The sequence below is a fragment of the Schistocerca serialis genome, chromosome 3, assembly GCF_023864345.2.
Source record: "Schistocerca serialis cubense isolate TAMUIC-IGC-003099 chromosome 3, iqSchSeri2.2, whole genome shotgun sequence".
Taxonomy (NCBI): Eukaryota; Metazoa; Arthropoda; class Insecta; order Orthoptera; family Acrididae; genus Schistocerca; species Schistocerca serialis.
The window spans coordinates 1,056,760,842-1,056,905,020 of NC_064640.1; positions in this window are offsets into that span (position 1 = coordinate 1,056,760,842).

Genomic DNA, 144,179 nt, shown 5'->3' on the forward strand with positions numbered 1-144,179 from the left:
TTACTCAAACACATATGCATCCTGCTTGTGCTTTAACTCTGATTCAACCTACAATATAATAGTTCCACAAAATACTTCACTATCACCTGCCCTGTATGGAGCTCAAACTGTATGCAGCTCAAACTGTATGGAGCACCATCTTCCATGCATGTGGCCTCTGACCTGACCTTGCAATGCATGTGACATATCTGTTTGTCCATCTAGGGCTGCAAGTATTTCTGGTGTGTGGTAGCACTCGTTGTCTTGTGCTCCTGTTTTTCTGTGGGATATATGTGGTTAGTCAATCATGTTTAACTTTAGTCCTCGCCCTTTGAAGGATGCTCATACCACATTCATCACAAACTCTCTCATTAAATATACTGTGATCAGACATATCCTTTGTCTGTGGTAGCCCAAGGATTGTGAGCAATTGCACCACCTGACCCGTCGCACACGTTGTTTCTGGTTACAGGCCAGTAAAGAATAAGTGCATATCCTCATCGTTCATAAAAGTACAGACAAAAATCATGTACCACATGTGATGTGCTTCATAGTTCACGTTTGTGAGCTGAATCCAAAATGACATATTTAAGAATTTCCTCCATAATGAGTATTAGCACCATAAAGTGTGTCCCGATCTACAGTATACTATCATTATCATACTTCTAATCTTCTTTAGACAGGCAATTTTGAAAGTACAAAGTTAGATATGGTCAGCAGCCTACCACTGTGTTGCAAGCAGACCCCTAAATTACATGTCTGGAGGTTGTGGAAAATGTGGCATTTCACAGTCACACACAAATTGCTTTCTTTACAAGCCTGTTCACCTCTCAAAGTCTCTTAAAAGTTATCATTGGGAGATCCTGTATCTTCTCTGGTTTGTGATAAATTTTCTTCCATCATACAACTAACCACTTCTTTCATTCACTTTTTGTATCTTTTTCCTCTATTATCCCTTCTCTCCTTAAATTTTGGCATTTACCAAACCATCCTGCAACAATAGAAAGGTGGTTTAAAATGCTTTTCATAAACACACAAATTGTTCTAACAAACTACAACTGTTTTGTAAATCTTGTGTAATTAGAGATGTAAAGAATTGTTCAGTCAGATGTGACTGCCATAATGCAACATTTTTAGACAGAGCTCTTGAATTGTTCAAGAAACCTTCATAATACTACTTTAGACTTAAAATTTTTGTATATTTTGTATATTTAGTCAACAGACAAGAAAACACCTACATTATATGCGATTGTAGCCAGTGAAGTTTGCTGGGAGTGATGAAATTTTTTTGTCGTGAATGAAATTCTCATTTGCAAGTAACTCACTCAGAGCCAACACCTTGTTTGAAGTATGCTCTGTGGTTAGTACTTTCAGGAATTCAAATGTATACTCTCACTGAATGTATGGACCTGCATGATCTTCTCTACTTCAGTAAAGGTATACTTGCAATTGCAAAAAATCATTATCCAATTTAAGTACCACAAGGCGAATTTACAGTGACATTGAAGTCTGGTACAAAACTGATACATAAAGACAAATGCAAACAGCTGTGTAAATTTTAATCACTGATTGCTCTTAACAGTTATTTATTAATTTTCTTAATATTTGAAAATCTCTTTTTCAAACTTATCTCAAATCCAAAATCAACGAGGAAGCTGTTGTAGTGCAGAGTTACGATAGTATTGTATTGAACTTCTTTCTGTAAAGGAGTTGCCTATCAGAGGCAATTACTTTGTAGGTCCATGTATTACTTCCATTTACAAATTGCAGGAAGTGTCATCTACAGAAGTAGCAAGTGGTCTCAAAAATGATTTGAAAGCTTGGAATGGATTTAGTATATCCCTAAATCATTGTACATCCCTAAATCATTGTATATCCCTAAATCATTGTACTAATTAGGAGAATATACTCCTTGTAATTCTTATCCTGGAGAATAACTGTCATCAGAAAAATGCACCACATTTCTCTGCTTTGTCTGTCTTTCCACATTGGAAGTTTTCTCATGAAAGTGATTTATATTTTTCAGTCATTTCATAGATTAATTGATTTTCACCTTGCAGGCTAGTGTGCAAATGAATCAAATGTCCTGTAATGTCCAACACAAACCGAGTTCGGCAGCCCACTCTGGATATTCTGTTTTGTGGTGATGCCTTCTTTTGATCTTTAAAAACTGATTTATTGGGATTCTGTAGTCAAAAAAACTTTTCAGGACATTTCTGCAGCTAAGCCAGCAGAGTTCACTGTGATTTGGTTTTTCGCCATACTCATCCCCAATTTGAACTATAATTTTCTGAAACTGTCATTGTGTCAAAAGTGGTATCTCAGATGACTGACTGTCAAGAATATTTATCGCCAATGGTCATTCAGCTAGAAATAGGCTTTGTTTTTTGCAAAAATCACATTGAAATTTTCTAGAGCTATTTACAGTAAAAAGAGAGGGTTGATATACAAGGAATTTGTAAATACTGTACATGGTAAGGCAGTGAACATAGTGTTCATTCCACATTACAATTACTAACCTGGTGAGCACAATTAACGTACCAAGCTAACAAATACAAAATATACTGATGCAGTGATTAAAGAATTATTACCATGTAAGATAATAGCTAATTGCACTGTCAGCATACAATTAATAACCATTGTACATTATTCTGTTTATGAGGGCCCATCAGTTAACAAAATAAACAGTGGATATAGTTGATTTCACAGACTGATCTCAGCACTACTCGGATCATGAAATCTTGCAAACAGAGAAATGGGTTCTCCAATAACCAATTGTGCAGTCTTTCCTTAAAAAATTGTAATGGCATGCCCCAAACACTTTGTGTTATTAATTGAAGAGTTTTAATATATTCACCTTGTGTTAGACACAAGGTGGTGTTAACCTGTATCTTGGTATGTCATCATCCGCCTTCATTCTATTGTTGTAGTATGAATTTCTACCCTAGCAGAATTTTATATTTACGTGTAGTAAACAGATATATGTGTACATGATTATGTTTACAACAGTCAATAGTCTGAGCATGGTAAAGAGAGGATGACAGTGCTCTCTGGGACTTGTTTCACACATTGTGCATTACAATCTTTCCTGTCTTCTGAGAATTTTGGCAGTGTAGGAGGGTGTCTTATCAATTGAGGAGGTCATGAGTAATATGTGATGGCAATAATCCAAAGTATATTAGTCTCAGGAAGTCAATACTAATCATGTCTGTAAGTTTCCAAAGCAAGTAGGAGATCATAGAAATCTATTGCATACCTGACTAACATATTCTTCACAGTTAAGTTTGTAATCCAGAGAAAACAAAACAGCTTCTTTTATGATTGCCCAAGGACATAGAAAACAGATCTGTAAAACTGTTAGGAAAGGATATTGATCACAGAGTAATTTATTTGCTGAGAACCAGTGAGGGGCAGATTTGAGTGTTTCCTGTTTACTGTTATGCAAGGCTGAGTTCTTGTGATGTGACACTACCAGTGTTGTGTTGTCTGCATAGCATATGAGAGTATGATTTGTACAGAGAGGAAAATCACTGAAAATGAATTTGGAGAAGAATGGTCCAAGTAATGTGACCTGTTGAACACCACGTAAAGGGGTGTGTTTATTTTCAACTGTGACAAGCTGTGTTGTATTATGAAGATATGAAGCTATTAATGCTAATTCTGGATTGCATACTCCATAAGATTCTAGTTCTGTTGTCAGGATGTTGAAGGGAATGTAGACAAATGCCTTGCTTATTTCATGTAGGATACATGGCTTAGCGCAATTGCATCGACTTTTATCATACAGAAATATATCATACAATCAAATTCTTTTAATAGGACAAAGAAATTCCTCTGCTCTCCTTTGTTCCTCTAAAAGAATTTAATTGTACAATATTTTTACTTACAATAAAAATTGATGCGTGTGGGCTTGGCCTAATTCATAATGCTTGCGAACACATTGGATATATGTAAGTAAGTGAGATATCTCAGACAATTATGAGACAAGGGATTTTACCCATTTCATCTTTTGGAAAATAAAGAGTCGCCTTATATTCACTGATAAAGCTATAGCTATTTTGTGGAACGTGTGAGGAAACTGTGCAATATTGTATCATTTACAAACTGTTGTTTTATGTGAACAGGTTCAGAGTAAAAGTTTCATATACATATGGATGCCATATTGAAATAAAGGAGAAATGTTATCCTTCAAAAAAGTTACTGGGTTCTGAAACCAGATCAATATTTTGATTGAGAGACTGCAATGATTTAATAAGTGCATTGCAAATGATAAATTCGGTCGCTGTTCATGTAATAGAATACTGTATAAAAATGTTACCAGTTTTTAATCAGCTGTTGAACATGATGCTGACATTCTGACAAAAAAAGATGGAACAAATGAAATCGTCATCGTCGGCGGCGGCGGCGGCTGATACTCGTATCCGAGTTTTCATTTCTCTCCTGAGATTTCCTTTGTCACGGTTCAGGCGTGGAAGTGTCGTTGATGGCTTAGCAATCCAATCCTAGCGTGGAACAGGCGGCCACAGACATTACAGCTGATGGAAGGTGGAGGACGTGGCTGAGCCTGGAGGAGTTTACGTCTCTGGCGTTTGTCATTCTCCATTCTTCGACGTTCCAGCTCAAAGTTTTGAAGAGCATTTGAGGTAACTGAGCACCAGCGACTTCGGTCTTCTGCTATTGTGGACCAGTTACTCGGATCGATGTTCAAGTTTTTCAGATTTTTCTTGTACTGATCCTTATAACGTTTGAGAGGGGCACCTCGTGGCCTTTTACCTGTGCTCACTTTGCTGTACAGCATTTGGCGTGGAAGTCTGTCATTTTTCATCCGCTGGACATGTCCGACCCATCTGAGTTGATGCCCAATGATAAGAGCTTCCATGCTATGCATTTTTGCTTTCTCTAGAACAGCCGTGTTGGATATGAAGTCATCCCATTTCAGGTTCATGATATATCTTAGCTTCTGTTGGTTGAAGCGTTCTAGTTTCTTCAGATCGCAGCGATACAACGTCCAGGTTTTGCAACCATATAGCAGGGTGGAAATGACTACAGCTTTGTACACCATCAGTTTGGTGTACAGTGTTAGGTCTTTATTCAGGAAGACACGCTTTGTAAGACGACCAAATGCTACATGTGCAGCACGTACTCTATTCTCCACATCTTTTCCAGATGAGCAGTTGGATGACAGTATGCTTCCCAGGGAGAGGAAATGGTCCACTTGTTCCAGGAGTGTATCATAGATGGATATGCTGAAGTCAGGAACGGAGGAGCCAGGAGTTGGCTGCGCCATCACCTTTGTCTTTGAAATATTGATGGAGAGACCAAATCGTTCGTACGCCCTGCTGAAGGAATCAACTGACAGCTGCAACTCTGCAGGTGAATGAGCTGGAGAGGCATTGTCATCAGCATACTGCAGCTCTGTCACACGAGTGGTACTGGTGAACCTTTTTGAATGGAGTCTGGACTGGTTCAATAATCCTCCATCAAACCTGTACTTTAGTTCTATTCCTGCATTGTTTACGGTTGTCATATTAAATGCATTTGCAAGAATAAATTGCAGTGGCAAGACGTGTCATAGAGCTGGTACCAATAGATGTCAGAAGATAGAAGCCGAGAGGAAGTTTGAGAATTGAACTGAATCATGATATTTAGTTATTTATTAGCTGTTGCTACTGCTGCTGTTACGTATGACTTGTGCCCCAGAAGATATTGCAATCAGTGTTTAACAGTCGATCAAGCGCAACACTGTAGAAGGATTGGAAGAGGAACAGTGATATCAGCTTAGGTGAAAACTCGATTAGTACAGGCAGGGGAGTAGCGCGTGGCCAGAAAATTACATTGTTTTATTGGCCAACCATGGGAATCTATCTTACGTGCTTCAGCTTTTTAGGAACATATAACATGTTTAAATTGCAGTTTGCCTGAATCAGTTTCTAGTCGGTATTGAGTTGACTGTAAAATTTTACAAGAACTCAACAAGAGTATTCATTTCTGCAGGAGACAGTAAAAGTCTAGATGAGGAACAGAGGCATATGTAAGTGTTTTGTGATGTCATGTAGTCGACAGTCACTGTGACATATGACGGGAATGAAACTGTGTCTCTGATGCAGGATCAATGCTGCCAATGAGAGAGTGGTGAGAAGACAATATCTTTGGAAGCAAGACATATTGTAATGTACGTCAGAGTAGAAGCATAATCCTATATGTATATGCATAAAAATAGCTGTATTCTGAGATCACAAGGTAACCACAACATCGGAAATGGCAACATTTTTGGAAGAAACAGCCAAATGTGACAACGATGATGTAAATTTCACAGATGTGTGATAATGATGATGATGATGATGATGATGATGATGATGATGATGATGATGATGATGATGAGTAAAAACTAGTGGTCTCCTAGATGACAGGGTTGCTATGTGAAAAATGTAGAAAGGAAAACCATCTGAAAATTAATGTAAGCCTTTTTTTCTTCGTTTGTTCATTGTTAACAATTTGATAATGTAAGGACAAATAATACCTATTCTAAATGCATGCCATTTGTTTTATGTTAACTTCTGAGACAGATACTATAACAGTTTGTAATTTTGATTAGTCAGAATATCCACCTCCTTATATATAAAATTCTTGTGTCACAGTGCCATACTCCTCTGAAACGGCTCGATCAATCCTGATGAAATTTTACATATATTTTCAGTACATCTGAGAATTGGTCATAATTTATTTTTCATACCCCTAAGTGATAAGGATGATCCACCCCAAAAATTTTTTTCTTATTTTTTGGACAGAATTTTTTCATTATTTTTTTTTGGTATGGCATTACAAAATACACACAACCCTAAATTTTCACCCTTCTACCACCAACCCCAATTTTTAAATAGCAATTTTAGTAATTAAATAATTATGAACCCCCTGTCGATAACTGATCAATGATCACTTGATCAGATGATGATGATGATGATTAGTGTTTTAGGGCGCACAACAGCGAGGTTATCAGCGCCCGACTTGATCAGTTATCACTGCCAAATGTCTACCGATGATATTCAATAGATAGTCAATTGAAGAAAATGTACCAAAAGGAGTGACTCGAATATTCCTCTTTGATTTGATGCAACTAGACTGAGAAGTTTACCTAGGTAGCATGTGTCATTTGCCAAATCGACATTTAGGCTTAGCGCAATTGCATCGACTTTTATCATACGGAAATATATCATACAATCAAATTCTTTTAATAGGACAAAGAAATTCCTCTGCTCTCCTTCGTTCCTCTAAAAGAATTTAATGGTACAATAATTTTACTTACAATAAAAATCGATGCGTGTGGGCTTGGCCTAATTCATAATGCTAGCGAACACATTTCTACACAAAGTTGCCATTATGTTTGTATGCTCATGGACAAACTGTGTATTGGCTGCAATTGTTGAATCCACATGATCTACCATAGAAACGCACTTCCCCCTTAGCCTTTTCTCACTCCCTACACAGTTTTCGGTCATTATTATTGTTCGTGTCACAAGCTACCACCAACAATGGCTATTGTGTTACATGTATACATTGTGTTACACATATACATTATTCTTATAGACTAGAGATAATTTATATGGCAAAACAAAATAACATATTATTCTTAAGACCTGATATACCTGGCGCACTTTGGCCTGCCTCTGAAAAATCTTTATTTTTTTTTTCAAGAATGCCCTTGAAAAGGTGGGGTTGTCTTCTAAGCAGAGCCGTCTTCTGATCAGGGCCGTCTGCTGATGAGGGCCGTCTGCTGATGAGGGCCGTCTGCTGATGAGGGCCGTCTGCTGATGAGGGCCGTCTGCTGATGAGGGCCGTCTGCTGATGAGGGCCGTCTGCTGATGAGGGCCGTCTGCTGATGAGGGCCGTCTGCTGATGAGGGCCGTCTGCTGATGAGGGCCGTCTGCTGATGAGGGCCGTCTGCTGATGAGGGCCGTCTGCTGATGAGGGCCGTCTGCTGATGAGGGCCGTCTGCTGATGAGGGCCGTCTGCTGATGAGGGCCGTCTGCTGATGAGGGCCGTCTGCTGATGAGGGCCGTCTGCTGATGAGGGCCGTCTGCTGATGAGGGCGGTCTGCTGATGAGGGCCGTCTGCTGATGAGGGCCGTCTGCTGATCAGGCCGTCTTATGATCAGGACCATCTTCTAATTTAAGTACTGGAAGTACTTTGCAAACTTTGAGGGAATTGGGAGACACTGAAGACTGTAAACAGTTCTTAAGTATGGAAGCGAATAGTGTACACATCAAATCTGTTGTTTTCTTTACCATGTAATTTGAGAGCTAGTAACAGCCCATACTTAAGAGTTGGATAATTCTGAGACTTCTTTTAAATATAAGAAGGAACAGTCTCAACTTCTAATGATTACTAGCAAGTGTGGTGTCCCATTTTCCTGGCAAGTAATTCTCCTGCTTCAGGCAGCTGATACTGTAGCGATTCTACTACTCTTCACTTACTGAAGTATAGAACTAATAGAACTATGATCCACATCCTAGATACTCTGGAATAAACCATCTGGCAGAAAGAAATGTGTGTCAATTTTTCCCCCTTTCCAAAAGTGTGCATATATCCATTACTAAGATAGTCATACTACTGGCCAATACGCAGTGTCCTATAACATGGCTCAATGCATAACAGCAGAGGTTTTTCTTCATAGCAAACAGATCCGTAGAGATGACAGAACAAATCATCATCTACAGAACCCATTATCCAACTGAATACTGAGGCAGGTTACTGACACAATGTCCTGTGTGGTCCTGATGCTTGAGCATCACTTTTCTTCACCCTCTGTTATAGATAGCACAATATTTTTAGAAACTTCTTCACTGAGTCCCCATTTCTCCCAAATAGAGGCTTTACTGCCTCAAATGGTGAAGGCATCTTCCTGCCGTATAATACACTATATGACAGGGTGAAAGCACAATATTGATGTGTTCTTTTACAGTTATAAGCTGATACAGCATATGGGAGTTGCACCTCTGTCATTTGGTTGGTGTTCACCAAAAAATGTAAAATTTGGCAATTGTAAGATGAAAATCCTGCCTTCTTCCATTTGAGGGGTAGGTCTAGTAATAAGGTTGTGAATGCTTAGCAAATTTGATAACTTTTTCATCAGATCGGACATAAAATTGATAGCCTCATCTGTGATTATTGTCAGCAACATGAAATTTCAGTAGCACCTGGCATTCCACAAATGGTCAGGCAACAGCCATCCACACCATTTCAAATTGTTTGGATGCTTCTGACAACCTTTGCAGTTGATGTCTGAATAATTGGTTAGAAAGGGTATACTGTGTACACAACATGCCAATTTCAAAGTCTGGCTCCTGCTCCTGGTCCTTGGCCAAACGTTTTTGGTCACTCATTGCTCAATTGGTATTCAATCTCCATGACCTGCTGAAAAATTGTCATATGCTAGGATTAGTGCTTTCCTAGAAAGCTGCAGGTACTTCCATGCACAGTCCACAGTCATTCTGCACAATAAACTTCTGTGTGTCACAGACTGTGGTTGCTCCCTATATTTGGCAGTCAGTGTTAGCAGAAGTTCCTGCTTTCACTCTGTAGTGCTGTTATTCATTGCTCACAGTACTCCAGCCTTTCTGCTTACTGGTGGTTATCTAGTTGAAGAGTGTTTTAGTCCTAGAACTCACTTCAATGCAGCATGGTCTGTCACATCATAATAATTTCTTCCATGCCGGTAACAATGTAAGTACATAAAACCATAGATGATGGCCAGGGTCTCCCGTATAATCAAAAGCTATACTTCCTTGTTCCATCTGATGACTTTTTGGGAAACAATTAAAACATCTGTACCATGCAGATTATCACTACATTCAATAATCCATTAAGCAACCTATTGCTCGAGCAATTCTTACATTACTGGCTGTAGATCTTTCAGGATTCTGTATGGTTTCCCATGAATTTGTCCATCACTACCAACTGGTATCATACATTGCATAGCTGTTGTTGCTGGTAACGGTCCACCACATTTAAAAAAAATCTGAATCATCACAGTGAAGCTTTGACCACTGTTCTGTCTGTCTGTACAAAGTGATGTAGATGGATTTACAGTCTGCATGGGACTATCTCCACTTGACATACCTAAATCATCATCCTGAAGGATGTCCAAGTTTAATTCCCTGGCAGACAGACCTCATCTAACTGAAGTTATCCACACACCTCAGGACTATACAAGCTCGACCTATTCTCTTACACTTGCTATATTACCACGCAGAAAATATACAACGTATTCATCTCTTTAGTGGATTCCAACAGCTCCACAGCACTCATCATCTCACTTGATAGGTCACTACCCACATTCACCAAGACTATCAATTCTGTATCTGATGTAACTCTGCAGGCTTTCCCGGCGATCTAATGACATCCTGGGTTGTTGGGTGTTCTGCCAGATATCAGCGTCGTACTTGCACGATATTTCGGTCACGTAGCTCGTAACCTTCATCAGGTGCAACCTGAGACTGCTTCTCAAGTGGACCTGGTCCAGTATCTATGCCTGTGGCCTTCCCCCTCCACCAACGGCTGCAGGCACTTCCTCTGTTGTCCGCACCCATTCCCTGCGACCTGCTGGAGCGTTGCTGCTCCCTATTCCATCCGCTGCGGTTCTAGGTGTTCCCTCTGCGGTCCGCGCCCACCAAACCCGCTCCTGGGGGTTTAATCTACGGTCAGGGGTACCAAGCGTTCCCTCTGCGGTCTGAGCAGCAACACTCCAGCAGGTCGCAGGGAATGGGCGCGGACCACAGAGGAAGTGCCTGCAGCCGTTGGTGGAGGGGGAATACCATAGGCATATATACTGGACCAGGTCCACTCGAGGAGCAGTCTCAGGTCGCACCTGATGAAGGTTATGAGCTACGTGACCGAAATATTGTGCAAGTACGACGCTGATATCCGGCAGAACACCCGACAACCCAAGATGTCAATTCTGTATCTGTTGGTAAAATACTGTGCAAATTGAACTTCAGTTTACACATCTGAGGTGTATTTGGTACCATCTGCATTATACTTGAAACTTGTGACAATGTCACACTGGCAGTGGTCGTTCGCAGCTGTGCTGTTTGTTGCCCCATATCCAGAAAATACAGATGAAGGACAACGAATGACAGTACTTCCATCTGGTCCTGAAAATTTCATACACCAACAATGAAACTGAGCCATGTTGATCCCAATGACACGACATCATTGTCTCCTACTCCACGCAACCTATATCATGTAGTCGCAACATATTGCCTGGAAATGCTCATAAAAAATACATCCAGGGTCCAGCCCCCGCCAGAATAAATCTTATCAGTTTCGGCGTTTTACCTTAATGCTTAGGAATGTGTATTGACCTTCATAATTATGTCTGAAAATGCATCTACTGATTGATTCCATTTCTGCATCAAACCATTGAGCTGTTCTCTAGAAAGTGTCGCACTCAACTGTTTGAGACATTGATTAAGGAACAGGCATCTGTACAGATTACTAAAAGGCTTTACCAACTGTATTGCAAGGTACATTATGTGTATCTTTGAGTTACCATTCAACTGTAACTTTGCGAACTGGCCTGATGAGACATGATTGCATATGGTTAGTTTGGGGCAGCTTTCAAATTGCGAATAAATACTGATACATTGTCAGCGAATTTATCCAAAAAGTAAGAGGCACCAAATTAGTTGCAACAGGATTTATAGGCATGATAATGATACTCAGTAAGGCTTTTCCCTGCACCGGCTCAGCTTGCCAACACTCATTAATGGCTAGCAAAATGTCAACGGGCTCCTGTGATATTACTGCTCCTTTGCACATGCGATATTACTGCTCCATTGCAGAGTTGCTGAATGATATAGCCATGCTACTCACACATTCAAAAAATTGATCTCTTGGTGCTTCGGTGATATTCACGTTTCCATTATTTGTGCAACCACCATTTGATAATATGGAAAATATGCTCTATCACCACAGTAAACAAACAAGCAGGGACTTACTAACATTAAACCTTACATGTAGTACTCGTAGAAGTGTCAGCTATAGAGTGCAGCAGTGATCTGAATCTTGTCAGGCCACGGTACAGTCTAACTGGCACTGTCATTGTGCAACACAACCAGTACGCAAACTAACTGCAGCACTGACACCTAACTAAATGCTGATAGCATTAATACATTTTTAAGCTGATGAGAACATCCTACGGGCTAATTGTACTTGTAACACAGAAAACATAGCCAAAACCAAGAATCACTCACAAAAGCATAGTGCTGGGCTGGTAGGTGGGGCAGAAGTTGCCTCTGATGCCAGAGGACTTCTTTTACCAGATGTACTGTCCATGGGGCCGGACATTACATTGGGGGGGGGGGGGGGGGGCGCAGAGGGCTGGCTGGGTTCAGGAGGCTGTCCAACCATCACACCAGGTGTGGTGAGTGGATTTCCATCTGACATGCATTGGCATTAGTGAAACAGTATTAAGACATAAAACTCTTTATTTTTGATAAAGTGCAATGGTTGACGTTTCTACACTCCAGGGAGCTGGCTTTGGCTGAGACAGTGGCAGGAAGCACCCACCCAGTACACGCTGTCTGAGGCGAGTGGCAGCAGCATCAGCTCTGGCTGTGTAGTGGCACCAGACCTGTCAGTCCTATGCACCCGACACTTTGAAAGTGTGCCTCAGTTACTGGGTATATTCCGTGCAGGCTTGGTCTGTGAAATATTACCTACATTCGTGTCTCATCTTTCATTTATACTGCACGGGTTTGAACACTTTGGTGCCTACCGCTCTCATTTGGTATGACGGATCATGGCTTTCAACCTTGAATCTAATTTTGATTAACTTGTGTATTTTTAGCATTCAGTAACAATCGAGTCTGCAACACCAAGATACATCCAGTTGTCGCGTGCACACTTGAGATGCCTGAATGCTGTTCTGTCACTCGTGCCCCGAGACTTAATAAACAATGAATTATTGTCACATGACAGATACTTGCATCAATATCACATTATCCAACATGAATGCCATGCGAGTGGATCTCAAAGTTAATGTCATGCGCAATGGGAAACTGCTAATTTAATAATTGTGGAAAGGGCTAGTCTATTCCCTTAACTAAGTGACCTTCCCATAATAAAACAAACTCAACATTTTCATGACTATAACAGCTTCTTACATCATATATGTGACAAGAATTGGGAATAGCAGGAGTATAAGTTATTGAAAAATTTTTCACCTTTATTCTGGCTTATAATAATTATTGAAAAATCTTCCAAACTTTCTAAACACAAAATGAATTCCTTACTGATTGAGTTCTGATTAACTTTGCATTCTGCTCTTTCAAGAAAGAACTGAATGATGATCTACAAAGCAGTCCATAATCACAATAAAAAGGTTTCAAAATGTACACTGGTCACGCTGCTGGTACTGACGTATGGACACAAAGAAATTTGTTCTGCTTTTGTCCATAATCACTCAACAGATGATAAAATCTAAAATATTAGACCTACATAGTCCTGAATGGTATCATTGGAACGTTTGCGGAAATATCTGCGTACTTGCCTTTCTTAAAATGAATCTACATAAAATTCACAAACACAAGGTAGTAAGATGCGGCTCACTGGACATGTTTCAAATGAGTGATGGTTTCTTAGAGAAGTAACTGATCACTTATATTCTATGTATCAGTGAGGTTAGTGAACATGGAAACACTGTTAGAGCATTTTAGCTGAGGTACGTATTGAATTAAACAACCAATATAATGGTTGGACTCGACGGTCATAGCTCATACAAAGAAATGTGGTAAACATCTGAATTAGATACGTGCATCTCCTAGTCTGACCAATTCTGCCTAGTTACAGGAAGAAATTGAAACTTATTCCATATTATTGAAGCTTGGTTCTTAGAAGACTGCAGAGCTCTGCAAAATGTGGTAGACACTCACTGGTCCCAAGCAGCTTTGCCAGTCAGCCTGCCTAAGACTTTATGGGGCAATGGGAAGGAAGAGCTTTGCCACCAGCTGCACATATCCTATGGGTAATTGACCATTGTCTCACTCGAGGAAAGCTATATAAATGGCTTAGGAGCAGTCCTCTTAAAATTGTTTGCAGATGACACTGATATTTGTCATCTAAGGAAGGCATCATAGTATTAAAATCAATTGCAAAATTATTTAATCTAAATATCTGTCTGGTGTGAAAAGTGGCAATGTGACACCCCCCTCCACAAAACAAATAAATAAAAAGTGTGAGGTCATTCACATGAATACTAAAAGAAATCTGTTAAATTTCAACTACACAGGTAACCACATATATCTAAATGTAGTCTGTTCTATTAGACATGTAGGCTTTTGAGTTATGAACAACTTAAATTGAAACAATAATGTTGTTCGGAAGCCAAGCCAAAGACTGCCTTTTATTGCTAGAACATTTAGTAGACACCAAAGTATTCTTGTGGTTTATGGGATCCTTAGCAGATAAGACTAATTGAGTACACCGAAAAAGTTTAAAGAAGAGCACTTCATTTTGTAATATCGTGAAATGGGTGGAGGGGGAGGTGAGGCAGAGAGAAAATCACTGATATGTTAATTGTCATGGCAATCATTAAAACAAACACTTTTTTCATTGAAGTGAGATTTACATAGGAATGTGGAAATATTCGGTTAACACCCATGTAAGTATGGAGAAATTACAATTCTAATAACTCAAATATATCCTTGTGGAATCTGAACTCGCTTAAGCGTTCGTCTTTCCTATGTGCCGCTGGAGAGTGTGACGGTAGAGAAACAATTTGAACATGGTTCAAATGACCCTCTGACAAGCACTTACTGCAGCATGTCATCAATCTACATCTACATGACTACTATGCAACTTGCACTAAACACCATCAGTCTCCACAACAGGTCCTGCTGTTCCACAATATCACATAGACAGCTTGACAAGTAGACAGCAGACTGACTTAGGTTGCTCCTCCAGCCCTCTCTGCTGCAGACTGAGTAACTGTACTGGAAATGAGTAGTTCTTATGGGAGGATGCTACGTGTTCATTATGCATCTGGTCTGCTATGTCCGTCTGCTCAGCTTTCCTGAACGCTCAGTGATGACCCAACTTTACTTTCCAGTCGCTCTTGCTACTGTATTTCGTAGCATCAGCATACTGCTGTTTCATCTGAGTTACACTTTCTTGCTTAATTGTGTATGGTCAACAGAATGACAGCACCTCCCTCCTAAGATATTTTGCTTCATAGGCTTCTCAGACAGCCCAGCTCATATGGTATGCAGCAATCTGTTCCATAATCCACACATAATTACAATATCGATGGTCTCCCCAATATGAAACTCCACTCTATTACTGCAGCTTGGCCTGCTTTCCTCTGCTTCCTGAGTTGCCAGGGAAGATGTCTGAATTTTTACTGGGCTGTTCTAATATATTCTATCTTGGTACAGCACTTCATAGCAGAGCGCTGTCAAGATTCTAGTAGAAGACTTACATGTATCAGCTGGCTATCCATTGGTCAATATCATTTCAGTGTTCAATATTTTTCAGACAGAAAAGAATTTTGTATCAGATTTAACTCATTAAACACCAACAGTAAAGCTCTTCAAATTTTACAACATGTGTTTATCTCACATGTAGAAAATGTCTGGCTTCTGCCACACTCCCCTCATGCCAGACATCGGAAACATTTTGTACATACAAAATCAGTATTTGAGACAGGAGTTAATCCTGGCATTGATTCAGTTCATAATTGAGATGATTCATGAACTTGTAAAGCAAGAGTATGCATCCTGAACAATGTTAGTATTGACGGTGTCTCCACAGAAGTAGTGAGAGATAGCCAGATTCCCTTTCTTTGTATTGTGATGTGGATCACCTCCTCTCTGTTAATGGGGCCAATGTGATATTCAGATGTAGTGTGCATGGAATTCTGCTGAAGTGAGGTGGTTGTCAGAATGGAGGTGAGTCAGTCAACTTGTAAAATCAAAATGTGATGGCAAAGCGTCCAGATTTGTGTATGTAACCAACCAGCTCAGGTAACATACCATGACATACATCTACATCTACATTTACATCTACATTTATACTCCGCAAGCCACCCAACGGTGTGTGGCGGAGAGCACTTTATGTGCCACTGTCATTACCCCCGTTTCCCGTTCCAGTCGTGTATGTTTCACGAGAAGAATTACTGCCGGAAAGCCTCCATGTGCACTCAAATCTCTCTAATTTTACATTTGTGATCTTCTCAGGATGTATAAGTAGGGGGAAGCAATAAATTCGATATCTCGTTCAGAAATGCACCCTCACGAAACCTGGACAGCAAGCTACACTGTGATGCAGAGTGCCTCTCTTGCAGAGTCTGCCACTTGAGTTTGCTAAATATCTCTGTAACACTATCACACTTACCACATAACCCTGTGACGAAACACTGCTCTTTGTTGGAACTTCTCTATGTCCTCTGTCAGCCCAGCCTGGAACGGATCCCACACTGATGAGCAATACTCAAGTATAGGTCGAATGAGTGTTTGTAAGCCACCGCCTTTGTTGATGGACTACATTTCCTAAGGGCTCTCCCGATGAATTTCAACCTGGCACCCACCTTACCAACAATTAATTTTATATGATCATTCCACTTCACATTGTTCCGTATGCATACTCCCAGATATTTTACAGAAATAACTGCTACCAGTGTTTGTTCCACTATAATATAATCATACAATAAAGGATCTTTCTTTCTATGTATTCACAATACATTACATTTGTCTATGTTAAAGGGCAGTTGCCAGTCCTTGCACCAAATGCCTATTTGCTGCAGATCTCCCTGCATTTCACTGCAATTTTCTAATGCTACAACTTCTCTGTATACTACAGCATCATCCGCGAAAACCCGCATGGAACTTCCAACACTATCTACTAGGTCATTTATATATATTGTGAAAAGCAATGGTCCCATAACTCTCACCTGTGGCATGGCAGAGGTTACTTCAGCGTCTGTAGACATCTCTCCATTGAGAACAACATGCTGTGTTCTGTTTGCTAAAAACTCTTCAATCCAGCCACACAGCTGGTCTGATATTTCGTAGGCTCTTACTTTGTTTATCAGGTGACAGTGCCTTCTGGATGTCAAGGAAAATGGCATCTACCTCTGAGCCTGTATCTAATATTTTCTGGGTGTCATGAACATATAAAGCAAGTTGGGTCTCACACGATTGCTGTTTCCGGAATCCATGTTGATTCCTACAGAGTAGATTCTGGGTTTCCAGAAATGACATGATAATCGAGCAAAAAACATGTTCTAAAATTCTACAACAGGTCGATGTCAGAGATATAGGCCTATAGTTGTGCGAATCTGCTCGACGACCCTCCTTGAAAACTGGAACTACCTGTGCTCTTTTCCAATCATTTGGACCTCATGTTGTGGCAGTTCCTCGATTGAACTGTGACTGAAGTATATAGAAGTGATACGCCACATGGTGTTGGGCAGATGTGCATGCTCTGGATAGAAATTAGATGTCAGTATTTCTGTATCCTACTTCCGTACTGAGATCTTTGTGGCAAATTATTTGAATAGCCCAAAAGGTCAGGCATAACAGTGTCATGGTACATGACACTGTAGCATTTGTGTGTGGTAGCTGAGCAATTGATGTAGCAGAATGATACAAGAATAGGGTATATGTTGCTAATGTTGAGGTGTCAAGTAGGAACAAAGTGCATCTCCTTATGCTGGGTGATACTTAAACCAAACAGCATAGAATTATTATAAAAATTATTTCCTGATTTTGATGACATGTAATGTTGATTTAGCCTGTAACTTCATCTATAATTGGCATTAATGGTACTTTTGGCTTTCAAAAAGACCAAAGAAAGATTTTATTGCCGTAATGAAACGTTTTTTGAAAGCAACAGTCTGTCATCACTAACTAGATTAGTTGAACGTTTCCAAGGATCTCTTTTATAGTATTCTCCTCTATTGCAATATTGATTCCAAATCCACTACATGGAGGTGAACATTTATCATTTGGAGGTCTGCAGTCAATGACATCTTTGATATTTTGAACAACTTCAATAGTGCCCTTGTATAGAAGATACTTAAAGGGCTGAACTACTAGTCATGAAGATATGCATGATGCCATCCTTTCTGCATTGTCATCTACTTACACTAAAGAGCATTTTGGTAATCTGGTTTGTTAATGTTAAGTCAGTCTTTTAGTATTAACAAATGGCATGATTGAAAATTAGAAAGTTTCTCTAACTATTACATAATAATATGCCTCTGTCAGTGTACTCGCTCCAGTAAGATTTCAACAGATGTGTGTTCAAGAAAACCCATATGCTCTTGCTGTTACCTGCTGAATTCAGAAAATGTTTTATTTAATATTTTTACACTATATTATATGTTACAGCTACAACAAACATTGCATATTGTTTGACAGCTTTGATGATACTCTGAAGCAACTGACTAGTCTTAACTGTATAGTAATTTTGATAAACTGGTTGCTTATACAACCCATGATCGTAACAACCTGAATGTTGGAATGTGGATCTAATGCCATGGAGGACAAGACTTCAGATGCATGAAGGAATTTAATTGCAGACCTGACGATGTCATACATTCACTTCTTCTTCTTCTTCTTCTTCTTCTTCTTCTTTATCGTTGCCTTGTCCCACAACTCATAGGGTCGGCGTTGCTCTTCTGGATCCATCTCCTCCATAGTACTCTATTCATTGCCTCTTCCTTCTTCCATTCTTTCTCCCTTAGGTCCCCGGATATCTTATCCTTCCACCTCATCTTCGGTCTTTATATCTTCAGCTCTGTTTCCGATATACTCTTCTCCTTTTCTCTGTAGGTGTCCGTACCTCCTTAGTCTGCTCTCTTGTATCTTATCTTCACAGCTCCTCTAACAAATTCATTTCTAATCCTGTCCTTCCTTGTTACCCCACACATCCACCTCAGCATCTTCATTTCCACCACTTCCATCTTCCTTTCCTGGGCTACTGTGATTGGCCACGTATCTGCCCTGTATATCATAGCAGGCCTTCCACTGACTTGTACACTTTCCCTTTCAACCCCATGCTCACTTCCTTGTCACAGAACACTCCACTCATTTTCCTACAGTTGTTCCAACCACAATTTATTTGGTGTTGTATCTCGCTTTCCAGTCCTCCGTCCCTTTGTATGTACGACCTCATGTTTAAATTTGCAGACCAATTTCAGCTCAATATCCTGGATCTTGCAAGACCTCATCTGAACATCCTTCAGAGCTAAATATTCTGACTTTGTCCTGCTAATTTTCATCCCTATTTCTTCTAGTGCCTTCTCCAATCCTCCAGCTTTTCCTCAAGTCTGTTAATGCTCTGCTCACAATGAACCACATCATCCGCAAACATCCTATTCCATGACACTTCCTTCTTAATATCTTTCACCAGCACATCCATAATCAGGTCAAAGTGTTAGGGACTAGGCACAGACCCTTGATGTAACCCTACTTTTACTGGAAACTCCTTTGTCATGCCCACACTACTTCTCACCTCTGTCATTGCTCCTCTGTACATTTCCTTCACTAACCTCACATACTTCTCTGGCACGTACTGCTCTCTCATGCTTCTCCATATTTTGTCCCTTTGGACTGTGTCATATGCTTTCTCCAAATCAATGAAAGCCATATGTAGATCGCCTGTAGCTCCCCGTGTCTCTCCACTATCAGCCTTAAAGCATGTATTGCATCAGTGGTTCCTTCCAGGCATGAACCCAAACTGTTCTTCACACACCACAGTCTCCTTGCATAATCTTATTTTGTACATTCACTGTTCAGGGTCATAGTTGTGAAAGTAAGAAAATCCTTTTCTAAGTGTGTGATTTTGGTTTTGGGGAGAGGGCTTGTAAAGTGAATATGTGGGCACTGTCAGCTGACTTTGATGTTATTCTGTTTCTGCTTAACAGGCCAGACACAAGTATACAAAGTGTTCTGTCATAATGTTTCACACCTGTACAAATATGACATATGGTTTTATCTTCCACACTAATTAACCTGTTTGCCCACTTTAACGAAAGAAAATTGTAGGGAGAATTTTTTTCTGCTTCTGTAGCACATCAAATCTTTATAGTTCGACTTCTTTGTCCATCTCCTTCTCCATTGGTTGGTATTTTGCAGCATCAACCTCAATTATAGAATGTCTCAATCTTAAGAACCATCAGCATTACCAGTGTCATCCTGTGTTGTTTTCAAGACCTCAGCAGAATGTTTATGATCAAAACATGACATTCCGGCCTCACCTGTACCTCCATCAAAGGATCCTGACTCATTTGTGATCTAGATGCAGTGAGAAATCCATGCTAACTATACTCAGATAGAAATTACTTGATAATTGACACTTCACGTGTTGGCGCAGGTTTCCTTCAATCTGAGTGCTCATCGTCATGCCCAAACAATTTGCTGTTGCCAAACTACAACAACAACTGGTCAGTTCACTGCCAATTCTTTATCTAGCATTTTTTCTTGAGATGTTTGTATCCTGAATCCTAGATTTGGCCCATTTATTTCGTATTTCATCACTTCTGATAACCACACTAGCCCCAAACCCTCACCCCACAAACACACGATACTGATTAAATACACACATTTCATACATAGCAGTAATCACACCAGTGGATCATTCTGTACAAGATGCAATTCGGTGCAGCATACACTGTTATTATAATTACAGAGATTGGCTTACATTAGATAAGCCTCAAACAACATTGTGCAAAGTTGAATTTTTAAATCGTTATGTTCAGTCATCGTTGCGAGACTGTCGTCATAGTCATAGATATAACCAGACGCTGTGCAGTAGTGTAGCACAGTGGTTAGCATAAAAATTTGACATGAAGAAGTCTGTTGGTTCAAACCCTGCCAAATACAGCAAAATTTTTTTTTGTTTCTAAATCAGATCAGAAGACTATAATTGTTAGTTGTATTAAGTTAATTGGTTTACGTGTAATTTTTTATTTCTGATACTAGCTGTGTCATTTTCATTGTCATACTCACTTTTCTGTATAGTCTCATTTCTCTTCCTATCATTCTTTTTTCATTTGGAGTCTACATGTGTCACCTATAATCTGAAACCAATTGCCAACCAGGAATGCTCATTGATTGGTAACATGCAGCTTTTGTGGGCAGTGTGAGGATAGTTTCAGGCAACCAGTGATAGTGAGAAATTACAGTTTGCTTTTAGCTATGATACTGAAAATTTTCTGCTTATAGATTTTAGCCTCAAACACCATCAACAAATGATTTTAGATTGTGATTGTTGACCACCATTTTCTTGGAAACATGATCACGAGGCTGTGGTTAAGATAAGTTAAGAATTCGAACTGTAGCAGATGACATGTTTTGTTCCCATAATTTAGTCATTGGTCACTTCACATTAGCCGTCGACAGAGCATCTTGCATTTCTCTCATACACGGCTCTTGTTACAAGGTAACAGCCTTTGCCACCCATAAATGAGCAGCAGCAGGCTACTGATGTGACGGCAGTGCAGCATGTAACATTCACTGGCAGCATGCATCCAAAGTGAAAGTTAAAAGAACATTTTGATGTATAATGCTCACTGTAACAAATAATTTATATGAATTTCTGTTTATTGAATTTCAAAAGGACACTTAATTTTGTGAGGAAAAAGATAATTATGAATTTTGCTATTATAAATGATTATTCAAAGAGTGTGAAATACTATCTGTGGCAGAGAATGTGAAAACCACCTCAGAAGAAACCATGTGTAATTAAAAATGACAAAGGCTGTACAAGAATTAGTTCAGATATAAATAGGCATTATATTGTAATAGAATCGCTTGTCTTCTGCACAGACTGAATGGGAGAAGAACCCGTGACTTTGCATTAGGCTCTTAGGTAGTCTTTATTTGTCATAACTCAATGATTGATGCCATTTGTAGCTCAGATTATAAAAGGTGTGTAAAGATTTTCATTGTTTCTGTTAAAATATATTTATCTAGTAAAATATGTTTGTCACAACTACTGCAAAGTTCACACTGGACATTACCCATTTTATTTAAGAAATTTCAGCATTTTATTGGATATCGCTGGTGGGTGCGGAGCTGCACCATGAGCGAGCAGTCTGCAGCTACGGCAGATTTAAATATACGATCTCAATAACAACCACATCCTAAAAAGGGTACAGGTAGAGGTGAATGAAAATATTAAAATCTACTATCCCTTTTTATTCTGCATCTGGAATGCTGTGAAAAGAAATACTTTATCTTGTGCATTCACAGGTGGATACAAGATGCAGCTTTTGCAAGTTTTCATTCAAAAAGCGATAAATTCTGAACATATTGTAAAGTGTATTTAAAGGTGGATACTTTTCATGAGAGCTTAGCAACATAAAAAAAGCAAATGTTTTCATGTTGCATTGGATTTTAGTTTAACTGGCTGTACCCCGACTCACTTTGAAGCACGACTATCTTTACTATATTTCGATGGACAATAATATTTTCATTCTTCCACAAACAGCTTTAGTACTAATGAGTAAAAGTAAAACTCAAATCATTATTTTGGAACATACAAAGAAATTCATTTTTATTAATCTGCAACAGAATATTTCATACGTAAAGTAGTAATCACAGATGAAAAATTTATTATAACCTTACATTTCTCATGTCCATTCATGTATATGTTAAGTTCAATCTCAACGGTTTCCCAATCAATTTAAATGCAAAAAGCAAAGAAAGTTTAAAACCAGGTGGTCAACTCCCGAATAATTAAAACAGTCAGAATCACATTAAAGATTAGATTAGATTAGATTTACTTTCATTCCAATTGATCCATAGTGAGGAGGTCCTCCAGGATGTGGAACATGTCAAAAAAACAACAATACATGACAAATATTTACAACTAAACAAATAAGCTAATGTACCATTCCACAGGTCCCAAGTGGAATGATCGTCATTTTTTAATGAACACTAAGAGTCATTTTACAAATACTAATGCACTGAATTTAAAATAAAAAAGTTTTTTATTTATTTATAATGTAATACAACTACTATAATACTTATTTACAATGAACACATTCCTGCACTGAAATGGTGCAGAAGTTAAATTATTCTAACACACACACACACACACACACACACACACACACACACACACACACACACACACACACACACACACACACACACACACACACACACACACACAGAGAGAGAGAGAGAGAGAGAGAGAGAGAGAGAGAGAGAGAGAGAGAGAGACAAATTTTCAATGAACACATTACTGCACTGAAATTGTGCAGAAGTTATGTTGTACTTATATACAAATCAGTTGGTTTTACTAAGAAATTCATCAATGGAGTAGAAGGAGTGGGCCACCAATAAATTCTTTAGGCTTCTCTTAAGCTGAATTTCATTGGTTGTTAAGCTTTTTATGGCTGCTGGCAAGTTATTGAAAATGTGTGTTCCTGAATAATGCACACCTTTTTGTACAAGACTAAGTGACTTTAAATCCTTGTGAAGATTATTCTTATTTCTAGTATTGATTCCATGAATTGAGCTGTTGGTCTGAAAAAGTGATATATTTTTAATGACAAATTTAATTAAGGAATAAATATATTGGGAAGCAGTAGTTTGTATCTCTAGTTCCCTAAACCGGCTTCTGCAGGATGTTCTTGAGTTCACACCAAATATAACTCTCACTGCACGTTTTTGTGCCCGGAAAACTTTAGCTTGGCTTGATGAATTACCCCAAAAAATAATCCCATATGACATTATGGAATGAAAGTAAGCATAGTATGCCACCTTTTTCACTTTTATATCCCCTATGTCTGACAAAATTCGCATTGCAAACAGAGATTTGTTAAGACGCTTCAGCAGTTCTGTGGTGTGCTCCTCCCAGTTGAATTTACTATCAAGCTGTAATCCCAAGAATTTAACACTGTCCACTTCTTCTATCTTCTTGTCATCGTATGTTAGACATATACTCTTGGGACACCCCTTACAAGTTCTGAACCGCATGTAGTGTGTTTTTTCAAAGTTTAGTGACAAAGAATTGGCTAGGAACCAGTGATTAATGTCCACAAATATTTTATTGGCTGATCTTTCTAAGACTACACTTGATTTGCTATTTATTGCAATGTTTGTATCATCGGCAAACAAAACAAACTTGGCATCTGGTAATGTTACTGATGAAAGGTCATTGATATCCACAAGAAAAAGTAAGGGCCCCAAAATGTAACCTTGTGGGACCCCACATGTAATTAGTTCCCAGTTGGATGATGCCTGATAGCTTGATACATGTCTCTTTCCTAATAACACCCTTTGTTTCCTGCCAGAGATATAAGATTTGGACCATTTTGCAGCATTTCCTGTTATACTAAAATATTCTAGTTTACTTAAAAGGATATTGTGATTTACACAGTCAAATGCCTTTGACAGATATATACAAGTTGCCTGCAATTTTTTGTCTAATGAATTAAGCACATTTTCACTGTAAGTGCAGATAGTCTTCTCAATATCAGAACCTTTTAGATCCAAACTGTGACTTTGACAGTATGTTATTTGAGATAAGATGGTTATAAAGACGACTGTACATTACTTTTTTGAAAATTTTTGAGAATGCAGAAATGCAGAAAAGCAGAAAGGATCAGACATAAACTGTCCTAATTTTAATCTGACTATAATTGCAATGTCTTGTCTCAAAACACAGTTTTCAGATTTTGTTCTTGTTGTCTTCAGTCCAAATACTGGTTTGATGCAGCTTTCTTTAACAACGCACAGATACCATTTACTATCAGCTCAATTTTTGCACTGCTGAAATTGAATATTGCTTGTTGTTCACTTAAATAATCTACCCTTAAAATTGTGTGTTGGCTAAGTAGTGCAATAATGGGAAAAGTTACTGCTAACTTAGGTCATTTTCATGAGTAGTTCAAAGTTATCCACATTCAAACTTTTCTCCTCCCTCACAATTCTCCTCTTAACTTTCGTTACTGGTTGTGATCATTTTGGCAGCTACTAAATGCGGTATCATTAAAAGAGCATAACTGGTTATTCATTATCTCTCTCCTCCATCTTCACTGTTGTGTCAATAAATGTTGTCATTGTTGTGGGAGACTTTCTCTCGTATGATTATTTTCTGGTTTCACAGATGTAACCTTAACAACCTTTACACCATTGTATGCCCATGATCTCTGCTAGTCATGGCTCTTTTTACTGAACTTAATTATCTGAATTATTTTTACTCCTTTGTGAGGGTACAGAGCACTCGTGTGGGGCAGCTGGATGATATATAAATTTTATAACTGAGTGAGATTCAGTTATTTGGTCTGTATGGCTGAAGCAAGACATTTGAGTGTCCTCAGTAGCTAGTCAATGTTATCAGTCAGGAACCATATTTAACAAATTCTGGTTCTTGTAGAAGGCTTTGGAATGCCTGAATATCATCCATGAAATAGTTTTCTTGTATCATGTGCCTTACAATTACAAGTTGTTGTTGTGGTCTTCAGTCCTGAGACTGGTTTGATGCAGCCCTCCATGCTACTCTATCCTGTGCAAGCTTCTTCATCTCCCAGTTCCTACTGCAACACACATCCTTCTGAATCTGCTTAGTGTATTCATCTCTTGGTCTCCCTCTACGATTTTTACCCTCCACACTGCCCTCCAATACTAAATTGGTGATCCCTTGATGCCTCAGAACATGTCCTACCAACCGATCCCTTCTTCTAGTTAAGTTGTGCCACAAACTTCTCTTCTCCCCATTCCTATTCAGTACCTCCTCATTAGTTATGTAATCTACTCATCTAACCTTCAGCATTCTTCTGTAGCACCACATTTCGAAAGCTTTTATTCTCTTCTTGTCCAAACTATTTATCGTCCATGTTTCACATCCATACATGGCTACACTCCATACAAATACTTTCAGAAACGACTTCCTAACACTTATATCTATACTCGATGTTAACAAATTTCTCTTCTTCAGAAACACTTTCCTATCCAATACCAGTCTACAATTTATATCCTCTCTACTTCGACCATCACCAGTTATTTTGCTCCCCAAATAGCAAAACTCCTTTACTACTTTAAGTGTTTCATTTCCTAATCTAATTACCTCAGCATCACCCGATTTAATTCGACTACATTCCATTATCCTCGTTTTGCTTATGTTGATGTTCATCTTATATCTTCCTTCAAGACACTATCCATTCCTTTCAACTGCTCTTCCAAGTCCTTTGTTGTCTCTGATAGAATTACAATGTCATCGGCAAACCTCAAAGTTTTTATTTCTTCTCCATGGATTTTAATACCTACTCCTAATTTTTCTTTTGTTTCCTTCACTGCTTGCTCAATATTCAGATTGAATAACATCAGGGATAGGCTACAACCCTGTCTCACTCCATTCCCAACCATTGCTTCCCTTCCATATCCCTCGACTCTTATAACTGCCATCTGCTTTCTGTATGAATTGTAAATAGCCTTTCGCTCCCTGTATTTTACCCCTGCCACCTTCAGAATTTGAAAGAGAGTATTCCAGTCAACACTGTCAAAAACTTTCTCTAAGTCTACAAATACTAGAAATGTAGGTTTGCCTTTCCTTAATCTATTTTCCAAGATAAGTCGTAAGGTCAGTATTGCCCCACGTGTTCCAATATTTCTACGGAATCCAAACTGATCTTCCCTGAAGTCGGCTTCTACTAGTTTTTCCATTCGTCTGTACAGAATTCGCCTTAGTATCTTGCAGCTGTGGCTTATTAAACTGATTGTTCAGTAATTTTCACATCTGTCAACACCTGCTTTCTTTGGGATTGGAATTATTATATTTTTCTTGAAGTCTGAGGGTATTTCGCCTGTCTCATACATCTTGCTCACCAGATGGTAGAGTTTTGTCAGGACTGGCTCTCCCAAGGCTGTCAGTTGTTCTAAGGGAATGTTGTCTACTCCCGGGGCCTTGTTTCGACTCAGGTCTTTCAGTGCTCTGTCAAACTCTTCACACAGTATCATATCTCCCATTTCATCTTCATCTACAGCCTCTCCTATTTCCATGATATTGTCCTCAAGTACATCACCCTTGTATAGACCCTCTATATACTCCTTCCACCTTTCTGCTTTCCCTTCTTTGCTTAGAACTGGGTTTCCATTTGAGCTCTTGATATTCATACAAGTGGTTCTCTTTTCTCCAAAGGTCTCTTTAACTTTCCTGTAGGCTGTATCTATCTTACACCTAGTGAGATAAATATCTACATCCTTACATTTGCCCTCTAGCCATCCCTGCTTTGCCATTTTGCACTTCATGTCGGTCTCATTTTTGAGACGTTTGTATTCCTTTTTGCCTGCTTCATTTACTGCATTTTTATATTTTCTCCTTTCATCAATTAAATTCAATATTTCTTCTGTTACCCAAGGATTTCTAATAGCCCTCATCTTTTTACCTACTTGATCCTTTGCTGCCTTCACTACTTCATCCCTCAAAGCTACCCACTCTTCTTCTACTGTATTTCTTTTTCCCATTTGTGTCAATAGTTCCCCTATGCTCTCCCTGAAACTCTTTACAACCTCTGGTTTAGTCAGTTTATCCAGGTCCCATCTCCTTAAATTCCTACCATTTTGCAGTTTCTTCAGTTTTAGTCCTCAGTTCATAACCAATAGATTGTGGTCAGAGTCCACATCTGCCCCTGGAAATGTCCTACAATTTAAAACCTGGTTCCTAAATCTCTGTCTTACCATCATATAATCTATCTGCAACCTGTCAGTACCTTCAGGCTTCTTCCATGTATACAGCCTTCTTTTATGATTCTTGAACCAAGTGTTAGGTATAATTAAGTTATGCTCTGTGCAAAATTCTACAAGGCGGCTTCCTCTTTCATTTCTTAGCTGCAGTCCATATTCACCAACTTCTCTCCCTTTTCTTACTACTGAATTCCAGTCACCCATGACTATTAAATTTTCCTCTCCCTTCACTATCTGAATAATTTCTTTCATTTCATCATACATTTCTTCAATTTCGTCATCATCTGCAGAGCTAGTTCGCATATAAACTTGTACTATTGTAGTAGGCATGGGCTTCGTGTCTATCTTGGCCACAAAAATGAGTTCACTATGCTGTTCATAGTAGCTTACCTGTATTCCTATTTTTATCATTCATTATTAAACCTACTCCTGCATTACCCCTATTTGATTTTGTATTTATAATCCTGTATTCGCCTGACCAAAAGTCTTGTTCCTTCTGCCACCAAATTTCACTAATTTCCACTATATCTAACTTTAACCTATCCATTTCCTTTTTTAAATTTTCAAACCTTCCTGCCCGATTAAGGGATCTGACATTCCACGCTCCGATCTGTAGAATGCCAGTTTTCTTTCTCCTGATAATGATATCCTCTTGAGTAATCCCTGCCCGGAGATCCAAATGGGAGACTATTTTACCTCTGGAATATTTTACCCAAGACGATGCCATCGTCATTTAACCATACAGTAAAGCTGCATGCTCTCGGGAAATATTATGGCTGTAGTTTCCCCCTGCTTTCATCTGTTCGCAGTACCAGCACAGAAAGGCCGTTTTGGTTAGTGTTACAAGGCCAGATCAGTCAATCCTCCAGACTGTTACCCCTGCAACTACTGAAAAGGCTGCTGCAACTTTTCAGGAACCACGCGTCTGTCTGGTCTCTCAGCAGATACCCCTCCGTTGTGGTTGTACCTACGGTACGGCTATCTGTATCGCTGAGGCACACAAGCCTCCCCACCAACAGCCCGGTCCATGGTTCACAGGTGGACAATTACAAGTAACTTTGTGAAATATGTGATAACCAGCTTCACAGGGCTACATGGATTGTCGGGAACTATGATTTCTTTCAAACCATGTATCTGAGCAAATGGGCAGTACTTCTATAATTTCAGATTGTTTGAAATTTCTGAGCATGATGATGTTTGTTAGCAGCTTATATTGATTGTAATCAGTAGATTGAAAGGAACACATGAGAGGACATGTGACACTTGTAAGGAAGAGGCTAGATGCTGATACCCAATTCCACTTCTAAGGACCTGCACATTAACCTTGAGCTTGTGACAGAAAGGGCACAAGGGAGCCAGGGAGAAATTGAATTGTTCTAGCCAAGTGCTAGTGTGGATATTACTACCAGAAATCCAAAACACTTGAAACTGCTAGGCGAGAAAAGAAGAGTTGAATTGAAAACTGTTGAAATCTTGTACCTGCAAGTTTTTTGTGATGTCTCGAATTGTATGACTAAGACAAGCATCCCGTGAGTACCATCTTTTTCAGAGGCAAAATATTAATCTTGGGAGTCACATTGTTTGTTATGGCACCCATCATTACTTGCTACCATTTTAGTATTCTCAGTTGATGACCAATTTTTTGTTCCACCTCCTTTGTTTGAAATGGAAGAACATTGATGAAATTGGGCTCTGAGTTTGATGGCATGGGGTATCTGGCACCCCTGGCATCATCATGGGGTAGCATTCTCCTGAGATGACTTGGTTTTATTTTTTTATTTTTATTTTTATTTAAATTACTGGAACACTAGAGGGCTTACCTACTGTGGTGGTAGGATCTGATGAGGAGCCAGCGGCTGTGGGACGTATAGTCCATGTCTCATTCAGCCATTGGCATTTGTCAGATCACTGTGAAACCTACTGGTTTAGTTTTAGTAACAAAATTATAAAGTGAAATTAGCCAAATTCAACTACAGCTGTGTATGTGTTCTCTAGTGGTTTTTATACTAACAAACTAGATTCCATTTGATACTATTTCACTACAGCTGGGAAATCTATGCAATGCTGTTAGTTTTCGGGGAATACCAACTGGGCTGTGGCATGAATGGGAATTTGGATTGAGGAGGGAAGTGTATAATATAATCAGTGCAATAATGCAAAACCACTTTGCCAGGTTATTAAATGTAGTGGTTAGTGCATCTGCATAATGAGCAGGAGGCCTGGATTCAAATCCTTCCATTTGTAATCAATTTTCATTCATCATTTCAGTCTTTGTGTTTGAGGCATCTAAAACTATATGGTTTCATTTGAGTAAATTATGTTGCTTTAGTGGTTCTACTACTAACATAGGTGTCTGGTTGAGTAACCTTGCATTGTGCCCCAAAGAAATATGAGAATTGTAAGGGAAAGTAAATGACTAAATTTCAAAACACAAATAAATGTCCAATATTAAACCAGATGATGTGGTAACAGGCTATTAGGACAGAGACGTACTGACAACTACAGAGGCTAATACTATACACAGTATAATCAGTGTAATTTGACATAGCACTGCAGTCAGAGGAAGAGGAGCATGCACAGGCAGCATTGAACATGTCAGTGTCCTTGTGCAGTGTGTCAGAATGTTGACAGGAACAAATTCCTCACTTTTAATAGTTATTGATCAATTGCTATTCAGACTTACTTCAGTGTTCAGTACAAAAAGCCAGTATTAATTCAGAATGAATACACTTTACCAAGTTGCAAACTGATGCACTGAACACTTCAATACACAGATGACACATCATATGCTGAAACTCTCACTACCTTACCCAGCCAAGAACAGTGACCAAAAGATGACGATTCATGCTCTACGTCTTCCTCCTCAACTATCTCGTCAGTGACATCCTTCATCCACAGTTAGCACATGCCTGACGACCATTACAAATTTAATGCAGGTTTTCAAATATTGCAAATGTGAAGAAGAGAGTTGTTTAGAAAGTAGTAATTGAACACCATTTCTTTGAGGTACATATTGTTAAGATGCTAACATAAATATGTTTTATATTCTGCATGAACAGAAAATGTTATAGGTGCTCTACGGACCATTTCTATTCTTCGTTTGTTTTATTCATCTATCTTTCTTGTAAATGTTAATCCACAAATTTCTGGTTGAATGAACATAAAAGCAAAAACATGTTAAATGCGGTAAATAATGGAGGTACTGTCGGTGACCTGGACACAGTAGTGACTCAAGTAGACACCATAGAGAGGGGATATAAATGCTACTACTTTTTCCAGATTTCAAAATAAAAGAGGGAGGTGAGAGCTACAATTTTTGGGTTTTACATTTGTTACTTAGGATCCCACACTTTATTGATTTTTCTGGGTGGAGGGGGGGGGGGGGGGGAGGGGGGGTTATTTGAACACAATAAAATGTTCAGCTGCATTTTGAAAGTTCCCAATCTTCTATCATAATTGTCCACATATTGTACTTATTTATTTATTTATTTTGTACAATGTGAAAATAGTTCTGGCATTTTAAGCACCATCTGCATCAGGATCACCATATTTTCTAATTCTTCTTAAGAATTTCAACCATCACCTGCTCCCATCTGATATTACATAGAAATTTTTCTGCAAGATGCTCACCTCCTACATCTCTCACAACAAGTATTATCACTTGCTTCTGGTAAGTTATTATTTTTATTGTACTGTTATATACTGAATTTAAAAAATCACACTCTTCAAATGCTAACTCTCAATGAGTTGGTCTGCTGTTGATTAGTTACCAATTCATAAGAATGACAGTGTTTTATTATCTGTAGCAATATGGTATCTCAGTTATGACAAAACTTTGCTGTGGAAAGTGCACCTCTTCCAGTAACTACGTACTTCCTCTACCAGCAAGCAAGTGAGTACACAAGTTGCGAATGCAAAAGTAAAATTTCTGATGACTCTTCTACCCTCACTCTGTTCTGCTCCAAGGGAAGAATAAATGGAATCAGTACCAATGTAGAAAATTTGCTTAAATCAGAATGATGAAATACCAGTGCCTCACACAGCTGGTTTTTAATTAACTTAAATGCTTCTTGACATTCTTTATTCAATTTCCAGATGGAAATAGACCTGTGATGATACACAAAATTGAGGATGAAAGCTGTGATAGTAACTGCACGAACTGGGAGATTTTCAGTTGTCTACATCATTTTGGTGCAGGAAAATTTCTCACTGGTTCCATTTTCATCAGATCAGGTTCAATTCTGCACAAAGAAACTACATGCCCAAATAAATTCCAGGATCAATCCTGCACAAAGAAAGTACATGCCCAAGTAAATTCCTTTGCGACTTGGCGAATTCTTATTAATCCATCTTTAATGTGACTCATGCTCCACTAAACACTTAAATTACATGACATATATTGTCTAAATGTTCTCCATCAAGGTAGTAGTAATTAGAATATCACCTACATAATGTTAAATGTGTCAATAATACTTCTCGTAGAACTTCATTAAGTGCTGTCATAAAGGCCGATAATGATACTTACAGATCAAAGGGCATTCTTTTAAACTGGTAACATCTTCCATTCCACATAAAGCCTGTGTTATTCAAGCTATACCTTCATCTTGCAGTTGGTCACATTGTACAGTAAACCGCATCATTTCTCCATGAGCATCAGTTAGTAAATGCACACTGACATCCCCTTTTGGATTAGAACATTTACTATCTGAGTGTTAAATTATCTGATTCTCCAACACACCCTAAATTGCTTTATTAACTACTGCTTTCTAGGGCAAGAGTACTGGGTACAATTTGCTGTGGAATGGCTGATGATTCTTAACTTCAGTTTTACAAGTGGATCATTTGATCAGACCAGGTGATCTTAAAATAGGTCAACATAACAACCTGTTCCTTCCATTTAGCTTCAGTCATGTACATTAATGTTTGAATCATACTTTGAGTGCTAGTCAGAGCATCTTAATCATCATTATTCTCCTGGAGCCCAGCATCTTCCTCAGACTTCCTTAAAGATGCAGTTCCCAAGCTCATATTTGTGAATGGAGCACCTTAATCGTCTCCCTCGACAAATCCTGAAACTCTCTCATCTTCATTTCTGTCTGACTAGTGGAAGGAACAGAAGTGTGAGGGACTGCGTTTAAAAATCTATTCAGAATCAGTCAATTCTGAGAACTAAACTGATATTAAGTGATCCAAAAACGAATACACTCTGCTCACACATACTCTTCTGAATTCTGAATGTTATCTGTGCCTGCCTTCAAGGATACAACGTACTTTTATGGCTCCATATTATGTAAAAATCAGCACCTATTTCATTCAAGCACTGTTTATAATGTATATGTTGTACAGATTTTTTTGTTGATATCAGGTAATGCAGCACACTTTATAAACAAATAAGAAGTATTCTGAATATTTTTGAACCTGCTTAGGGTTATTCAAATAAATTAGAAAGAAACTGATGCAAACAGCTTCCTCAATTTGAGGTGCCTTTTAATCCAATGTTATACATTTGTAGGAGACCAAATTTTTACCAGATATACATGAATGATGGCTGAGATTCTAGATCTATTTAATTACACCTATTATGTATATTATAGGGATAAAAAAAAATATCACATCTTACAATTAATTTTTTCCTAATAAAAATGTTATGTTTTCTATAATTTAGTTGATTCTGCAATAAAGCAAGTATGGACTATTGAAATTTACAGTATAAAATAGAGCAATGCTATATAAACTTTAGGAAATATTTGTATCTGAATTCTGAAAAATACAACTTGCAGGAAATTGTGAATGAAGGTATGAGTCCAATAAACCATGCCTCAGAACATTCCTGAAGCATAGTCTTCATCCTGCAGCATTTATTCATCTTCAAGCTTCCTCTTGGCATTCCTTTTAGAACTTCTTGCTTCTTTGGTAACTTCAAGAGCTGAATCTTTCAGCTTCATGCACCGATTGTCTGTCAGACGCAAGCAACTGATCTTCAATATTAGAGCCACATTTTATGCCTGAATTTCTCAGAACTTCCAACCTTCCTATCACTCCATCATTGAAACATATCACTGCATCTAGTACACCAACATTTAATGTATTTACTCCTACAAAAACATTCTTGGGTAATCTTTCCCATATGCAATGGTTGAAACTTTCATTTGTGTTCTTAGTGCCCCCATGAAGACATTTACTAAGCAAAAAAGGTTCACTCAGATCTCTTAAAATTGGTTTTATTTAATTCATAACAGGCTCAGGAAGAGAATGCTTATGATGGTATATTTGACCACTTTCTTTTGCTTTCTGGTAACCAAATCAAGAATCTGCTCCTCTAGGGCAAAGTCTGTGAATAGGGTGGTCATCTGTGTACAACATATGAAAGTAGATAGCCCGTACAGCTTATCTCTTTGCTATAAAATCTTTCAGATTTGCAGTACGTCTAATGACCAGTCCATAATAACTCTGAAGAATGTCTATTTCAGTTTCTGTTAATCTGCCTTGGCCAGACAGAGCTTTCCCATCCAATAGAAGATTTCCTTTCATTTTTCTTTGTAGCTTCCTCAATTTAGTACCCATCCTGTATTCCACATGTCCACAACACTCCAGTTTTGTTACCAAGTTATCACCATAAACATGGAACTCATTAATTTTATTGAAAGCTTTAGAGTCCCCATAACCTGGGTACTTCGTATATCTAATGTTATAAATGGGCACCAACGTCTGAAATATTTTTAGAGCTCCATCACACTCCATACCTCCACTGTAACCACCATAATTCTTAGAACACCAATGTTCAATATGTCCTCCAGTGTTGCCACAGCAGGTGTGGCAGTACTTAGATAAGCACTCAACATCAACAACTTTTCCATTCTCCAGAGAAGTAGCACTTGCAACCCCATTCAAGGAACGATGTCCTCAACATTGCCATGTGCCATCAAGTGCAACAGCAATGTCCCTAGTTCCAAAAATATTTACAGTTTCTTCTACTGCAAGTTTCATAGATGCTTTAGACACAAGAGTCAAGGAACCTAAAAGTATTTTTATGTACTTGTTGAATCTACTGGGAGGAGGAGGAGGAAGATCCATCAAACCACAGAAAGTTTGGGCACCCTTTTTTTCCTTTCCCTATTGTACACATCGCATACACTAACTTCAGATTCATATCATATGAGTTATGCACAATGTTCAAAGTCATTGTGAAGATATCAAGATAGATTTATTGCAGGATCTACACAGAACAACTACTTTTGACGCTTAACCCTTCCTGCTACTGTGTTATTCAGTTATTTCCAGACAGCATACACCATCACATTGTTTTCATTTCGCCACTTCCTTTATCAAAGATGGTAAGATGCCCACATCAACAACAACATAGCCACTATAAACAGCATCATTTTTAACACAAAATTTGAATCACCAGGATGTGTGCCATGTGGGAGTTTTTGCCTGAAGAACTGATACATAGGTTACTTTCAACAGTGTGGCTTGATTTGATTGTGAACTGGTTACCACGGAATTTCCTTTTATTGAATTTCTTGATGTACGGCATAGCTTGCATTTATTGCACACTAAATGATATGTAATTCCACTAAATATATATGTAGCACTTGGGCAACAAACATTCAGCAACACGTAAAGAAACTGCTTCAGCAAAGCAAAAGTAAATACTACCAAAGATAATCATTTACAGAGACAAGGAACCTGCACTGTTACCAACATATACAATGTATCATATGCATAATTGCTGGAAACAGAAAGTTCATTGTTCTTTTCAAAATAATACTGGTTTCTGTAACAGAAATAATTGAGCGTGGCACCCACATGACCGTAACTGTAACATTCGGTATATATATGTCATTTTTCATTTGAAATCCTATAATGTATATATATATCAGTGTAATCAGGATAGCTATAGACTGTCATAACGTCATAAAAAATTTGATTTTTCCACCATTTATAAGTACCCTGTATCCTTAATGGGTTTACTTTGACTGTTGAAAGCAATGGCAATATGCAAATTATTAACAGGAAATATTGAAAAAGCAAGGTGTTATAACCTTTAATCACCAATAATTATGTGGATATTCAAACACACTCACTTAGAAACAATAGCTGGTTACATGATAACAACTCAGTATCTCTTATTTGACTGCCGTCCCGTGATGTGCGGCTGGCGCCGTTCGTAGCTAGGTGGCGCTCCTGCGCTCAGCCGAGTTGCGGAGTGCCTCTATCGCCGTTTGCGCGTACTGTCGTGGCGGCACTGTAAATGTTGTGGCACAGTCACAACACTTCTCCCCCCTTGAAAATAAAAAAACACTCACTTCATTGGAGACATGGACAGTGCGGAGACATCCATGGCCTCTTGTGAGGCCCCGAGAAGATCCCACGGAGAGACACGAGAGTATGGTCGAAAATGTCCAGGATGGAAGCTCGTGCGTGGAACGTGCCTCTTGGACGAGATGATGGGTGAAAACTCCGGAGCAGCATCCATAGGTGTCGTGAACCTGGGGGTGAGCTCCAGCAAGATGGGTCCCGGAGAAGGCGGCGTCGTGACTGGGGCCGGTTCCGGTGTACTCGGAAGCGATAACGACGTCGGCTGCAGCAACACGTATGGTAGATCGGCAGCAGTGACAAGGCTGGCGTCTTGGGCTGGTGGAGGTGAAGGAAAGGGCGGTGGCACCGGCCTGGCCACCACTCGTGGGTGCATCTGATCGTAATGGCGAACAACCGTGCCGTCGTCCGTACGTATTTCACAAATCTGGCGGCCGCAAAGAGCCTTGACCACCCCTGGAATCCATTTAGGGCACGATCCATGCCCTCGTGCCCACACGTCAGCGCCCACCGAGAATTTTCCCACACTAGGGGACACAGCACAAGGCCTGACACGGTGAAGCAGGTGCAGCAGAGTGCGCGGTTGGCGGCCATGTGAGAGTTCAGCAGGGCTGCGATCACCCAGAGGCGTGAAGCGATGAGAACTCAGAAATTGCAACAGAGCATCATCTGTGGAAAAATCACTAAGGAATTTTTTCATCTGCGGATGGAAGGGCGGTGCTGTTACATGATGAATCCCTTGTCCAGTACAAAAATCATGGAAGGCCTGCGAAGAGAACTGAGGGCCATAGTCCGTGACGATCGTGGATGGAAGACCTTCTAGCGCAAAGATTTTGGACAAAGCCAGCGTCATCACCGCATTGGTGGGCAATGGACATCGAACAACAAATGGAAACTTCGAGAAGGCGTCAATCAACAGTAGCCAATAAGTACCGAGGAAGGGGCCGGCAAAGTCAGCGTGCACCCGTTCCCATGGCTGCGGCTGATCAGGCCACGAAGAGGGCATTGTACGAGGTGCAGCCAGTTGTGGAGCACACTGACCACACGCAGCAACCATGTGGGCGATGTCCGAATCAATACCGGGCCAATGATAGGAATTTTCTGTTTATTATAAGTTCTCAGATTTCACGCAACTGGAGACAAAGGAGTGGAGCCTAACTACAAACACGTGTGAGAATTGATGAGAGTTACTGCAGAGCCAGTGTCCACTTGCATGTGAATGTCTTTATCCAGAACACGAACAGTAACAAACAACTTATTTGTTTGAGAAAGCACACATTCAACATCCATGTCCGATGCCTCGCCCTCGTCGACAGGAACTTTAGGGGACTGACACACAGAAGCAATGTGGCCTTTATTCCAACAGGAATTACACGTGGCCCAACGTTTTGGACACGCGGCCCTGTCATGCTGTACAAAACAACATGGACAAGAAGGAAGTGCGGAACGAACCTGCTTCTGTGGTTGCTGTTTTCGCTGTGAGCGTTGCGGCCCAACGCGACTTTGTTTACGTGAGTGAACCGCCGCCACATCTTCAGTCTCCTGTGAAACAGGCAAATTTTCCGTGTCGAAAGTTGACTGTACAGTGCCTACATCACACCACGTGTCTATTTGCACGCCAGCAGCATGAGACACTTCAAAGGATTGAGCGATGCTTAGAACTTCCGACAACGACGGGTTTGGCAGTTGTAGGGCATGTTGCTGAACTTCTTTATCAGGAGCAGGCCATAAATAGCATCTCTAACCATTGCATCAGCATATGACTCATGATGAGTGTCCGTGACAAACTGACATTTCCTACTCAGACCGTGTAGTTCCACCGCCCAAGCCTGGTAAGATTGATGGGGCTGTTTACGACACCGGTAGAATGCCACGTGAGCGGCAACGACATGGGTGTTTTTTCGGTAATAGTTAGACAATAAGTCACACATTTCTTGGAAGGACAGAGAGGCAGGTTCCCACAGAGGAGCTAACTGAGATAACAGCTGATAGATCCGTGGGGAAATCCAAGATAGAAATAATGACTTACACATAGGAGCGTCGACAATGCCGAAAGCCAAGAAGCGTTGCTGCAAACGCTTCTCATAATCCTCACAGTCTTCAGCGGCCTCGTCATAAGGAGGGAATGTAGGCAGAGAAGAGGAAGACAGACGATGAGTACGTGACGTCAACAATGCCTGAATAGCAGCCGTCAGCTGTGTTTGTTGTTCAATGAGCGCTTGCATAAGCTGTTCCATGTCTGCCCTGTCACGAACACACAAATTCACAACACAGTGAAAAAATCCCATCCTCATTGCCAAAATGTGTTATAACCTTTAATCACCAATAATTGTGTGGATATTCAAACATACTCACTTAGAAACAATAGCTGGTTACATGTTAACAACTTAGTATCTCTTATTCGACTGCCGTGCCGTGACGTGCGGCCGGCGCCGTTCGTAGCTAGGTGGCGCTCCTGCGCTCAGTCGAGTTGCAGAGCGCCTCTATCGCCATTTGCGTGTAATGTTGTGGCGGCACTGTAAATGTCCTGGCACTGTCACAACACAAGGAGATAGATTTTCTGTAATAGCTCCCATCCTCCTCACTGAAATGGCTGTTATGTCCGTAATCTTGCATATTTGGACTTCCACAAAAGGCATTAAAATGTATTTATGATGATATTTTTCCTCCCTCTATAAATCTTCTTTCACTTCAGTGACAGGTTTGCTCTTGGTAGTGTTCATTGTGACTTCTGACCCATTTCTGACAACTTAAGTTTCTGAGTGGCCCATTTCCAAAACTTCATTTGATTTACTGCATCACAACTTCTCATATTATGACTTCAGCTTGTGGAAATTCTGGCCACTGGACTTGTACTCTGTCTCTGGCATATGTTGGAATTTTTTATTTATAATCCTATTATTTTTCAAAAAGCCAAAATTTGTTTAAGAATGTGGTTTAAAATTGTTCACATTTGGAATAATTTTTGGTTACAAAAATGACCCAGATAATTGCTTAACATTTCATGTGGCTAACACCTGTATCTGTTTTGCCCTATTTGGTTTAATGTCTCTGGAATAAATGTTTGAACTGTTTGAACCCAACCAAGGCATACATCCTGTCCCCTTTTTGGAATGTCCTGAAACTTCCATTATCTGCAATTAGTTGCAGCGCCTTATCAATGTTGGTCTCTATTTCAGTTCACGCTGCATTAATCTCATGCAGTAGAATCTCATTATTTATTCCGTTCAACTCTTCGTCGCAGTGTGTGAATTGCCGGTGGATTTTGTCTTCTTCAGTACGCACTACTGCTCATACACAACCTCTACTGACCTTTTCTGCTGCATGCGCTATTGCACATTGGTGCTGTCAGGTATATTAGAGTCGAAGATGTACAGGTACTTATCCCTTACAAAAGGTACAGTGGTACTTTGTAATGAGGATACCACTTCCTAGCCACTTTCCTCTTGGACATAGCTGATCTCCATTGTTTGTATGACTTCGCTGTTGGACAACCATGTTGATAACATGCTTAAACAGAATCTTTCCTAGAATTTAGCATTTGGTTCGACTAATGCCTTCAATTTTCAGTTGAAATACTTTAATACTTGGTCCCACTTCTGTAGATATTTGGCCCTGGCAAAGAGCTTTTGATCTGATGATGAGTCATTCCTTCCCTGACTGGTATGTACTTCTCATGCAGTCAGGAGGTAGCCAGTTGTATTGCCTTTGTAGTGCCACCCAGGGATCACATGTAGGGTCCTTATGGTTGACACATGCGCATGTGAAGCTACATTGACCCCTGAAATACTTTTATTAAGATTGTCAGTTATGAAACTGGTTAGGTATATCTTATCTTGTATAAGTAGTTTATAAACATATTGTACAACATTCAGGAGAAAGTTAGTTTTGAATACGTATGTACTATTCCATAAACTAAATAAGAAAACTGCATATTATTTTCAGCTCAAGGCGAAGGAGGTCAAAAATTTTTACAGCAGCATACATAGCATCTCTTTGCAGCAGAGACAGTGTACATAATTCTTTTGTTTAGTGCCAGACATGTGAATTGCTGAGTTCTGTCACTAAGCATCCAGTCTCTAGGAATGTGATACATTAGAGAAAATAAGTATTGGGAAACAGTAGTAAATATTCTCAGCTGGCTAACTTTTTTGCAATTGGAGGTTCATGGACTCATTCTATATATGACTATTTTCACTGCTCAGTAGGGAGATTATAGTTTCATTAAGGAAGAGTTCCCCCCAGTAAATAATTCTATGTGACACTATGGAGTGCACAGAAGTGGAATAAGCTACCTGTCTGATCCCTTCATCATCCAAAATGAGAGAGCAAAAGATGCTGAGCTCACTCTCTCCTCAGTCTCATAAACATGACGTTCCCTACATGATTTGCAGTGGATGTCAATGCCCAAGAACTTAATGGTATCACCGGATTATGTGCTGGTTATTCAGTGTCACTGAGTGTTTGCCTGGCATTTCATGACTTCATGTAAATTGCGTAACAATTATTGTGTTTAGGTTGGCAGGAAGGGAGTTAACAAACCTGCTTCAGAATTTTGGTGAAATGCCATTGGAGATTGTGTTCGGCAGATATTCTGTTACAATGATGGTGTCATCTGTAAACATGGTACATTTCCACTATTCACCATTCACTACTGCAGACAGATCTTAGGATGAGTCAGAAATACAGAAGGACTCAGAAGGACAGAAGGTGTTTCTCTAACCAAACACTGTTCTGGCTGTACTGCTAAATGACTAATCAGGTTCATGACACACAGCACCAGTTGGATGTAGCCTATGTAAGTGTTTTCTTTGATTTTCAGTATTTCATACAAGTATGGAGTGAATTTAAATTCCTGCCATAATTTAGTACTTATATCTTATGACAAAAGTTTAACACCATAGGACAATTATTACAATTGGAAACTGTGCATATATGTCTTGCAACTGTGTAGCTCAAGTTGCACCAATTGTACACTCTGTACATATCCAGTATTTCTTAGTGATAGCACTTAGTGATCCAAGAAACTTTAAACATAAATTCAAACTGCTCCTAAATGCGTGACATCAGAACATAGTTGTGCATTTGTGAAGCAGTCAGAAGTGTGAAGTTGTTTTCTTCATTCTAATTTGAGTCTTTAAACATACTGAATATGATTTATGTGCAAGTTGTTTGTTATGCATCATAATTTGACCATATTTTTACAATAATGTGGCTCATCACTCATGCCTGAAATTCTCTTATGCAGATGTAACAATAATATACATCCTAAATTATTACAAAGTATTATTCTAAATTTTTGTTATAGGTTACTCTTCTAAGTGTACTTCACGGATAAGTAAAGGATACAAGAGTTTGCTGAAATGTATTTTGCCATTGCCCTAATAATCTGAATATTAGTTGTCTGTTACACTGTTGCATGCATTAAAACTTGAAAAAGCAGTTCATGATTTATGTACATTTCTACTAAGCAGTAAGCTTTCAAGAATGACACAGCACTTCAGGATTATAAAATATGCATAATATTAGTATAACAGAGCATGAGTTGCAAATTGTGAGGGACTAGATATTATCAGTCTTCTCACTGCATGCAAGTATTTCTCACATTCCAGTAACTTGGTTTTTATGATTTTGGTGTATTTTAGAATGTAGGATTCAACTGACACTTATTGACACACCGGGAAACTATGTAATTTGCCTAGACATACAGTATCGGAAGACTTGTATATTGTCATTTAGTGTGTCTACAACAGAAATTGGAACAGCTGATTAATCCTTCGCTCTGTGTGTTGATGGCACTAGTAGATTTGATTAGTTGTGGTTCACACATGAGACAGTACGGTTCTGCAGTGAAAGGATGGAAACTTCATCCTTGACTTATGCTAGGTATGGATCTTTTCACATACTGTACAGCTCTTTCCTTTGTATCTGAATCAGAACATGCTGTTGTTCTTGTGTGGTTTTGTGTATGGACTGTTAATTATCTGTATATCACATCTCATTGAACATGGTGCATATTTTTCAGCACAGCCTACAATGGATGATGTTTTCTTTTACAAAAGGATTGTCATATTTGGAGGCTGTGGATCTGCATATAATCAAACTTGGTAAATGTAGCTACAATACTGTAGAAGGTATAACTGCAGATGGGAATTTATTAATGACCTTGCGAATATGTGATTGCTGTTACTTTTTAAATTTTATTTATTCATAGAATACTTACTTTAGCACAATTTAGAAACACACTGAGGAATTAATGGAAAGTCATATTTACCTTCTGTTATGTAGCCTGTGTATATCGGCAATTACTGTATTTTGCCTCGGTTAAACTGTTATCTGCGCACATTTATACCATTACCACATTGGCAGTATGTTTTCCTACAATTCTAGTATCTCACAACTTCGTTATTTCTGTATGACACTTTTCTACTTAATGACAGTCTGTATTTGTAACACAATGTATGAGGGACATTCAGTAAGAAATGCAACACATTTCTATTCTTGGCCATTGTCAGTTTTAAAAAATGTGCATGAAACATCTTTGTGGAATATTCCTGCTTCAGCCCCTATAGTTTCATCATATCCAATGTTCCAATAAGCGACAGCACTGTTTGGGCCTTCAAAATGGTGTCTGTAACAGAGGTGTGTTCCAGGCAGGGACCTGTTGAGTTTTCAGTGCAAAACCAGACCATCGCAGATATTTATAGGCACTTGCAGAATATCTACAGAAACCTGGTAGTAGAAAAAAAGAAACATATCAGCCGCACACAGTTGTGACCCTGCAATGTTGGAACACGCGGACATATTGACTGTGATCCAGCAATCACGATGGATGCAACACCTTGCTGCTCTGCTGAACGCCTCTGTTGTTAGTGCAGACACACTCGTCCACCAGTTAGGGTACTCAAAGATGTGCGCCATTGTGTTCCACCTAACTGGAGACTTCATTGATCTTCATAAACTGTCTGACAATGTTCGACAAAAAATTATCACAATCACCCTCATAATGCACAGACAATGAAACACTGATTCATCACTTTGAACTGACAATTAAAATGGCAAACGATGGAGTGGCGCCATACCACCTACTCTGAAGAAAAAAAGTTTGAATCCGCATCCTCAACCAGTAGAGTCATGGTGGCAGTCTTCTGGAACTGTGAAGTTGTTATTCTGTGTGATTACCTCCATCGTGGTGTAGTGTTTTGCACTACCATCAGGAAGTTGAAGAAACCACTTCAGCGTGTACATCACCACAAAAATGAAAATGAGCTCTTCATTCTCCACAACACCAGAAGACCTCGCACAAGTCTGCTCACCTGAGAGGAGCACACATACTTTATTGGGACAAAGAGATGAAAGCCAGAAGGTGCGATGTCCAGACTGTTGGAAGGAAGAACTGTCCATTGAAGGATGCACTCTGCAGAAAGCAGTGTGTGGATGATGCGGTGGTTATTGATGCAGCAAGATGGCACCGATGTCGACTAGTAGAATGCTGTCATGCAGGCATACTGGAAGTAAGGTGGCATAAGGCCATCACATTGAACAAAAATTGTATTGAAAACTACTGTTTTGCAGCAAAGATCATAGGAAATAATATGGTGTATGGAATCCAGAATAAAACCAACCTGCTTTCAGAAAAATTGTTGCAATAATTACTGAATGCCCCTCATATAATGAAGTCACAATTTTAGACAGTCAAACATTCCAATTCCGTAATGTAGAATGTATTATTTTGTGTATTACAATCAGATCAAACAATCTGCATAGTTATTTCAAGAGTAATAGATGTCAAGAAATTTCTTTTAACACTTAGTATTTAATGTTAGATGAGGTGTAATCTGTAGCGACTACAGGGGCTTTTTAGATGTTTAATTTTTACAACACAGACACATCAATGAAATATCAGTTTAAAATGTTTAATGTCTGCAAAGTACCAGTTACTTGGAAGGATTATCTAACAGCATATATCAGAGCATAAGGTGCTGTTGCATTTTTGAATCTATACTTAATGTTGCACATTTGTCTATTTACCCACTGTTAATTGTGATATGGTATTGTGTGAACTTGTTGGCTCAGCATAAACATGTGAATCTCACAGTATCATATTCCACATGATCTTTGGTTTTAAATACAGTCAGTTACCACTTGCCATAAACAGAACAGTCATATGTGTCTCACTATCACCTTTCTAGAAATGTCTGACATTACTTCCACTTCGTCTGACATCACTTCCACTTTGTCCGACATTACTTCCACTTACTTGTGTCAGATGTATTCTGTTTTCTTTTCTATCGGTCTCTGATGACCAACTCTTGATTTTTTCAACCCCAATGGCATTAGGTTGTGAGGCTGGAGGGTGTCCTTCATTTCCTTTATTTAATCTTCTGTCTGTTGGGGAGGAGGACCTGCTCAGGCATTGAAGAACAAGAGGAAGAAGTGGAAGTGGAAGTGGAAGTGGAAGAAGTGGAAGAAGTGGAAGAAGGGGAAGTGGAAGAGGTTTTTTATCCTCTCTTAATGTGTCTGGAGAAACTTTTAGCAATGCTTGTATCAGAACATAGTGATGACTATGCTGTGGAGAAACATTATTTAATTTCCATGAAGTTGTGCACAAGGCTGGACATTCCTGATGGACACCAAAGTAATTTGGAGATGCTTGATGTCTGGAGAAGGCTGAAGTGAAAATGAGGACAGGACATTGTGGTGGAGCATTTTTGAAAGTATATGAGGTACTACCGTGCCACCTCACAAAACAATATCTTCTTAGTAAACAGTTTCCCAGATGCTACTGTGTTCAGAGTTGTCTTTCATCCCAGACCTCATGGATGTCTGCCCTGATCCTATCATTTGTATTTAGATGTCCTGGAAGTCCGCTAACAGGAAGATGACATGAGATCTAGCCAGCTTTGCCAGATGTCTGAAGTACCTTTACCTGCAGCCTATCACTTGGGGAAGGCACAAAATTGTCTCCATCAGAAGCCCTACTTGCTGAGCGTCACACTTATTCCAGCCATGTATGTCCCTCACCTTCCCAAAAATGCACATCAGCATTATAAAAGCCAGGGCACAAATGTATGAAGGGTAGTTCATGAGTGTTGTCAACTACTCTCGATCATGCATTGACATTGTACTCACTCACAGCAGATCAAAGTATCCAGACAAGTATTGTTCTGAATGCAATGTTAAGTGGTAGTGGATATACACTGTTGTCTGGTGTGGAAGGAGGCAGCTTAAAAGAAATTTGGTACAAGTTGTCAGCGTTATCCCAGCACTTCAAATTTGAAATTACCTTCCAGATGTCTTAAGACAGAGCCAGTGAGACCTGGTTGAGTTGGTACTGTGTGGATGTCACATGAAATAACTTTAAAATGAAACTAAACCCAAAGGGATTTGTTGTACTGCAGCTGCCAATTAACTATATATATTTTACCGATAGCAGATAATCAGCATCCCATGACTTCAGAATTAAATGGATTAAAGAAATGGTAAAGTCACTTTTTATGCCATTTATTTATGTAGTCATAAATACCATAACATTCATGCTCTTGGGACATTTTCATTGGGGTTACATACATTTAATGTAAACTATGCAATCTGTTGTATAATTGCCACAGGTTTCTCTTGCTGTACCCATGGTGTGTCAGAATTCCTATTACAGACATGTAGGGGTTGTAGAAGGGACTTCGTGCATTTCCAGACATGGGTTCATTAATGAAACCTAGTGAATAAAGTTTGCTATAGAACCTCTCTTTAATAGGAATTGTGAGACACCTTGGCTTCTTTAGTGACCAGATGAATGGCATGTGTTGAGCGTAGGCTGTTGAGCCTCTGTAAATCAGTGTCCTTGGGTTCATTAATGAATCCTAGTGAATAAAGTTTGCTATAGAACCTCTCTGTGATAGGAATTGTGAGACACCTTGGCTTCTTTAGTGACCAGATGAATGGCATGTGTTGAGCGTAGGCTGTTGAGCCTCTGTAAATCAGTGTCCTTTGTATCCAGTTTGCACATTATTCTACTTGCTACAAAGAGGCAGGTGTTGTCAATATTATTACATACAAAGACATTGTATGTTAATTTTCTGTGTGAGTTTGTTTCTTTTTATATTGCCAGTTCGTCAGTTTGATACTTTTGAAGCCTGTTGTATGCTGTGAAGCTGTTTTGATGCCAATGCAATGAACTAAGTTTGGGCTTTGTAAATGCTTGAAACTTTGTTTTGTGAGTAGTTTGTTACCTGGCTGTGAAAAAAGTGCTTGTACTTAAGCTTTGCCTTAGTGTTATTCACTGGATACAAATATTCAATAGAAAAACGTTATTATTCTGTCATGTCCATACTATTGTTTGTTTAGTCAAACAATGAAAAATCCATGGTGGAATGTAACAACATTACAGAAAGAAAGTTGCTACTCACCATATAGCGGAGAGGCTGAGTCACCTATTGCATCTCTGCTCTATTGTCTGTTTATATTTTTTGTTGGTATATTACCCTGGTCTAGAATTGCCAGTTATCGACAGTTGTGTTTCCCTTATGAATTCAATGTTACAGTGATGGAGACTGTGAGTGCAACACATTAGGTAATAATACATTAGTTTGTTCATAAATTTTTTCAGATTGTTTATGCTGTTAGCAAGAAAGCATGTATGTATATTACCTGTTTACTGTTACAACAGACTTAAACTTCAAGCATGTAAGCAAGAAAATCAGTAGTCTGTAAGTGTGTTTATTCTGAAATACGCAATGAATAGTGTCTTGGTATTTGTGCACGATCAGTTACAGTGCCTCGACAAGCACTGTTTCCCAATGTGCTTGCCAATATCTACTCATGAAGAGGTATAATCTTATGTTAAAAATTTAGTATGCCTTATTGTGTTAAAGTTGGTCAATAATTACCACAAATATTGACAATCAAATTATTGTAGTTCCTTAAAGGTAATAATTAGGCAATCTGCAACTGGTACCAGGTTCGTTGATAGTCCCTGGATATTCAACTGAATCTCCAGTACCCCAGTGTATGAGCTACCTTGATTGTCGGTTCCTGGAACAGTGTTAGTTTAATAAGTGACGATGTCATTCGTTGTAATGTAAGCGACTTCTGTGACTACAAACTTAGTTTTGTAATATTATCTGACTGATCGTGATTTTTAAATGTAGTAAGCCTTGCGTTATTAATATCTACATCCACATCTACATCCATACCCCGCATGCCACCTGACGGTGTGTGGCGGAGGGTACCTCGAGTACCTCTATTGGTTCTCCCTTCTATTCCAGTCTCATATTGTTCGTGGAAAGAAAGATTTTAGGTATGCCTCTGTGTGGGCTCTAATCTCTCTGATTTTATACTCATGGTCTCTTCGCGAGATGTACATAGGAGGGAGCAATATACTGCTTGACTCCTCGGTGAAGGTATGTTCTTGAAACTTCAACAAAAGCCCGTACCGAGCTACTGAGCGTCTCTCCTGCAGAGTCTTCCACTGGAGTTTATCTACCATCTCCATAACACTTCCGTGATTACTAAATGATCCTGTTCGATCTTCTCCGTCTCCTCCATCAGCCCCATCTGGTACGGATATCACACTGGTGAGCAGTATTCAAGCAGTGGGCGAACAAGTGTGCTGTAACCTACTTCCTTTGTTTTCAGATTGCATTTACTTAGGATTCTTCCAATGAATCTCAGTCTGGCATCCGCTTTACCGACGATCAACTTTATATGACCATTCCATTTTAAATCACTCCTAATGCATACTCCCAGATAATTTATGGAATTAACTGCTTCCAATTGCTGACCTGCTATATTGTAGCTAAATGATATCAATGTGTATTCATCTGTGTTTCTTTACTGTTTTTATTACTCTAGATATTGGCTACAGATTTTGCTCCAGCAGATGCATGTATTCATGCATGTCCTCTCTATGCATGTTTCTTAAAAATATTGTTCAAATGGCTCTGAGCACTATGGGACTTAACTTCTGAGGTCATCAGTCCCCTAGAACTTAGAACTACTTAAACCTAACTAACCTAAGGACATCACACACATCCATGCCCGAGGCAGGATTCGAAGCTGCCACCGTAGCGGTCGCGCAGTTCCAGACTGTAGCACCTAGAACTGCTCGGCCACCTCAGCAGGCGCATGTTTCTTACTTGGGTACCTTGTCAGAATTGTGGGTACATGAATGTTGGTTATTGTAGATGTTGTTTGTGCACGTGGTTATTGGGTGAACAGAAATGAACAACTCATTCCATTATTTTATGGCTAGTGATAAAAACAGTTCACGGGTGTGGAAGGTTCTTAATTCTCCTACATCATATCTTTACCTCAACATGCCTTTCATTCTTCTTCAGATACTGCCCACTGCAATACAGGTGACCAAGTACACAAAGTGTCTGTTGACTGTCTGTTCGAATTATCTACTCACTTCTCAAGATGAGCAATGTGGCTAAAATTGCCTGTTGCTTATGCCTGATTCTGTTTGTGGCTACAGGATGACAAGAATCTTTTTCAGAGTGTGTCAGTGTGGACTCCCACAATCCAGTCCCAGGACACAGTGATCACGATCTTAACGGCTGAAGCAATATCTTTGAATTTATTCTTCTTTGGGTTGTGAGAATGGCACCATTCCATTGACTGTCATTTTGTTTCGGGCTCAAAATGGTGAACCCAGGTTTCATAAACTGTCACAAGGTCTCCCCGTCAGCTTTAAAATGTTGCAAGACAGATATTTTTTCTGGGTGATTTGTGATCCATCGTAAAACACTGCTGGAACCACCTTGCACACACCTTTTAATATCCAAGAGTGCAGATAATTGCCTCCACCCTTTCTATTCTGAGTGACAGATGTCGAGGCATATTGTTGTCCCTCCTCACTGATGATATCAGCTCACTGCAACATGTCAAGTGTGACAGCTGAGGGTGGTCTCCCCAGCTACTGCAAATCATTGAGCTCCGTCAAGCCGCCTTCTGATGGCCTCACCCTCTGTGCCCAGTGACTAACTGTAGTGTTGACAGCAGATGCTCCATAAACTTTGCATAAGCATTTGTGAATACTCCCCACTGTTTATCTCTGCAGTGAGGAATTCAGTGACGCCTCATTGCTTGTAACGTACATCACCTATAGATGCCATTTTGAAACTGTCTTGCAGCTATGCTACCTTTCGAAAGTGACGGAAATTTGGCATGCTTCCTCAGGAGACTTCAAAGAACACATATGTAGCATTTTGAATTCATAGCATTGTTTTTGGCTGATACTAAACACACAATGAGGCCATTTAAGAATAAATAATTAACTTTGACGGTTCCCCAGGAAGTAATGCCCTTCATTTTTCTTTGAGAGGGAAAGCATCATCCACAGCAAAATAATAAGGAAATTTGCAGTTTCTTGCTGCAGAGGTGTAGGTTCCAAAAGTGAGAACTCATCTCAGAACATTGCTTTGCTGAAAGAGTTTTCTTTAAAAAATCTGCCATTATTGCTGTGGCCCTACTTGCCATGTAATTCCCTCTGTTACTACAAGCAGCAACCTGGTGTCGTACCAGAAGGCTCTCCCCGCTGCAGCACCTGGAATAACACTACTGTGATGCTCCAAAGCATTTGCAAGAATGGGACCTCTCCACAGGTCACTGACACACCCCAGTGTTGTTGGTTGGCCGGGGCAGTGCCGAACCACGAGTTGTCGCATGCCCCCTGTGTGATAGCAGTTTTCAACGTCCTGTACTTTTCAGCCGTGGTACCATTCCAAATGTGTTTCTTGCCAGTTACAGTGAAACCAGAAACGGTATTCTCTGCAGCTACCGAGCAGGTTGGCTGAGGCATTCAGGAGGATGGCAGTTCAACTCTGAATCCGATCATTCAGATTTAGGTTTCCCATGATTTCCCTAAACTACTTCAGACAAATGCTGGGGTGGTTACTTTGAAAAGGGCATAGCCGAATTCATTCCCCATCCATTCATAACCTGAGCTTGTGTTCTGTCTCTAATGACCTCGTTGTTAAATGCTAAACCACCACCTCCTCCTCCTCCTCCTCCTCCTCATCCTCTTCTCTGCAGCTGTTATTCCCATCTCTCCCAAAACTTCAATTCTGATCCACCATTGAATCATATGTAGCAGCACCACTGTTTAGGATAAGGTAAAGTTAGTTTTTTGCGATATTCTGAGCACAAGTTACAGCCAGGTGCTGGCCAGTTTGCTGTAAGTTACGCTGACCAGCAGTTGTGAAGTGGAATGGAGGCCACAGGGGCCATCAAACCACTGAAAAAAGTAAATGCAGTGGCTTTCATGTCACAAGTTACAGGAAGAAGGGGCCCACTGGTGCAACCGGGTTGTGGGGTGTACCTGCCTCGGAGCAATGCGTTAGTGAAACAGAGGTGCACAGCCAAGTATAAATAGGTGTCATTATCTAACGAGATTGACTGAAGTGTTACAGCTCTCCTGGATGGCGGGCTGTGTTGCACCACCAGCTACACGTGGCAACAGATGGGGCGTGAGTGTCCCGGTTCACGGTGGGTCGTCAGTTCTACCCTCAGACACTGACACGGGGTCCACAGCCAGCCAGAGGAGGCCACTCCTCAGCTCGCTACCACAGGCAGTTGTCTCATCCCCCGACACACACTGTAGACTTACAAGGCGAGGGCTGCAGGTTCAGACGCAAGAATGGGGGCGGTCGTTTCCACCACGTTCCCAGCTGCACCAGCCGAGGAAGAAGCAGCAGCAGGGCCAGCCTACAGCTCCCGGCAAAGCAGCACAGAGTCAACAAGGACAGTGGCTGCTGAGTTGGCTGCTGGCACAGCCACCCTGACGAAATTGGACCTCTACAGCTGGCAAACAAGGCCAACACGACACATCGTTGCGTTGCACAGGTCGCTGGGGCAGTGGCCTCAGAAATGCGGGGCCTGTTGTGATGCGGACCGAGGTGAACGAAGCTGTGTAGTGGAAATGAATAAATTATTTGGAAAGTTCTCGATGAGTTTTAATACGGCACCTCCTGGCACCCATCCACTACATTTGGCATCAATACGTCACATCTGACATCTGATACCATAACATTTGGTGTCAGAATAGCGGATGTCATCTGTCCAGTACGACGTTTGAGTCCATTGCCTGCAGTACAGTCACAAGATGTGGTGAGTGCTCTCCAAATTGTTCTATTGAGTGTTGGATGTTTTCTTTCTTGATGGTGTTTTGAGTATGACTTGCCAGAAGCCACATTTTAGATGTTTGCGTGGGCATAGTATTTTTTGTTGTCAGAGTAAGTGTTAGTATGTTCAGGGAGTATCATTGTTTTGTGGCGATTAATTAATTTTGTATAGGTTTATGATGTTACTGAGTGTGATGATACGAGCTGTAGGAAGTCTGGTTATTCTTGTACTTAATCCCGAAACAAAATGAGTAACTGAGAACCAAAGCAACACAATGGCAGAGTCAGGGACGCAAGGTGTATCAGAACCAGAAGCGGTACGAACTTTGATGAAAAAGGTAGCAAAATTGATAGTGGACAATACTCAGTCGAGAAATGAATTAACATTTAGAAGTGAGCGAGAAACCGCATCTGATCAGTAGTTGTTGCCTAGGGTTCAGGAGATTGATCCAACTGTTGCAAGTTTGATTATTCCATTTTCAGGCAAAGGCACCTGACAATGTGTGTTCATTTGTGGAGGACTTGGAAATTTCAGCGGCGATGCATGGTTGGTCTGATGAGCAGTTGTTACATGTAGCCAAGATTAGACTAATTGGTGAAGCAAAAACATATGTAAGGTGTTCTGAGGCCTTAAGGAAGACAGGGCAGTTTAAACAGTTAAAGGAAGGGCTTTTACAAAGGTACAAGAAACAGAACAGTACTCGGTACTTTAGGGAGAGTTTAAGCACAATGACAAACAGACAGGGGGAGATGGTGGAGAAATTTGTGGACAGGATAAGGGAAATTAATGAGTACACTTATGAGTTGGGTCATAGCGATGAAGCGAATAGTGTTCTGTTGCAGGAGGCTGAGCAAAGGGCACTTGATGCATATTTGAGAGGGTTACCGGAGCATATGTCATGGAAAGTGCGTGAAAGGACTCTGAAAGATTTGTGTTCGGCCTTTCCCCTGGCAATTCAATATGCGGAAATAGACATGGCAACAGGCGTACAGTGGGTATAAAATGTTATAAGTGTGGTCGTATGGGGACATGTGCAGAGGCAATGTACCCAGTCACCAAGGAATAGAGAAAGGTGTGGAAATCAGCAGTGTGGAGGATGAAGAAGTGGAGATAGGAGAGGTGGACAAGCGTTAAACAACAGAAGGAGCCAAAGACCCACCTAAAGGAGCTCCTTTTTAATTTCAATGCTACGAATACATATGCAGAGGTGGAATGTTCAGTGGTAGAATCTGTATTAACTAAAAAGTTTAAGATTTTGTGGGACACAGGGGCCAAGTGTCAGTGGCTACTAATAATGTAATGAGACGAAGGAAGTTAGACCCACCACGTTACAGGTTGCGTGGAGTGGGGGATAAGGAGGTCACACCTTTGGGGTCAGTGACAAATCGGACTTTCTCTATGTGAAAGTCAACTAATACATGCATGGAGGTGGCACCATTGGTGAGCGAGGGCTACGACATGATCCTAGGAGTAGATTTCTTGCATCAACATCATGCCAAAATTGACCTTGGACAACGAACTGTGATACTTGGTGGAATGTTATTTCCGCTAGGGGAAAGTGCTGTCAATGCAGGGCTGTCACGAGGGGTGTTCAATGTAATGAACAAACCAATTGAACCGAGTACATTAGCATTAAGGCTTAATTTGCATGTGTGTGGGGTCCAGTGGCACCAGGAAGTCGGTTTGGGTAAGTGTGGAGTCGAATCTACCTGTGGGTACAGTATGTGTTATTGAACCAATGGACGATAATGCAGATTTGGCTTCATTGGGTTGTTTTGTATGCATACAGGAGGGGAGCAAGGGCCGAGTAGTTCCCATGGATGTGGATAATTTTAGCGTTGTAGTTGTGAATTTGAGGAAAGGACTTTTAGTAGCAAATTTGGATTTGCCAGATGATGAAGACTGGTGTTCGAGATGTAGGCGAAGTGACCAACCACTAACTGCCAATAGAACTGCATTGTGTGACACAAATTAAGCATACGAAAGGAGAAGAAAGGGAGCAGATGGAAGAATTATTGTGGGAGTTTAAGGATTTGTTTTTCCACAGGGGCCGTTGCCAGCAACTCCATTAGTTCAGCATAGGATACTAACAGGGAATGGAGCACCTGTTTACTGTAAACCATACAGAATACCAAGGTATTTGCTGCCGATTGTGGAGGATTTCATTGATCAGCAGCTTGCAGATGGTATAATAAAGCATAGTAATAGTTGCTGGGGGATTGGGAATTGTTGTTGTGCCTAAAAGATCTGCGGATGGAACTAAGAAATACAGGTTCTGTTGTGACTACCAATACCTCAATAATAAGACAGTAAAGGATGCATACACCATTCCAAACATATCGGAGACTTTGGATCACTTAGGACAGTGCCAGTACTTTTCTATGATGGATTTGACAACTGGTTATCATCAGTTAGAGGTGGCTCCAGAGGATCGTCCAAAAACTACTTTCTCTACACCTGGAGGCCATTGCCAGTGCATTAGAATCCAATTCGGTTTGAAAAAAGCTTCGGCAACATTTCAGAAGTTTGCTAGACAGTGTATTGAGGGGTTTCAAACCACGGCAGTGTCTTGTCTATTTGGATCACATTATAGTGTTTTAATAGTATGGAGCAACATAGACAGTAGTTAAGCGAAGTCTTTATGAGACTGAGAGCAACTCTTTGATGTTGAGCATGGAAAAGTGTCATTTCGCATTAGAAGAAGTACAATATTTGGGTCATATTATCAGCAAGGACAGAGTGAGAACAGATCCGAGGTTGGTACGGGCTGTAAAGGATTTCCGGGCACCAAAAACAGTTAAAGAAGTGCAGTCATTCATCGGACTTTGCAATTTCTATCGAAAGTTCGTGAAGGGTTTTTCAGATTTAACACAGCCATAGACACGATTGTTTCGGAAGGGTGTGAAATTTGAGTGGACAGAAGAGTGTCAGAAAGCGTTTGAAAAACTGAGAGAAGTGTTAACATCAAGTCCGGTTCATGTGTTTCCAGATTTTGAAAAGGAGTTTATACTAGCATGCAATGCATCGAATCAAGCATTAGGGTGTGTTCTTAGTCAGGAAACTGATGGAAAAGAACATCCTGTAGCCTATGTGTCTAGGCAGTTGAATACAGCAGAGAAGAATTACTCAACAACAGAGAGGGAGATGCTCAGCGTAATCTACAGAATCACATATTTTAAATGTTTTTTTATATGGGAGAAGATTTATGGTAGTGACAGATCATGCTGCATTCAAGTGGTTGTTGTGGTTGAAGGATCTGTCCACTAGACTCACTAGATGGGCTGTGAGGCTTAGTGAATTCGACTACAAGGTGGTGCACAAGCCTGGGAAGAAGCACGGTAATACGGATGCACTAAGTAGGAAGGTGGCAAAAGTAGAAGTAATTTTTGCCATGCTGCTAGGTCATAATCTATGACAAGACACGGACAATGATTGATTGTAAATCGTATCGGATGCAGCCACAGTTTAATGTGTATGATGGTCTTCTGTGCAGGGAAATGAAGACAGGGCCAAGGGTAGTAGTGCCAGCGAAATTGAGGGATGAGGTTTTAAAGGAGGCACATGATCATGTGTTATCCGGTCATGGAGGGTGTAGAGCGGCAGACAGGAGAGTGGCAGAGAGGTATTGGTGGAGAGGTAGGAAAGTAGATGTGGATCAGTATGTCAAGAATTGTGTACCATGTGCGCAGAGAGCAGATTTGAGTCGGAAACAGATACAGCTAGAACGATTACCGGAAGCAACATGTCCATTGTCTTTCCTGGAGATTAATGTCTTAGGACCTTTTAGGCAAACAGCATCTGGGAACAGATTCGTTCTGACAATAATAGACCATTTTTCAATGTATGTGGAGATGGTGGCTGTGCCAAATCAACAGACAGCAATGGTCGCACAAGTGTTAGTAAATAACCGGATTTTGAAGTTTGGTGTACCAGAGACAATAATTACTGACCAAGGGACCAACTTCATGTCAGATTTAATGAAGGAACTATGTAAATTGTTGAAATTAAAGAAGGACAGAACGGGTCCACAGAACAATCGGGAAGATGCTGAGTTTTTATGTGGATTCTCATCACCATCAGTGGGATGAGTATTTTAGGCATATTGTATGCACATACAATGCAAAAGTCCATATAAATACTGGTTTGTCTCCATATGAGGTAGAGTACAGGCAGAAAATACCGTCACTGTTTGATTTAGTGAAGCTACAGAAAGGAAGGACCATTGAATCAGTACGTAAATTTGTGAGAACAATTGAGATGTTTGAAAAAAAAGGTACTAAAGGAAAATACAAAGGCTTTGGAAAGGCAGGAAGACACAGTAAAGCGGAAAGGACGTTTTCCGCAGTATAGGGTGGGGCAATAGGTAATGCTGTCCAGCCCCTATACGCAAAAAGGGAAAACGAAGGAGTTCCTCATGATGTATCAAGGGCCATACGAAGTTGTAGAAACCACATCTCCCGTTAATGTTAAACTTCAGCTGCTAACGAGAACAATGATAGTAAACATTGGACGGTTATGGTCATTTAAGGGTTGCCTGCATGTGATTCCAGGCGTGTCACAGGAAGAAAAGAGGAAGAAAGAGAGAGTGAAGAGAGGTGCTAAGGACAGAGGAAACCAGGAAGATAGAGTACAGCATGAAGTATCGTATGCTTTGCAATCTAGTAGATTATTTGTAGTTCCCCACCCCCACCTGGAACTTTGGAAAGTGCCCCTGCTGCTAGAAGCAGTGGTTCAGCCTGCTCTCCTTTAGAAATTGATCTTCATTTTCATGTGATGAAACAGTGTCTGCAACTACCAGACATCTCCTACATTCAAGGCTGTAACTGGAAGATAGATTATATAATGGTAAGACAGAGATTTAGGAACCAGGTTTTAAATTGTAAGACATTTCCAGGGGCAGATGTGGACTCTGACCACAATCTATTGGTTATGACCTGTAGATTAAAACTGAAGAAGCTGCAAAAAGGTGGGAATTTAAGGAGATGGGACCTGGATAAACTAAAAGAACCGGAGGTTGTACAGAGATTCAGGGAGAGCATAAGGGAGCAATTGACAGGAATGGGGGAAATAAATACAGTAGAAGAAGAATGGGTAGCTTTGAGGGATGAAGTAGTGAAGGCAGCAGAGGATCAAGTAGGTAAAAAGACGAGGGCTAATAGAAATCCTTGGGTAACAGAAGAAATATTGAATTTAATTGATGAAAGGAGGAAATATAAAAATGCAGTAAGGGAAACAGGCAAAAAGGAATACAAACGTCTCAAAAATGAGATCGACAGGAAGTGCAAAATGGCTAAGCAGGGATGGCTAGAGGACAAATGTAAGGATGTAGAGGCCTATCTCACTAGGGGTAAGATAGATACCGCCTACAGGAAAATTAAAGAGACCTTTGGAGATAAGAGAACGTCTTGTATGAATATCAAGAGCTCAGATGGAAACCCAGTTCTAAGCAAAGAAGGGAAAGCAGAAAGGTGGAAGGAGTATATAGAGGGTCTATACAAGGGCGATGTACTTGAGGACAATATTATGGAAATGGAAGAGGATGTAGATGAAGATGAAATGGGAGACATGATACTGCGTGAAGAGTTTGACAGAGCACTGAAAGACCTGAGTCGAAACAAGGCCCTGGGAGTAGACAATATTCCATTGGAACTACTGACGGCCGTGGGAGAGCCAGTCCTGACAAAACTCTACCATCTGGTGAGCAAGATGTATGAAACAGGCGAAATACCCTCAGACTTCAAGAAGAATATAATAATTCCAATCCCAAAGAAAGCAGGTGTTGACAGATGTGAAAATTACCGAACTATCAGCTTAATAAGTCACAGCTGCAAAATACTAACACGAATTCTTTACAGACGAATGGAAAAACTAGTAGAAGCCAACCTCAGGGAAGATCAGTTTGGATTCCGTAGAAACACTGGAACACGTGAGGCAATACTGACCTTACGACTTATCTTAGAAGAAAGATTAAGGAAAGGCAAACCTACGTTTCTAGCATTTGTAGACTTAGAGAAAGCTTTTGACAATGTTGACTGGAATACTCTCTTTCAAATTCTAAAGGTGGCAGGGGTAAAATGATAGTAAACATTGGACAGTTATGGTCATTTAAGGGTTGGCTGCATGTGATTCCAGGCGTGTCACAGGAAGGAAAGAGGAAGAAAGAGAGAGTGAAGAGAGGTGCTAAGGACAGAGGAAACCAGGAAGATAGAGTACAGCATGAAGTATCGTATGCTTTGCAATCTAGTAGATTATTTGTAGTTCCCCACCCCCACCTGGAACTTTGGAAAGTGCCCCTGCTGCTAGAAGCAGTGGTTCAGCCTGCTCTCCTTTAGAAATTGATCTTCATTTTCATGTGATGAAACAGTGACTGCAACTACCAGACATCTCCTACATTCAAGGCTGTAACTGGAAGATAGATTATATAATGGTAAGACAGAGATTTAGGAACCAGGTCTTAAATTGTAAGACATTTCCAGGGGCAGATGTGGACTCTGACCACAATCTATTGGTTATGACCTGTAGATTAAAACTGAAGAAGCTGCAAAAAGGTGGGAATTTAAGGAGATGGGACCTGGATAAACTAAAAGAACCGGAGGTTGTACAGAGATTCAGGGAGAGCATAAGGGAGCAATTGACAGGAATGGGGGAAATAAATACAGTAGAAGAAGAATGGGTAGCTTTGAGGGATGAAGTAGTGAAGGCAGCAGAGGATCAAGTAGGTAAAAAGACGAGGGCTAATAGAAATCCTTGGGTAACAGAAGAAATATTGAATTTAATTGATGAAAGGAGGAAATATAAAAATGCAGTAAGGGAAACAGGCAAAAAGGAATACAAACGTCTCAAAAATGAGATCGACAGGAAGTGCAAAATGGCTAAGCAGGGATGGCTAGAGGACAAATGTAAGGATGTAGAGGCCTATCTCACTAGGGGTAAGATAGATACCGCCTACAGGAAAATTAAAGAGACCTTTGGAGATAAGAGAACGTCTTGTATGAATATCAAGAGCTCAGATGGAAACCCAGTTCTAAGCAAAGAAGGGAAAGCAGAAAGGTGGAAGGAGTATATAGAGGGTCTATACAAGGGCGATGTACTTGAGGGCAATATTATGGAAATGGAAGAGGATGTAGATGAAGATGAAATGGGAGACATGATACTGCGTGAAGAGTTTGACAGAGCACTGAAAGACCTGAGTCGAAACAAGGCCCCGGGAGTAGACAATATTCCATTGGAACTACTGACGGCCGTGGGAGAGCCAGTCCTGACAAAACTCTACCATCTGGTGAGCAAGATGTATGAAACAGGCGAAATACCCTCAGACTTCAAGAAGAATATAATAATTCCAATCCCAAAGAAAGCAGGTGTTGACAGATGTGAAAATTACCGAACTATCAGCTTAATAAGTCACAGCTGCAAAATACTAACACGAATTCTTTACAGACGAATGGAAAAACTAGTAGAAGCCAACCTCGGGGAAGATCAGTTTGGATTCCGTAGAAACACTGGAACACGTGAGGCAATACTGACCTTACGACTTATCTTAGAAGAAAGATTAAGGAAAGGCAAACCTACGTTTCTAGCATTTATAGACTTAGAGAAAGCTTTTGACAATGTTGACTGGAATACTCTCTTTCAAATTCTAAAGGTGGCAGGGGTAAAATACAGGGAGCGAAAGGCTATTTACAATTTGTACAGAAACCAGATCGCAGTTATAAGAGTTGAGGGACATGAAAGGGAAGCAGTGGTTGGGAAGGGAGTAAGACAGGGTTGTAGCCTCTCCCCGATGTTGTTCAATCTGTATATTGAGCAAGCAGTAAAGGAAACAAAAGAAAAATTCGGAGTAGGTATTAAAATTCATGGAGAAGAAATAAAAACTTTGAGGTTCGCCGATGACATTGTAATTCTGTCAGAGACAGCAAAGGACTTGGAAGAGCAGTTGAATGGAATGGACAGTGTCTTGAAAGGAGGATATAAGATGAACATCAACAAAAGCAAAACAAGGATAATGGAATGTAGTCTAATTAAGTTGGGTGATGCTGAGGGAATTAGATTAGGAAATGAGGCACTTAAAGTAGTAAAGGAGTTTTCCTATTTGGGGAGCAAAATAACTGACGATGGTCGATGTAGAGAGGATATAAAATGTAGGCTGGCAATGGCAAGGAAAGCGTTTCTGAAGAAGAGAAATTTGTTAACATCGAGTATAGATTTAAGTGTCAGGAAGTCATTTCTGAAAGTATTTGTATGGAGTGTAGCCATGTATGGAAGTGAAACATGGACGGTAAATAGTTTGGACAAGAAGAGAATAGAAGCTTTCGAAATGTGGTGCTACAGAAGAATGCTGAAGATTAGATGGGTAGATCACATAACTAATGAGGAAGTATTGAATAGGATTGGGGATAAGAGGTGTTTGTGGTACAACTTGACTATAAGAAGGTATCGATTGGTAGGACATGTTCTGAGGCATCAAGGGATCACCAATTTAGTATTGGAGGGCAGCGTGGAGGGTAAAAATCGTAGAGGGAGACCAAGAGATGAATACACTAAGCAGATTCAGAAGGATGTAGGTTGCAGTAGGTACTGGGAGATGAAAAAGCTTGCACAGGATAGAGTAGCATGGAGAGCTGCAGCAAACCAGTCTCAGGACTGAAGACCACAACAACAACAACTGGAAGATGTTGTTAGCCTGTCAGCAGCAATGCAATGAGTTAATATTTGTTTTTTCACAGCCACTGTTGCCCAAGACTTGCTCTCTCTAACCACAATTACGGTGCTCGTTTTCTTTCTGGTGAGGACTCGTACTGGTTTCTAGACACTACCCTGGCTGTATGTACACAGGTGCGTTCCAGAGAGGCAAGGGTAACTCAGGCAGGGCCATTATGCAGGAAAAGTTCACTTTGAACCAGAGCACCTCATCCACAACGACAACTGTTGTGTTGTGATGCTATGATTACAAGGCAAATGCACACATCGCAGATGCTGTGGTGTAGGACACACTGATTTTCACATATGACCTGTTTCACTCCTCGTTGTGTTCATTATGTGACTGAACAAATCAAATTGGAGTGGCATGACATGTGTTACAGCTCGGAGATAAGTAAATTGTATTTCATACCAATCTTAACTTTAAGTCACTCATCTGAAGTAGAAACTGCTGTCACTGTAGCCTGATCCAGCTGATATCGACATTTACAGTATGAAGATAATATCAGTGTTCAGAGCTATTTCCTTACTCTGGCACATTTTACCATGACTTTCAACTCTGTCTCTTGACTGATATAGGTAATCCTTACAAATGTTCTTGTTTTTGCGTGAAGATCAATTACTGCATCACCAACAATGAGAAACTTTAATTTCAAAACTTTTCGTGTACTTCATCTCCATGAAAAGTATCAAATTCTTCTTCAAACATAATTTTATTTGTCCTTTCTGTTACTGGAGAGGAAGGGACTCCACATACCCATGTGATGTACTAGTATGCAGCCTGCATGAAACACTCTATCTGTTTTTCCGGTCAGCAAACCCAGACATTTCTCAATGGATGCAATACAGCCAGGGGTTTGATTCATCACATCTGGAGCACCAGAGATCAAACATTACACATTATTATCACATCTGTTAACCTTCGATTGAGTGGTCCAATACTGAGGGCTCTGAGTCAAGGGAGGAGGACAGAGGAAAGGAAGGGGTAAGGAGGGTCAAGTAAGCAAACACCCAGTGCTGCCACGTTGCAGGGCTCTGCGTTCCACTACAATTCTACAAAATTCCTCTGTGAGGTACTCAGTACCCCAGCACACCTGCTCAAAGACTAATAAACTACCTTAACCATCAGCATGAGAAATTTCAGAATTAGTGAATTAATTGATGGCATGTACCGGCTGATCACAAAGTCAGTATAAAATTGGAAACTTAATAAACCGCAGAATAATGTAGAGAGAGAGAGGCAAAAATTGACACACATGCTTGGAATGACATGGGGTTTTATTAGAAAAAAAAAAAAACAAAGTTCACAAAATGTCCGACAGATGCGCTTCGTTTGGTGATGATTGTGTGCTCAGCCACCACTTTCGTCATGCTTGGCCTCCCAGGTCCCCAGACCTCAGTACGTGCGATTATTGGCTTTGGGGTTTCCTGAAGTCACAAGTGTATCGTGATCAACCAACATCTCTAGGCATGCTGAAAGACAACATCCGATGCAAATGCCTCACCATAACTCTGGACATGCTTTACAGTGCTGTTCACAACATTATTCCTTGACCACAGCTATTGTTGAGGAATGATGGTGGACATATTGAGCATTTCCTGTAAAGAACCTCGTCTTTGCTTTGTCTTACTTTGTTATGCTGATTATTGCTATTCCAGTCAGATGAAGCGTCATCTGTTGGACATCTTTGGAATTTTTGTATTTTTTTTGGTCTAATAAAACCCCATGTCATTACAAGCATGTGTGTCAATTTGTAGATCTCTCTCTATCTACATTATTCTGTGATTTTTCAGTTTTCAAATTTATGCTGACTTTTTAATCACCCGGTATGTAGAGCTCACTGGTAATGAAGGCTGAGGATGCAAAATCTAGATTTCTCTCACCAGATCAGGTGCTTCTCCATATTTTGTTCTTAATAACTAACACCTGAAACAGTCATTCACCTTAAACAATATATAAAATTTCTGCTACCTAGTACCCACACTGTTTGGCTGATTCACTTGTTGGAGATAGGGTGAAATAATCTTATCATTCTCCATATGGTCTCCATCACTGATGGCATCATTTGAGTGCTTGTCTCTTCATTTTGATTGCTTATATGAATCTAAAACTAGAGATTACTTCACTGAAGGACACACTTCTATTTGCAACTGAACAATGATCATTTTGTCATATTCTGGATTATTGCCTTTTGGTGGCTTGTGGAAGTAAATCTCAGAAAGTCGCCATAGGTACGTGACGTCTCTATAAGGTAGACCCTTAGGATTTCAACTCTGTAAAGTATTCATATGGTTAGATCTCATTGGTCGCAAGTTTGCAGATGTGTTCTTGTGCTCAATAAACTGATCATGCATGTGACGAAAAAATAAAACTTCGTAGCAGTGCATTATCAACTATGCTTGTAGAAGCCTTAGGTTGGATCAGCTGGCAGCATCTGATGTTTTTCCAAGGGAAGAGAATTCGTTATGATATCTTCTCATTAAATATGAGGAAAAAAGTCATTGTAATTTACATTGGATGTTAGCGTGTATACAAAATGTTTCTGATGTCTGGTAAGAGGGGTGCATGACAGACCAGATATTTTCTCCCCTTGAGATGTTCAATGTTTGAGAAGCCATAAGTCCTGGCATTCGTGCAGGGGTCATAAGTAAGACAATTCACCTGCTTGAAAAACGAGAGACAAGTTACCTCAGGAAAGGTTAGCATTGATTGGCTATCTATTAGTACTGTTGCAGAGACCCTGATTCTCACTACATTTATTGTGAAGCTGACCATCTCCTCTCCAGTAATGTGGCCTATATAATAATCAGACATCCAATGTTGTGGCAATCTGCGGGAGCAATGTCTTGCCTCATCTAACTCAAATCTTGTAATTTTTACTTCAAAATAGAGATCATCTAGTCCACTAATGAAATCAAAATGTCTAAGCTGAGTGTAGGGGTCTATGTATGTAAGTAATGAGCTAAGGTAACTACTCATATGTTCACAGTGTGTGGAAGTTTCTGGAATGAACCATGTCATGTAGATGTGCAGGCACTGGACAGACATTTGCCCTCAGTTGTTTCCTTATCATGTTTCCATACTGATGTGCCTTTGGCAACATTAACTGAATAATAATTCCATAAACAGCCATGACCATATTATCTGAAAAGGCTGGAAGGTCAAGTTAAGATTATAATGAAAGCCGTCGTCTTTAGTATTTGCCTGTGTCATCTGATCAAATGATAAAGCAAAATAGTAAATGAACAGGAGATATGTTGGCAATATTGTAGTATCAAATAGGATCATTGGGTGACCTTACCAGTTTGTGGAATTAGTGAGACCACTCTATTCCTTGCATAAAATAGAATATTTAATATAAAAATTACACAATTCCCATATGCAAGAACAAAAAACTAGCTATATTGATGTAGTTTGGAAGTCAACATCTAACTGATCTACATACTTTTAAGGATTTTGAAACCACCAAATAAAAGTTTTATTGACATAATGAAGCCTTTGTGGAACTGCAACACTGTTTCTTCCCTCTGTCTGATGTTATGACAAGAAACTATTGCAGTTGGTGATGACAGACATTACAGGTCAGTCTGCACTCCCTGAGTGGTTAGGAGCAAATGCAGAAAGATAAAATTCCAAGGATGGCAAGTTGATAGCTTTGATCAGTGCCCAACAGTCACAGACCAACTGTGAGTGGAGTCCCAAAATCTGCACCTAAGGCTACTTGCGGCAGGAAATTCTAGAAACTCTGTATGTAAATTTTGTTATTCATGCCCATGACTTACTGTTACACTGAAGGATAATTGTAAACATTATAAAAAGCAAAGAAAGCGACTCACTGCTCAATGGTAATCAGTGTTTGTGTCCGCAGGGTTGGAGCGAATGGCTGTATCCCACTTACAGCACTGTAAAGTACAAACTTTGAGGGTAGCACTCCAAGTGATAAAATAGATTTGCTGGAGCTTACTAGAAGGTGTCAACAAGTGACATAGAGTTTGCACCCCAACATTTTCAACAGAAACTCACGCTGAATAAAAAGATCATGGGTTTTTAAGGGATTGTGGCAGTGCACAATTTCTCCATATCTGTAGTTAGCCTGACAATCCACCGACACTTTACACACATTGGCCAGTCTTGCATGGAGCTGTGCAACTCGCTTGCATCTCTGGCCAACCAACTTTAGATCCCATCCCTCTGTAGGTGGGGATGTTTCTGGCCATTACATTAACACTCCGAGTTTGGTAGCAACTGCATTCAGCTGAAAGCTAAACATCACTGTCCTTCCTATTATGGCTAGCAACAGTTGTGTTCTACATTACTTGGCACTGCTCTGAGGCCTCTTGTAGGTGGGGAGTGCTGTTGTAGCACAGTTACCCATTTCTCACCTCATTCAAGCCTTTGTAAACACATTGACACTGCGGTTCACAGGGGCAAGTACCAAGCTTGTGTGTGTGTGTGTGTGTGTGTGTGTGTGTGTGTGTGTGTGTGTGTGTGTGTGTGCAGGGGAGGGTGAGGGAGGAAGAGTTGGCTGGCCATCTTCTAAAGTGATACTGTACAACAGCATCTAGGAGGTGGATGGGGTTGTCACTTACTTTTCTGAAGTGATACTTTTCCCTTGGTACAGCTGCAAATTGAAGGCCTCTAGGAATACTATTTACCTCTGGTATCATAAATACTATCACTCTGGCTGCTCCCTGCTTTGGGTGCCTAGATTTACTATCTTCAAGTTCCATTGCCTTCAGCCTAACCATGTACCAGTCAATATATTGCCAATATCACATAGAACAATTCTTATAGTATTTTGATGAATTGTTAATCAAACAATGGAAAATCCAGGATGGAAAGTAACTGTGTGAATCTTTTTGTAGTTCCTATTGTGACTCAGGATCTCCGCTATATGTTGAATTGCTGAATTGTTAGATGGTTAATCTCTCTGCAACAGATTTGGAACCCTTTATCTTTGGGAATTCTGTAGTGATGATAATTAAGTCCCCGTAATCCTCGACAGAGCATAGGGGACAATGCAGGAGTCCCACACCGCCGTATTAGATAGGGTCCTAGTGGTGGTGGTTCGCCATTGCCCTCCTCCTACCATAATGGGGATGAATGATGATGATGAAGACGACACAACAAAAACACACAGTCATCTCATGGCAGGTGAAAATCCCTGACCCCACCGGGGATCGAACCCGGGACCCTGTGCTTGGGAAGGAAGAATGCTACATCGAGACCACGAGCTGCGGACAATTCTGCAGTTCAGTACATCAAATATGTCATTAATGACTTCAATAGAATAACTCGTAGTGTCTTTCCATAGAACTTATTTCAAGGAATGGGCTGCTGGTCTTGAAAATAGGTGTGATGTCATCCTTACATTGTGCCGTGCTCATCCAGTTTCACTAAAGCTCACTTAGGTAATACAGTTTGTTATTGTGATTCTTGAGTTTGTTTCGGCATATTTGATAGTCAAAATATCCACGCGTGTACTGCTGGACTACAGTGTCCAATGGGCACAATATTTCGGCGATCATACGTGTCACTATCGTCAGGTGAACTGACGGACTGAGCTCCTGTGAACGTGCTGGCACGGAGATCCGTATGCTATGGCTGCTCAGAGGGAACTGGGTTTGGTCATGGTGGCGGCTGATTTAAATACCCTCCGCCCACGGTGCGATCCCTCTACTGTCTGTGCCCCGTGCCACGGTCGCGCGGTGGAAAAGATTGTGACGGTGTCTGAGATGACGTTGGAGTGATGGCTCTGTCCGCCGTGGTCATCACAACTATACGTTTGCTCGATTTACTCTTGATTAACCCAATCGCTGGTTCCCAAGCCTTGCTAACATTATAGCCACAGTCACAGTTGATGAGGTTGTCATTGGTGCGCATTTCGATGGCCTCTCTAATAACACTGTCCCAGTATCTCGACGTCTGTACCAGAATCCTCGTGCGTTCATACTCCATAGCATGATTTTCTGACAAACAATGTTCAGTGACTGCCAACTTGCTCAGATACATTAGTCGAGTGTGCCTCTGGTGTTCATGGCATCGATCCTCGATGGTACGCATCGTCAGACCAATATACGACTTGCCACATTGACAAGTACACGTGGTACACGTGGGCCTTCCTCAAACCGAGGCCATCTTTGGCGCTCCCCACCAGTGCACAAGTTTTATTCAGAGGACAAAACACAGTTCTGTCCTGGTATTTCTTCAAAATGTGGGCGAATTTCCCCGAGAGTGCGCCTGTATATGGAATAAACGCAGTGCCTGCCTCCTCCCTCGTGATTTCAACCATCTCCACAGATTGTGCTGTAGTGGTTGGGTGGAGAGCATGTTGAATCTGCCACTCTGAGTCCCCATTTTTTCGAAATACAGTTCTTAGATGTTCCAATTCCTGGGGTAGACTCTCTGCATCAGAGATAGTGCGCGCCCTATGTACTAGAGGTTTAAGTACCCCATTCCTCTGTGAAGGGTGGTGGCAGTTGTCTGTGTGCAAATACAGATCAGTGTGCATTGTCTTCCAATACACCCCATGCCTAGGGTGCCGTCAGCCCTTCTCTTGACCAAGATGTCAAGGAAAGGTAATTTACCCTCTGTTTCAGACTCCATAGTGAATTTGATGTTGTGGTGTATGGAGTTTAGATGTGTAAGGAAGTCAAGGAGTTTATCCATACCACGTGCCCAGTGTGCCCAGATGACGAATGTGTCATCCACAGTGGACAGAGCCATCGCTCCTATGTCATCTCAGACACCATAGCAATCTGTTTCACTGCGCGACCATGCGGCGGGGCATGGACAGCGGAGGGAGCACACCATGGGCGGAGGGTAATTAAATTGGCCGCCGCCACGACCAAAACCAGTTCCCTCTGAGCAGCCATAGTGTATGGATCTCCGTGCCGGCACATTCACAGGAGCTCAGTCCGTCAGTTCACCTGATGATGGCGACATGTATGATCACCAAAATATTGTGCCCATTGGACACAGTAGACCAACAGTACACCCGTGGATATTTTGATCAGTTTTTTATTGTTAGGCCACTCTTTTCTTCAGTTATGGACAACAAAGAAGAGGAACTTTTTGTTTGCAGTCCATTACATAGAGGTATTATGCTGTTTATGGAATGGCTTTGAGGCAACTTTAACAGATGTGGTGTTGAAGAAAAAACATCTACTGTTGAGTCAGAATATGGTGTGTTTAGGTGAACACAAACTTGGAATTTTTTACATCCATATTATGTGTCACAGCTACAATAAATGTTGCAGATTTTTAGACAGCCGTGATGAAAGTCTGAAGGAAGCTACTAGCCATAACTGCACAGTAATTGTAATAACCTGGTTTCTTTTACAATCTGTGAGTGGTGGCAATCTGATCATTCGAGTGTGATAATGCAGTGCTCGCATTGCTCAGACTTATGGATCAATTCTCTTTCGCACAGCCATGAATGTCCAAAGGAACACTGCAGTGTGCTTCTGAACAGCATAGGCATTGTGTTAGCCTATGTATCTGCTGACGGTGGGTAAGTGACTTTCAACTAAAATGTGAATTTAAACTAAAATGTTTGGCCCTTACAGCAGTATACATAATTAAGGTAAGAATATGAGCTGAAGTTGGGTCTGCCCACAAGTCATACTCGGGTAGACTAATAATCAGGCTACCATGTGCAATAAGTCTAAATCTTGGTTAGAATCTCAGTCCATCATAAATCTTGATTGTTGTCATTGCATTATACAACTGATGGTTGCCCGTATTCACAATATTCACAACTGGGAACACATTTCATGAACACTGGAGTGTCGACCTAGTGGTATTCCCTCCAATGGTAAATATGGGACATCTATGAGGATACCTGGGTGGGATTTAAGTTTGGATGGATTTGTGAAGTGTGCGCTGTGTGACAGAGGAATTAGTTACTTCCACCAATAAGAGTGCAATTATCTAGAAACAGTTCTTGAGTTAGTGTGTGGTTGATGCCACATTAAATTCACTTCACTTTTTGTTTCTGTTTTTGTGTTGTAAGATATTTGGACAGAATGCTGCCTATATTTGTGTGTCATGTGGTTTTATCCACCACAACGGTTAACCTGCATGTCAACTTTAATGAAATAAAACTACAAAGAGCATTTGCTTTGCTTCTCAAGGCTATGTTCCATCCTTTTAGTGCTGCTTCTTTCCCTGCCTCCCTCTCATCTGGGGCTGGAATTGCACAATATCAAACAGTTGTAGTCTGCCTGAATCTGAAGAACTTTCAATGTTACCACATTTACCCAGTATTGGAAAATGAATGTCCACTCTGCTGTGGGGTGTTTGCTGATTAGAAACTAGAGCTTTCCTGACAGATGAAATCTGTATGCTGTACTCACATGTGGCACCTTTGCTTTTTGTGGGGACGTGCTATACCAACTGATCTATCTGAGCAGGATTCATGACCCATCCTCACAGTTTCACTTCCACCAGAGCCTCATCTCGTACCTTCCTGACATCACTGAAGTTCTCCTCCATACATTCTAGGGCAAGCAATCCTGGAGGAAAAGATACTTTGGAGGCATGGATAGCCATAGCCTGAGGGATTGTTTCCAGGTGTGGTAGTCCCACAACATATGTAGGAGAATTTCTGTGAAATTTGGGACATAAGAGAGGAGATACTTGTAGACATCCAGCTGTGAGGGCAGGTCATGAGTTGTATTTAGGTAGCTCAGTAGGTACAAACCTTGACAGTGAAAGACAAAGTTACTGGATTTAAGTCCCAATCTGATACACAATTTTAATCTGTCTGAAAGTTGTCTTGAAAACAATTCAGGACACACTTTATGATCACATGACATTGCGACTTCACCTGTACTCTCATCAAATGACCCTAGCTCAGTTTGTGATCTAGATGGACCGAGAAATCTCAGTCAACCAATTCCAATATCATGTCCCAAGACACAGCTTTCAAACCATGTTCTTGTTGTGGTCTTCAGTCCAAATACTGCTTTCATGCAGCTGTCATTAACAACACAAAAACAACATGTACTCTAAGCTTTATGTCTGCACCACTGAAACTCAGTATGTTTAGTGTTAATTTTAAAAATCTACTGTTAAAATTTCTGATAGTTTTCCTGTCACCTACACAGTTTTATCACCAGGTTATGCCCCAGTATGTCTGGTCTGACTTAATTTCTGTTGAATCTTTCTCCTTCCCACAATTCAAACTTCTCTTTCTCCATGATTTTTACTGTAACTTTTATTATTTCTTGCCTTATCCTCACATTTACCAAATGTGATATCACTGATAACTATAACACCACTTCATGCAGAAGCGCAACACTTCAACAACGAAAATAATCGCAGTGTGAATGACTGCTCCGGATCTGCATCAAGTCGGATTAAAGAAAAATATTGAATCAATTCAGAGGCAGGCTACAAGATCTGTCACTGATAGGTTTGAACAACATGCACATATTACAGATACAGTTTTCCTTTCAGGGCTCCCCATTTAAGTTTCCCATCTCCTTTTGTGAAGAAAATTTAGAGAACCAGCATTTTAAGCTGAGTGGAGAATGATCCTACTGCTGACAACGTACATTTTGGGTAAGGACTATGAGGATAAGATTAGATAGATTAGAGTGAGGGACAACAGATTTCCTATATGCCTCCATAGAAGCCCTGTTTGCGAGTGGAACAGGAAAGTGAATCACTAGTTGTAGAACAGGATACACTCAGCCATACATCATACGTTGGTTTGCAGAGTATGTATGTAGATGTACAGAAAATGAAACAACACATATGAAACACCATCCCCTTCTATCTTCATGATGAATGAAATGAGTGCTGCTAAGTCCCGTCTCTGTTACCTTAACTGTTGACTCAACTTCCCTTGGTGTTGTTGTTGTCCTTGGTGTTGTTACTTTTGTTGTTATGAAGTCTGATGTTAAACATCACACACAGCTTCCAGTGAACAGTATACAATGATAATAACTTGCACCAAAAAACACTACAAAGATCTTTGTAACTGTTTATGTAAGCTATTCACAATGTATACTGTGCACTGGAAGTTGTGTGTGGTATCCAACATTTGTGAAACTCTGCACAGATGGACCATCAGAAAATTTAGTCAACAAATTAAAACAGAATATCATGTATCAAAAACACTACATAAGAATGGCAAAGTAGAAAGAGAAAACATGGTAGTGAAAAAGGGAATCATTTCCCAAAATATGTCACGTAAAATGCAAATAAAACAATATGGACTGATAGCAAAGAACTTACATATAAACAAACACATTGATCTTTGAATATTTTGACTGCAATTTTTTTGTGTGTCTCTGGAGTAATCATTGCTATGGCATCCTCCATACAGATTACAGCTGTCATTGGTGATGCTTACCATAGTTTTAGTTTCCTCTGCTGATGGAATGTAGACTTTGTGCTTCACACCAGAGACATCACATAGCAATGCTTCATTCCATATGTTCAGTGCTTGATGGAGTGACATCGATGAATGCAGGTTCTGAGTCTGATGGCTTGAGAGGATCTGACCTGTGGGGTTACTTGGAGTAGCACTGCCCCAAGTTTTCTTCTTTCCCTCTTCAGTGGCTCTGGAGAATTGATACTCTCAAAGGACTTACCCTGTTGGGGTAGGAACTGAAGAGGTACTGGCAGCCCTTGGACACGAAGTGCTGTTATCTTCAACCACTCCATGTTAGTGTTCATTGTTCTGAAGACAACAAGTTCATTAATCTTCCTTCCTTCCTTCCTTCCTGTCACTGATAGGTTGCTGGTCTGGAGAGGATCCTGTAATACAAGCCCAGTCACTAGTAGATTCTGGAGGATAACACTACTTCTCCAGCTGGATGTGGGGAGGTGATGCCCTCAAATGCAATAAACAGTAAAGATAAGTCCAGTTATATAGTATGTAACAATCATGGCAGAATGTGATGTCTTTAATGGTATATAATTTATAGTACTTTTTCCAGAATTCTTAATATTATATACCAGGGAAGGCATGAACTTGTATGACCTTACATTCATTTATTAGGGAAGCACATTTTGAGGATTGGAAAGTGGTTTGGGGTTGTCTGCAGTTTCTTCAGTATGCTTGATGTTTTCCTCTCACAGTTTGTTCAAGGCAGGAGAGTTACTGGTCATAAAGAAACATCTTAATTTGTGTGAAGAGATTTCTGGAACCACATGGCTATTATGTGATAAGTTTGTTGCCAGATATCCATCCTGTGCCAGCTACTCCAAACAAGATCTCTGCTGAAGATGGCACACAGTCAGACTGAAGCCTGCCTGTCTTGACAGGCATTTCCCAGAATTCCTGTGCCCACAAACAATGTGAAAGCTACTCGTCATTGTGCACCTGGTGGCAAGAGTTTGGGCATCAGTTGTGTGCTCCTGCATTATCAATGGCTGCCACTACATCTGATTATTAGTGTGATGTGACTGTAACAGAAATTTTAACAAATTGCTGCAATTCCAGCAGAGCCAGTCTTAGCATTGGCAGTTCTCTTCATCACTTCAGTTCAACACCACTGCCACAGTAGACGCTTGCAACAAATAAGAAAAGCTATTAAACTGTATAACAAGAAATGTACTGGGTCAGCATGCAGACTGTGTAGTGAGGTGTGGGGCTTGCCATGTGTTGTTCTGCAGCTGGGCGAGTGGTGGATTTCCTGACTGTTGTTCTAATTTTGTGCCCTTTGTATCTGTTGTTGTCTCCTAGTGCACTCTCTCTCTGTCATTGAAACTGCCTGTGACTATGTGCTCACCTACTAGTTTGATACAGTTAATTATATCTGGAGAGAGAATTATATGGAATGGGGTGTAAATGACTGCAGAAGTGGAACCGTATCATAGTCAGTGGTTCAGCTGCAGGACGTCATCCTTTTTTTTTTTGGTCATCAGTCTACTGACTGGTTTGATGCAGCCCGCCACGAGTTCCTTTCCTGTGCTAACCTCTTCATCTCAGAGTAGCACTTGCAACCTACATCCTCAATTATTTGCTTGATGTATTCCAATCTCTGTCTTTCTCTACAGTTTTTGCCATCTACAGCTCCCTCTAGTACCATGGAAGTCATTCCCATATGTCTTAGCAGATGTCTTATCATCCTGTCCCTTCTCCTTATCAGTGTTTTCCACATATTCCTTTCCTCTCTGATTCTGCGTATAACCTCCTGATTCCTTACCTTATCAGTCCACCTAATTTTCAACATTCATCTATAGTACCACATCTCAAATGCTTCGATTCTCTTCTGTTCCGGTTTTCCCACAGCCCATGTTTCTCTACCATACAATGCTGTACTCCAGACATACATCCTCAGAAATTTCTTCCTCAAATTAAGGCCGGTATTTGATATTAGTAGACTTCTCTTGGCCAGAAATGCCTTTTTTGCCATAGTGAGTCTGCTTTTGATGTCCTCCTTGCTCCATCCATCATTGGTTATTTTACTGCCTACGTAGCAGAATTCCTTGACTTCATTGACTTCGTGACCATCAATCCTGATGTTAAGTTTCTCGCTGTTCTCATTTCTACTACTTCTCATTACCTTTGTCTTTCTCCAATTTACTCTCAAACCATACTGTATACTCATTAGACTGTTCAGCAGATCATTTAATTCTTCTTCACTTTCACTCAGGATAGTATTGTCATCAGCGAATCGTATCATTGATATCCTTTCACTTTGTATTTTAATTCCACTTCTGAACCTTTCTTTTATTTCCATCATTGCTTCTTCGATGTACAGATTGAAGAGTAGGGGCAAAAGGCTACAGCCTTGTCTTACACCCTTCTTAATACGAGCATTTCATTCTTGATCGTCCACTCTTATTATTCCCTCTTGGTTGTTGTACATATTGTATATGACCTGTCCCTCCCTATAGCTTACTCTTACTTTTTTCAGAATCTCGAACAGCTTGCACCATTTTATGTTGTCGAACGCTTTTTCCAGGTCGACAAATCCTATGGTAGGGTCTTGATTTTTCTTTAGCCTTGCTTCCATTATTAGCCATAATGTCAGAGTTGCCTCTCTCGTCCCTTTACTTTTCCTAAAGCCAAACTGATCGCCACCTAGCGCATTCTCAATTTTCTTTTCCATTTTTCTGTATATTATTCTTGTAAGCAGCTTCGATGCATGAGCTGTTAAGCTGATTGTGTGATAATTCTCGCACTTGTCAGCTCTTGCCGTCTTCGGAATTGTGTGGATGATGCTTTTCTGAAAGTCAGATGGTATATCGCCAGACTCATATATTCTACACACCAACATGAATAGTCGTTTTGTTGCCACTTCCCCCAATGATTTTAGAAATTCTGATGGAATGTTATCTATCCCTTCTGCCTTATTTGACCATAAGTCCTCCAAAGCTCTTTTAAATTCTGATTCTAATACTGGATCCTCTATCTCTTCTAAATTGACTCCTGTTTCATCTTCTATCACATCAGACAAATCTTCACCCTCATAGAGGCTTTCAAAGTATTCTTTCCACCTATCTGCTCTCTCCTCTGCATTTAACAGTGGTATTCCCGTTGCACTCTTAATGTTACAACCGTTGCTTTTAATGTCACCAAAGGTTGTTTTGACTTTCCTGTATACTGAGTCCGTCCTTCCGACAAACATATCTTTTTTGATGTCTTCACATTTTTCCTGCAGCCATTTCATCTTAGCTTCCCTGCACTTCCCATTAATTTCATTCCTCAACGACTTGTATTTTTGTATTCCTGATTTTCCCGGAACATGTTTGTACTTCCTCCTTTCATCAATCAACTGAAGTATTTCTTCTGTTACCCATGGTTTCTTCGCAGCTACCTTCTTTGTACCTATGTTTTCCTTCACAACTTCTGTGATGGCCCTTTTTAGAGATGTCCATTCCTCTTCAACCGTACTGCCTACTACGCTATTCCTTATTGCTGTATCTATAGCATTAGAGAACTTCAAACGTATCTCGTCATTCCTTAGTACTTCCGTATCCCACTTCTTTGCATATTGATTCTTCCTGACTAATGTCTTGAACTTCAGCCTACTCTTCATCACTACTATATTGTGATATGAGTCTATATCTGCTCCTGGGTACGCCTTAAAATCCAGTATCTGATTTTGGAATCTCTGTCTGACCATGATGTAATATAATTGAAATCTTCCCGTATCTCCCAGCCTTTACCAAGTATACCTCCTCCTCTTGTGATTCTTGAACAGGGTATTCGCTATTACTAGCTGAAACTTGTTACAGAACTCAATTAGTCTTTCTCCTCTTTCATTCCTTGTCATAAGCCCATATTCTCCTGTAACCTTTTCTTCTACTCCTTCCCCTACAACTGCATTCCAGTCGCTCATGACTATTAGATTTTTGTCCCCCTTTACATACTGCATTACCCTTTCAACATCCTCATACACTTTCTCTATCTGTTCATCTTCAGCTTGCGACGTCGGCTGTATACCTGAACTATCGTTGTTGGTGTAGGTCTGCTGTCGATTCTGATTAGAACAACCCGGTCACTGAACTGTTCACATTAACACACCCTCTGCCCTACCTTCCTATTCATAACGAATCCTACACCTGTTATACCATTTTCTGCTGCTGTTGATATTACCCAATACTCATCTGACCAGAAATCCTTGCCTTCCTTCCACTTCACTTCACTGACCCCTACTATATCTAGATTGAGCCTTTGCATTTCCCTTTTCAGATTTTCTAGTTTCCCTACCACGTTCAAGCTTCTGACATTCCACGCCCCGACTCGTTGAATGTTATCCTTTCATTGATTATTCATTCTTTTTCTCATGGTAACCTGTCCCTTGGCAGTCCCCTCCCGGAGATCCGAATGGGGGACTATTCCGGAATCTTTTGCCAATGGAGAGATCATCATGACACTTCTTCAATTACAGGCCCCATGTCCTGTGGATACACGTTATGTGTCTTTAATGCAGTGGTTTCCATTGCCTTCTGCATCCTTATATCGTTGATCATTGCTGATTGCCTTCAGGGGCAATTTCCCACCCCTAGGACAAGAGAGTGCCCTGAACCTCTATCCGCTCCTCCGCCCTCTTTGACAAGGCCGTTGGCACAATGAGGCTGACTTCTTATGCCGGAAGTCTTTGGCCACCACTGCTGATTATTTATCAAAATTTAGGCAGTGGCGGTGATCGAACCCGGGACCAAAGACGTTTTGATTATGAATCAAAGACGCTACTCCTAGACCATGGGTACAAGTATTGTCATCCTGTCTGTGTTGAATTTGCAGTTCAAAGTGCAGTCTCGAAAGGCTTAAAAAACATCCTGTCCGATGGCTGTAACTGAAGAATGTTATGCGGTGGCATATTCAGCATACAAACGTGATTGTTACCTACATATTCTGTAACTGCCAGGTCTTTATGACTAGCATGGCCATCCATAGTTAAGAGGACTGGATTTGTTCCCACTGGCAGAGTGTGCTGTTTAAAATAGTACAACCATTGCAAGAACACGTGCTGATTCATCCAATTGCTCTTAGAAGCTCCACTGAAAAGTACTGCTTCTGAACATACCATCAACTGACCATCCTTATTCAGTTTCATCTGAGGGAAACTGAAAATTGAAAAGTGTAGGTATAAAATGGTGAGTGACATCCATTGTGGACATTTGTGTTATGCACTGCTGCTTTGAAAAAGGGAAACACTGAACCAAGACATGTGATCAATGTGAAATTAATACTACTGATTAGAGACTTGACATTACACAAATGACTAACATTACGGAGCTGTAAACACTGTGACTGTGGCAGTTTAGTACAGAGAAGTGCCCCCATCAAGCTGCAGTCAGAATCCCTAGATATCGTGGTATGGAATCAGAGTACGTGAACATGCTGCTGAGGTGTACTGTACCACATGGTTTGTAGGCATGTCTACAGAGTATCATCTTTGACTGCAGGAAGCCTGAAGGAATGAGTTGTTGACAGACTGTATCCCAGTCATGTTCAGTAGGTGACATGTCAGGTGAATGGATGTGCCAGGGAAGTGGTGGTACCATTCATTCTTTGAAGACAACTTGCACATTTCTTGCTGCACGCAGTTGGGTGTTGTCCTGCTGAAATATGCCAAGAGGAACTGCCTGTGTTAACGGCAGTACTCCAAGCTGTAAAACCTCCCTCATATAGTGGTAGCTGTTCAGACTGTCCTCAAAACATAGGCAACAAGATCACACATAGCATGCAATGGCGCCCAAACCCTCACAAATGGCGTTTTTCCACTATGGCGCTCACCAATACAGTCAGCCAGATTGGCTTCACCACAGCAATGTCGAAAGCCTATGCGGTCATCACTTTGGACGAGTTGTGGTTGACTTCTCTGAAAAAAGTACATCTTGCCACTCAGTGTACCAGTGATGGTGTTCACATGCCCACTGCAGTCTGTGGGGTTGGTGGGTCCTAGTCAGTGGAAACCAATGCTATGGTGTGCATGTCACAAGTGTAATCAACAATTACATGTTTCCACCTTGTATGATGGCTCCACACCAACTGAGTGATGTGTAACACTGACCTGTCCTGTCAAATAAAACAGGGTGTTGTTGGGCCTAAGAGCATGCCACCTCACTGGCATTTAAATCACTTATTATGGTTCTGCTGTTCTACAAGTCCTCTCATTGTGGTGTGTTTTAGTCCACTGTTTGTGACAAGAGAAGCACTGGGATCTCCCAATAAGAATTTGCGAGAGCCTGTGATAGGTGAACAGGCATGCAAAGAAAAGAAGATGTGCAAAATATGGTGTTTGACAATGGCTTGCTATACCTGTGCACATACAGGGTATGTTAATGGTGTGACAAAGGATAAGAGATATGGACATCAGGGTCAATATGAATAACATGAGGTGCTGCACGTACATTCCATTAGTGTGTTTCTCGTATGTTAAATGCACAGCAACAGATATTATGATACCATAGATCCAAATGATGTATTCCTTGTAGTTCTTACATGTTTCCATGACACTCACTGCACAGAAACAAAATATTTCTGCAATGTATTTCTTTCTTCTTGCAGTACAGGCATTGTCGTGAGCGTTCCTTGCACATTGTGTCTAAATCTTAACTCTATGATCCTCATTGAGATCATGAGCTGAATTCCAAATTGGACTATACACAAATGAAACATTGGGCACAAATAAAAATATATCATACAAAGCCCATACAACCTACTGTAGTCCTTTGCCTTGTAATGTGGTGGGAGAAGGCAATGCTGTTGGCAAAGTGGCTGGTTACACCATGAGCAGATCACAGTGGCACTTCATTCACAGTGAGAAGCATTGCATATGTCAGCTACAGCCAAGTTGATGTCCAACATATCACGGACTGACAGAGGCATGTCATGTTCCACATATCAAGACACCTTCCATGCATGGTGGAGCACAAGTCAATATTTTGGTGCTCAGAACTGATAATGTATGAAAGAATGTACTCTGAAAATGAAGAGTTTGACATGCAGATTGATAGTAAGATATTCATCAGCACATATGTACCCCCATTCGATGTGCCAATAGTTTATATTGGCAAAAGAAGTAAACGTCTAGAGGCTGGCAGTACTTTCAATGAATCAATCTTTTTCTACAACTGCATATCTCTGTTGCAAAAGGATTTGGTCAGAAGACTTGTCAGTTTGAGCTTTCTACGAATACAACAACAGAATGACAGGTCTCATTATTTCCGTTTCCAGTACCTTTCACATCCAAGACAAAACAAGTGTTGTAGTCACCGTCGCACTAACAATGCAGCATATTCTATGTTCGGTGTTTTGTTCCATTGTAGTGGTTGGGACACTTGTTTGCTAAACTTGCCACACTATTCCTGAATGCAGGTGTACAATTTGTTTGTAATGTGTCCTGACGTGGACAAAAGCACTTGAATTTTATAACAGTGTGAAGTATATGTGGCAATAGCATGAAGACTTCTGATGCCCTCCCTCCAGTCACTGAACTCACAGTAAACTGGATACTATCATACTCAAATCAACTCTGGTCTATATTGAACAGTGTTGGCTTTAGTGTGATTGTCAGTAATATAATCCATCAACTTTGGCACAAACTCCAGTGCTCTTCCTCACTTTGGTTTAAATTTTTTGCATAATGTTATTTTATAGTGGCATTGGAAGTGACGAAGAAAATAGGTGCTGGCCCTAAAATTAGGTATGCCTAGAGTGATAGCTGCTTGCTTTACCCACGTGTTTAAATGCCAATAATGAATTTAACGTACTATGTCACATGATTCATGGAAATTGGTGTATGTATGCTAACAAATTCTTGCAACCTTGTGTTCTGTAGTACAACCAGACTTAAGAGCTGTAACAGTTTGCCACACCTTCTCCGGTGTTGTCATGTGCTGCATTCAGTCACTGCAACAGATTTTCACCTAACCTCCACACTATCATTAATCCTCTGTGTGGTTCTTGGTGTGAATTGTTTGTATGTCACAATTGGTGGGGAAATAGGGGATGGGAGGTCGTGATAGGTCATAGGATCTGGATCTGTTTGCCACATTGTTTTTCAGTGGTGTAGCATTGTCGGACGATGTCCCTGCTGTCCCATCTCTTGTACTATCATGAATATCGCTCCACAGAATCTGTCTTTCCAACATGATAGATATCCTTCAAAATGTTGCTCCAACAGGTTCAACATCTCCCATGCAATACTCCTGTCAATGTACGGTAGTTGTGTAATCTGTTGATAGGTCTGTATCATCTCCGTCATTAGTATTTATACTACAGCATGGGTATTGCACACCATTTCAGTAATCTCTGTAACAAAGATCATCTTCACAACCCCAGCATTGAATGGTTAAACACGCATGTACCCAGCAGAGCCATCTTTATTCTAGTGTGGCCAGGGCCTCCTATACATTAATGGGGTTCCTATGACCTTGACAGAGCACTATTTTGTTAGAATATACAAAGTGGAGAAGCAAGGTTCTAGACATATTTTTATTTCTTGACATTCACATTAAATGAATAAATAATCTAATATACCCCACAAAAGTAACCTGTGATGCTAAAAGGGTTAGAGGTTAAAAATCTAAATTTGAGAGGCAAAATCGTTAGTCCCATCTTCAATATCTGTATTTTTGAGCATATCACTTCCTATGTCCATGAGCAATAAAGTGGTTGATCTCTCTTGAAGAATTGTACTTCTTAATTCATTTTTTATTGTTTCCAATTTGGAGTAGGAGTGTTCTGCACTGCAAATGGTTACCATCATGCCTAAAAATATTCTCAATGCTGGTCCATCATATTTCAGGCTTGCAGCCAGATCACGTTGACATCTTGGCACGATATTTTGGCTAACAAACATGCAGCCATCTTCAGGTGAGTACGAGACTGAAGATTACTGGTGCGCGTCGTTCTATATATACCGAAAATTGGTGTGGCGGCACCTGCGCAGTGGAGAAGGCTAATACCGCGCCCCCTATGAAATTTGGCACGCTCTGCAGCAAAAGCGGGCCGCGCATGCGTAGTGGTGTACCTACATTTGCGCTATCTGTCGTAAAGCGCCTTCGCGCAGCTGAGGCGTGGTAGTCGAAAGTATAAAATAAATTTTCGTCAGCTGTCGCACTAGATGCAGACCCATGTCTCTGTGAAGCGATTAAAGAAATTGCAGGATCCCATGCTTTATCCATCTGAAAGCCGCTGTCTCGACTAATAAGATCTTCTGCCAATAGTATCTCCATGGACTCCTTGATAATGGATTCCAAAACGATGTAGTTATCGCTAAAATTTTTGTTCCACAATAATCCATGGAGTGTCCCATCGAAATACAGTGTTCTGCTATGGCTGATTTGTTGGGCTGTAGTAGACGTGTGTGGCGCTCATGCTCCACGCATCTTTCCCATACTGTGCGAGAAGTTTGGTCAATGTAGGATTTGCACATTGACAAGGGATCTTATAAATATCCGCCTTCCTCAGACCCAGATCGTCCTTCACAGAGCCAAGCAAAGCCGATATTTTTGTAGGTGGTCGGAAGATAACTTTAACACAATGCTTCTTTAAAATCCTTCCTATTTTGGAGGAGAGGTTACCCACATACAGAACAAATGCCCTGGACCTGACCACCTCTTTGTCTTCTTCTTCTTGTTTCTCTTTACATTTCTTCTTTGTTACAGTTGTGCGGATTTGGCATGTAGAATATCCATTCTCCCTGAAGATGGATTGCAAATGTTCTAATTCTTTAGGAAGGCTGTCCTTATCAGATACCACATGTGCCCAGTGCACCAGAGTATGCAACAAACCCATGGTTTGTGCAGGGTGGTGGCAGCTTGTCGCCTGCAAATACAGATCTGTGTGTGTGGGCTTCCGGTAGATGGAGTGCCCCAAGATACACATTCTCAATGCAATTCCCACATTTGGAAATATCAGTTTTTTCTTTTTCCTTTTTTTTTTTTTTTTTCAAAAGCTAATAAATTTCCTATATACTATTAATTCCTCCATTTTTATTATGCATAATTTTCAGGTATTCTGTTAAATGCAGGTATTCAGTTTCCAACTCTTGCTCATTAACATCTTCATAATAAATTTCAGTAAATCCTATGCAACTTCATCTCAGCTCTTCAACATTCAGTTTTCAAGCAAAAAAGTAAACCAAAACATTGACTAATGTTCTCATATGAACTTAACATGAGCATTCATCTAAAAAAGTGATTATCAGTTATGGGAAGAATGATTTCTACATTGAATTCCTCTTTTTCATTCAGTTGGACTGATGGTGCAGAGCCATCAGAAAAACTCCAGCATGAGCTCAAAATTTTGTTCTTTGAGATAAGTTCTTGTAACCAGATTCTGGGTTTTTCTTCGCTGAACAATTCAAAGTCATAAAATTTATCCCTGAGGTTAATGTTAAAATCATCAAGTGAAAGGAACAAACTAGTTGTAAAGTGCAATGTTAATGTTTCTTTCGAAGATACATCTACACCTACATCTACATGGTTACTCTGAAATTCACACTCAAGTGCCTGGCAGAAGGGTCATTGAACCATTTTCATACTACTTCTCTACAATTCTACTCGTGAATGATGCATGGGAAAAAGGAACACCTAAATCTTTCCGTTCCACCTCTGATTTCAATTATTTTATTATGATGATCACTTCTCCCTACATAGGTGGGTGTCAACAAAATATTTTCGCATTCAGAACAGAAAGTTGGTGATTGAAATTTCGTAAATAGATCTTGCCGCAAAGAAAACCGCCTTCGTTTCAGTGACTGCCACCCCAACTTGCATATCATATCAGTGACACTCTCAGCCCTATTGCGCAATAACACGCAATGGACTGCCCTTCTTTGCATGTTAAGATGTCCTCCATCAGTTCTACCTGGTAAGGATCCCACACCGTGCAGCAATATTCCAGCAGAGGATGGACAAGTGTAATGTAGGGCGTCCCTTTAGTGGGTTTGTCGCACCTTCTAAGTGTTCTGCCAACAAAGCACAGTCTTTGTTTTGCCTTCCCCACAATATTATCTATGTGGTATTTCCAATTCACATTGCTCGTAATTGTAATTCCTAGATATTTAGTTGAACTGGCGGCCCTTAGATTTGTGCGATTTATCGTATACCCAAAATTTATCGGATTTCATTTAGTATGCATGTGGATGACCTTGCACTTTTCTTTGTTTAGTGCCAATTGCACCTTTCACACCATACAGAAATTGTCTCTAGATCATTTTGTAATTGGAATTAATTGTCTGATGATTTTACTAGACAATAAATTACAGTGTCATCTGCAAACAATCTAAGGACACTGCTCAGATTATCACCTAGATCATTTATGTAAATCAAGAACAGCAGAGGGCCTATTACACTACCTTGTGGAATGCCAAATATCACTTCTGTTGTACTCGATGATTTACCATGTATCAATGTGAACTGTGACCTCTCTAAGAGGAAATCATGAGTCCAGTCACACAACTGATACGATACTCCATATGTATGCAATTTGATTAATAGTCACTTGCGAGGAACGATATCAAAAGCCTTCTGGAAATGTAGGAATATGGAATTGATCTGAGACCCCTTGTTGACAGCACTCATTACTTCATGGGAATAAAGAGCTAGCTGTGTTGCACAAAGAAATATTTTCTAAATCCATGTTGGTTATGTATCAATAAGTCATTTTCTTCAAGGTGATTCATAATGTTAGAGTACAGTATATGCTCCAAAATCCTGCTGCAAATTGAGGTCAGTGATATGGGTCTGTAATTCAATGGGTTACTCCTATTTCCTTTCTTGAATATTAGTGTTCCCTGTGCTACTTTTCAGTCCTTAGGATCAGACCTTTTGTCGAGTGAGTGGTTGTATATTATTGCTAAGAAAGGTGCTATTGTGTCTGCATACTCTGAAAGGAACCAGATTGGTATTTGTTTTGTCTATTCTTTCCAATACAGAGCTCTAAACTTCCATTAATATAATAAATTCTAGCTTTCCCATTCTTCTGGACAGACTAAGGGCTTTGTCTGTAAATTCTATTGCCTGTTCTGTATCTTCTGCAGTGGACATCAAAGTTTCTATAGTTTGTTTATGACCTTCATCCAAGGCATGAGTTCAGTCTGACCACCTGGTTTGTGAATGACACTTAACAATTTTTTTTAACCTAAAAGTTCTGTCAATATATTCCATCAGTGCGTAGAGCTGAACAAAACGTTTTACACTTTCTGAACCATTTCAAGAAATTTTGTTGGCTCTGATACACACCCAGCAGCTTGGACACCTATCAAGTTTAGTGAATGTCCTGCCTAGGTATGAAGGTGGTGAAATTACATTTCATCTTGATTCTTGCTTGTAGACCAGTATACTTCCACAACATGTTTGAAGCATTGTCATGTCTTTGTCCCCTGTAATCTTTTATAGGAATATAATGATTCTCTTAAAAAAAAAAAAAAAAAAAAAAAAAACTTGAGATGGTTTCTGCTAATTACTCAGATTTATGGTCTTTAATGGGTAAACATTTCAGAAACCATTAAACAGAAACATGGTCTTCTATGTATCAAATTATAACAGTTAGCTGTTCAACATAAGAGGGAACAGGTGTAATGTGAGTGCTAAAGGAAAAATATTTGCTAATTGAACTTCATTTAAAATTTTTTGAAGATCTGTTTTCCCATTACATCCATAACCTCATTATAGATATTCACTGATAAATAAGAAGTGTTAAGTTTTACAAGATTCCCAAATTTTTGTAAGTGATCTGCATAAAATGGAATGAGTTCACTCGGTAATTCCACACATCACAAATAATTTCCAATGTGGGAAATCCTAAGATTTCATTGTCACAGTGAAATGGGAGCCCTATCGATGACAAAAATTTTACAACAGCTACTATCTGCTTAAGTATGTTTCTCCAGTAATCCACTTCCTCTTGATGTTGAGATAGTCTTTATCTATTCTACCAACTGCTGTACTTCATGCCAGATAAATCACCATGGACTGCCTATGTGGTGGGCTATTTTCATGTGTTAAAATTATGTGCTTAATGTGTTTCCAATCATTGCATCCAGTCAGAGAGCATAAATTTACATCAGGAGGGTTAAATAAGCAGGGTGAAAGACAAAATACAGTTTTTGAAAGGCAAATACAACCACTATTTTCTTTCAATGCTTCCATCATTCTTTAATTTATGTATAGATAATGCTTTGTTGAAATACCTAGTTGCTGATTACCATTTTCATTGCTTCTGGATGTTTCGGAAAAAAAGCCACACGTGGTAGCCGCTTGGTCTAAAGCTCCCGCCCATCCAATGTTCGAGTCGTCCCTCATGCCTGGGTGTACATGTTGTCCTTAGAATAACTTAGTTTCAGTGAGAATAAGTAGTGTGTAAGCCTAGGGACCAATGACGTCAAAAGTTTGGTACTCTAGGAACTTCCCACCACCTTGGAAAAGTCAGGTCCTCTATTTTGAAAATATACAGATCCCTTATGAATAAAAAATCCATGACTTCTTTCTACAAAATTTTCATGAAAATAATCAGCAGGAATGTGTGATACTTCTTATGGGTTGGAAAACTGTTGTCCAGCTGACAGTTGTCCATGTTAGTAAAGTCAATGAAGTTGTTGCACTTTTGTCATAGGAATGGTATCTTTCTGATCGAATCTCTTTTCCTAAATTGGTAGAAATCTGAAATTAGTGTAGAACATGAACATTCAGAAATTCCCACAATTTGTGATTGACATGATCCATCATGTGGAAGATTCACTGTTTGATTGATGCTTACAGAAGTTGTTCCAGTAGTGGTGGTGGTAGTACTAGCAGTAGTAGTAGTAGTAGTAGTAGTAGTACTAAAATATGCTGTTAATTTTGGTAACTTTTCAATTACTTCTTTCTGATGAACAGCTCTTTTGCTTTTTTGCAGAACCACTAGGATATGACCATTTCCACTTCTTTATTAATAATTCAGTATATATTTTACACCAAATATAGTTGCTAACAGAAAACAAAACAGGCAAATGATGATTTAACCAAAGAATACCTCAGAGCCCAGTCAGTGATGACAACAACAAACAAAACAAACATCACAACACCACAGACAAATTCAGGGAAATTCCTGATCATCGAGTTGGTTTATTTAAGTCGATCGTTCATGTTTAATTTTACATCACTATCCGGTCCATGCAGAACTGTGCACTGCACAAAGCTAATAAGCTAGTAGGTATTGTTGCTAGTCAGTAATTTTTCGAAATAAATTTGTTTTTTGGTTGTAAATATCAGTTATTATTTGGTGATATGGCAGGAATTAGGGGAAGAATAGGAGCCTGGTGCCTGTACTCACTGTCCACTACTAACACCTACTGTGCGTAAATGCCACTGCTGTAAGATGCACATCTTCAACACATGCACCCTCTCACTTGACATCACAAAGCATGTCAGATACACTGTCTGTGCGTCTAGGGCTGCAAATAGTTCTGGTGGATGGTAGTGCCCATTGTCTTGTGCTCACGTTTCCTGTGGCTCGGCAAACATGTTTAACTGTAGTCCTCATCCTTTAAAGCTCTCTATTTTATGACATTTATACCACATTTATTGCAAACTCTGCCATAACACATACTGCAAGTGGACATCCCCTAGTCCAGGGATTGTGAGCTGTTGGGCTATATGATCCGTCGCACATGTTATTCACGGTTACAGGCAGATAAAAAATAAGTGCATATTGTTGTTGTTCACATAAGTGAAGCCAAAAATGATGTGCCACATGTGACCCCCCTTTGTAGTTCAACAATGTGTATTGAATCTGAGCTGGCATATTTAAGAATTGCCACCATGTTGACTATTACCTTAAAGCAAGGCCATATTTCTATTACCATTATCATATTTCTAATCTTTCTTAGACAAGCCATTTTCAAAATAAAAGGTGAGATATTGTTATCAGCCACCCAATGTATTGAAAGCGGACCCTCACATTACACATCCTTGACTGAGGGTTTGAGAGACTGTGAAACGCCATGTTTTGCACATATTACGTTCTTTGCATGCCTGTTCACCTATCCTATCAGTCTCTTGCAGATTCTCACTGGGAGAGGCCATATCTTTTCTTGTTTGTGACAAATTGCCTTCCATTACACATCTAACCACTTCTTTCAATCTATTTTTGTACCATTTTCCTCTGTGATTCTTTCTCCCCTTAAATTCAGACATTTTTCAAGTCTTCCAGCAACAGAAATTCCATTTAAAAAAACTTTCCATAATAAAATAAAATCATAAAAAGATGGGAAGTTTGTTAGAATAATATAACAATATTGTGTAACTCCAGATGTAAATGATTGTCTGGTGGTACTTGATTGCCATAATTCAACATTCCTAGATCAACATCTTAAATTGTTAAAGAAATGTTCAACATACTACTGCAGACTTCAAAGTATTGGATATTTGATATATTTAATCAGCAGACGGTCAGACACAAACATTATATGTGATAATCTCCAATGAAGTTTGATGAGAGGGACAAAAGTTTTTTGCTGCAAACAAAACTTACACTTGCAAGTAAATCACTCAGTGCCTACACCACAACTGAGATGCATATGTTTTTACTCTGGAGGGCAAGCATTGAAAAGAGTTTGACTTATGGAATTTGGTTCATGTTTCAGAAATTTCAATGTCCACTGTCACCCAGCCCTTGTGAGGACAACTGAGGAGCTACTTGATTGAGAACTAACAGCTCCAGCCTTGTAAACTGACATACAGCCAGGAGAATGGTGTGCTGACCACATGGCCTTCCATATCTGCATCTGGTGACACCTGTCGGCTGAGGATGACATGGCAGCCATGTTGTACCATTGGGCCTTCCAAGGCCTGTTCAGACAGAGTGTAGTTTTACAGCACCCAAAAAAAAATCACGAAAGTAGTATTAAAATTGTCACCAGGAACAAGAAACTCCGTACAGTCTGGTGTAAGTGCGGGTGGGACTAGAGCTCATGTGAAGTGAACCACGAGGTGGGCAGGCGACTGCTTTCCTCTCCCCTCCTCTATTCAATCTCCACACTCTGCATGCGTTACTAATGTTGTGCACACAGTATTCAGTTTCTAATCTATTACTCAAAGTCCTGCTCATGGTCCCCTGCCAAAATTTTTGGGCTACTGATCAATCAGTTGCTCTCCGAGCTCCATGATATGCTGAAACATTGTCATATGGTTGTCTTAGTACTTTCTTTGAAAGCTGCTGAAACCACCATGTGTAGTCGACAGTCAGCAAGCCTTTACGGCACAACCACAGTCTGCGACACACAAAGTCGGCAGTCAGTGTCAGCAGACCATGCTTCTTGCCACTCGGCAGTGCTCTTATCCATTGCTCACAGTACCTGAACCTTTCTACTTGCTCATGTTGAAGAGTGTTTTACTCCTAGCAACCTCTTTAGCACAGCAAGGTCTGCCACAACATTAAATTTTCTTCCCTGCAGGTAACAATGTAGGTATGTAATACCATATACCGGGTGATCAAAAATTCAGTATAAATTTGAAAATTGAATAAGAATAATGTAGATAGAGAGGTACAAATTGACCCACATGCTTGGAATGACATGGGGTTTTATTAGAACAAAAATAAATAAATAAATAAAAATACAAAAGTTAAAAAAATGTCCGACAGATGGCGCTTCATCTGATCAGAATAGCAATAAGTAGCATAACAAAGTAAGGCAAAGCAAAGATGATGTTCTTTACAGGAAATGCTCAATATGTCCACCATCTTTCCTCAACAATAGCTGTAGTTGATGAATGATGTTGTGAACAGCGCTGTAAGGCATGTCCGGAGTTATGGTGAGGCATTTGCATCGGATGTTGTCTTTCAGCATCCCTAGAGATGTTGGTCGAACTTGATACACTTGCGACTTCAGCTAACTCCAAAGCCAATAATCACACGGACTGAGGTCTGGGGACCTAGGAGGCCAAGTATGACGAAAGTGGTGGCTGAGCACACTATCATCACCAAACGACGCCTGCAAGAGATCTTTCACTCGTCTAGCAATATGGGGTGGTTCTAATAAAACCCCATATCATTCCAAGAATGTGTGTCAATTTTTACCTCCCTATCTACATTATTCCATGGTTTATTAACTTTACAAATTTATACTGACTTTTTGATCACCCAATAATGGACAGCCTCTCCAATTCTTGAATAATTCTATTGTGCTTTATTGAACTGCCTCAATGCTTATGCCACTGAGTGTTCCTTGCCTTCCATGCCCTGGTTAAGAATCCACCTAACAGCCAAATAACTTGTGTCACATGATCCAATTACTTTTTAAAGTTGGAAACACCAATGATTGGGTTGTTGTTAATGCTCGTTTTAAATTCTCAAACATGGCCTGGCAGTCAGTAGAACACTGAATTTTTGCCCCATTCCTTAAAGAATCATATAATATCTCAGTAACTATGGCAAAATGCTCCCTATAAATGATGGAACAGCTTTGTTTTCTCAGTGGACAAGGTGATATGTACAGTAGAAATTAAATCTGGCTCAGTTTTCACCCTCTCATGACTAATTTATGTAACCCAGAAACTGAACCTCTGCTGCTGCAAAGTGACGTTCATCAACACTCAGTGTTAAAATTGCTATACAGTCTTTTGAATACCTACTCTAAGAGCTATACATGCTCTTCCATATCCTTAGGAAATAGAATGCTGTAAAACCAAAGAAATGGATGGCTTGTCTTGACAATGTAATTCTGATAGCCTTCGGAAAGTAGCTCACATATTCTTGAAGCTGAATGGCATCCTGCGATATTGAGAGCAATTCCATGGGACAGTGAGTGCAGTATTTGGCCAGTCTTCAGGAACTACTAGCTACTGGTGATAACAACTTTTCAACCCCATCGTCAAATAGTATGTACACAGACCCAAATTGTCCAGAGTCTCCATTATATCCATTATATTTGTTACAGGATGTGCATCAGTGGTAGTTCTTACATTCAGCTATGTGTAGTTTCATGAAAACCTATTATTTATTGTTCCATCTGATGAATTTTTGGGCAACAATTAAAACAGCTGTATCCCACGGATCATCATTACATTCAATAATGCCATTAGCAACCAGTTGATTTAGTAGTTCTTCCTTTATTGTTTGTAGATCTTTTGTGATTCTGTATGGTTTCCTGTGAAGTAGACCAATACTATCCGCTGGTATCGTATGTTGCATTGTTATTGTTATTACAGGATAAAAAAAGTCTAAATTGTACCAGTGCATCTTATCACTATTCTGTTCTTTTCCACAAAGTGACTCAACTTCTCTTGTGATGTAGATGGATTGACAGTTGGTGTGGAATGATGGTCTCCACTCGACATACCTAAATTGTCATAGTGCAGGATGTATCAGAACTATATAATCTACATCTATCTCTCTTACACTTACCACACTACCATGCACAAAATATTACATACAATGTATTCATCTCTTTAGAGGATTCCAACGGCTCCTCTGCAAACACCATCAGTCTTAGTGAGTGTGGGCCTTGACCTACCAAGTCAATCATTTCTGTACCTCTTGGTATCATACCATGCAAACTGAACCAAAGTCAACATGTCTGCAGTTTATACGGTACCAGTTTCATTACACGTGAAACTTGCAACAGTGTCACCCTAGCAGCGGTTGTTTGCAGATAGAATGTTGCCACATAACCAGAAAATCTAGGACCATGACTATGCAATACCCATCACCAACAAGTAGCAATACTTCCATATGCTCCCAAAAATTTCTTAATCCAACAGTGAAACTGAGTCATGTTGATGCCAACAACACTACATCATTGTCTCCTGCTCGACATGACCTATATCATGTAGTCTCGAAATATTCCATAGGTGCTCTTAAAAAACATAAACAGCATCTAGCCTTAAGCAGAATAAGTCTATAAATTTCCGTGTTTTGCCTTGACACATAGGGTTGTGGGCTGACCTCCGTAATTGTGTCTGAAAATGCTTCTACAGATTGACTAAATCTCTGCAACAAGCCATTTAGCTTTTCTCTAAAAAGTGTCAAGCTGTTTTGTTTCAAAACAATTGGTAAAGCCCCTTTGTAAACTGTTCAGATGACCGAAAGCTGCCCTTAAGTTAGCCGTACACAAGCATGTCTCATCTGGCCAGTTTGCTTAATTACGGTTGAATGGAGACACAATGTTTTACGTCATGTACTGTGAGGCACAAATTGCTAATAAATACTAACGCATCCCAAGTGAATTTGCACAAAAAAGGAGGCACCAAATTAGCTGCAGTAGAGTCTGTAGGAGGGATATAGATATTCAATGTGTCTTTTACCTCTACCACCTCAGCTTGTTCACACTGACTAAAAGCTTCCCAAGTTCCAAAGAGCTCATGTAATGCAGTGTTACATCACCATAATAGAGTTGCTGAAAACTGTTGCATTTGAAAAGTTTGACCACTTTGTGCACCAGTGATGCTCATGTCTCCATTGTTTGTGCAATCTCCATTTGATAATACAAAAAATGCTGGGTCACCACAGTAAATAAACAACCAGAGACTAAGATTAAACTTTATGTGTAGCATTCATGGAAGTTTGTGGTTATGGAGTGCAGCAGTGCTCCGAATCTTGTCTGGCCATGATACAGTGTAGCTGGCATTGTTATTGTGTTTGTTTGGGCACAAGTTGCCAAACTGCAGCATTGACATACAACTGAATGCATTCCTTACAGTTGCTCATGAAATGTGAAAGGTCTGCAGGCTCAAGATGCTTCAGGAAAGGGACTTTTAAGCTACAGTGAACGTCCTATGGACTAATTGTGCCTGTAACACAGAAAAAGTATTCAAAACCAAGAATCACTCACTAAAGTTTAGCAGTGGATTGCAAAGTGAGGCAGAAGTTACCTCTGATGCGAGACGACTTCCATTACCAGATGCAATGCCATTGGGGTGGGACGTTATTATGCTGGGTGGCCTCTGAGGACTGACTGCATTCAGCAGGCTGTCCAACAGTCACATCAGGTTTGGTGAGTGGATTCTGGTCTCATGCCTGTGGGCATTAGTAAAACAGTATTAAGACACCAAACTGGTATTGTTGATAAATTACAAACATTGATGTTTCTACACTATAGGCAGCTGACTTTGGTGGGGGCAGTGGCAGGATGCATCTACCTGGAACCGAGGCAAGCAGCGGTGTCATCGTCTCTGGATGTGTAACATCACCAGACCTGTCAGTTGTGCACAGCTGACATGTTGAAACAGTGCCTTAGTTACTGGATATATTCCGTGAAAGCTTAATCTGTGAAACATTGCTCACTTTCATGTCTTATCTTTCATTTATCATGCACTGGTTTGAACACTTTTATGCCTAGCACTTATGTCTGGTTTGACTGATCATGGCTATTAACCTTGGGATCTAGTTTTGATTAACTTTTGTCTTTTTGGCATTCAGTAACACTCAGGTCTGCAGTACTTCAAGATATGACCAGTTCACACAGAACACAATTACTAAGGAATTTGTTCCAATTTTTTCTTGCAATCTTCTCTTTTTCAATGAAGAACTGAATGGTAACCACAATAAAAGAGTGGCTGGAAGAATGTAGTCACTCATTCACCTTCCAGAAATAATAATCTGAAGTAAATAAACGGTTGCATGCTTATCGCAAACTAATCCTCAAGGAGATGCGGACACAGAAGTAGCTTAAGCTATACAGACGCACACATGGCCACAATGTTTCCCCCACTATCACAAGATGAGGTACAAATTATGGCTGCATAATTTAACATGCGATAGGGTATAGTCACGTGTCTGCTATGACCCCAGTTACTAAGTGTGAAAACATACACTACGGTCATACTGCTGGTACTAACATTTGGACACACAGAATTTTGATCCACTTTTGTCCATTATCACTTGATGTTGTTGTTGTGGTCTTCAGTCCTGAGACTGGTTTCATGCAGCTCTCCATGCTACTCTATCCTGTGCAAGCCTCTTCATCTCCCAGTACCTACTGCAGCCTACGTCCTTCTGAATCTGATTAGTGTATTCATCTCTTGGTCTCCCTCTACGATTTTCACCCTCCATGCTGTCCTCCAGTACTACATTGGTGATCCGTTGATGCCTCAGAACATGTCCTACCTACCAATCCCTTCTTCTAGTCAAGTTGTGCCACAAGCTCCTCTTCTCCTCAGTTCTATTCAGTACCTCATCATTAGTTATGTGATCCATCCATCTAATCTTCAGCATTCTTCTGTAACACCACATCTCAAAAGCTTCTGTTCTCTTCTTGTCTAAACTATTTATCGTCCATGTTTCACTTCCATACATGGCTACACTCCATACAAATACTTTCAGAAATGACTTCCTGACACTTAAATCAATACTTGATATTAACAAATTTCTCTTCTTCAGAAATGCTTTCCTTGCCATTGCCAGTCTACATTTTATATCCTCTCTACTTCAAACATCATCAGTTATTTTGATACCCAAATAGCAAAATTCCTTTACTACTTTAAGTGTCTCATTTCCTAATCTAATTCCCACAGCATCACCCGACTTAATTCGACTACATTCCATTATCTTCGTTTTGCTTTTGTTGATGTTCATCTTATACCCACCTTTCAAGATAATGTCCATTCTGTTCAACTGCTCTTCCAAGTCCTTTGCTGTCATCAGCGAACCTCAAAGTTTTTATTTCTTCTCAATGGATTTTAATACGTATTCGGAACTTTTCTATTGTTTCCTTTACTGCTTGCTCAATATACAGACTGAATAACATCAGGGAAAGGCTACAACCCTGTCTCACTCCCTTCCCAACCACAGCTTCCCTTTCATGTCCCTCGACTCTTATAACTGCCATCTGGTTTCTGTACAAATTGTAAATAGCCTTTCGCTCCCTGTATTTTACCCCTCCCACCTACAGAATTTGAAAGAGAGTATTCCAGTCAACATTGTCAAAAGCTTTCTCTAAGTTAACAAATGCTAGAAACATAGGTTTACCTTTCCTTACTCTTTCTTCTAAGATAAGTCGTAGGGTCAGTATTGTCTCACGTTTTCCAACATCTCTACGGAATCCAAATTGATCTTCCCAGAGATCAGTTTCTACCAGTTTTTCCATTCGTCTGTAAAGAATTCGCATTAGTATTTTGGAGCTGTGACTTATTAAAACCGAGCGATGTGGCGCAGTGGTTAGCACACTGGACTCGCATTCAGGAGGACGACGGTTCAATCCCGTCTCCAGCCATCCTTATTTAGGTTTTCCGTGATTTCCCTAAATCGTTTCAGGCAAATGCCGGGATGGTTCCTTTAAAGGGCACAGCCGATTTCCTTCCCAATCCTTCCCTAACCCGAGCTTGCGCTCTGTCTCTAATGACCTCGTTGTCGACGGGATGTTAAACACTAACCACCACCACCACCACCACCACCACTTATTAAACTGATAGTTTGGTAATTTTCACATGTGTCAACACCTGCTTTCTTTGGGATTGGAATTATTATATTCTTCTTGAAATCTGGTGGTATTTCGCATGTCTCATACATCTTGCTCTCCAGATGGTAGAGTTTTGTCAAGGCTGGCTCTCCCAAGGCTGTCAGTAGTTCTAATGGAATGTTGTCTACACCCAGGGCCTTGTTTCAACTTAGGTCGTTCAGTGCTCTGTCAAACCACGCAGTATCATATCTCCCATTTAATCTTTATCTACATCCTCTTCCATTTACATAATATTGTCCTCAAGAACATGGCCCCTGTATAGACCGTCTATATACTCCTTCCACCTTTCTACTTTCCCTTCTTTGCATAGAACTGGGTTTCCATCTGAGCTCTTGATATTCATGCAAGTGTTTCTCCTTTCTCCAAAGGTCTCTCTAATTTTCCTGTAGGCTGTATCTATCTTGCCCTTCATGAGATAAGCCTCTACATCCTTACATTTGTCCTGTGGCCATACCTGCTTAGCCATTTTGCACTTCCTGTCGATCTCATTTTTGAGACGTTTGTATTCCTTTTTGCCTGCTTCAAATGCTGCATTTTTGTATTTTCTCCTTTCATCAATTAAATTCAATATCTCTTCTGTTACCCAAGGATTTCTACTAGCTCTCGTCTTTTTACCTACTTGATCCTCTGCTGCCTTCACTATTTCATTCCTCAAAGCTACCCATCCTTCTTCTACTGTATTTCCTTCCCCCATTTGTGTCAATTGTACCCTTATGCTCTCCCTGAAACTCTCTACAACCTCTGGTTTAGTCAGTTTATCCAGGTCCCATCTCCTTAAATTCCTACCATTTTGCAGTTTCTTCAGTTTTAGTCTACAGTTCATAACCAATAGATTGTGGTCAGAGTCCACATCTGCCCCTGGAAATGTCCTACAATTTAAAACCTGGTTCCTAAATCTCTGTCTTACCATTATATAATCTATCTGAAACCTGTCAGTATCTCCAGGCTTCTTCCATGTATACAGCCTTCTTTTATGATTCTTGAACCAAGTGTTAGCTCTGATTAAGTTGTGCTCTGTGCCAAATTCTACCAGGCGGCTTCCTCTTTCATTTCTTACCCCCAATCCATATTCACCTACTATGTTTTCTTCTCTCCCTCTTCCTACTTTCGAATTCCAGTCCCCCATGACTATTAAATTTTCATCTCCCTTCACTACCTGAATAATTTCTTTTATCTCATCATGCATTTCATCAATTTCTTCATCATCTGCAGAGCTAGTTGGTATATAAACTTGTGCTACTGTAGTGGGTGTGGGCTTCATGTCTATCTTGGCCACAATAATGCGTTCACTATGCTGTTTGTAGTAGCTTACCCACACTCCTATTTTTTTATTCATTATTAAACCTACTCCTGCATTACCCCTATTTGATTTTGTATTTATTACCTTGTATTCACCTGATCAAAAGTCTTGTTCCTCCTGCCACCGAACTTCATTAATTTCCACTATATCTAACTTTGACCTATCCATTTCCCTTTTTAAATATTGTAACCTACCTGCCCGATTAAGGGATTTGGCATTCCACACTCCGATCCGTAGAACACCAGTTTTCTTTCTCCTGATAACGATGTCCTCTTGAGTAGCCCCCCCTGGAGATCAAAATGGGGGACTATTTTACCTCCGGAATATTTTACCCAAGAGGACGCCATCATCATTTAATCATACGGTAAAGCTGCAAGCCCTCGGGAAAAATTACGGCTGTAGTTTCCCCTTGCTTTCAGCCGTTCGCAGTACCAAAACAGCAAGGCCGTTTTGGTTAGTGTTACAGGGTGAGATTAGTCAATCATCCAGATCTGTCACTTGATAGATGACAAAATCTAAAATACTGCACCTATATAGTCCTGCATGGTATCATTGAATGTATGCAAAAAGATCTGCATACATGACATTCTTAAAATGAATCTACATAAAATTCACAAATATGTGGCAGTAAGATGATGCACATTGCAAATGTTTCGAATGAGCGATGACTTCTTAGAATTTACATGATCAGTCCATTCTCTGTGTACCAGTGAGGGTGATGGACATGGAAATGCTGATAGATCGCTTTAGATGAGGTGGGTATCGAATTAAAAAACCACTTACTTGATGGACTCTACGGTCATAGCTCAAACAAGGAAATATCATTAACATCTGAATTAAATACATGTATAATTTAATTTCTGCCATTTCCTAATAAACAGTGATGTTAACAGCTTGAACGTTAAGTTAGGACAAAGTCCGAAATTGTAACTACTTCACACAAACAAAGCAGAGTTCACAACTAGTGTTTACTCTGAAACAGATCAAATAAATTACACAGTCCTACACTTCATCCTGAATCATTTCTATCTAGTAACTTGAGTAAATTAAACCGGATTCTGAATTACTAAAGCTTGGTTCTTAAAAGACTGCAGAGCTGTGCAAAAGTGTTATTCACCAGGTTCCGGCCAACCTTGCCCCCGAAGCCTACCTCAAATTTTATGCGGTAATGGAAAGGAAGAGCATCATTTCCACTAACTGCACTCCACCCCCCTTCCACCACTCACTAGAGGCAACCACACCACTCTACTATCCCCAGGCCCTGATAGAGCATAATGGAAATGAGCTTGGAAACATACTGGGTGGAAGGCAGCAGCAGTCACAGTGGAGCCCTCCAAATGGTCTGCCAAGATTCAGTGTGTACTCTGAAAGTCTTTCAGTAATGAAAACTAATGAAATACAGCAGAATTTCAATCAAGAACTGCTTCCAATATGCGTAACTTAGAAGTAGGTACCGTCAGTTTAGCGAAGCAGCTGAAATCGCTTAATAATGACAAGTCCTCCTGTCCAATTAATGAAATCACTTTGAGTATGCTGACATAATAGCTCCATACTTCACACTCATACACAGCCAGTTGGTGGATGAAAGTTGCTCAATAACACCACTAATCAAGAAGTGAAATAATGGTAACCAAATGAATTACTAACCCATATCACCGACTTCTGTTTGTAGTAGGGTTTTGGAACATATACTGTGTTCCAACATTGTGAATTACTTTGTGATTATGAAGAGCTAGTTGGCTTTCATAAGAAAAATAATTTCTGAACCAGTGCTGAATATCTGCCATTAGACAGTTTTCTTCCAAGTAGCGAGTGCTATCGACAGGGAATTTCAAATTGATTCCTTATTTATAGAATTCCAAAAGGCTTTCGATAATGTTCCTTACAAGCAGCTTCAAATCAAACTGCATGCATTGGAGTGTGTTGCAGTTGTACAGGTGGATTCATAATTTCCTGTCAGGATGTCACATGTGGTATTCGGCATTCCCCAACGAAGTGTAATGGGCACTCTATTGTTCCTAATCTGTATAAATGGTTTAGGAGGAGACAGTCTGAGTAGCCCCCTTAAAACTGTTTGCAGATGATGCTGTCATTTACTGAGTAAGAAATACATCATAGTACAAAAATCAATTTCAAAATGATATAAGCAAAATATGTGTATGATGCAAAGAGTGGCAATATGACCCAAGAAATGAAAAGCTTGAGGTCATCCTTATGAGTATTAAAAGAAATCCATTAAATTTCGATACATGATAAATCACGTAACTCTACAGATTGTCAGTTCTACTAGATATCTAGACATTACAGTCATGAACAACTTAAATTGAAATGATCACAAACAATAAGGTTGTGGGAAGCCAATGTAATAAATTAAGAGAGATCGGAGCCCGCACAGAAAGATTTAAGTGTTCATCTTCCCTGTGTGTTGTTAAAGAGTGGAACAGTACAGAAATAATGTGAATGCTGTTAAGTGAACCCCTGGCAGGCCCTTCTGTGTGAACTGCAAGATGGTCATTAAGATGTTGATCGATGACGTGCTGCACCAACAGCATCAGAGGCTAACCAAAGGGTCTTGCTGTCCCACAGAATGTCATAGCCAGCTAGATGAGAAGACAGCAGACTGACCTAGGTCCCTCACCCAGGCTGTTCTGCTACAGAAACATGTAGCTGCAATGGAAATCAGCAGTTTTTTATGCAAGGCTGCTCCGTGTTTGTCATGCTACTGTGAACCTATAAAGACACACCTGGCCTGCTTTGCCCATGTGATCAGCTTTCCTGAATGCTCTGTGATGTCCCAATGTTCCATTTCACTCACTCTGGGTACTACATTTTGTAGCGTCAGTATACTGCTGTTGCATGTAAGTTACAGTTTCTTACTTAATCATGCACAGTCAACAGAAAGATGGCATCTCTCTCTTAAGATACTTTGCTGCGTAGGTGTCTGACTGCCGAGCTCATATGGTATGTAGCCATGTGTTCTGTAAATCAGACATAATAACTGAAATATTGGCAGTATCAGCAAACTGAAACTCCACTTGATTACTACAGCTTGGCCTGGTTTCCTCTGCTTGCTGACTTGTCAGGGAAGATGCCTAAATTTTTACTTGGCTGCACCAATATATTCTTTTGCAGCACAACACTACATAACAGAGTGCTATCAAGATTCTAGTAAAAGACTTAGATATATTATATGGCTATCCACTGGTCAGTATCATTTGAGTATCATTTTTACAATAGAACAGAATTTGTTTCCAGATTTCATTCACTAAACACCAGGAATAAAGATCTTTAAAATTTACAATGTGTGTTTATCACACATGCAGAAAACATCTGTCCTCCACCATACTTTCATAATGGAGATGATTCACATATTAGGAAAAACAAGAGTACACATTCTGAACAAGGCTAGAACTGACTGGTCTCCAATTTAGTACTCAGAGATAGCCAGATTCCCATTCTGTGTATTGTGAAGTGAACCATCTCCTCTCTGCTAATGGGGCCAATGTGGTATTCGGATGTTGAGTGCATGGGAGTCTGCTGGAACAAGGTTGTCAGCTGGCCTAAACCAAGACTTGTAATTTTTACATCATATTCGAGGAGACTCAGTTCACTCTTAAAATCAAAATGTGAAGGCAGACTATCCAGGTTTATGTATTAACCAACCAGCTCAGGTACTTGGAATGACTTCATGTTGTGTGGAAATTTGTGGATTGAGCTGTGACTGAAGTATATGGAACTGATAGGCCATATTGTGTTCAGTACATGTGAATGCTCTGAGTAGAAATAGAGGTCAATATTTCCATGCTGAGATGTTTGCAGCAGCATTAAATGCAGGTCTATCATAAAAAGCATTGATCAAATTATTGGAACAGCCAGGAAGGTCAGGCATAACAGAGTTACTCCTAGCTGTCAATAGGATTTGGGTGTGCCATCTGATCAGTTGATGTAGGACAATAATAATAGAACAGAATTCTCTAAGAAATCTCTACACCGTAAATATGATGTACAAAAGATAAATGATAATGAACAATTTACAAAAGAAAGACAAAATTTAAAACCACAAAATTGGCAACAACTGCAAGCAGGACTTTTAAAAGCAGCTGAAACTGTAGCACCGCAAGCAAGAACACATAAACATCCATGGTGGACAGATGATTGTGACCCACTGATAAATCTCAGACAATAGGCATGGCAAAATTAGTTGTGCAACAAAAATCAAAAGACCCTAGAAGATCTCAAAGATACCAGGAAAACAGTCACAAAAGTAATACGAACAGTCCGTAAACAACACAAAGACAAAAAATTGCAAGACATAGAAAATGATTTCAAGAAAAACAGTTCCCGAAATTTCTACAGAGTATTCAAACAAAATTTAACAAAGTACTCTCCTCCATCACTCCAATTCAAAAATGAACATGGGGAAATTGCCCATACCAACTCCGAAAACTGAAATTCTTGCAAAATACTTTTCTAAATTACTGAATTGTGAAAAGCCTGCAGAAAAATTTGAGTTCCATCACACACAACAAAACCCAGACTCAAAGCCACCAAGTTTACAGGAGATTAAAGAGATAATTCAGTCACTGAAAAATAACAAAGCATCAGGAGAAGACCAAATCATCCTGAGAAGTATGGAAAAATGCAGGAGAAAATCTTATTGCAAAACTCAAAGAAATTATACAAGAAATCTGGAAAACTGAAAAAATCCCCACAAATTGGAAGACAGCATTCTTTGTACAAAAAAGGAAGTAAAACAGACCCCAACAACTATCGTGGAATCTCTTTATTGTCAATAACATACAAAATTCTGTCTAAAGCCCTACTAAACCGAGCAGAACCTCAGCTGGATTCAAAACTAGGTGAATACCAAGGTGGGTTCAGAAAAGGTCATTCATGTGTAGAACAAATCCTTAACTTGAAAAACTCAATGAAATATTTTCATAGTACTTCAAACAAAACTTATGTCATCATGTTTGTCGAATTTAAAAAAGTATATGACAGTATAGACCGAGAATCTCTTTTTGAAGTATTAGCAGAATTTCGACTAGATCATAAGACAACAAACATCATAAAAGAAACACTCACAGAGACCAAATCCAAAGTAAAATTTATGGGAGAATTGAGCACAGAATTTGAAATAGACACAGGAGTACAACAAGGGGGTGTACTGTCCCCAGTGCTCTTCAATTGTGCTCTTGAAAAAGTTGTTAGAGAATGGAGAAAAGCAGGTGCACCAGCACACAGACTGGGACCAAGATGTAAGACCATAGAATTAGACTGTTTAGCATTTGCTGATGACATGGTACTCATCACACAAGACATAACCAATGCACAGAAACAGCTAGCATTATTACAAGAGCAGGCAGCAAAAATAGGATTACAAATTTCATTTGAAAAAACACAATTTATGACTGACATCAAAGATGCACCTTCTGATCTCAAAATTGGTAATAACCATCTCTCAAGTAAAAGAATTTAAATACTTAGGTGAATGGATTGCAGAAAATTGTAATGAAAAGAAATCTGTCAGATCAAGAGTCCTGAAAATGGAGCCAGCATTTCAATTAACAAAAACCATTTACAACAAAAAGAGTCTTTCGTGGAACTGCAAAATACAACACTACACAACAGTAATTAAACCCGAAGCTCTCTAGTCATCTGAGACACTAAACTTTCAACACAGAACACTAAAAGAGGAATTCGAAGTGAAAGAACATAAAATAATCAGGAAAATCCTTGGACCAAGAACTAAAGATGGTGAGCATTATCCAAAATCCAATGCAGAAATATATAAAAATATCTCCAAAATAACAGACACAATGCGCATGAGAAGAATCCAATTCGTGGGGGACTTAGAAAGAATTGACTCAAACAGGTTAACGCACAAAATCCATACATTTTTAAAGAACAAAACTACAAAGACTGAACTGGTACAAACAGACAGAAAAAGACCAGAGAGAATTAGGGTCTCCAAATCTACACGATAGAAATGAAATAAGAAAAATCACAAACACACGGGGTTTTGAGGAAGAAGAGAGAAAAACTAACCAACATAGGTGGTCTACACAACGAAAGCTAGCCCATTCGTTGTCTATGAAGGAACACTGGGCGAAAAGGTAGGCCAACAAATGTTGATTATGTGAGGTCCTAAGTGATCCATCCATGAAGAAGAAGAAGAAGAAGAAGAAGAAGAAGAACAGGATATGAGTTACTGATGTGTAGTTGTCAAGTAGGAACAGGGTACATCTCCTTATGCCAGGGGGTAGGATGCTTACTCTAAATGGTGTAGAATTATTATAAGAAATTTTATTTCTCAGATTGATTACACATAATCATGATTTAAGCTGGAAGTTAAACCATAATTGATATTCATACATTTTTGGTTTATGGAAAGATCAAAAAAACATTTTATTGCCGTAACGAAACCTTTTTGGAAAGGCAACAATCCATCATCACGAACTAGCTTAGTTGAACACATCCAAGGATCTCTTTTTTTAGTATTCTCTGGACTTATTATATTGATTTCAAATCCACTACATGGAGGTGAACATTTATCATTTGGAGGTTTGGAGTTCAAGACATCTTTGATGTACTGAAGAACATCAGTAGTGTCATTAGATAGAACATACTCAAACTTCTGAACTGCTAGTATTGAAAATATACATTTTGCTGTCCATTCTACATTGCTCATCCACTTACACTAAAGATCATTTTGGTAATCTGGTGCATTATTGTGAAGTCACTTTTTTGGTGTTATCAAAAACTACGATAGAGAAACTTTCCAGTTTCCAATTTATTACATAGCAGAATGCCTCTTGTCAGTGCCCTCAATTCAGTACAATTTCAACAGATGTGGTTTGTTGAAGGAAACACATATGCTATTGCTGTTACCTGCTGGATTCAGAAAAGGTTTCATTTAATACCTGATATTTTCTGTATGTATATCATATGTCACAGGTACAGCATATGTTGCAGATTCTTTGACAGTCTTGATGGTAGTCTGGAGCACACTACTAGTCAGCAATTGTAATAAACTAGTTGCCTATACAACCCATGAATCTTGATAACCTGAGCATCGGACTTTGGATCAACTCCCATGAACAGCAACGCTTAACAGATGCATGAAGGAATTTAAGTGCAGACCTGGTAACCTGGAAGATGTACATTCATTGTTGAGGGTGTAGTTGTGAAAGTAAAAAAATCCTCTTCTAAGTGTGTGACTTTGTGGAGAGGTCTCATAAAGTTAATGCATGGGCACTCTCTTATGAATTCCATGTTATCCTCTGTTTCTGTTTAACAGATGACTTATAAGTATAGGAAGTGTCCTGCCATAATGTTTTACACTAGCCAAATCGACATGTGGTTACATCTTTCACACTGGCTAACCTATTTGTCCACTTTAAAGAAAGAAAACTGTAGAGAGCATTTGTTCTGCTGTCATATCCTCCTAGTCCTGCTTCTTTCTATGCCTCCCTTTTGTATGAGCTTGATATTGCAAAATATCGACCAATTATAGACTGTCTGAATCTGAAGAACCATCTACATTACCAGTGTCATCCTGAGTTGTTTTCGAGACCCCAGAAGATTGATGGAGGTATAGGTGTGGTCAGAATGTCATGTTTTGATTACTGACAAAGGATTCTAGTTCATGTTGTGATGTAGATGGAATAAGAGATCTCTGTCACCTATAGTCAGATTAAAATTACTTAATAGTTGGTGCTTCACACTTTGGAGCTGGTTTCCTTCAGAGTGCTCAACATCAGGCCCAAACTGTTTGCTATTGCAAAACTATCACAACATTTGGTTAGTTCACTTTCAATTCCTTATCCAACTTTTTTTTATTGATGTGTTTGGATGCTGACTCCTGGGTTTGGTCCATTTATTTCATGTTTCATCACATGTGATAACCACATCATAAACTAATCCACCACCCCACACGTGCTCACAAACACACGTGCGATAGTAATGAAAAAACATGTTACATACACAGCACTAGCCACACTAGCCATTTTACTGGATCCCTCTGCATGACATGTGATTCAGTGCTATTCATTCAGTTGTTAAAATTACAGAGATCGGCTTACATTACATTAGATAAGCTTGGGTAGATATTGTGTATAGTTAAATTTTTAAAGGCTAAAATTCATCATTGCAGCTGTGTCACTATAGTGAAGGGTATAACCTGCCGCTCTGTAGTATAATAGCATAACGCTGTGCTTACTGTAAAAATTTGACATGTAGATGAATGTAGGTTCTGACCTCATCAAATACAGTGATATTTTTTATTTCTAAATCTAATAAAAATAGTTTGATTATTAGTTGTATTTAATTAATTGGTTTAAATGGAATTTTTTTTTCTTGTAAATATTTGATGTGTAGATGCCCGTAGGTTGTAACCTCATCAAATACACCAATATTTTTTATTTCTAAATCTAATGAAAAGAGTTTGATTATTAGATGTATTGAATTAATTCGTTTAAGTGCAATTTTTTTTCTAATACTTTGCTGTAATTTTTTCATCATTGTATTAACTTTTCTATTTTGTCTCATTTCTTCCTATCACTGTATTCACTTGGACTTACTTTACTTTTTCGTGTTTAGAAATTACAATTTGTTTGCCCAGTATTGGGCAATGTCCAATGCTTCTTCTTTAGCCAGCCATAGATCATCGAGGGTGCATCTGTGCGGGCAGGCTGGGCATTGTAGGAGATGTTCCATGTGCTGTTGAGTGCCGCAGTCTCTTTTGTTATCATTTTTGTCCAACAAACCCCATTTGATCAAATTAGATTTCACAGGAGCCACCCCAGTTCTGATGCAGTTAAGCATTCTCCAGGTTTTCCAATCACCAGAAACGCCCCTTGGTGGGTCCTCTCTTAGTGGATAGTGGATGGGCGGCTCATCTAAGGTGCAACTTAGGAAACGGCGTCTGGATTGGAGTCTGCTGGGGCCACACTCTAGGCCAAATATTGAGTGACGAGCATCAAAGGTTTGTTTTAGCTTCTCCGTATGTTCATGGGCTTTCCTATGTGAGCCAGGGTTTGTGAAACCTGCGGCCCTGTAAAGATTTTCTACGGGAGTTGGTTTCATGCAGTCTGTCACTATCCTGCATGTTTCATTCAAGCTAATATCTACCTTTTTTGCGTGGGCGGATCTGCACCGACCGGGCAGGCATATTCTGCAGCTGAGAAGCACTAAGCTTGGGCTGAAGTTCTGACCACGGTAGGTTTGGCACCCCATTTGCTGTTGGACAGATTTCTTATTAGGGAATTACGTGCTTCTACTTTTTTGCGTGATTTTTCGCAATGATATTTGTATGTCAATGTTCTGTCAGGCATGACGCCAAGGTAGGTGGGAGTATCTGTGTGTTCTAGTAATGTCCCATCCCAGGTAACATTGAGCCTGCACTTTGCCTGCCTCGAGTTCAGATGGAATGCACTCACTTGAGTTTTGGAGGGATTGGGTTTTACAGAATTCTTTTTGTAGTAGGTTGACATTATAGAAAGGGTGGTTTCTAGTTTCTCCTCGATGGCTTCAAACCTGTTGCCTTGAACTGTTATTGCCAGGTCGTCTGCATATACAAAAGTTTTGGTTTTGTCTAGAGTTGGTTGGTCATTTGTATATATGTTGAATAGGATTGGCGCCAACACACTCCCTTGGGCGGGCCCATTTTTCTGATTCCACCATCGACTCTTTTTCCGCTCAAGCATTACGAAGAACTGTCTATTTTGGAGCAGGGATTCGATTATCTTGCATAGGTGGTAGTCTTTCAGGGTCTCATAGATTTTATGCAGTAGTGTCCGGTGATGTACTGTATCATAGGCGGAACTTAGGTCGACTAGTGCCAGCCCGGTGATTAGTTTATTCTCAAACCCATCCTCGATATGTTCCGTCAATGCTAGAATTTGACTGGTGCAGGACTTTCCAGGTCTAAAACCTGCTTGATGTGGAATTAGCTTCGAGTCAACTATCTTCTCTATTCTGTTGAGGATCAATCTTTCATAGAGCTTAAACAGATGGCAGAGAAGGTTTATGGGTCGATAACTCTTCGGACACTCTGGGTCCTTCCTGGGTTTAAAGAGAGCCACCACTTTTGACTTCCTCAACAGTTTCGTGCTTTGAAAGGTTTCACGGCACACGTTAAAAAGTCCAAGTATCTAGTCCCTGGTGCCAAGGCCGAAGTTTTTAATCTTTTCCAGGCAAATATCATCAAACCCAGCGGCTTTCCCATTCTTCATGGTATTTATGCCATTGTTCAACTCTCTCATGCTAAATGGTTTCTGAAAGTTGGTGTTTTCCATTGGCAGTAGGCTGATTTTGGTTTTCTGACGTTTGGAGTTGAACTTGCCATTTAGAAGGAGTTGGTTGGCCACCTGGTTTGGAGTTACGTTGGCCGGGGCCTTGCTTAGCCTTGGGTCACCATCAGGCTATTTTGCTACTGTGGGACATATCCATTCTTTCTAGGTTTGCTATCCACTTCTTCTCGCATGCCTCGCTGAGGGCTGACATTAAAGCTGTGCCACAGGTGATGGTTTCATCACTAAATGGGTCTTCCGTGAACAATACTTGATACTTCTCCAGGATGTCCTTTGAGGCATTTGAGAGCCCTGGGATATAGTGTTGTCTGCAACGCCTAGGAATATATTGTCTAGATACCTTTCGCAATGTCTCAACAAAGGTAAGGTAATTATTTGGTGTTGGGGTCAGACTGGCTAATTCCTCATCCAGCACTTGGGAATATTCTCACCACCTAGCCTTTTTAAAGTTGAATCTCCTACGGAGAGGTATTTTGGTTGTTTTGATTGTTGAGTAGACTTGGATTCCAATATGTCGATGTTGTGTCTTTGGGATTGCATCATATACTCTTTTGTAGCAGGTGTTGTAGATGTTCCGGCTGACAAAGCAAATATCGGGATTGTAAGCTCGCTTCCAAATTTTGTTGTTGAAGGGGCAGGGGAGCTTGGGGTCATGGAGAAGTGAGAGGTTATTTGCCTCAGCCCATTGTTCTAGCAGCTGACCATTGGCGTCTGTCTCGTCGTAGCCGCAGGTGGTGCTGTGGCTGTTAAAGTCGCCCACAACAAAGTGTGTCCTTTGGTTGTTGAAGCTTTCTGGCGTTGAAGTGTGTAAGTTCTGGCCAGGGGGGTTTATATACGGAGCATATTGTAAGTGATCCACTCTCTATCGCTAACACTTCAATGGTGTTGGTGGTTGTCTTACTCGTGGAAGAGAGCAGCATCTCGGGTCTGGTAAATATTGCGCTCCCATACTTTCTGGGAGGTGCTTTTACTGCCAAGCCCATTCTTTGATATTGGGTCTGTTTGCTGTTTCATCTCTATGCGTTTCCTGCAGGCACAGTACGTCTCACTTTTCTGATCGGCATAGTTGCGATATTACATCCTCCTCATTCTTGGTGATTCACTCGACGTTCAGGCTGACGATCGTCAGAGTTGGCCCTGAAGAGGACCTGTTTTTGTTTTTGGCTTTTGATTGCATTGGTTTCCGGTGGTGGAAGGTTTGGCCGTTGTCCCATTGGGCAACGTTTCCAGGGAGTGCCGGCATTTTACTTTCTTCTATGTAGCATGTAAGTAAAATGCACACGTGGAGGCACCTTCCTTGCTCACTTGGAATCTGCACGTGTCGCCTATAATCTGCAACAAAGTGTCAATCAGGACTGCTCATTGATTGGTTATAATATCTTGTCTCAAAATACAATTTTCAAATCTTGTTCTTGTTGTCTTCAGTCCAAATACGGGTTTGGTGCAGGTTCTTTAACAACACAGGGTACCATTTGCTGTCAGCTGTACTTTACCACCACTGAAATTGTATACTGCTTGTTGTTCACTCAAATAATTTACCCTTAAGATTGTGTGTGTGATAAGAAGTACAACAGTGACAAAACTGGCTGCATACTTATGTCATTGCCACATGCAGTTCAAAGTATTGCATTCAAACTTTTCTCCTCCCCCACAATACTTCTCTTAACTTCCATTATTGGTTGTGACTGGTTTGGCAAGACACCCTCTTTCCTGTAGACACTAAACAGTCTCACAGGATACTCATTATCAAGAATGTGAGAGGGAAAGACTTCATCAACAAAAATAATGACAGGGTGAACCACCAAGGCCTGATTTACTTCCAACAACAATCCTCATATAACTGCAAGATGTACAAAACCAGCACTGCTAAATCTGCTCTCCTCTACCCTCTCTCTTGAATCAGTTACCACTTGACTCATCATTCTGGTGAGGGACTTTCTTCCATAGAATTATTTCATAGGTTTGCCGATAACATTAACCCTTAGCTACTATGGATGTTGAGAGGAACATGACTGCTGTGCAGGGGTCTGTCAGATGGCCTTTTCATTTTTTTATGTATAAAACCACTTTTTTGGTGAATTTATGATTTCATGGCTTCCTGTTGTTTGTTACGCTTCTTGGGAAAAGACTTTATGGGAATTTTAAATACAACATTGTTAAAGAAATTGAAACATTTTGAAAACCAAAACTCAACAATATTTGCAATTTATTTTTATTTTGTGTATTACTAAAATAACAGCACATATTTACCTCTCTACTCACTCACAGATTATTACCAGGCAGAGAGTATTAGATATTTGCAACATAAGTGTATGGTGAAACATGTTTTAGTTAAGACAAATTAGTAAACTCAAAGTTGATTCCAAATTCAATCATCATTTCAGCCTTAGACTGGTTATTCCACTCTATAATTCTGTCAAGGGAGAAATTTTACCAAATTTTTAATTTGAAAATCAAGGAGAAAGTAATTACTTTATGTATTCTTCTGTGGTCCTGAAGCAAATTTTATTCACTTTCAGCTTGCATGCATTCCACGCAGACCCTCTTACAATTCTGCAACCAAATCAGATCACTGCACTGTTGACATAGATATCTTGTTTTCCACTTTGAAGAACATCAGCTTTTGTTGTCCTTGTTCGTTTTTCAAAAGAGTATTTTTGTATCTGAGGCTCATGTTTCCAAAACAGCAAGTTTACTCTGAGACTTTGCAGAATCAGTTGCAGTCGAGGCAGCTAAAAGACAGTGTTGAGTTGCCCTGTTCTTATGTTAGTTTTCTCCATCAAAAGCATCTTTCTGTTCTTACAGAAGAAGATGCTTCTCCATTGTTGTCATCTATCACATCTTCTTCACTTTCAGTTTCCTTCTCCGAATCAGTGTAGTGATCACTAAATAATTGCAGTCAAGGTCATTATCATTGTTATCAACGTTTTCATCTGAGAATTCACAGATGCATTCTTGAACACTCACATCTATCTTGCATAGAAAACATTGTATAGGAGGTCTAGCCTTCCTCTTCAGGAGAAATGGTAATGTTCGACATAAACATGACACACAAACACTGTGGTATGTCTTTGAGACATCCCAACACCCAAAAATATGACATTAATTGTAACAACAATGCCTGATTTATGGCACATGTAGCTTGCTGTCGAATAGGAAGGTACACAGAAGAGTTTGCTTCATGTCACAGGGATGTGTCAAAAAAGTGTAATGGTTACAGAAGCTATCCATAGCAGTCAAGGGTTAACAATGTTTAAACCTTTGTATGCCACTGATCTCCCCTAGTCATGGCTATTTATACTAAACTGATCTTCCATAATTATTATTATGCCTTGTGGGGTACAAAAACACTAGTCCCTGGCAATCTGATGGAAAATTTCATAACTGAGTGAGATTCTGTTATATTTGGTCAGTATGGCTGAAGCCAGACATTTGAGTATCCTCAATACCTAGTCAATGTTCAGCCAGGAACCAAAGTTAACAAAATCCGGTTCTTGTAGAAGGCTTTGAAATACTTGAATAATGTCCTTGCAATAGTTTGCTAGCTGGCCACTGTGGCCGAGCGATTCTGGGTGCTTCAGTCCGGACCCAGGTGACTGCTACAGTCACAGGTTCGAATCCTGCCTCAGGCATGGATGTGTGTTAGGTTAGTTAAGTTTAAGTAGTTCTAAGTCCAGGGGACCTTGTGCTCAGAGAGACTTGAACCAATAGTTTGGTAGTACCATGTGCATTAGCCTTACAAGTAACTTTGTCAAATATATGATAATCAGTTCTGTGTGACTACTTGAATTGTCAGAAATTATCATTTCTTTTGAACCATGTGTCCAAGGAAATGGGAAAGACTTCTAAAAAATCTGATTGTTTGTAATTTCTGAGCATGATATTGTTTGATATGAGCTTACATTGGTTGTGACCAGTAGGCTGAAAGGAAGACATGACAGGAGATGGGACACTTGCAAGCAAGAGGCTGGATAATGGTAGCGAATTCCCCATCCAAGGTCCTGTGCATCAACCTAAAGGTTGCGACCACAGGGGCACAAGAGAGCCAGTGAGTAAGCACACTGTTCTACCCAAGTGCTAGTGTGCATATTAAAACTGTAATTCCAAAACACTTGAAACTTCCTAGTAAGGTAGGAAGAGTTTGAACAGAAAACAGTTGCAGTATTGTTCCTGCAAGTTTTTCCTGATCTCTCAAATTGTATGACAAATATGTTGTCTCCAAAAAAGATCATACTCATGGGAGGCACATTTTAATGTCTCGAGTCATGTTGTTCATTATGGCGTCCATCATTGCTAACTGCTGTTTTAGCTTCCTCTATTGATGACCAATTTTTTGTTCCTCTTCCTTTGTTTGGAATGGAAGAACATTGACAAAATTGGTTCTGAGTCTGATGAGATGAAGGATGTGGCTCCCCTGATATAATGAGGTGGATTCTCCCAAGATTCTCTCTCTCTCTCTCTCTCTCTCTCTCTCTCTCTCTCTCTCTCTCTCTCTCTTTCTCTTTCTCTCTTCAACTACTTTAGAGTACTGGAACACAAGAGGGCTTACCTGCTGTAGCGGTAGGATCTGATGAGGAGACGGCAGCCTTGGAGCTTGCAGTCCGTGTGCCCTCCAGCCACTGGCTGGTGTCAGGTTGTTGTGCAAACTATTGGTTTTGTTTGGACACAAGTATAGTTATACTTGCCTTATTTCACATTATAATTTTGGTAGTACAAATTCCTCAAATTTATTGGTTTTGGATGGTAACAAATTAGATTCCGTTCCACCCTGAGGTGCTATTCCAGTGTAGTTGGAGAGCCTCTGCAATGCTGTTAGTTTTTGGAGAATAACAAGTGGGCTGCAGCATGAATGGGAATTTGGATTGAAGAGGGAACTGTGCTAGGATAGTCAGTGCAGTGGTGAAATACAACTGTTTTAGTGTAATGTAGTGGTTTGCACATCTGCCTAATGAGCAGGAGACCTATGTTTAATTCATGCCATTCATAAAATTTTTCATTCAAGAACTTCAGTCTGCATATATACATCATATGTGTTTGAGGTCTCTGGAACTATATAGTTTCACTGGAGTAAAACATTTTGCTTTAGTGGCTCTACTTCAAATGTAGGGGTCTGGTTGTGCACCCTTGCATTGTGCCCTTAAGAAATATGTGAATTGTAAAGGCCCAGCTTAAGGAAAAGACAATGACTAAATTTCAAAAGACAAATAAACATCAAATATTAAACTAGATGATTAGGAAAGGGATGTACACTACAACTACAGAGGCTAATATTATACACAGTATAACAAATGTTATTTGAAATAGTAGAGCAGTCAGAAGAAGCAGAGCATGCATGGGCAGCATTGAACATGTGCCAGTGTCCGTGTGCAGTGCTCCAGGACATTGAGAGGAGCAAATTACTGACATTTAATAAATTTTGACGAATTTATATTCAGACTAACTCCAGTGTTCAGTATCCAAAGTCAGTATTAATTTGAAACAAATACACATTAGCAAGCTGCAAACTGATGCACTAAAATGACCGTTAGCATGTGGTGCTGCTACATTGGACACATTCACACACAGATGGAATATAATATGCTGAAGCTCTTAATACCTTACCCAGCTGAGAACAGTGACCAAAATACAACACTGCATGTTCTGCCTGCTCCCATCTCAACTATCTCACGTCACTGACCTCCTTTATCAAGATTTACTACATGCATCACAACCATTCCAAATATAATACAGATTTCCAATTAATGCAGACGTGTACAGTATACTTGTTCCAATATTAATAACTGAACATCATTTCCTCTTGGGTACATATTGATAAGATCCTAACACAAATACATTTTATATTTTGCACAAACTGAAAATGTGATAGCTCCTCAGCAGATCATCTTTATTTTTCTTATGCTGGTTTTATACTATGTTGTTCATTTATCTACCCTATAAATGTTAGTCCATGAATTTCTGTTTGAATGAACATAAAAATAAAACCTTGCTAATTACATTAAATAATGGAGGTACTGGCGGTGACCTGGTTGCAGTAATGGCACAAGTCAACACCATTGAGATGGCTACAAATGTTAATACTTTTTCCAGGTTTCAAAATACGAGAGGGAGGGGGGTTAGAATTTATGCGTTTTACATTCCTTAATTGGGAATTAGTGAAGTTCGGGGGTAGGAGGAACAAGACTTTTGGTCAGGTGAATACAGGGCTATAAATACAAAATCAAATAGGGGTAATGCAGGAGTAGGTTTAATAATGAATAAAAAAATAGGAGTGCGATTAAGCTACTACAAACAGCATAGTGAATGCATTATTGTGGTCAAGATAGACACGAAGCCATCGGCTACTACAGTAGTACAAGTTTATATGGCAACTAGCTCTGCAGATGATGAAGAAATTGATGAAACGTATGATGAGATAAAAGAAATTATTCAGGTAGTGAAGGGAGATGAAAATTTAATAGTCATGGGTGACTGGAATTCGACAGTAGGAAAAGGCAGAGAAGGAAACTGTTGTGGGTTGATATTTGTAATTATAGACACTCTGGAAATATTGATTATCCTTGAATTAATGTTTTATATTCCATGATGTACGTTCCTTGGAGAGAAATAAACTAATGTTGTATTGGAATCACGGTGGTGTGTGTCCGTAATATATTGGTGCTGAAACCCGGGAAGAAAGTGCGATTTCCTGCGTGATTTCAACAATTAACGGCTTAATTCACACTGTAGGAAACAAGAGACGACGTCGGACCACATCACAAGCTAAGTCCATTCCCGCATGAACTGGTTGCTTCAAAACAATTTCTGTGGCTTTGTATTGCAAGCCTGAAACTTTCACTCAGAGTAGCTTGTTTTATTAAAAGGTTTTCGTTCACTTACGTTTGCGCATATGCTGCTTGTTAAACGTTTAAGCTATTCACAAGTGCACTCACAAACAGTCTTACAACAGCCGTCTTTAGTAAGACATAATGCAGGATGAATCAGAGATGCAGTTAGCAAACTTCAAAAGAAAGCGAACTAGGGAGAGGACTAATGCTACGTGGTTTTGTGCGGCTGTTGATGCTCTTACCACAGAAAGTCCGTTTGATGATTGTGAACATTACAGGGAATGTCTTCAAGAAACTCTAGAGAAGCTCATTTCATTAGATGATGCTATTCATAATTTTCTCTCTGATGATGAATACAATGCAGATGTGCTGAGCTGTGAGGAATGTATAGACAAAGTCAAACGTGCTATACAGAAGGCTACAAAAGCAATTGATTACAAGCTTTCAGCCACAACGTTGCAGATGAATATCATGTCACCACCAGTGCTCACACAACCAACTGTATTCCACTCTGTCAAGCTACCAGCAATTAAGCTTCAGTCATTTTGTGGAGATGTTGAAATGTGGTCCCGCTTCTGGGAACAATTTGAATCAACCATTGATGCTCCCATCCCTTTCTACAGTAAACAAACATGTTTTCCTACGAGGGTATCTGTCAGGTGAACTGAAGTTACTAGTAGATAGAATACCTATAACGGCTAACACGTATGAAGAAACAAAGAAAATTTTGTTTGATAGATACGGAGATAGCAATCGCATTACACAGGTGCACCTCGATTATTTGCATGCACTAAAGCCTGTACAGTCAGCGACACCTGAAACACTGAACAGTACATTCCTGGAATGTAACTGTCGTATTCAAGCACTGTGTGCCTTAGTAAAAGACGTCGTGGCATATGGTAAAATTCTCACTCCGAAAATTCTGCGTGCATTTCCCACTGAAATGTGCCAGAAATGGGTCATTCGTCCTAGAAGAACCAAAGTAGCAGAAGGAGATGTACTGAAACTACTTAACTGCACAAAAGATTCATACAGAATATCACTCATCTCCTAGTTTCACCCCCACTGCAGCAGTGCTTCACATAAATTCAAAGCAAGCGAAAAATCCGTGTGAGCCTAAACGAGAAGTACCGGTACAACCATATTGCGTATTTTGCAAAGCTCGCTCTCATTGGGCCCAAGACTGCAGCATAGTAACTGACAGCCAACAACGTATTGATAAACTAAAGCAAGATAATCGCTGTTTTATATGTCTAAACCGAGGTCATACTGCTAGAAACTGCAGAAGGGCAAGGTCTCATGTTCTAAGTGCAAAAAAAGTCATCACAAAGCTATCTGTACTGACATTGCTGCCTATTCTTCATCTTCTCAGCAAATTAGCTCTATATCTGTAGGGAGAACTGACACAAGTTCAGTAGGTTTTACTTATCTTCAGGCAGCTCGAGTTTGGCTCAGTGGACCCGCAGCATTAAGCAAACTTACTCGCTGCGTTCTGGATAGCGGTAGTCAGTCAAGCTTCATTTCAAAGTTCCTGATTGATGAGCTAGGTTTAAGAACTATAGAACATTGTGATCTATCTGTCAACGCCTTTGAAATGCCCTCCCAAACTTCAACATATCGTAGAGTCATAGAATTCACACTACAGGGTACATGGACTAATTCCAAGACGTCTATGACTGAGTTTGAAAGCACATACTCATTTTCCGCGCACCCAACTGTGCCTTCCGATTTAAGAAAACTTGTATGCACATGAGGAGTTCAGTTTGCGGACCTAAGGGAAGCTACAGAAGATCTTCCCATCGAGATTCTTATTGGAGCAGATTACTATTGGAAAATCATTAAAGATTCCCCTCCGATTCGACTAACGTCATCAGTTGTTCTGGTACCTTCCATTCTAGGTTGGATTCTTAGTGGAAGCAAATCAAGCACCACGGCTAACTTTGTGACAGCAAACTACATCAGTTTAGAGACAGTGACAACAACAGACAATATTTTACAACGTTTCTGGAATTTAGAAACAATGGGAATCACAGAAGATGAAACAACAACTCTAAATCAGATGGAATTGGTGTTATTGCAAGACTATTCAAAATCCTACTGCATCAAAGACAAAAGAAGAGTTGTGTCTTTCCCCAGAAAACTCAACATTATGTTATCTAATAATCTTCAGCAAGCAGAGAAGAGATCTGCTTCACTGGAGAAAAAATTTATGAAGGACAAAAACTGAAACAAATTTAAAAGGCACAAATGATAGAACACATCAAGAAGAAACATGTGGAAGTCACCCCTTCTGGACAGAAATTGCATGACACATTTTATCAGCTACATCAAGCAGTAAAGAAAGAAAAGTTAGGTGTCATCAAATGGAGGATTGTATTTGATGGTTCGTCGCACGACCAGAATGCACGTTCATTGAATGACTCTTTAGAAATAGGTCCTAATTTACTTCCTGACATTCTTTCAATATTACTGAGATATCGTTTACATTGAGTAGCCTTAATTGCCGATATCAAACAAGCATTTCTACAGTTAGTTCTTCACAGGAAATATGGAGATCTCACGAGGTTTTTTCGGTACACAGTAATCGTAGATCAACAAGGAAACTATATTACAACTGACGAAAGGATTACATACCGCTTCACCCGGCTACCTTTTGGACTTACCTGCAGTCTGTTTCTTCTTGCAGCCACGCTGAAAGAACTTGCTGTAATGCAAAAAAGCGAATTTTCCGCAAGCTGCTTTACTTGTTGAAGATAATATGTACACGGATGATTTTGCAGTGGGTGCTAAAGAGGACAATGCCATAATTAATTTATATTATGAGTTTACATAACTCATGGGACAGATCAGTCTACCAATGGCAAAGTGGGCCACAAATTCAAGCCAACTGATTGGAATATGGCAATCAGAAGGTGTCATAAACACTACAGATACAGAGGTACTGGGAGTCCACTGGATCACACAGACTGATACGCTCAGTGTTGTTCACAACAATGTTACCGACAATGTTATAAATCGTCCTGCCGCTAAGTGAGAAGTACTTCAAAACACTGCTAGATTCTATAACCCACTGGGTTTGTTGTCACCTGTGTCCCTCACTGCAAAAATAATTTTTCAAGAAATTTGGTCAAGTGGAATTGAGTGGGATGAGCTTTTACCCCTTGATCTTAGCAAACACTGGCAAATGTGGGTATCAACATTGCCATCATGTTCACACATAAAAATTCCCCGATGGGTTGGTGTATCTGAAAACACTGAGCCTCAAATCCATGTCTTTTGCGACGCATCAGAAAAGGCCTGGGGACCAGTCCTTTATGTACGGTGCACCACAACAAATTTGGTATCAGTCCATTTAGTTTGATGTAAAAACCGACTAGCTCCCATAAAAAAAAAAATAACTCTTCTATGGCTGGAACTTCTAGTGACACTTCTTGGATCAAGACTACTTCATTATTTCTGTAAGGCCACGAGCTATAATGCAAGTCGTGCAACATTGTGGACTGACCCAACTGTAGTCTTAGGATGGATACAACATGACCCTAATCGATGGAAAACCTTTGTGTCAAACCGTGTTATGGAAATACGACGACTAACGAATCCGTCACAGTGGAGGCACTGCCCTGGTGATGAAAATCCAGCTGATCTAACCTCCAGAGGTACCACAGCAGATAAACTTCATCATGCTTCTGTATGGTTTCATGGACCTGCTTGGTTAACAAAGAACAGAACACAGTGGCCTCGAATTTTACAGACAGAAGAGCACTCCTTGCCAGAAAAGAAGAAATTAACAGACCAAGTCTCCATGATAGAAACAACGATTCCTATTTTAACAGCTACATGGTACAGTATCTATTTCAAGCTGTTAAGAGTTACAGGATGCGTACTTTGCTTTAAACAGCACTTATTGAAAGAAAACAGAACATCTGGAGAACTAACAGCACCAGATTTGGGCGAAGCACGCACTTACTGGATTCAAGTTGTTCAACAGCAATATTTTGCGCTTGAACTGCATGCACTATACAACAACATGCCTCTACCACATAATTCTCAGATAGCTCGCTACAACCCATTCTTGGATAATGGTCTTAATCATCTCGGTGGACGGCTTCTGTTTGCACAATTAACCAGAGATCAACACCACCTGATTCTTCTTGATGGACATCATGCTGATCCAGCAGACTCACATTCATTTGCATCACCTTGGAGTAAACATAGTGTTATCTGAACTGAGAACACAATTATGGATCCTTAGAGCTTGACAGGCAATTAAACATGTTCTACACCATTGCCTACGTTTTAAGATGGTGAAAGCTCACATTGTTCAACAAACTGAGGCTCCATTACCAGCTGAACGACTTTCACCACGGAAACCATTTACAGTAACAGGTATTGACTTTGCTGGTCCATTAAATGTCAGACAAGGACATGTTACGAAGAAAACGTATATTGTTCTATTCACATGCATAACAACACGAGCCAAACACCTGGAACTATGCTCAGATATGTCAACTGACAGATTTCTTCAAGCCCTACAAAGGTTTGTCGGAAGACGAGAAGTGCCCGGCAGAATTTACACTGATAATGTTACTACCTTACATGCTACGCACTTAGAGCTGAAGGAGCTCTGGCAGGCTCTCATGGCAAGAAAGACACACAAGTACCTCGCCCAGCAAGCCATCACTTGGAAATTCATCACCCCACACGCACCTTGGTGGGCAGGATTCTGGGAACGGATGGTGGGATCCGTCAAACACTGCCTGAGAAAAGTTTTAGGACAGTCACAGTTGGACGAAGTTGTGTAGCCTGGTCAGCTTAGAAGCAGCACTAAACTCTAAACCAATTATGAAAGGGGGAGAGAAATCTGAGCCACTGACGCCCACACATTTCCTTGTAGGTGATTGACTCACATCATTACCTACTGGTCCAGAATCACCAGTTAGAAAGGACTTGTCCAAGGAATTTCAATGGCTGCAGAAGATGGTAAAACACTTCTGGAACAGGTGGAAGAAAGAATATCTGATCCTGCTCAAAAACTTCCATGAAACTCATCAACCAAAGCCAGGTTCAGGAAGACTCCAGCTGTGTGATGTCGTTCTTCTACACGAGGATGTTCATCCACGACACATGTGGAGGAAGGCACGGATAGAAGATCTTCATGAAGGAAGAGATGGGAAAATACGAACTATAACCTTATGAACTTCAGAAGGATCCATAATTTCACACCCCATTCAACTGGTCATTCCTCTAGAAGTTGACCAGGGTGGGGAGGTGTGTCGCGGGTTGATATTTGTAATTATAGACACTCTGCAAATATTGATTATCCTTGAATTAATGTACATTCCTTGGAGAGAAATAAATTAATGTTGTATTGGAATCACAGTGTTGTGTGTCCATAATAGAAACATAGTAGGTGAATATGGATTGGGGCTAAGAAATGAAAGAGGAAGCTGCCTGGTGGAATTTTGCACAGAGCATAACTTAATCATAGCTAACACTAGGTTCAAGAATCATGAAAGAAGGTTGTATACATGGAAGGACCCTGGAGATACTAAAAGGTATCAGATTAATTACATAATGGTAAAACAGAGATTTGGGAACCAGGTTTTAAATTGTAAGACATTTCCAGGTGCAGATGTGGACTCTGACCACAATCTATTGGTTATGAACTATAGATTAAAACTGAAGAAACTGCAAAAAGGTGGGATTTTAAGGAGATGGGACCGGGATAAACTGAAAGAACTAGAGGTTGTACAGAGTTTCAGGGAGAGCATAAGGGAACAATTGACAGGAATGGGGGAAAGAAGTACAGTAGAAGAAGAATGGGTAGCTCTGAGGAATGAAGTAGTGAAGGCAGCAGAGGATCAAGTAGGTAAAAAGACGAGGGCTAGTAGAAATCCTTGGGTAACAGAAGCAATATTGAATATACTTGATGAAAGGAGAAAATATAAAAATGCAGTAAATGAAGCAGGCAAAAAGGAATACAAACGTCTCAAAAATGAGATCAACAAGAAGTGCAAAATGTTTAAGCAGGGATGGCTAGGGGTAAGATAGATACTGCCAACAGGAAAATTAAAGAGACCTTTGGAGAAAAGAGAAACACTTGTATGAATATCAAGAGCTCAGATGGAAACCCAATTCTAAGCAAAGAAGGGAAAGCAGAAAGGTGGAAGGAGTATATAGAGGGACTGTACAAGGGCGATGTACTTGAGGACAATATTATGGAAATGGAAGAGGATGTAGATGAAGATGAAATGGGAGATACGATACTGCATGTAGAGTTTGATAGAGCACTGAAAGACCTGAGTCGAAACTAGGCCCCGGGAGTAGACAACATTCCATTACAAGTACTGGTAGCCTTGGGAGAGCCAGTCCTGACAAAACTCTACCATCTGGTGAGCAAGATGTATGAGACAGGCGAAATACCCTCAGACTTCAAGGAGAATATAATAATTCCGATCCGAAAGAAAGCAGGTGTTGACAGATGTGAAAATTACCGAACTGTCAGTTTAATAAGTCACAGCTTAAAAATACTAACACGAATTCCTTACAGTCGAACGGAAAAAACTGGTAGAAGCCGACCTCAGGGAAGATCAGTTTGGATTCCGTAGAAAAGTTCGAACACGTGAGGCAATACTGAACTTACGACTTATCTTAGAAGCTAGATTAAGGAAAGGCAAACCTACATTTCTAGTGTTTGTAGACTTAGAGAAAGCTTTTGACAATGTTGACTGGAGTACTCTCTTTCAAATTCTAAAGGTGGAAGGGGTAAAATACAGGGAGCAAAAGGCTATTTAAAATTTGTACAGAAACCAGATGGCAGTTATTAGAGTGGAGGGGCATGAAAGGGAAGCAGTGGTTGGGAAGGGAGTGAGACAGGATTGTAGCCTCTCCCTGACGTTATTCAATCTGTATATTGAGCAAGCAGTAAAGGAAACAAAAGAAAAATTTGGAGTAGGTATTGAAATCTGTGGAGAAGAAATAAAAACTTTGAGGTTCGCCGATGACATTGGAATTCTATCAGAGACAGCAAAGGACTTGGAAGAGCAGTTGAACGGAATGGACAGTGTCTTGAAAGGAGGATATCAACAAAATCAAAACGAGGATAATGGAATGTAGTCGAATTAAGTTGGGTGATGCTGAGGGAATTAGATTAGGAAATGAGACACTTAAAGTAGTAAGGGATTTTTGCTATTTGGGGAGCAAAATAACTGATGATGGTCGAAGTAGAGAAGATATAAAATGTAGACTGGCAATGGCAAGGAAAGCGTTTTTGAAAAAGAGAAATTTGCTAACATCAAGTATAGATTTAAGTGTCAGGAAGTCGTTTCTGAAAGTATTTGTATGGAGTGTAGCCATGTATGGAAGTGATACATGGATGATAAATATTTTAGACAAGAAGAGAATAGAAGCTTTCGATATGTGGTGCTTCAGAAGAATGCTGAAGATTAGATGGACAGATCACATTACTAATGACGAAGTATTGAATAGAATTGGGGAGAAGAGATGTTTGTGGCAAAACTTGACAAAAAGAAGGGGCTGGTTAATAGGACATGTTCTGAGGCATCAAGGGATCACAAATTTAGCATTGGAGGGCAGCGTGGAGTGTAAAAATCATAGAGGGAGACCAAGAGATGAATACACTAAGCAGATTCAGACGGATGTAGGTTGCAGTAAGTACTGTGAGATGAAGCAGCTTGCACAGGATAGGGTAGCATGGACAGCTACAACAAATCAGTCTCAGGACTGAAGACCACAACAACAACAACAACAATTGGGAACTTTGAAGATTTGGTGGTGGTTGTGGAGGTGTGTGTGTGTGTGTGTGTGTGTGTGGTGTGTGATTGTCATAGGCTCTTTTTTTTTTTTTTTTTTTTTTTTTTTTTTAGACTGGCATCTAAATTACCACCTGCTTCAAGATCACCATGTATTTTTAATCGTCTCCAGGATTTCAAACATCATCTGATATTATAGATATTATATAGAAATTTGCCTGAAAAATTTCACCTTCTACACTTGCTGAGATGCACAATTTTAATGCATTTGTTGCCTTCTGATAATCTGGTACATTATGTTTGTTGTACTGGTATGTACTGAATTTCAAAATCACACTCTTGACATGCTGACATCCAGTGGGTTGGTCTGCTGTTTGTTGTTACAGATGGTGGGACACTTTCATTCTTACTAGATTGGTAACCAATGATAATGTCTTCCCAATAAGTAACAGTGAAACTTTCACGTGGAAATTGTGTCTCTTCCTGTAACCGTGTACTTCCTCTCATAGTGAGCACATGCACGACTTGCGAATGTGACAGTAGAATTTTCTGTGACTCAGTTAACCTCAGTTAACTGACACCTTTTGGAGCCAAGGGAAAAATGAATGGAATCAGTAGCAAAGGAAAATTTTTAGCTTAAGTCAGGATGAAGAAGTAGTGGTGCCTCACACAGCAGGTTGTCAATTAACTCAGATGGTTCTTGATGTTCCTTATTTCATTTCCAGACAGAGATAGACAGGTGAAAATAAACAAAATCAAGGATGGAATCATGTTAGAAATTGCAGAAACTGTGGTCGCTTTAGTTCTCTACAGCACTTTGGTGGAGGAAAATTTCTCACTTCTTCCATTTTTGTCAGATCAGGTTCTATTCCATACAAAGAAATTATATATCTGAGGAATTTAATTTACGAATTTGCAAATTCTTATTTATGCACCTTGAATATGACTTGAGCTCTCCTAAATGCTTAAAGAACATGGCATACTATAACTGAATGTTCCCTTCCATTGCAGTACTAATTAGAGTGTCATCTACATACTGTTAAAAATGTAAGTAATTCCATTAAAAATTCATTAAATTTACACACAAAAGCCTGCTGATGGTATTAACAGATGGAAAGGCATTCTTTTAATCTGGTAACATCTTCCATTCCGTAGAAGGGCTGTACGCTTTCTACTATCTACATCTTCTACTTGTTCACATTGTGCAGTAAACAACATCATTTCACCGTGAGCATCAGTAAATAAATGCACACTGCCATCCCTTTTTGTCAGTGTGTATTGTATTAGAACAGTCACTACCTGACTGTTAAATTACCTGATTGTCCAACATCCCTTTAATTGGACTGGTCAGAGGATCTTAATTATTATTTGCCTGCAGCCCAGCATCTCTCTCAGAATTATTTGAAGCTGCAGTTCCCCCTTTTTGGGTAACGAATAACCTCATATTTACGAATGCAGCATGCTAACCATCTCCCTCGCTGAACCTTTAAACTCTCACATCTCCTCTTCCTTCCACTAGTTAACTCTGGTTTGACAGAAATGAAGTGTAAAGAACGCATTCACAAACCTGTTCAGGATCAGTCAGTTCTGACAACCAAACCAATGTTATGTGGTCCAATAATTAATACACTCTGCTCATACTCATCCTTTTGAATTCTAGACTTGAATAGTGACTGGTCTCTAATGGCTTTACTGTTATTTGCTTACAGCAATGGCAGTATGCACATAATTAACAAGAAATATTGAGTATCCAAGGAGGTAGATTTTCTGAAATTGCTGCCGTTCACCTCACCGAAATGAATGTTGCGTCCATAATAATTCCGCATATTTGGACTTTTACGAAAGGCATTAAAATGTATTTATGCCTCTCTCTTCCCTGTCTATAAATCTTCTTTCACATCAGTGACATGTTTGCACTTGATAATGTTTATTGTGACTCCTGACACATTTCCCACAACTGTCATTTTGGAGTGGGCCATTTCCAAAACTTTATTTAGTTAACTGAATCATAACTTCTCAAAAAACTATTGGGGCTTGTGGCACATTCTGGCCATTGTTTTTTCACTCTGTCTCCAGCATAGGGTGGAATATTTTTCTTCTTCTTCTTCTTCTTCTTCGTTTCACCCAACTTTGGGGTACGTTGAATCAATCACTTCTGTGTGTTCTGTGCCTTTCTTTTCGCCCAGTACTGCTTCATTCTTTCTGATCTTGCTTTTCTTTCCTCATCAGAGATGACAATCGTTCTTTTCTTTCTATTTTGGAGCTGGAATCCCTCTTTTCTGTCTTTGCTTATCATTTTTGCGGTCCTGTCTGTGAGCATTTTTTCTGTGATGTGTAGTTCTCTTAAGTCTTTCTCTGTTTGGATAAACTAATTTGGTTTGGATTTTTTATTCCTGAAGTAGTCAAACATTCTTTTTGTAAGTCTATTTGGGTTCATTCTGAGAATGTGCCCATAAAACTCAATTCTTCTTTTCCTCATTGTATCCGAAAGTTTTTCTGTGGTTTTGTAGAGTGTCTCATTTTTGGTATGAATTAGTTTGTCGTTATGAAATTTGGGGCCTAAAATTTTTCTCAATATTTTTCTTTCTTTGATCTCTAGCCTTTCATTTGGGCCATGGTTAGTGATAGATAATGTCTCAGCTGCATATAGTGCTTCTGGTTTAATGACAGTGTTGTAATGTTTTATTTTTGAATTCCATGAGAGGGACTTTTTATTATAAGTATTTTTAGTAAGCTGAAAGGCTAGTTCAACTTTGTTTCTTCTTAATTCTATTGCTTTTTTCTCAAGGGCGTTCCAGCTAATCCATTCACTAAGATATTTGAATTCTTTAACAATTTCGATCTTTTGGTCTCTTACTTTAAGATATTTCATAGAACAAAAGCAAACTGGTGCTTTTCATTTATTATATTTCATTGGCTTTTTTATATTTGTGATTATTTTGGTTTTTTCAAAAGAAATTTTAAGCCCTATTTTCTCTGCTTGTTTCTGTAATTCGAGGATCTGTTCTTTGGCTTCTTCCCATGTTTCAGCTAGTAGGGCCATATCATCTGCAAATGCTAGGCAATTAACCTTGATGCCTTTGTTTTTTGTTCCTAGTCGGATTCCACTATTGATTTTCTTGTTCCATTCTCTTACTATTTTTTCTAGGGCACAGTTAAATAACAATGGAGAGAGTCCATCACCTTGTCGTACTCCAGTTTTTATCTCAAATAGGTCTGAGAGTTCTCCCATAAATTTAATTTTGGAGTATGTGTTGGTGATGGTTTCTCTAATTAGGTTTGTAGTTTTATTGTCTAGGTTCAATTCTTTTAATATGGAGATTAGAGATTCCCTGTCTATGGAGTCGTACGCCTTTTGAAAGTCAATGAATGTGATGACATACGCTTTTGCTCTCGATTTTTGGTAGGCCATAAGATTTTTGAGGTTTAGAATTTGTTCTGGGCAGGATCTTCCCTTTCTGAAGCCTGCCTGGTATTCTCCAAGTTGACAATCTAGCTGGGGTTCTGCTCTGTTCAAAAGGACTTTAGACAGTATTTTGTATGTTACGTCAAGGAGCGAAATCCCTCTGTAATTGTTGGGGTCTGTTCTGGATCCCCTCTTATGAATTGGGTGAATGAGGGCCATCTTCCATTCATCCGGAATTCTTTCTGTTTTCCATATTTCTTCAAATATGTTTTGGAGAGATTCTATGGCATTTCTATTGACATTTTTCCACAGTTCAGCTGTAATTTGGTTCTCTCCCGAAGCCTTATAGTTTTTGAGATGCAAAATGATTGATTGTAGTTCCTCGACGGTGGGTAGTTCTGAGTTAGGACTTGTTGAAGTTGAGTTGCTGAAATCCATTTTTTCAATTGGTTCTTTACAGTTGAGAAGGTTTCTGAAATATTCCCTCAAAATTTTGCAATTATCCCTGTTGTTGTGTGCAATATTACCATTTTTATCTTGTAATTGGAGTGTCGGTGGGCTGTACTTGGTTATTTTTTGTTTAAAAGTTCTGTAAAAGCTCCTAGTCTTGTTTTTGTTGAAGTCTTCATTGATCTGCAAAAGGAGTTGATCTTCTTGTGCTTTTTTAATTCTTTTGAGGTTTTTACTCACTAGTTTTCTTACACTCAGGAAATTTTGCCTATTATATTCATTTTTCTGAGATTGCATCTGTTGCCATGCTTTCTTTCTTTGCTCAATAAGTTTGTCACATTCCTCTGTCCACCATGCGTGTTTTTTGATTTTGGTTATAGGTGCTATTTGTTCAGCTTTAGTTAGTAGGCTTTCCTTCATTTGATCCCAATTTTGGTTCCTTATATCTTGAGTCGCGAGGGGAAACTCCTTTGAATTCATTATCTTTTCTGGATTGTATCTTCTGCTTTTGGGTTTACTGTTTCTCTCTTTCCTTTTGGGGATAATTTTGAGTTTTATTTTAGAAAGATAGTGATCAGAATCCAAGTTTGCTCCTCTGAGTACTTTGACATTTTGTATTTCTGTATGGTGTTTCCATTTTATCGCCACATGATCAAGTTGAAATTCACCCAAGTGTGGGTTTGGTGAGGTCCATGTCTTCTGTTTTCTGGGTAGTCTCTTAAAGGCTGTGGATTTCAGGATCAAGCCATGCGCTTGGCAGAGTTCTACTAATCTGACTCCATTTTGGTTAGTTCTATTGTGCGCTGGGTAGTTTCCAACAACATTTTTGTATTTCTTCTCTTTTCCTACTTGAGCATTGAAGTCCCCCGTAAGTATGATGTTGTGTTTGTCTGGGATCTTTTGCACCACGTCATCTAGTTGTTCCCAAAAACGTTCCACCTTTTCCTTATTTTTCCTATTGTCTTCATTTATGGGGGCATGTGCATTCACAATTGTGTATACTCTATTAGCAGATTTAAAAGTGAGTGTGGAGAGTCTTTCCGATTGTGATTGAAAGCTGATAATGGAGTCTAAAATACTTTTATCTATTATAAAGCCCGTTCCGAGGTGGGGTGTGTTTTTCATTATTCTTTTGCCTACCTTTCCTTTGTATATTCTGAAACCTCCGGAATCAAAATTGTTTTCATCTATGTATCGAGTTTCTTGTAGTGATTGTTATGAGTATTCTATGATGTTTGAGGGTATCTGTAAGATGTTTTAATTTTCCTGTTTTTAAAAGAGAGTTTACATTGAAAGTAGCTATGTAACTTGTTTTTTTACATTTCAATTTGCTTGATGTCTTATCATGTCCCGATTCATCTCTGTGCAATGCTGCAGACTCCCCAGAATCCGATAGTCTGCTTGCGCACCTTGGTGTGGTGGATTGTCCACTTGGGGTAATTTGTTTCACATTACACTCTTCCATGATTGATAGTATTATGTAAGGGGTGACTCTTCGAGCCACAAATTTACAACCACGGTTGTTAGCCCTGGAGGTTTTTCCCAGCTGCCCCTAACCTGGGGAACAGACGCTGACCAAAGAACCTGTTCCCCTACCGGGCGCGTCCCCAGGTGGCGGATAGGGGAAAGCTCTACAGATATGTAGGGTAGGTGGGAAATAAAATACCACCCGTGGACCAACACAGGAATATTTTTATTATACATCACATTGTTTTTCTCAAGACCAAAATTCACTTAAGAATCTGGTTTCAAATTCTTCACATTTGGAACAATTTTTGGATACACAAATGTCTGAGATATGTGCTTAACATTTCATGTGGCTGATGCACATCTCTTTTAGCCTTGTTTGGGCTAATTGTCTTAAATTGAAGTTTGAAGCGTTGGATAAAGGACACAGGATGTATACCTTGCTTGGATCCACTTTTCTGCAAATTTTGTGCACTAATTCCATTATCTACAATTATGTGAGGTGCATCATCAATGTTAGGCTCTACTTCATTCAATGTTGCATTAACATCATGCAGTAGGATCTCCTTACTTACTCCGTTTGACCCTTCATTGCAGTCTATGACTTCCCAGTGGATTTCATCTACTTCAGTACTCACTACAACTCACCCTCAATTGCTACTGCACTCTTTTTGCAGTGCATGTTAGTGCACATTGTTGCTGTCAGCGGTATAATATTGAAACATGTATGGGTACTTTTCCCTTACAGTAGATACAGTGTATCGACAATGTCGCATTCTAGCCAATTTCCTCCTGCACGTTGTTGATCTCCATTATTTGAATGACTTTGCTGTAGGACAACTATGTTAATAACGTGCTTAAGCAGTATCTTTATACTTCCTTAATAATCCCAAACAATCCTTAGCATAGTTTAAAATTATTATTTCCTTAATTAACAACTAAAACTCTCATCCTAAAATAAATTACACATTTCAATGATTACCTAGGTTCCTATATATTAAACACATGAGTGAATTCTAGTCTATATACTAATTGTATAGTGTAGAAACACTTAGGTATTAAATGTTAACAATACACTTGTTATATTTACTAATTACAGAAGATTTGTATCATATAAAATGTTCCTACCAGTTAACAGACTTCTACACATTAGTGTAATTAAGATTCTGTAATTATTTTCTTTGTAACTTTTCCACAAGTACATATTTTCATACACCTCTATGTCAGAAATTACTGTTCATGGCTAAAATTTACGCATTTAAATTAATTTCAATTAGACTGTTACATTTCATTCTCCAGTGATTAAGGATGTGAAACACACATGTGCTTTCTTGATGGTAGAATAGGCACTCTGAAAAGGTTATGAACAAACTAATGTATTAGTACTTTTATTCTCTTACAAACAAAAAAAAGGTTTGTTATAAGTTACAATTATTAATGCAAATATATGATTATGATGATGATGATGATGATGATGATCATATTTTGAATACAAATCTGGTATTGTAGTGATATTTATATGCTCCTGTTATTTACATGTGGAAATTCTGTACCTTATCCTCCAGCTCTCATAAATGTTCCAATAAGCCCCTGATTCTTTAAAGAATGAAATTCCCCAGTATAAAACAGCTTCAATCTTCCAATTTCTTTGCAAATGAATTTATGTGTTACCAGTAAAAATTTGACTTGAGGCATAATTTCAAACCCTTTTCAACTTTTTCTTGCTTACATGCTGGAAGTTTGTCAGAAGTCTATAAGTGCACTCGTTTTGAAATACTCAGTGACTAATGTCTGCATATTTACACACCATCAGTTGCCTTGCCTTCATGAGCAAACAGTTTCTAATTGTAATACCTGCCATTATCTAATTGTTAATAGCTATAATGGTATGCTAAAAGTTTAAAAACTTGTATTTAACAAAATAAGGCATCATTTAATCACTACGTTAAATATTGGAAATCAAATTTTTGTAGTTCCTAGAAGCCATTAGTTATACAACTTGCATCTGGTATTGGGTTCTAGGATTGTGTCTGGATATTCAGCTGAATCTTCAGTATCTCAGTGTCTGAGTTATCTTGAAGACCTGTTACTGATACAGTGTTATTTTGGTGAATGGTAATGTCATTCATCATTATGTAAGTAAATGATTTGGCAACAAAGTTAGTTTCATAATAATGTCTGGCCAATTGTATAGTGGCTTTCTTCAATGTATTAAGTCCTGAGTTACTAATATCAGTGCAGTTTTATCTGCATTACATGCTTACACTAGATATTGTGTGCAGATTTTTCTCCCTGAGATGCATATATTAATGCATATCCCCTATCTGCATATATTTCCTCCGTAAATTTTTTCCATGTAATTACAGATTGCGAGTGAGTTCCTTGTCAGTGATTTCCAGGTTTCATTTATTATCATCACTGATGGGTGCATGAATACTACAGTGTAGATCCCATCTGAGCACTGAAAGGTTAGTAGGGTCACCTGTTTATTGGGTGATTAGAAGTCAATAACTGAATCATTTATTTTATGGATAGTGATAAAAGCAGTCCCCAGTTGTGGAAGGATCTTCCTTCTCCTACACTACATCTTTACTTTACAAATTTGTTAGCCCTGTGAATCAAAGTCCTGTTCATTATTAATACTGCTCACTGCAGTCCGCCCATCCTGACTAGTGGGTTGATACAAGTAACAGATATTTTCAGTGTGAGTAAGAAGGTCTGATTTCATTAATGGATCCAGGATGTCTAGGCATGGCGTTTTAGAATGTGGGTGTGGGCTACCCCCAACATGAATGCCCACAAATACCACCAAAGGTGGTGGTGGGTTGGATAAGACCTGGGGTAGTTATTGCCACAGCCTGTTTGTTCTTGCTAGAGTTGTAATTATTTGGGGGGATCTGAGTTTCAAAACTCAGATCTGGTTACTACCAAGATTATCAGCTGTGGTAGTTTTGATTTAGAGTTTTGCACCCATAGACTGGTTACTTTTCAAGGTAGTAGAAGTTTGTTAACTACTGTAGTGATGCATGGATCATAGGACATAAAACCATGTACATGGATTAAATGTGCGAGTGGTTGTGAGACAATGTGAAACACCTTCCCACTGATACAAACACCATGAACATTTCTTTCATGGACACTTTGACAGCTTTCCATGAGGATGATAAAGTGCACAGTGAATTATGTGCACAAAAGTAGAGTAATTCACATAACCAGGGTCTTACTTTTATTTTGTAAATTAGTGAATGCTGTTCACCAGACCACTGATATGATTTATGGAATAATTAACAGCAAATTGCAACTCCTTGCTGTTTTCGCATTTTTTTAGAACTGTCAAATCATCAGCAAATAAGATAGTTTTATGTGCTTCTACATTTCTGGCAAAGTCTTCAGCTACTTTGCCATTCAATCACTGTAAGTAATGTACTGTTCGCTGATGATGCTGTAGATACTGAAAAGTATCATCATTCAATGGCTTTAGGAGGATACAGGTTGACTTAGAGTGAAGTTCTCTTTGGTGTAATGAATGGCAACTTGGTCAACATGCAAAAATATTGTATGTTAATGTGGGTAAATATCCATGGAAGCTCTGTTTATCTTATTTTATTATAATGATCATTTCTCCTTATGTAGCTGGGTGCCAGAGAAATGTTATCACACACTGAGGAGAAAATAGGTGATATAAATTTCATGAGAGAATCTTGCTGCAGCAAAAACTGTCTTTGTTTTAATGATTGACACTCTAATTTGTGTATCATACCTCTGGAACCCTTTCCCCTGTGGTCCTACAATGAGCTGCCATTCTTTGAACTATTTCAATATTCTCCATTAATCCTATCCGATGTGGGTCCAACACCACACACTGGTACTACAGGAGAGGGCCGACAAGTGCAGTACAAGCAGAGTCTTTAGTAGACCCATTGTATCCTCTTAAGTGTGCTGCCAATAAACCACCCTCTTTGGCTTGTATTCACCACAGCAGTTATTCGTGATCCTAATCCCTAAGTATTTAGTTGAATTTACAGCCTATGGATTTGTGTGATTTATCATGTAGCCGAAATTCAGTGGGTTTCTTTCTGTACCCATGCAGATAATATCACACTTTTCCTTACTGAAAGACAATTGCCATTTTTTGCACCATACAGGTAAGGTGTCTAAATTATTTAGCAGTTGGGTTTGCTCATCTGACAACTTCCAGAGGGCTGCCCAGATTGTCTCCTAAACCATTTATGTAGTTCAGGAACTGGAGAGGGGCTGTAACACTTCTTTGGTGAATGACAGAATGTCAGATAATACTTGTGTTTTACTCAATGACTTTCTGTCAGTTACTATGAACTGTGACCTCTGCAACAGGATATCACAAATCCCATTGTGTAATTGAGATAATACTCCAAAAGCACACAGTTTTATTAGAAGTTACGTGTTAGGAATGGTGTCAAAAACTAACTGGACATCTACAAATATGGAATCAGTTGGACATCACTTGTCAATAGCACTCATTACTTTGTGTGAATAAAGAACTAGCCGTGTTTCACAAGAACAGTATTTTCTGAATCTGTGTTGGACATTTGTCAATAAATCATTTTCTTTGAGGTAATTCATAATGGTCAAATGCAGTATATGTTCTAAAATCCTAATGCGAGTCAATGTCAGTGATACGTAGCTGTATTTGAGCAGATCACTCCTATTTCCTTTATTGGCTTCATGTGTGACTTGTGCTACCTTCCAGACCTCAGGTATGGATCTGTCGACAAGTGAGCAGTTGCATATGATTGGTAAGTGTGATGGTAAATAATGGGCTGTTGCATCAGGTGACTTGGAAAGGAGCCTGATTTGTGTACATTCTGGACTAGAGGCCTTGCCTTTATTAAGTGATTAGATAAGCTGCTGCACTATAGCAAATATATCTATTTCCAGTTTACTCATATTAGCAGTTGTTCTCAATTCAAGTTCTGGAATATTTGCTTAATCTTCTTTGGTAAAGGAATTTTCAAAAACCTTGTTTAGTAGCTCTGCTTTAGTAGCACTTCATCAGCAACACCACCATTGTTATCATGGATCGAAGGTATTGACTGCATTGTACTAGTAGCGTACTTTTGATATGAACAGAATCTCTGTGGGCTTTCTGTAGGATTTCATTGTAAAAACTATTAAAGGCAGCTCACATTGAAGTTAATGCAAAATCTCAAACTTCTTTAAAACTTTGCCGATCTTGAGGATTTTGTATGCTTTTAAGTTTGATGTGCTTTTCTTTATTCCTTCTGCAACAGTGTTCTGACCTGTTTTGTATACAATGGAAGACCACTAACACTAATTAATTTTATATAAAAACAAAGATGAGGTGACTTACCGAACAAAAGCACTGGCAGGTCGATAGACACACAAACAAACACAAACATACACACAAAATTCAAGCTTTCGCAACAAACTGTTGCCTCATCAGGAAAGAGGGAAGGAGAGGGGAAGACGAAAGGAAGTGGGTTTTAAGGGAAAGGGTAAGGAGTCATTCCAATCCCGGGAGCGGAAAGACTTACCTTAGGGGGAAAGAAGGACAGGTATACACTCGTACACACGCACATATCCATCCACACATACAGACACAAGCAGACATATTTAAATATGTCTGCTTGTGTCTGTATGTGTGGATGGATATGTGCGTGTGTACGAGTGTATACCTGTCCTTTTTACCCCCTAAGGTAAGTCTTTCCGCTCCCGGGATTGGAATGACTCCTTACCCTTTCCCTTAAAACCCACTTCCTTTCGTCTTCCCCTCTCCTTCCCTCTTTCCTGATGAGGCAACAGTTTGTTGCGAAAGCTTGAATTTTGTGTGTATGTTTGTGTTTGTTTGTGTGTCTATCGACCTGCCAGCACTTTTGTTCGGTAAGTCACTTCATCTTTGTTTTTATATATAATTTTTCCCACGTGGAATGTTTCCTTCCATTATATTGATAACACTAATTAATTTGGTATATATTTCTCAACTGTCATCAATACTATTTTTTTGAATCCAAGCTACACCTAGTGTGTGCTTATATAGTCAGATTGGAATATGTGGAAAATGTTACTCAGAAAGGCGTCAACATAATTTTTATTTGCATTTTATAAATACATGTATTTTTTGCTACTTTGTGGTGGGTTTGGATGTATTGAGTCTCTCTAAAACAATATTCTACTACATCTACATTGATACTCCGCAAGCCACCCAACGGTGTGTGGCGGAGGGCACTTTACGTGCCACTGTCATTACCTCCCTTTCCTGTTCCAGTCGCGTATGGTTCGCGGGAAGAACGACTGTCTGAAAGCCTCTGTGCGCGCTCTAATCTCTCTAATTTTACATTCGTGATCTCCTCGGGAAGTATAAGTAGGGGGAAGCAATTTATTCGATACCTCATCCAGAAACGCACCCTCTCGAAACCTGGCGAGCAAGCTACACCACGATGCAGAGCGCCTCTCTTGCAGAGTCTGCCACTTGTGGTCACTAATCCCAATATGAGTCATGACACTCTCTATTATTTGCTCAGGGTTATGTGTTGCTAAGGGGTCATGGTTTGACAACCATTTGCACTTTGAGTGAGCTGCTGAACTAATTGTTCAACATAATTTTCTGAGAAAGTGTTCAGTATGATTTTGTTTTTTATGCCTACCACTTTAAACAGGTACCTTCAGGAGTATTTTAAGGGAAGATGGAACTCATAACCAGCTATAATGGTATGAGTGGGGTACCTATATGAATTAAGTTTTCTTTGAACATTTCAGTAGCTGTATCATTTGAGCCAGGGTGTCCCTAAAAGGAGCTAATTATTAATTTATTCCAGTTATCAACTATACTTTTCAGCAAAATTGGAGTACATAGTTCCTGTCTGTAAGTATGGGTAGTGGTTAAACTACTTCTGACAGCAGTAAATACTCCACTACCAACTTATTTAATCTATCCTTACTGAACCTAGTTAAATCATTCATAAAAATTGCATCCGAAATTACTTGCTCTAGCCAGCATTGTATACCAATAATGTTTTGAGCTTCAGTGTCTCCTTTTAGCACTTGGAGCTCTAGTTCTTTACTGACACAGCTGTGACAGTTTACAGCTCATTATCAAGTGTGGTGGGTTTGAACTAATTGTTCAACATAATTTTCTGAGAAAGTGTTCAGTATGATTTTGTTTTTTATGCCTACCACTTTAAACAGGTACCTTCAGGAGTATTTTAAGGGAAGATGGAACTCATAACCAGCTATAATGGTATGAGTGGGGTACCTATATGAATTAAGTTTTCTTTGAACATTTCAGTAGCTGTATCATTTGAGCCAGGGTGTCCCTAAAAGGAGCTAATTATTAATTTATTCCAGTTATCAACTATACTTTTCAGCAAAATTGGAGTACATAGTTCCTGTCTGTAAGTATGGGTAGTGGTTAAACTACTTCTGACAGCAGCAAATACTCCACTACCAACTTATTTAATCTATCCTTACTGAACCTAGTTAAATCATTCATAAAAATTGCATCCGAAATTACTTGCTCTAGCCAGCATTGTATACCAATAATGTTTTGAGCTTCAGTGTCTCCTTTTAGCACTTGGAGCTCTAGTTCTTTACTGACACAGCTGTGACAGTTTACAGCTCATTATCAAGTGTGGTGGGTTTGAACTAATTGTTCAACATAATTTTCTGAGAAAGTGTTCAGTATGATTTTGTTTTTTATGCCTACCACTTTAAACAGGTACCTTCAGGAGTATTTTAAGGGAAGATGGAACTCATAACCAGCTATAATGGTATGAGTGGGGTACCTATCTGAATTAAGTTTTCTTTGAACATTTCAGTAGCTGTATCATTTGAGCCAGGGTGTCCCTAAAAGGAGCTAATTATTAATTTATTCCAGTTATCAACTATACTTTTCAGCAAAATTGGAGTACATAGTTCCTGTCTGTAAGTATGGGTAGTGGTTAAACTACTTTTGACAGCAGTAAATACTCCACTACCAACTTATTTAATCTATCCTTACTGAACCTAGTTAAATCATTCATAAAAATTGCATCCGAAATTACTTGCTCTAGCCAGCATTGTATACCAATAATGTTTTGAGCTTCAGTGCCTCCTTTTAGCACTTGGAGCTCTAGTTCTTTACTGACACAGCTGTGACAGTTTACAGCTCATTATCAAGTGTTGTTAGGTCTACCTTCATCCTGTGTTTCCACTGCACGCTTTCAGACTGATGCCTACTCTGTAGTTTCCCAAGACCCTCTGCCCTTAAAATTCACCCAGTTCCCACCACACAGCCCCTGCTACTTGTTTTGTTGCCTCCCATATATAGTGGACTCCAGAGCTGTTAAGCAACACCCAGAATCACACTACTTGATGCAGCAAGTCGAGGAATCTGCAGCCTACAAAGCCTCAGAACTGTCTCAGCCTGTGGTAGCGAGACAATTGGAGGCACTGAATGAAAGGACCACAGTCAGATATGTTGATGATGCTACAGATGGTGAGCTCTGCCTTCATCTCACAACCAAGACTGGAAGTCTTTACTCCAAAACAACACACATATTTTGTTCTGACATGAGCCACCACCTGCAGTTAGCTGCACCCTGTGCTCTTTGTGGCATCTGGAAGCAACCTTGCCACATCTGGAATGACTCCTCTTGATATGCACAATGGATTGCTTCCAATTCTTAGTAGCCATATCTGTAAAATGTCCCCACCACCTGCAGTTAGCTGCACCCTGTGCTCTTTGTGGCATCTGGAAGCAACCTTGCCACATCTGGAATGACTCCTCTTGATATGCACAATGGATTGCTTCCAATTCTTAGTAGCCATATCTGTAAAATGTCCCCATTGTGCGGGACCTCACAATTACCAGTAATCCTGCCATCTGTAAATTCACAGACTTTGCAGACCAAGAGGCATTCTCTGGAACAGGGTAACCCTCTAATTTGCTTCTCAGAAAGACTCTTACTGCCTGCATCACCTCGGAACTGTCTCCCACTCGACTACAGGTGAGGGGTCAATCTCAGTGCAGGCAGCACGCAGGGTGGCCACAGTAGTGGACAGATTGGGGGACACATGTCTCATGCTGGATATCACACAGATCCCTTCGTTTGACCCTCCACCCCACTGTAAATCCCATTTGCAACAACCTCAAGCTGCATGACTGATCACTGTGTTCAGGTTCTAGCCAAGTTGGTGACCCTTCGCTCACAGCTCCAGGGCAATGGCTTCACAGTTCTTATCCATACTAAGGAGGGTGGTGATATACATGAAATATAATAGATTTAACTAGAGTGTGTTTTTTTATGTGTCAGGCTCAGTTCCATGTTTCATTAACTGCTTAAAGAGCATAGGGAAAATCTGGGATAAGTCACATATAAAGAGAAGCTGTCTAAACTCGCAGCACAAAATGGTGTCGTTGGTGCACTGTTACAGTAGTGAAAGCTGTCTCTTGCCACATAATACACATCAATTAAATATCTAGGCTTAATTTTGCAAATCAACATGAAATGGAATGAACACGTAAGTACACTAGTAAAGAAGGTAAATGTTTGCTGGAAGAATAACAAGTAACTGTAGTTCATCTCTAAAGGAGACCACATATAGAGTACTTCTCTGATCCATTCTTAACTACCTCTAGACTGTTTTGAATCCAAACCAGCTCAGAGTAAATGAAGACATCAAAACCATCCAGAAGCATGCTGCTAGATTTGTTACTAGTAGGTTTAATCAACACATGACTGAGGTATAGATGCTTCATGATGCTGACTGTAGACTGATTCTAATACTACCAATGTACATTTCATGTAAGAAGCACAAAGAAAAAATAAGATAGATTAGGTCTCGTATGGAGGAATATAGATATTCCTTTTTTCCCCACACTCCACTTGTGAGTGAAACAGGAGAGGGAATGGTTAAGAGTGGTGTAAGATACCTACAACATGCCCCATAGAGTGGCTTTTTGAGTATGTATGTATGTAGAGGTAGCTGTACCCCAGTCAAGTCACTTGTTCAATGTATTTCAGGAATAAGTGGATCCACATATTTGAACACTGTTCCATATGGGGTCTTTCAGTCTTTCTAACATGGTTTCATGTTTAACTGTGACAAATGTTTCTGACAAATTTAAAATCCCTGTGTTGTTAATTGCTTATTATCCATGAGATTTAATGAGGCAGTTCTTTTTGAAAATCTGGAATTCTAAAGGAATTACATTTTACCTGGAAAATCAGAGAAATCTCAAGTAATTTCAGAAATGGCATTAAATTTCAATGCTAGTTTGAAAACACACAATTCCCTGACATTTTAATTTCTTGAGTTTCATAAATCTCAAATTTTAAAATACTTATAATTTGAAAATATCTTAATTACATGAGCATTATTCCAGATGAATTAACAATGTTTATAAACTGCATTGTTCTCAGCCAAGAGGTAAGAGAAAAGTCATTGTGAAATACTTCATCTCTCCCTGCTCATTGATAATTATCAGGAACTTATGATAAAATCTTGCTCCCCAGAACTGAAATTCTCAGGAAATGTTTTTCTTTCTTTTTTCAAATTTGAGCTGTTTAAGAAGTCACAAATTCACAAGGGCAATATCAACATAGACTTTATGTAAGAATGAGAAACAATTTTTTTCCAGTGTAAATAAATTGGAAACCAATTCATACAGAAGAATGTTACATGTAAAGGAAAGGAGGGGGTTATCAAATACTATTTGTTTTATGTAAATAACTGTGGAGATAATTATCCAAGATGAAAGGTAGATATATTTATAGGAAAGGTAGATAGACTTATTGGAAATTTGTCTGTTTAAGTCTCTTTACAAATTAATTTGATTCAGAAATAAAATGCACGAGTAATTTTTGAAGAAATGAAACTAACTGAAAACAAATACTGCAAACAACAAAATATTCAACAGAACTCCAAAGCAAATGACAAACACAAACATTCAGTTATGATACCAACAAACTGCAAACAAAAATTAACAGCTCAAGTACCAAAAACAAACAAAAACCGAAGACTGAATCCAATTAAACTGAATCAGTACCATACAATATCCCCAACACAACCACATCCGTCAAAAGTATCAATCATTACTAATGGCAACATGCTCATTAGAAAACAATCCATTTCAAATATGCCACACCTCCATGACCGCACATTTGAAAAAAGCAGACCAATATTTGTAAGAATCAAAGTTATAAATGAGATCACTACTTGTTTCACTCGCAACTATTTAAGTTGTGCACTAAGTAGCTGGCCTACCTAGCCCTTACATAAACAGTCAAATAATTGTAAGAAACATTATACCTATAATCACTAACTGTTCCACATGCAACAATTTAAATTGTGATATTAAATTTCGGGCTAACCTTATCCTCGCATGTCATGCCAGATGCAGAAGGAAACAGGCAAATATTTGTGAGAACAGGAATATAAATATCACTTCTACTATATAGTTTTCCTAGCAAGAATTTAAGCTGTGCTCTCAGGTTCCATCCTGGCAACACCCTCATAAGTCACAACATATTTGGAATAAAGAGCATAGTAACTGCTGTAACTATGATGTTTGTAATCTAAGACATCCACAGAAAACGTACAACAGGCCACTTAAATCCTGATCATTATAAACTCATGACCTCACACAATATGCCATGGGCCAAGGGGGACAGGTGGAATCTGATCTTTCTCTCTGCACTCAGTGAACAAACTGATGACATTCAAATGAATAATGTAGTGATGAACTACACGATGATTTCTGTTGCTTTCAATGAGAGGAGGCACTGCTCCCAGCCTATTGAATGCAAATGTCACTGTTGATCACACATCAGTTATTGAGACTTCCTGATTGTGATACATTGTTTGCTCTGAGTTTCACAAACATTAGATCTTTCTCCACTTTTCACAATTCAAACAACTTTCACAAGACTCAGACCCACATGCAAAATCCAACACACAACTTCATAACAATCACTAAGAAGTTCAAAGAAAGAAATGACACATTTTGTAAAAGCTCATAACAACTTAAGCATGATGTTCACTCACTTGGTTGAAGTTATTTCATGTTCTTTATGTTGCTTATGTATCTGTGGATCATTTCTTACAATGATATTGGATACTTCATGTTTACATAAAGCCCACTTATACACAGTGAAAAAATACGGTGGTATAGATCAATTTGTGTATGACTCTAACCTATATTTGCTAATTACAAAAAGATAGTAAATATACATATATTTTATATAATTTTCACAAAAAATATCATTAAAAGTACATTATAGAAGGCACCAATGATAATATAGTTCATTTTTCTGTAAGTCTTTCTTCACCCAGCACTCCAAGAAAAAAAGACAAAGAGGAGAGATAAGCAGCAGCGGTGTTTTGTCACAAAATATAATTTCGTACATCAGATATACTTAAATAGTGTGTCAGTATACATTGCAAATGGAAACTGCAACAAATCTAAAACAGAATCACTTCAATTTTTTATTTCAAGGTATTCCTTTCCACTTTAACGGCAAATACTGATTAGATGGCTTTTTCATTTTCTTTTAAAAAGAGAGAAACTTTCTGTCATCTTTATACACTGTGGTAAACTGTTGTGCAGTATGCATCCAGAATTTACAGGTTCTTTGTCTGTTAATTTTAGCCTACTTCCTTCTATATGATAGTCATTTTTATTCTTGTATTATGTTCCTGATATTCTCCATTTAGCAATGTAGTACATTTAGTTTTTAAGTAGATAATTGTTTCATATATAGAGGGTTATTATAGTTAAACTTTCACGCCACTGTAGAAATAACACCACTAGTCAGAATGACAGCAAATTGCAATGGAATATCATTGGAGAAGGGGAAAAACATATGGGAGAGGAAAAATAAGTACTTATAAAATGTAGCAATAGATGGCACTGTAAGCATCATAATTTAATAGTGGTCAACTGCAAATGACAAATGCATCATACAACAATGCCTAAAGTGTACATCTGACATTAAACAAACTGTACTGCTCAGTGTGCATGGGTGTACAGATATGATGCTGTTAGTTGTGTAAGCCCATCCACCACTACAATGTCATATAACATCCGATGGAAAAAATAGGTTTTTAACTATCCTGAGGCCAAAAACTGCATAAAAAGCACCAGTGAAAGTCAAATCGATTATTAATATCCATGTGGCTGGCACAAAACATGTTCAATATGCTGTCCACCAGTTTCTGCAACAAGTTGAAATCAAGAAACAGCATGTTCCACAACTGATCGAAGTGTTTCTGGAGTTACATTCAGAATGTGTTGCACAATATGTACCTTCAATGCAGCTAAGTTTGTGACTTTTGGCTGTGGGGCTATCTGAAAGATGTTGTATTCAGTGCTCTGATTGCAAAGATTAAGATCATGTAATAGGGAAATGGCAGCTGTTAATTCTAGTATTTCCGAAATGGTGTTTCAGCAGCTGCTTAACTGAATTTGCAATGTGTGGAGGTGCAAAATCTTGCATAAAAATGATCCCATCCACACATCCACACTGTTGGGAAGCTGGAATGACATGGTTGTGCGAAAGATTCAAATGGTTCAAATGGCTCTGAGCACTATGGGACTCAACATCTTAGGTCATAAGTCCCCTAGAACTTAGAACTACTTAAACCTAACTAACCTAAGAACATCACACACACCCATGCCCGAGGCAGGATTCGAACCTGCGACCATAGCAGTCCTGTGCGAAAGAGACTCATAACACTTACCAGTGACAGTACAGCTAACAGGACTGAAAGCACCTGTCTCTTCAAAAAAAATATGGCCCTGTGATAAATGATACCATAAACCACCACCACACAGTTACCTTTTCAGGGTGAAGTATTATTGGTTGATATGCCTGTGGATTTTCCATTGCCCATATTTGACAATTCTGTGTATTGACACATCCTGTCAGATTGAAGTGGGCTCTGGCTGTCCACAAAATCTTTCATGGCCAATCTTTGTCCTAGAATTTCTTGCTTGCATGGAAGTGGACAAAGGACTCTTTTACTGGCAGGTCAACAGGAAGCAACTCGTGCACATGGGTAATTTTGAATGGACACCAAAGAAGGATGTTTCATAGAATTTTATGCACCGTGCTCATGGGTATGTCCAACGGCCAGCGAATTCTCCATACACTGAATATTTGTTCACCACCAGTCATCTCTTGCATTGCTGTGGCCACTGCTTCCATTGATGTCAAATCAATTCATTTCCTCCCTCTACCAGGTTGCACACCAAAAGAACCTGTCTTTTCGAATTTCCAAGTAATTTTCTCCACACCCACGGCAGTCATCTGTCCAACGCCTTTTTTCAAACCCTTCAGTGTCCAGAACTACTGCAGAGCAACATGTGCACAGTCATCATTCTTGTAATACAGCTTTACAAGCAGAGCATGATCCTGCATTGAGATAGTCACGGTGAATGTCAAAGATGCGAATGGAGAAAAGGCAATCTACCCAGCATGTTTATACCTTCAGTGGGTCATGCACACAACACGTGTTTTCATTTACGTATTCTGGAACATACAGCACCATTTATTGATCAATTTTCACACTTTTTTTTTCTTGTGCCATATGTTTTTTCCTCCTTTGATAATATTCAATTGCAATTTGTTATCATCCTCACCAGTGATGTTATTTCTACACCGTTTTGAGAGTTTAGCTTTAATTATAAACACACAGTATATACTGACGCTACTGTTAAAAATTTTAGCTCCCTGAATTTATTTCTGAAGGATTCTCTAGGTGATACTTTTGCAATGCAACATACTGCTCTCTTTTGTAATCTTAATACCCTTTGTGTGTGCACATTTGCACCAATTCTTGAAACCAGGATGCCATATTTGAGGTGCAAATGGAGTAGTCCACAGTACATTGCTTGAAGAGTTTGTATATTTACCAACTTTGGCATTTTTCTCATCAGAATTATGCTTGAACTTACTTTGCTGCAAATGTTATTTATGTGACTCACCCATGTCATATACCTATCCACTGTTACAACTAGAAATTTATTCTGTCTGTCTCTTTTAGTTGTAGACGAACCTGGCAGTGATGTCCAAAGTATGTTTTTTGTTTGCATGTATCTGCATACATGTTGTTTTGTTTCCATTTATAAAGAGACTGTTTTCCCTGAAATAATTGTTTCCACTTTTCATTATCAGCGAAGCCTTCTCTTGCAGGTCATCTGGTTTAGAACTGGTAATAACAATTGAATGCCACCTGCATACATGACTAAACTATCAGGTTCTGATTTGGTCATATCATTGACATACAGAATGAAAAGTAGCGGACCAAGGATGGGCTCTTGAGGAATTCCATATATCACAATTTCAAAATTTCAAAAGACACCTGTAATTTTATTTTTTATATTTTGCTTTATTTCTACACATTGCTTTCTATTTTCCAGAAGTGATTTAAGGATGTCTACTGCTTTCCCCCTTATACCATAACAATGTAGCTTTTCTAATAGGTTGTCATTGCGTACACAATCAGATGCTTTATATAGGTCCAGGAACATACTGCAGACTTTTTTCGAGTCACCAAATGCTTTAGTTACAGGTGTTACGAATTCAGGTACTGCTGTTTTGATAGATTTGCCCATTTTGAATCCATGTTGTTCATCATTAAGAATACTGCATGTTTGTATAAAATTTAATATTCTGTCTTCTATTATGGTTTCTAGTATTTTAGATAGTACGGGTGTAATAGTGATAGGTCTGTAATTTCCTCAGTTGTTTGTGCCGCCTCCTTTATGTATAGGGATTACCTTACTCTTTTTCAGTCACATTGGAAATATTCCTTTTTCTATAGGTAAGTTTATTACACAGCCTAATGACTTTACACCCACCATAAACAGCATTTAATTAGTTTAGTGGATATACCATCTAGTCCCTCAATGTTTTTTTGTTTTCAGACGGTGTATTATTTGTACTATTTCTGATTCATTAGTGGGAGTCAGGAATAAGCATTTTGTCTCATATGGAATGTTTATTGTGTTTATTTTGGAAGTATTATTTTGAGTCATTAATTTGTCCCCAATTTAAACATAATGTCTGTTTAAAGTATTGCGGACTTTTGTGCATCCCTGAGTTACCTGCCATTTAACTCAAGCATTATGTTTTCTGCGTTTTCCATGACTACACCTTTCATTTCTTCCTTTATTATTTATTGTTGAGGTTGCTATCACATTTTCATAATATTTTGATTTTGTATCTTTTATCAGGTTGGTGTATGTTTTTTTCTTTTCCCTACATGCATTCCTATTTTCTTGGGTTGGCCTTAACCAACAATTTTCATACATACTTTTCACCTCTTCCCTCTTCCTTTTTACCGCTACTGTCACTCAATTTTTATTTCCCTACATACAAATTGATATGCATCTATGTTATGACAGTGATGGCCTTAACTAACAATTTTCATACATGCTTTTCACCTCTTCCTTTTAACATCTACTGTGACCCAATTTTTATTTCCCTACTTGCTAATGGACATGCAATATCAATGTAATGGCAGTCTGCCTAAACTTTTTAAATATTTTTTCTGGCTTCCTATGTTGCTGGATAATTCAACTAGAACCCTATACTGGTCTAACATATTTTTGCACAGAATTTGCTTACCATAGTTGTTTCTGTGCAGGCAAATCTCTGTGAAATGTTCCCTCACTGAACTTGTTGCTTCGATAAATGTAACATTATAGAAACTGCTACATGTCTTACTGACTTTTCTGTTTGTGTTGATAATTTCCCAGTTTACACTTGAAGCTTCTGTCAGATCGTACCTGTATGGAATGCTTCCAACATATCGGAATGTACAAGTTTTCCTAAAGATTGTCTTAGAGCCCTGGTTGAATTTACACTTTTGTTCTTGTATCCATCATTTCCTCCTCCTATAATAACACATTTGGGACCTTTTGTTTCTGTTGCTATTGAACTAGAAATAATCACATGGTTACAGTTTGAAAGTGAACATATATGCTTTTATTAACATGCACAGAACGAATGTAACACAATTGAATGAAAAACACAACCATGTTAATAGGAACGCCTATAAAAGCATCCGTAGCAGCTGCAACAAAGATAAATATGTATCAGAGGCATCGATTCTAAATTCCAACACCCCCACTAGAAGCAATGTCTCTCACTACTTCTTTCTCGGAGTCCAAATTCTTATGTTAGTTGATGACGTCTGGTTCTTGGCAGTGGCTTTGTCATCATATCTGCAAGGATTCCATTTGTGGAAATTTGCTCCACTGCGATTTCTCATGTATCTATCTTTTCCCTTATGAAAATATACCTGATGTCAAAGTGTTTAGTGTGACCTTTGTATCCACTTGTCTTTGCCAGATCAACTGCACCTTTGTTGTCACAAAACAATCTTATTTGCCCTCTTTTGGGAAAGGGGATATCTCTCTTTGCAGATGTTGCAGCCAAAGCGCTTCTGACATGCAGAAGTTAAAGCCATATATTCTGTTTCTGTCATCGAGAGAACTACTGTTGTTTGTTTTTATACTATTCCATGAAATTGCTGCACCTTGTTACATAAATAAAAAAGCAATGGTTGATTTTCTATCCCCTATGTCCCCAGCCCAGTTGGCATCAGTGTCATCTGTGATGTCATGATCTTCTTTGGAAAATTGTAGCTTGAAGTCTTTAGTTCGCTTTAGATACCTTAGAATTCTATTTACAGCTTGCCAGTGCGATATTCCAGGATTATTATTAAACCAACACACAACTCTAATTGCGTATGCTAGATCTGGTCTAGTACCTAGTTGTGCATACATTAAGCTATGTATGGCTTCTTTATGTTGGACTTCATGTTATGTCCGTCTCTGTCTGCTTGACAATAACCAAGTATTAAATCATCAAATGAGCCCAAAAACGGAGTGGATACTGGATTACAGTCTTTCATGTTATACTCTCATAAAATCTGATTTATATAATGAATCTGATCCAACCATAAAAATCCAAGCTTACGATCTCTTGTCATGGGCTAATGACTTTACTACCCACTGTAAACAGCATTTAATTAGTTTAGTGGATATACCATCTAATCTAGAATGAAATTTTCACTCTACAGCAGAGTGTGCACTGATATGAAACTTCCTGGCAGATTAAAACTGTGTGCTGGACCAAGACTCGAACTCGGGACCTTTGCCTTTCACGGGCAAGCGCTCTACTGACTGAGCTACCCAAGCACGACTCACGCCCCGTCCTCACAGCTTTAATTCCGCCAGTACCTCGTCTCCTACCTTCCAAACTTCACAGAAGCTCTCCTGCGAACCTTGCAGAACTAGCACTCCTGGAAGAAAGGATATTGCGGAGACATGGCTTAGCCACAGCCTGAGGGATGTTTCTAGAATGAAATTTTCACTCTACAGCAGAGTGTGTGCTGATATGAAACTTGAGTCGTGCTTGGGTAGCTCAGTCGGTAGAGCGATTGCCCGCGAAAGCCAAAGGTCCCGAGTTCAAGTCTCGGTCCGGCACACAGTTTTAATCTGCCAGGAAGTTTCATATCAGTGCACACTCCACTGTAGAGTGAAAATTTCATTCTAGAAACATCCCCCAGGCTGTGGCTAAGCCATGTCTCCGCAGTATCCTTTCTTCCAGGAGTGCTAGTTCTGCAAGGTTCGCAGGAGAGCTTCTGTGAAGTTTGGAAGGTAGGAGACAAGGTACTGGCAGAATTAAAGCTGTGAGGATGGGGCGTGAGTCATGCTTGGATAGCTCAGTCGGTAGAGCGTTTGCCCGCAAAAAGCAAAGGTCCCGAGTTCAAGTCTCGCTCCAGCACACAGTTTTAATCTGCCAGGAAGTTTCATACCATCTAATCCCTCAATTTTTTGTTTTGTTTTCAGATGGTGTACTATTTGTAGTATTTCTGATTCAATAGTGGGGGGTCAGGAATAAGCATTTTGTCTCGTATAGAATATATACTGTGTTTATTTTGTAAGTGTTATTTTGAGTCATCCCTAGACAATTGGATACTTCTCCAAGGTCCTTTCGTTTAAGTTGTTCCTTTAGTTGTTCTTTAAATGCAATTTTCTGTTGCATATTGTTACAAAATATCAGCATGTCATCTACATAAACAGCTGCAATTGAAAGATCACTTCCTTGGTTTCTGTGATAAACACATGGATCAGCTGTGGAATGGCTGAAATTTAAACTTAGTAGAACTTTGTTTAGTTTGATATTCCAACAGCGACTTCCCTGGTTAAGTCCATACACTGCTTTCTTGGGTCTTCATATTACACTGTTTCTGTCACGTAGCCAACAGTGGGAATTTTAACATTAATTTCTTCTTTCAAATCGCCTTGCAGAAAAGCTATCACCACATCACAATGATTAATGTCCAAGTCGTATTTAGCAGCTAGACTAAACAAATATCTGAGTGTTTTCTGTCTTATCACTGGTGAGTATGTTTCTTCATAGTCTAACCCTTTAACTTGTGAACATCCCTTAACTACAAGTCGAGCTTTATGTCCTTGTAAGTCACTTTTTATCTTAAAGAACTGTCTAGCATCAATTGCTATTCTGCCTTGAGGCAAGATAGCTGATTCCCAAGATTTATTTCCCACATGTGAATTCAGTTCTTCTTCTATCGCTTGAAACCATTTCTCTGAACTCTTGGAATGCAAAGCTTCTTCCAAAGTTGGTGGCTCTGATTCTTGTGAATCTTCTTTAGTACGATAGGTCACATAATCATCCATCTTCTTCGGTATGGGTATTCTGGAAGATCTTCTGAGCACTTGTTGTTGAGGCAGTTCAGATTCTCCTTCTATTTCGACTGAGCCTGATTCTTCTGAAATGCTATTATCTGATCTGTTGTCTGTTGAGTCATCTTGAGTTGTAATGTTCTCCTACTTATTTGTGAATGGAATAAATATCTGATTTGGTTCCAGCAAATGATCACATGTTCCTGGCTTGTTATTATTCTCTTGAATTATTTCTTCTTTAAATATCACATTTCTGTATTTAATGATTCTTTT